Source organism: Nannobrachium achirus (genome assembly GCF_963921795.1).
Source record: "Nannobrachium achirus genome assembly, chromosome: 18".
Lineage (NCBI taxonomy): Eukaryota > Metazoa > Chordata > Actinopteri > Myctophiformes > Myctophidae > Nannobrachium > Nannobrachium achirus.
In genome coordinates, this window is record NC_137825.1 from 39,230,435 (window position 1) to 39,344,004 (window position 113,570).

The 113,570-nt window shown below is 42.0% G+C and overlaps 7 protein-coding genes across 11 annotated transcripts; 4 read left to right on the forward strand and 3 right to left on the reverse strand.

Moving 5' to 3' along the window:
* Nucleotides 1-2,003: 2,003 nt before the first annotated feature.
* mazb (MYC-associated zinc finger protein b (purine-binding transcription factor)) lies at nucleotides 2,004-9,300 on the reverse strand. Of its 2 annotated transcripts, none has more exons than XM_080747031.1 (7): nucleotides 8,402-9,300; nucleotides 8,044-8,194; nucleotides 7,530-7,636; nucleotides 6,222-6,469; nucleotides 5,522-5,585; nucleotides 4,733-4,904; nucleotides 2,004-2,371 (listed from the first exon to the last, which is right to left on the reverse strand). In XM_080747031.1, the coding sequence occupies exons 1-7, from the start codon at nucleotides 8,432-8,434 to the stop codon at nucleotides 2,034-2,036; spliced, it is 1,113 nt and encodes a 370-aa protein (XP_080603157.1). In that variant the 5' UTR covers nucleotides 8,435-9,300; the 3' UTR covers nucleotides 2,004-2,033. The 2 variants fall into 2 exon arrangements, with proteins under 2 accessions (XP_080603157.1, XP_080603156.1); XM_080747030.1 differs by having other exon boundaries at nucleotides 7,191-7,636.
* Nucleotides 9,301-19,364: 10,064 nt separating this feature from the next.
* taok2b (TAO kinase 2b) lies at nucleotides 19,365-43,490 on the reverse strand. Of its 2 annotated transcripts, none has more exons than XM_080747143.1 (17): nucleotides 42,926-43,490; nucleotides 40,231-40,371; nucleotides 37,988-38,059; nucleotides 37,775-37,876; nucleotides 37,589-37,634; nucleotides 36,047-36,143; nucleotides 33,953-34,066; nucleotides 32,897-32,988; nucleotides 32,700-32,793; nucleotides 32,232-32,313; nucleotides 31,442-31,609; nucleotides 30,110-30,316; nucleotides 29,318-29,550; nucleotides 28,735-28,912; nucleotides 27,696-27,824; nucleotides 24,318-24,521; nucleotides 19,365-23,760 (listed from the first exon to the last, which is right to left on the reverse strand). In XM_080747143.1, the coding sequence occupies exons 2-17, from the start codon at nucleotides 40,360-40,362 to the stop codon at nucleotides 21,859-21,861; spliced, it is 3,852 nt and encodes a 1,283-aa protein (XP_080603269.1). In that variant the 5' UTR covers nucleotides 40,363-40,371; nucleotides 42,926-43,490; the 3' UTR covers nucleotides 19,365-21,858. The 2 variants fall into 2 exon arrangements, with proteins under 2 accessions (XP_080603269.1, XP_080603268.1); XM_080747142.1 differs by having other exon boundaries at nucleotides 27,696-27,851.
* Nucleotides 43,491-52,059: 8,569 nt separating this feature from the next.
* On the forward strand, nucleotides 52,060-57,200 carry cabp5a (calcium binding protein 5a; the record flags this gene model as incomplete). Its single annotated transcript, XM_080747412.1, has 6 exons — nucleotides 52,060-52,107; nucleotides 52,672-52,702; nucleotides 53,940-54,083; nucleotides 54,840-54,949; nucleotides 56,501-56,648; nucleotides 57,175-57,200. 6 exons carry the CDS (start codon nucleotides 52,060-52,062, stop codon nucleotides 57,198-57,200), a joined length of 507 nt encoding a protein of 168 aa, XP_080603538.1.
* Nucleotides 57,201-64,575: 7,375 nt separating this feature from the next.
* nif3l1 (NIF3 NGG1 interacting factor 3-like 1) lies at nucleotides 64,576-69,031 on the forward strand. 2 transcript variants are annotated; one of them, XM_080748222.1, is made up of 7 exons: nucleotides 64,576-64,682; nucleotides 66,405-66,763; nucleotides 67,023-67,179; nucleotides 67,273-67,396; nucleotides 67,667-67,805; nucleotides 68,171-68,254; nucleotides 68,431-69,030. In XM_080748222.1, exons 2-7 carry the CDS (start codon nucleotides 66,409-66,411, stop codon nucleotides 68,613-68,615), a joined length of 1,044 nt encoding a protein of 347 aa, XP_080604348.1. In that variant the 5' UTR covers nucleotides 64,576-64,682; nucleotides 66,405-66,408; the 3' UTR covers nucleotides 68,616-69,030. The 2 variants fall into 2 exon arrangements, with proteins under 2 accessions (XP_080604348.1, XP_080604347.1); XM_080748221.1 differs by having other exon boundaries at nucleotides 64,578-64,682; nucleotides 66,169-66,763; nucleotides 68,431-69,031.
* Nucleotides 69,032-73,128: 4,097 nt separating this feature from the next.
* tbx6 (T-box transcription factor 6) lies at nucleotides 73,129-78,106 on the forward strand (the record flags this gene model as incomplete). Its single annotated transcript, XM_080747413.1, has 8 exons — nucleotides 73,129-73,198; nucleotides 74,104-74,314; nucleotides 75,015-75,282; nucleotides 75,497-75,640; nucleotides 75,765-75,835; nucleotides 76,068-76,117; nucleotides 76,300-76,582; nucleotides 76,762-78,106. 8 exons carry the CDS (start codon nucleotides 73,129-73,131, stop codon nucleotides 78,104-78,106), a joined length of 2,442 nt encoding a protein of 813 aa, XP_080603539.1.
* Nucleotides 78,107-79,691: 1,585 nt separating this feature from the next.
* prodh2 (proline dehydrogenase 2) lies at nucleotides 79,692-86,215 on the forward strand. Its single transcript, XM_080747978.1, has 11 exons — nucleotides 79,692-79,773; nucleotides 80,447-81,145; nucleotides 81,657-81,847; nucleotides 82,645-82,771; nucleotides 83,362-83,433; nucleotides 83,574-83,654; nucleotides 83,815-83,958; nucleotides 84,157-84,323; nucleotides 84,746-84,856; nucleotides 85,151-85,239; nucleotides 85,590-86,215. Exons 2-11 carry the CDS (start codon nucleotides 80,882-80,884, stop codon nucleotides 85,769-85,771), a joined length of 1,428 nt encoding a protein of 475 aa, XP_080604104.1. The 5' UTR covers nucleotides 79,692-79,773; nucleotides 80,447-80,881; the 3' UTR covers nucleotides 85,772-86,215.
* Nucleotides 86,216-87,202: 987 nt separating this feature from the next.
* eif3c (eukaryotic translation initiation factor 3, subunit C) lies at nucleotides 87,203-105,743 on the reverse strand. Of its 2 annotated transcripts, XM_080747095.1 has the most exons (26): nucleotides 105,608-105,743; nucleotides 104,126-104,243; nucleotides 103,968-104,033; nucleotides 103,607-103,796; nucleotides 102,765-102,890; nucleotides 102,541-102,592; nucleotides 101,391-101,524; nucleotides 101,164-101,288; nucleotides 100,815-100,959; nucleotides 99,798-99,901; nucleotides 99,009-99,150; nucleotides 98,489-98,614; nucleotides 98,146-98,239; nucleotides 97,827-98,014; nucleotides 95,391-95,465; nucleotides 93,814-94,038; nucleotides 93,038-93,229; nucleotides 92,742-92,913; nucleotides 92,462-92,621; nucleotides 91,162-91,227; nucleotides 90,777-90,864; nucleotides 90,472-90,637; nucleotides 89,155-89,214; nucleotides 88,590-88,637; nucleotides 88,185-88,226; nucleotides 87,203-87,747 (listed from the first exon to the last, which is right to left on the reverse strand). In XM_080747095.1, the coding sequence occupies exons 2-26, from the start codon at nucleotides 104,221-104,223 to the stop codon at nucleotides 87,563-87,565; spliced, it is 3,069 nt and encodes a 1,022-aa protein (XP_080603221.1). In that variant the 5' UTR covers nucleotides 104,224-104,243; nucleotides 105,608-105,743; the 3' UTR covers nucleotides 87,203-87,562. The 2 variants fall into 2 exon arrangements, with proteins under 2 accessions (XP_080603221.1, XP_080603222.1); XM_080747096.1 differs by lacking the exon at nucleotides 95,391-95,465.
* Between the last annotated feature and the right edge of the window lie 7,827 nt (nucleotides 105,744-113,570).

A 113,570-nucleotide genomic window follows, 5' to 3' on the forward strand; every position in this document is an offset into this window, starting at 1 on the left:
AGAATAAAATAATTAAAATGCAGTTGAGTACAATAAGGCATTAAGATGTATCGCAAGAGCTGTACAGGATCCTAGAGTAGAGGTATTACTTTCTTTTAGTGTAATGCAGAAACCCTAAAAATACTTTATCACTACTTTTCTCAACAGGAAGATCAAAAAGAAGAAAAAGAAAAAAAAAGAGGAAAAGGTTAAACAAATGTTAAGATAACATACTGTACCAACACTTAACAAAAGAATTATTTGAAAAATGAAGTACTCCAGTACAGAACCAGGATTTGTTTAGTTTAGAGCATTAGGCGATGTCAAACATTGGAACCTCCTGGATATACTTCTCAACCTGACCTATGACTTTATAAGCCCTTTTCTGACATCACACAATAATCACAATTTAACAGAAAAAAATAAAGAAAAACAACAATTAAAGATACCAAAGGACAAATGATCGTTCCTCTCATGATTCATGGGGAGCGACATGACCTGCGTTTAAAACGCTATGTAGTACAGTATGCATGTAAAATCTTGAGTGTAATTTAACTCTGAATGTTTACAACTGCTGGTTACGGTTGTACACATTCAGAGTTAAATCAACACTCATTTTACAGTGCATTGTTAACATGACTAAATCTAACTCATTGAGTGTCACATGGTACTGGTACATAGAAGAAAACAAAGGACTATGGCAATGACAGATAGTCAAAATAATGGCCAACAATGATACTTTTTTTTAATTATAAATCAATACTTGACTCTCTCAAATATTTTTGTTTACGTCCGACTAACTTAATGGGACTGCTAAAACGTTCTTTTGTCATGACAGCTGAGAGCTCCCTAATTATAAGTATGACATACTTAGCTTACTTTCATGCAAAAAGGTAGTTTTCAGGCGCAAGAAGAATTTGCAATTGCTGCAGGGTCAGTAGCTGAGCTGTTGGATAGCATAATGAAGTTTGTTGTTGTTGGTTAACCATGGCTGGACTCAGAGAGGAAGACGAGTTGTAAGACAATCTAAGAAGCCTCAAATCTATTTTGACTTCCATCTTGAATTCCTAATATTTTTGACCTTCACTGAATCAAATACAAACGCGTTAAATTGCATCATACTCCTTAACATTTCCTTTTTTATGTCTTATACCTTTAAGAAATGAATCCACATGTAAGTCCCACAATTGTTTCTACAAACCACAATGTTGAATAATGGTATTTTGCCCCAATTTAGAAATAGCCCTCCAGAGACTCAACACACTAGTATTACAGTTCAAATGTGATTACTTTTGTCAACAAATAAAAACTAGCAGGCTAACATGCTAGAACAGCCCTGACTGGTGCACATCAATCTATATTTTCCTGTCCTCTGGTTTGTCTTATTAATTATATTTTTCCACGCTTAATAGTTATTTTTTTTAAGGTTTTCCTTTTTTTTAACACAAGCTGTATGGATTTTCAATAAGTAAGCTGTAAAAATGGGGGTAAGATGAGAGCTGGTGTGAAATATACATACAGTACTTGGTGCATTTGCAGAGAGTAGCCATTGCCAGAATTGACAAGAAAGAGTAAGGAGAGAATGAACAGAGAGAGAGAGGAGAAATACAGTAGATGCTCACAATACCACAGTCCCGAAAACATCAGAGCACTCAGGAATATTTGGATGACAAACCTGACATGTCGCTGTTACCGTCTATGAACCTGCTGTGGTCATCATAGTTCCTCTTGTCTTTACTTGAATGTCACATTAACACACACAGTGTCTTCACTGCTCAAATAAACATAACTCTACCCCTTTACTCCTCCCTTGTACTGACACCTGCTAGTCATTGCTGCTCTTGGGGTAACACTGCCCTTGAGCGTTGATTAGTGATTATCTCACTCAACCCTAATCCTAACCGTCTCCATTTTGCAGGGAAATAACAAAACTGAACCCAGACCAGCATCTAGCTAGCAACTTAAACCCCTCTCTAACTGTGCCCTCCGCCAACCCCACCCCCTCCCACCCCTGTTTATGGGACTGAGGTTTATTATTGCTGAGCTTTCTACTGCTAACTCTGGGTCTGCGGGGCAGCAATGCTAGAGCAGTCGGTGACTAGCAGGTCCACCACTGTATTACCAGTGACATAGACAGTGGGCGCTGTCACCATGCTGCTCAGCGAGATGGAGCTGCTGGGCCCTGTGCTGGAGGTGATGGAGCTGGCCTGGCTGGTGCTGTGAGTGCCCATGTGGCCCTGGAGCTGGGTGGGTGTCTTGCAGTGTATGCCGCACAGGTGGCATACGAGGACGCCGCCAGAGGTCGTGCCGCCAAAGCCACCCACACTGTCCTTCCACTCTTGTCCGTGGTGCTTCTGGGCATGAACACGAAGGTATGTCAGGGTGGTGAAGCCTGGTGGAGGAGAGGAGGTGTTGAGTTTGGAAGTGAGAACATACGTACAGAAGATAGTCGCTTTGCGATAAGGTTCATATTGCTCCTCCGGGATTTAACACAGGTAGTGTAAGTACTAGTTCTATAGCAAATGTTGAAAACAGACAATATCACAACATCATAGCTAATAAAGCAGATATGCATGTTGGTGTCAATGTAATAACAAGCAAAGATTATGGCCACCTATTTGGGTAGTATTTTGGATAACAAACGTTCTGGTGAAAAAATCTAGCGTGATCATGAAAGTCAAGTCAAATTTTTTTTGTGTTTGACTGTGCACTAGGAAGATGGCCATCCTCACACCGGACACCAAACATGGTCGTACAACTATCTCTCTTCACTGTCACATATCACATAAAGGCTTAGAAAAAAACCTTCCAAATAAATACTTAAAATAAATAAACAAATACAAATGTGCTATCGATATACCAAATTTAGCACAGAGCTGGTCAAATGAGGCAAAAAACATCATGTAATTTTTCACACTAGACCAAAAAGGGGTCACAAAAGTGTGTGTGTGTGGGGGGGGAGGGGGGACTGATGATTTGCCATATTTGGAGCACAGAGTGAGCCAACCTGCCAGCCGAGTGTTACCACACCTGAGCCCATACACAGTACATAGAGAATGACAAAGCTGGGAAGGATGTTGGCAGGCAGGCTGCGTCAGCCTCCATCTGGACCCAGACAGGGGCCAAATCGTTGGCATACGTTTTAAGCCAGAATCCCAACAAGGCTATCAGGTTACCTGCCCAATAGTATAATTGGAAATGTGATAAAGCCATACCACCCACTGATCTCTGCGTTTGTAAATGAAACGATAAAAAACAATTATGAGTATCTTCTGATGGTCACTTATCTCCTGATTTAGGCCAGGGGCCAATTCTGATATCTTCACAAATTGGTACCACTCAAGGTGACCGACCGTACGTTTAAAACCAATGGTGGTACCAATTTGTGAAGATATCAGAATTGGCCCCTGGCCTAATTAGGGAGTCTTTCTGGTTCCAAATGAAATCAGAGATAATGCTATTGAGTTGTGTTTTGAGAAAATCGCTATTAGACAACATGACTTTATTGAACCGTTTAATATCCTTGGAAAAGTATATAAGACATAGGTTTAGCAGGCTTCTCTCAGTGTATCTACAACCTGCAACTAGCTGAACTACTTTGGGGATGCACACCTCTTCAAAGTGGGTGGCCATCATCCAAACAAGTTCAGAGTAAAATACTAATGGGCAATCTCCTCCATCGCCCAGCGATCCAACTTCTGCTCTGATACTACTCTGAGCAGCAATCTTTACCCCCACAGGAAGAACTCGATAACAAAAGGACCCAGCATCAACCATAATGCTACACCGTAGTTACACAGCAGTACTAGTGAATGGAATGACCTTCTACAGACACACTATCAGTCCTAGTCTATTCCTTATCGCCATTATTCTTGTTTTCCCTCCCTCTCCCCAACCCTCATTTGGAGTTCACTGATAGAAGGGAACAACTAGTCAAGACTGGCATCAACCCCCTCCTCCCCTCTGTCCAACCCAGCCCTGAAGACCCATCATTAATGGCTTAATCACCTTCCCACTCCTCTGTAACTTCCCAGAAACCACACGACCTACACCCCACACAGTCTATGGCACCATGATTACTGATAGCACTGCTAAAAAAAAAACACAACTGATATTATTTTCAGGTTCCCTGCTGCGGTAGATTTATTATTATCCTCCACAATAAGCTCAAACCTAGGACAAATCCAGCTGGCTCCCTATCACCACTAACAGATCCAATTGTGCCTGCAACCCTTCCCATTCTTGTTGTTGTGACTAGCAAAAGACTAAACATGGTGCACTCAACTCATACTGCAAATCTTTCTAACATGATATCTATTCCCTGTCATCGACTATCTGTTTTAGATGCAGCTAATACTATAAACCTAACTCTGTTCAATGTTAAATCTCTAGCAAAGAAATACATTTTAATTACTAATCATAGTATAGTTAATTATAAATGATTTACTTATAAATCTGGACAGACTTGAATCTTGAATAGGTGTATGAGTAGGTGGAATTGCTCAAAATGTTTAGCTCTATAAAGGTTGACTTGAGTATGAATATCTTGACTTTGTGCTTACAGGTCATGAGTTCAACCAACTACCCCCAACTTTCAGGGGGAAGCCCTATCAATTTGTCTTTAGGCTACTACTATTCAGTAATACGAGCCACGCAATCATAACAACTCAACATAGTTTCTTGTATTTAAGGATGAATTAAACATGCATTACTTTTCAGAGATTCCCCATGATGATAGATCATTTGTACTTACTGCGGTTACATAGATGACAGGCATGGTGCTGGGACTGGTTGTGTACCCTCATATGATCTGTGATGTAAGCAGCAGAGAGGAGCTTGCCACAGATGTGACAGGGGACCTTCTCCTCATGGCGAATCATGTGGGCACGCAGACGGTCCTTTGTAGCAAAGCTAGATTCACAGGTCTAAATGGGAATGTGATAAATGGCAAGATTATTATTAAACACAGAACAGATAGACATTGAAATATGTCTTAGACTCAATAAGGTAACACAGGAAAAATGCCTGCACAGAGTTGTCATATTCTGTATTTAATTATAAAGATTTTTATGAAATGCTTAAAATCATATGCCAAAAGGTTAATTGCAACAATTGCAAACGAGTAATAACACTAAGTTTCAATTCTGACCATCCATACAAGACCCATTGAGAAACTCACAAAAAAGGACTATCAAATGTAATTTTATACAGCAACACCCTGTAGGCCTATATTTTTTATGATGCTTCAGTATTCACGTTTTCATGTTGAAGAAGGTACACCAACGACCAATTAAAATAATAACCTGAATAATCTCTTATCCTGGTTATGAAAAAGCTAAATAGCTTAATATTTTCACTGAAGATTAATTTGTTGATTTATAAAAGGGTTGAATGTAAATTAGACAATAGCCACAATATCAACTTCTATTAGGGATACTGTGTGCATGTTAGTGCAGGCGTGGCTAATCTTGTTGGGACAAAGAACACATCTGCTAAATGAGTATTATTACTGTTATCATTATCAGGTAACTAAGTAAAGTACCGGACACTTGAAGGGTCGCTCAGAAGAGTGCACCTGTCTTACATGACTGTTGAGATGATCAGGCCTGAGGGAAAGCAGATACACAATCTGTTAGATAAAAGTTGCAAAAGTCAAAGATCTTTCATCTGCAATGGATTAGACAGGAAAGGATAAAAGCTTGCTGGCTATTTTGAAATTAGCCAATAAGGCTAAAGCCATTCTATCTAAGATGTCACACACTAAATTAGGCTTTGTTCAGACCGCAGTCAAATCCGGATTGTTTCTCAAACATGATCTTAATTGTGATCAGACAGATTTTGTATTTAGACATTATCAACCTATCTACATTGTTTGCTGCGTTAACAATGTAATAGAATAATGCTTAATTGACACATTCACAGCAAATAGCCAATCTACAAGCAATGGAATGCGTTGTGAGCTTGTAGATTGGCTATTTTCAGTGGGCGACACCGCTGTATGACAAAGTATAAATCAGGCTTCAGTGTCAATAGACTACCAACTGAGACACAGCTTTAGAAATCAATACAAATTGGTTCAAATCGGATGAACAAAAATCTGTTCCCATTTGTTTTTCTGCTGTTCAGGCAGAAATCGGATTTGGGCTGCCAGTATGAATATGAACACAGCCTTATACAGATTCAGGCCCTGCAGAAATTGTAATGAACGAGAGAAACGTTCCCAGCCTGTTTCATAGCATCACCTGGAGAACGCCTTGGCACAGTGGGGGCAGACATAGGGTTTTTCCACCCCTCCCTGGTGGGAGCGGACATGGTGACTCATTCGGTCCTTCCTCTTGAACCTCTGCTGGCAGATCGGGCAGAAGAAGGGCTTCTCATCCGAATGTGACAGACGGTGGCGGTTGAGGTGGTAAACATCGCGAAATGCCTTCCCGCACGTCTCACAGGCATGGTTCTTCCTCACTGGGTTGGGATTGGGATTAGCTGGTCGCTGAGACAAAGACAGGGAAAGAGAGACTCACGCTACATGGTTTTGATAGGTAGGGACTATACTCTAGTACAGTGGTTCCCAAATGGTGTGCCATAAGGCAGGTCAGGGGTATTTTGCATGGATGTAAGCCTTGAGATTTTGACATGCCCTGTGGTGTGCCTTGGGCACAAAAAGCTTGAAAACCACTGCTCTTGTAGAGTACATTCATTTTCTTATAATTCCTATCTCCTACTGAAACCATGCAAGTCCACAACAATATTATTCCTGATCTGACAAGTCTACTTGTTTCCTGAAATATTGTGCTCTATTGTAAAATATTTCTAACAGTTGTTTAGTTCTCATGTCATGGGAAACACTTCCCAATAGATGCAATAGATCTCTCTTGAGAGCATGCAGGGGAGTTTGAGGGGCTTCTAGCACAGTGCTTCTCAAACTCAGGACCTGGGGACTGATGATGGACCTTAGATCTTAACGACAGGCCCTTGACCTTGGTAAACTTACTTGTATTGATATCAGTTAATATGTCAAGTCTTTTCTCAAAGAAAGATTTTTTACATAAAAGGGGTTCGTTTCAATCGAGTGATCGAGGCGACCCGCCCAACAAAATAAAAATAATCCGGGCTGTTCCCCGAGAGTCCACGCGGTTTGTGACACAGTGTGCTAGAGGTTTGCTCTTACGTTGGGGCCGGACGACAGCCATCTCCACAAGGCCCTGACCCACCTGTACTGTCGCCCCAGTAGTGGCCATGACGACAGCAGCAGGAGGCGGAACAAGGGGGTTAACACTAGCCACTATGCCCGCCATGGCAACCCCTTGGCCATCCTGACTACCCATGGGAGGAGGCTGAGGCTGCTGGACCCCCGGCAGCACGCCGGGAGGGGCTAGAGGGGGAGGCACGGAGAGGTGGAGAAGAGAGAGGGGAATCGTTTGCCTCTCCATCCTCCCTCCTGCCCCAACCGTCATCACCGATGGGGCTGCCGCCGCCGCCACCACCACGTGGCCATCTGCTCCCTCCTTTGCCCCCTCCGCCTGCTCTCTGGCCCTGTCCTTCATTCGTACCCCGGTGTGAACCGACTGGTGACGACGCAGGTTGTAGTTGTTCTTGAACTGCTTGTTGCAGATGGCACAGATGTGGGGGACACGTGCCGGCCGAGATGCTGGCTTCACTGCATCGTTAGCGGGGCAACAACACCGGGAGGGGAAGATGGGAAGGAATTGAGAGAGAGAGGTGGGAAACAAAATGATTGTTAATAATTTGAGTCTTGAAGGAGGAAATCTTACAACAGTGTCAAATGTGACATACCAGACCAGTGGTTCTCAAAGTGGGTTCAAATGGACCCTGGCCTTACAGGACTGTAACCCTGAGTGTGTAACAAATGGAACCAAACGGACCCGCAAGGCCAGGGTCTGTCTGGTTCCATTTTCTACACACTTGAGCGTTATGGAAGGGGGGCGTTGAAATTAAAATGTTTGAGAACCACTCTACTAGCAGCTAGACAACAAAGACATGTTCACAAAGGAAATGATTTGACATTCCAAATCCACATGTCTGGACTGGGCTACTATTGCTCACCAGGTGTAGGATCTTCATTGAGAGCAGCAGTGTCCACCGTTGAGGGAGGCTGTGCTAAGTGTTCTGTGGGTGGGGTCTGGGGAGAACTCGTATGCACTGGCATGAGCTCTGATTGGAGGCTCCCCTCCACTTGGTTTTGGGTGGGAGTATTCTGGAGAAGTAAACACAAGGCCATCACCCAAATGTAAATAGAAGTCACTGCCATTGTCTTGAGGTGGTGGCACTTTTAGTTAACACAAGATGATGCTGAAGGTACAAGGACTACCACTGGACAGAGGCGATAGGCCCCGCTACAGAACTGCGGCCAGAAAACGCGACCATAAACAGATCAACAACTGCAATTGTTTCTTAGGCCTACCTGGAAGAGAAAATTGCTCCAAGCAGCATCCATTTTGCACCAAAGCGATGGAGATTATAAAAGTCAGCTAGTCCTGATTGAGATAGACGAGTGAGCCGTTCGCATTCTTTTGATCGCCCCACCGACGATTAGTCGCCTATTATACTGCAGCAAAAAAGACGGGCTTCTGGGGGTTTCTTGAAAAAAATAACTCGGATGAATCTGTTTGCAAAAATATGTTCTCTCATTGAGGTAGTCTATTCTATTAATTAAAATGCACGCAGCTGTTTGACTGCGCTGCAGTTGACGAGACAGTAGTGGAGCTGGCCCCGGGTAACAATAATGGCCTATTTCTCTTTGACTTTGGTTTCTAAGTTTAATTGATCAAAGATTATATATACAGAAATGCATATATATAGCAACAACAAAAATATATTTCAAATCAACAAATCGCACATTGTCAGTGTTATTTTTTTAAATGTAATACATTTTACGTGAAATAAAATGCATTTTACGCACAATTACAAGTACCGCAAGAGCTTAAATACACGCATCTGATAAGAACGAGCAGCTTGTGCTTTTTTTTTTTTAAATGTATGAATCTATTTCCCCCCAATAGGCCAATCGGGTGTTTGTCGAAGCCTCGCTGTTGGATTCAAGCCGTGACCCGGGCAGGGAGCGCTCTCGCCGGGCCGCAGCCTTTCGCTCCACCTCGGCGGCTGGATCGCGAGGATGTCATCTTTCTTTTTTTATCGCTCGCTCTCCCTCCTCCCTCCCTGTCTGTTTCTTCCTTTTCTTTTTTAATTCCTCTTTCTTCTCTCCCCCTCCTCTCCTTTTTTCTCCTCGCACCGCTATGTCCCACTCGCTCTTAAAGGGATAGGATTTCTCTTTGGACAACCCCCCCTCCTCCCCTCTCTCTCATTTCCGTCTCCCTCAATGGAGATCCGAGCCTCTTCCTTCCATGGGATTTTCGGCCGACAGAAAATGCAGCAGCGCCAGCAGCAGGCAGCGTTGGCGGAGATAATAGAACAGTGGTGACTCAAGAGGGGTCCGGGGACCCCCAGGAGTCCTTGGGGGGAGGGGGGGAGAGGGGGGGGGGGGACTAAAATTAGCTTCAGCATCACATTCACAATCACTTAAACTTAGCTTGTGTAGTGCTTTATTGATTTATTTATGTTTTAATCTTGGAGAAAATAAAGAAACATTTGGATTAATTTTACGCAAACGTCTTCTGAGGTCTCCCTGGCACAGAAAGGGTTTGTGGCCTAGCCTAAACAGCAATTAGGGGGTCCTTCAAGAAAATGAGAACAAAATGAGAACATAATATCATTCATTAGTAGACTAGCTGCAAACAGCAACCCGCGCAGGGAACATGGTTGGGAAACGACGACAATGACATAATGACATTCCATTAACGGCTACGCGTCTTAAAGGGTAGTGCGCACAGTCAGATTCTCTCCAGTAAGCCTTATAATGATGATGTCAGAGACAGATAACAGTGGTGTAGCCTAAACTGTAAAGTAACTAAGTACATTTACTTAAAGTACACTTTTTGATTATATATATATATATATATATATATATATATAAATATATATATATAGGCTATATATACCGGTATATATATATATATATATATATATTGGCCATTTTCTTTTTTACTTGAGTATTTCCAATTTACAGTAGGCTACTTTTACTTCTACTCTACTACATCTTGGATCCAAATATTGTACTTTTACAGTCTCAACTACAATTAGCCTATTTGAAAACTTTAGTTAATAATTACTTTGTAGATTTGGATTATAATTACAAAACATACATTAACCACTTCAACCCAGGCTATACATTTGGCCAACCTTTGAACTTGCTTAGGCTAAGCTATATTTGCTATTAAATAACCAATTTATATATACGGTTAAATATAATGTGATATCATTATTATCCTACTATAAAACGCATTAAAATGATAAAGACACATTCACATGTGTTAATATCAATTTATTACCATTTTAATTACTTTAAATTACCCTTCTTTTCCCCCCCAATACATCTTTAAAGACCATCATTTCCACTCCTCCTCAAGCTTGGAATTGCTTGATTTGAATAGCCTATTTAATATGATTAAAGAGTTGTTTTTTTAACCCAAAATGTCCCCTCTGCAAAACACAAACATTTTGTCCACTCCACACAGATGAGCCAGCGTCATTACTTATCCTTCATCATTTTAACATGGAACACATGGAACTGGGGTTTCCCTGCTCTAACCACAGTCCCCCTTTCCCCCCTTTTGAAACCAAGAACCGTCCAATCCTCACAGGAGAGGTGAGCAAGCATGTTGCCTTGTGAAGCCTACATCTTCACACCATCAAATAGCCGCTCCTAATTGTTTATATTAGTTTATGCATGCACTGAGATTCCAACCAAGCATAAAGTATTAGGTTGTAAACAGGGAATTGTCTTGAGCTGGTGTTTTTCATTTCAAAAGGTACATTATATTCCAGAGAGCCCCATTTCAAGTAAACGGCAGCCTTGCAGCAAGGAGCGAGGGGAGAGGGCCTTCAGGCCTCAGAATCGTGGGCATCATCGTCTCATGCTCATTAATCATTGATTGACCTCTATTTAAAAAATAGACAGGCTGCTCCGGTCACTGCCACATGAGGGCGCACGTTCACAGCAGCTCATTGGGGGCCAAGTCCCTTTCCCCAGTCCAAAAACACACTCCCAGTTCAGTTGGTTGCACTGCTGGGCTGGGCTGGCCTCCTTGTCCTTGCTCTTCATGCTTCTTTGAGAGGTTCAGCGTGAGCTCAAGTAGTAGAACAACTTAACTTATTTCTCAGTTGAAAAGAAAAGGAAACCCGTCACTTTCATTCTAGTATAGGCAGCATTTTAACAAAACAAAAACAATAATACTAATAATAAAAAAGGATTGTACAGAGGAGGAGTAAGGGTTCAAAGTTCACCTGAACCGATGTTGCCTCTTTTGAATATTTCATGTTGCTTTTCAGTGAGGTGTCCTACCATTGTAGAAGGGTCGCAAGTGTCAATAAAATTACGTTTTGTTGTCTACAAAAGTGGCAATACAACTAGACCGTATACCGCTCAGCACGCACGCACGCACACACACACACACACACACACACACACACACACACACACACACACACACACACACACACACACACACACACACACACACACACACACACACACACACACACACACACACACACACACACACACACACACACACACACACACACACACACACACACACACACACAATCCTTAACAATTATTAATAATCCCTTATTAATAATCATTAATTCCTGGAACCCACCCCGTACCTGACAATGCAATATGTTTTTTTAATCAACTATCATTTGATTTTTTACAACTTTCCAACCCCATGGTTAAAAGTGGGCCTCTTCTTATGAGAGTATGAAAAATGTGAACATGATTACATCAACAATTACATCAGGATTGGTCATGGTAATATTGACACCTATAGAAAATGCAGTTGGCTTTGTTGCTCTAAATCTGGAATTCAATACTCATTTGAATATATCAAAATTACTATCATCCTCTTTGTTACTATATAAAACCAATTACTTTCATTTGGATTTTTCATATTCCCATAAATATTTACAATAAAAGGTCAAAAAGTGGGACAGGTGATTTTTAGATGCCAGTGAAACTTGGACAGGTAACTATTACCATACATTTCAGATGCGTTTGGTCATGTTTACAAATGTTTTCTACATTTATCTCATGCATTTCAGTGACTTCATAGACACTATGTTGTTTAGATATGCAATATGTCAGGGAATGCCATAAAGCTTTTTTCTTTTCTTTTTTTCATGTCTTTTGTACATTTCCACACAAATGTTTCTTGTCATTACCGGGTGCCCTTTTTTCTTTTTTCTTTTTTTAAAGGACAGTGACTCTTGCCTTTACAAACATTCGGTGTACTCATATTTAGGTTTATACCATAATAATTATCTTGCGGTTGTCAAATCAAAATCTTAATGGCACGACATCCCTTTAAGTACCCCTTAAAGGCATCGGTGACGTTCCAAGCAACTTTTTTGTTTCTTTTTTTCTTTTACTTTTTACACTTAATACAAAAATCAACAAAACATCAAACAGTTGTAAATCAATAATAATAATAATTAAAAAAATGTTTCCAATCCACAGCCATCTCTCTGAACAGAGACTAAAGCATCCCATGTTTTCTTTTTTTAAATTCTTCCCTGTTACGAGTGCTTGCTAGATATATCTCGACACCACACACTACATACAGTACATACACAATGCAAAGGACTCATCTATACTTCAAACTGTCCTCTCTCTTTCTCCATTCCATCACAGAATATCATTGAAGAAGACATGGCTATATGACTACCCTGTCGCTTTGCAACTGTAGGAAGAAAAATAAAGAAAAAAGGTAAAATGTCCCTCCTCTTGTGCCTCCCATCTCACTTTTGTACAAGTAGTAGTGAGGATAAAAACTAAACTTAAAACCTTTAAACCTCCCATACCTCCCCCCCCCAACGGTACGACGGGCGATTTACATTCCTCCGTCACTCCTTCCTGTTGTTCCTCTGAGAATGGGAGGAAAGCTCTAGCCTCTGCTCACCCTGAGTCTAGAGAGAAAGACTGTGCCTCAGTAGTCTGACGGCTGGCCTTCTCCCTCACCTCATATGTGTCACGTATATATGTCAACGTGCGTGATTTCACCCGTCCCACGATTTGACATCAGCCTACACAGTAAAATCCCGAGTGTTTATAAGGGCCCTCAGACCACCTCACTGGTCCATTTGGGTCCATTACTACACTCATTGAACACTGAGGATTTTAACGTGTAAAGGCAAGTAAGGACACAAGGCAAGGAGGCCATCTGAGAGTACTGAGATACAGCCTTTAATAGCTACTTTCCTAAATGCCTCCCCCCTCCCTTTTCTCTAAATCTAAGAATGCATTGCCATGCCAGCCCTCATCGTCTTCCCTGCTCTAAGAGTAGGAGATGTGTGAGCCATTGGAGATGTGCGAGGTGACCGAGGTGCTCCGGCTCAGGACTCCATCGCTCCCTGCGGCCCCTCCGGGGCCCCCTCCAGACGCCGTCCTCCTCAGGGGCTGGGGGCTGTTCCTCAGCGCCATAAGGCTGGGAGCACCACGCACTTCCAGCCTCCCACCACCACTGACATATATCCCTCCCTGTGAGGAAGAGGAGGAGGAGGAAGAGGAGGACGGGCCAGAGACGGAGGGAGGGGCGGGCGGAGGAGGGGGCAGCATGGCCAAGGACTGTGAGGACGAGCGCGATGGCAGGTGATGGGCAAAGGGGTGGGGGTGCGGGTGGGCCAGGTCTCCCCCTGATCCCCGCACCCCGGCACTCCACTCCCTCTCCCTCTCCTTCTCACGCTCCCTGTCTCGATCCCTCTCCCGCTCGCGGTACAGCTGCGGCGTGCTCTGGTGGTGGTAGTGCTGCGGCAGGTGATGCCGCTGGTGGTGGGATGAGGACGATGACGAGGAGGAAGAGGAAGAGGCGGAGGAGCGGGACGAGTGGTGCGCCTCCCTGCCGTCGCGCCCCAGCCCCAGGGCCATGCTGAGAGCATGGGAAGAAGAGGACTCGCTCCTGCGCTCCCCTCCTCCCCCTCCCCCTCCGCCACTGCTGTTGTGGCTGCGGCGCGAGTGGGGCTGAGGGGTGGGGTTCTGAGGGTGCATGCCGTGGCTCCAGTGGCTGGAGGAGCGCGAGCCAGGCGGTGGCGGGACGTTGGGGTAGCCCAGCTTCGGGTAGGCCTCGCTGGGGATGCCTGCTAGAGCCATGTTGCTGAAGCCCAGGCGCAGGCTCTCCGAGTCGAACGACTCGATCTCGCTGGCCTGCCTCTCAAGGAGGGTGCGGATGCGTTCCGAGCGCTCGTTCTGCAACGACACCATCTCCTCCTCGATCTGGGTGTGGGGAAGGATATGCATGAAAATACTGTGGCAATCGGTGACATTACAATCCATCCTTTGGTGTAGTGCTTTTAACTAATTGATTTAATCAATTATACAAAATTATTAGATCATTAATAATCGATTCATATTTTGTTTTACCTAGCAGTGCTGGGTTTTTCAACAGCTATTACATTCCCTGATTATCGGGTCAAACACGATGTGCTACATAAAGTTAAAAAGAGTGTTGTCATGTTCCAATCTTTCCTGATTTTTATCTGTCAGATCTGTCTGTGATAAAATAAATATCCAGCCACTTCATCACAAATTATGATGATGATGATGATGGTGGCTACATCCTGTATTATATGCTTAGGTAACCTGACTTTCGCCAGATGGTGGCAGCATTGCTTATGCATTGCTTTACCATCTGGGCTCGCTCCAGCACAGTTGATAACACTCGTAAAGTCCCGGGCCGGACCAATCAGCGGCAGCTATGGGCGGGCTCTGAGCAAATAGAGTCTGATTGCAGACCACGTGGAAACCCAGGAGGCGGATTCTGGGTGCAACGTCATGCAGACAGGCCAATATGAGTGGTTGGAGTTGGCACGGCCATATCCAATCACCTGCTTTAGAATTTGAAAAAATGGCCCGCCCCTTACATCGGTTGTGCTGGACCGAGCCCAGATGGTAAAGCAGAGCGTTATGCAGGCATACGCAATGCTGCAAACCATCTGGCGAAAGTCAGGTTAATGCTTAGGCGGGTTAACATAACAAAAGTCTAGCAAAATGTGTTAGTTATGTCTCTTTTTAGAAGTTTAGAGCACATTGCCTATACTCATCTCTATACTACCCCCTTGTGGAGTATTTTATAAAGACAAGCATGTATAAGCTTCAAGTTGTCTAATGGCTATAATGACCGTATACAGATAGGCCTATATTATTTAAAAAACGTAGATTGTGTGGTGCTGTTGAGAAATCTGAATGTCGAATGAAAGATTCTCAGAATGCCATTTTCACAATGCTTTAGAAAACTAGTTTTAGTGTTACATATTTTTGTGTACTTTTTATAGTATGTTTTTATGATGGAATTACAGTCTGAAATCTTTTTATGTTACCAATAATCATCATCTATAGCAAAGTACATTTTCAATAACCAACTAAAATATGCTGATCAATTAATTTGCATATCTAAATGGACTGTGCATGCTTCACCAGAGTTTCCAGTACACAGCAAGGATGTTTGGCTGCACAGACATGACTTTTCCTTGCAAATAAAATGCTCTGCAATATATCTCCTCATATTCAAATTCATAAAGTTCTCCCCTGGAATGTCAGTCTGATTAAAGGACAACTTAATTTTTTGCAACAAGGGTTCATATTTTAGATTGTAATTAGAGAAAATAAAAGATGTGTTAAAATGTTTTTATTTACTGCTTTCTATCGTTTTAGTGATTTTAATGATTTTGATTTCAGTGGGTGTGATAAGTGATACAATATATCTTTTTAGACACAATAAGCCCATTCCCAAGATGCATCACAATCTTTCATGGGCAGATGTGACTTACTGTAAATAGTAATAAAGAAATCTCCAACTTATTGTGTCTAAAAAGACATATTTAGCCACTTGTACGCATGCCCCCACTGAAATCAAAATTGCTAAAAAAGGCTAAAACAATAGAAAGCAGCAAATAAAAACATTTTAACACTCATCATCTAAAACATGAACCCTTGTTGTAAAAAAACAAAGTTGTCCTTTAAAGCAGGTAACAAGGCAGTGTTAATTTATTCATCTGTAACTCAGAAAACAGAAAATACACCACTATAGAGCCCCGAAGGACTCCGTTCAACGATATAGTTTTTAGTGGTTAATACTCTCACCCTCTGCTCCAGCAAGGCCCGCCTGATGGACACCCTCTGCTCCAGGTCCTTGGCCTCTCTGTCGTGCTGCGTGTCCGTGTGGATCTTGATCTTGCTCTGGTACGCGTTGAGCAGCTCCAGCTCCTGTTGCAGCTGCATCCGCAGCACCTGGTACTCTGCTTCCTGGGTCTCATCCAGTCGCAGCTGAAAACGAGACAGAGAAAAAAGAGGGAGAGGGCGCAAGTAAAAAAACTGGACGAGGCGGCGAGGTTTGTGAGAGGGACCGGCTCATTGTTCATTTGCAGGGGTGGGAAAGAGGTTTAGAGAGAGGTCAACAGTTGTGGAAGAGCAAAGGTGGAGCAGAGAGATGGGAGGAAAAGCAAAGGGGTGAAGATCATTCAGGTGTGTTGGGTGTCTTCAGAGGATGAAGATCGTTCAGCCATACGTTGGTTGTGTGTATTAAGTGGGTTGCCATGATCCCACAAGTGTGTTCAATGTGCTGGAGTCGATTACATTTTGACCACACTTAAGAAATTGAGAATAATGTTGAATTTAAAGTACACGTTTGAGAATAACCTGAAATAATCTTGCAATGATGCATGATATGAACGTCAAGTGTACAGTGTAGTGAAACAACTTTTAGTGAAGATAAACTACTTTATTAACAACCTTCAAGAATAAGCTTGTGAAACTAAAACGTTGTGTTTGCCATTTTCATTGTGTACAAAATCTGTTAGAGAGCTTGGAAGAATGGCACAGGCCATTATAGTCAATCTTGGACTCTGTGAAAACAAGAGATCATCTTTGATCAAAATGGTGGGTTGTTTGGACCAAAGTGGTAACCAAACTGAAGGTCAAAAGCAGCCAATAAGATTTCAGTTGAATTAAACTAAACTTCAATTTCTTTAAATCAAAGAACTTTGTTCAACACTGATGTGTCAGTCCCTCTGGACCTTCATCAAGAGTGACCTCAAGACACTCTTGATAAAGGTTGATAAAGTAGTATGTGGGATCTTTCTTCCTGAATGGTCAAATTGATACTATTGAGTCTAACGTAACTGCACCTGAGTTCATTGGATGTGTAAATATTTCCTTTGAAAAGATTTGTAAACTGAAAACATACCTGATTTCCTCTATTTTGTTCCAACAGATGAAACCATTGATCTTAGAGGTCACATTTCATCAAACGCTTGCATTCCACTGCTTAGTTCTCATGCATCGAGTGATGCTAAACTGCCGATTTCTCTGAGAAATTCAACAGCTAACAGTGTATTTAAAGAACATTAGTCATTTAGGTGAAACAGAACAAGGGGAACAAGACTGGATTTCACTAAAGAACAGGACTAAAGCTTAATTTACTGTGGCTTGTAATTAATTTCATGATAGTGTCGCTTGCCAAAAATAACAGATTCTCAAGCAAAAACATGATATGTGGCTTGAAAATATGTTCTTTTCGGCTGTTCTTTTCACCATCGTGTGCCAAAGTGTAGATTAGGCTTAAGGTGCAATAGGAGTGGGCTGGTTGGCAGGCAGACAGCTGGGGCAGGGTAGGTACAGTACATCTCATGGAGCATGATACTGCAGGTACAACCCACAGGGTAGGGTAGGGACAATCCCCAGGGCCAGGCATTGGTGTGGTGAGAGTGTTTAGTGAACGACGTCTCCTTGCCTTACTCACAGCCTGTGTGGACAGCATATCATTGATGGAGTGGTCATACTGCTCGGCCAGTATGGCCAGCTTACGCGTCTGCTCGTCCTTCAGCCTCTTCAGCACTGCCTTGTGGTCTGACTTGGGTGTGTTCTCCAGTAGGTGGTTACGCAGGGCCTTGTACTGGCGTGTTTGGATTTTGCAGGTGTCCTGGAACTGGCGCTTGATCTGCAGTTCTTTGGACTAGGGGAGAGAAAACAGAGACGGACCCAACTTTGCTGAAGCGCACCAGAGTTTGTGTGGCATGAGCTGAACAAGCACAAGCTCAATGTTTGTCTTTGAGGCTCAAAAGATTTGTAAAACCATGATTTCATGGCAATTATCTGGTAAAAAAAACTGTGTTCAGATTCAGATCTGGAATAATACTTCAAGGTGTTCAAATAAATTCTATAACAAACTCTCAGGGACGGTTTAGCATATGTTTATATAGTTAGTGTAGGCTCCATGTCTTTACCTACATTTGGGCTGAAGTTAGTCAGCACTTTAAATTGGGAGATGAATATAGTACATACTGATAAAGGAAGCGATTGTAGCAGATAATGGCTTCGACTTCGAGAGGGATGTTGAATCCCCTCGAGGTGCAATTTCTCATTATCCATTTCTCCTTTGCCAATAATGTAATGTGTAGTATGGGGGTGTGTGGTTCAATCTTACAACATGGGATATTAGATTGCTGACTAAAGGCCAATTTATACTTCTTCCTACAATCGTGTTGCACACCGAGAATGACAGATGTTCAACTGAAAAACATGATGAACCGTGTAAGAATGTTTGAATGAAAGAATTCAGAACAGAGGATACAGTTGACAATAATAGTGAATTTGAATATAAATAACTATATATACACACACATATATATATATATATATATATATATATGTATATGTGTGTGTGTGTGTGTGTGTGTGTGTGTGTGTGTGTCTGTGTAATATATAGACATTTTATGTGCACGTTTTTAAAATTGTGTGCATGTGTACATCCAAGAATGTGGAAGGAGCCAATAAATCATTGGCCACAAGAAACTGATTTTGACAAGTGACAAGTAGCTTTAACTTTTCAGATATTTCAGACATTGAGTGAAATGGGGATGTGGTATCTTTTGTGTAGTCTTGTGAATCTTTGACTATTACATTTCAAACTGCAATTGTTAAAGTAGAATTTCACAATATATGTCCAAAAAAATTGTTAAAACGTATGTTATTCTGCAGATTACCTCATTCTCATCCTAACCATTTCTAATACATTCTGCACCTGAAATCAGAATGATTCAACCACTAACACAAAGCAACAAGCTGCTGGTATCAGGAGGTGGTGGTGTTAGGTTGGGGAGTCATGAGTTAAGAGACAAGGGGAAGCAATGAAGAAATTAAGACGATAATGAAATCTGGGACAAAAAAACAACATTGGACAACAAATTAGGAAATGGAAATGGAGACAAATGAGGACAAGGTAGCTATAAAATCATAAAAACAAACAAGACAATGATTTCAACACAAAATAATTTATTTTTCTGTGTGGAGAAAAATCTTAAAATATGACAAAATATTTCTCTATACTTTGGAGCACGCAGCAATACAGTACAACACTCGTGCACTCTCAAATGAGGATGAAATTGGAATAAAAGGCTGCCAAACTAGATGCAGTACTATCCTTACTGCATAAATAAAATATTCATATAAAAGGAGGTGATAAAACTCTGTGGAAATCTCACACGCACAAAGAACACTCACAACATAACAAAACATAACAAACGTAGACAAACAGGAAATAACTCATAGGAACACAATGGATGAACAATTCCAAATCAAGTTACATTCAGATCAAACATAAGGGTGAAACCTTTTTGTGTGATTCAGAAAATGTTCTCTTTAAACGAACAGAGTAGAACAGTATCTCCTTTTCTTTAAAGGAGGTTATGTATTTGGCAAATCTTTTAATACAAGTCACCCAGAAAGCAATGCCCTATTTTCTCTTTGGGTCAAAATACAGTCGAGAGAGAGTTCCTCTTTAGTTCCTCCATTCAGCAATTAATTTCTATTTCAATGGCTCAAGTCCACTCCTTTGACAAATGTAGTCACTCTGTGGCATACAGCAGGGCACCATTTTCTGGGTAACCAGTAAATATTTAGCAGCACTACTGCACTGACAGACATCAACTTCCTGGTATCCCATTTAACCACAGCTCCCTGTCAAGTATTCAGTATTTGTGATCATTCCAAAGACTCACCAAGCGGTCTAAGCTGCATTCGTTTGGTTTTTTATCTCATGGTCACTTCAATGTGCACAATTATGCAATTTTGGTACATGCTTCTCTCATCTGATAAGACCATGAAAGTTACTAGCCACCACTATTAGCATCTTCAAATTATATTTGGTCCAAGCCTTTGAAGTATGCTGTTGGCTGGCTTATTGTTAAATCTCTGAACATTTTACTGAGACAGTGCAAAAACAATTAGATGCCTGGTTATTCTATACTTTCTTCATAGGATAATCAATTGCTTGCTCTAAACGTTCACATTCAGTAGTTTTGCCAATCTTTGGGACTTAATTTAGTATGGCATGTCCTAAAAGATTGTCTACATGGCTTCAGATATATTAGCTATCAAATATTAAATACGTTTATAACGAGTAAAGTCTAAACTACATTAATGGTATCATGTCAACTTTCAAGAATACAGAGATGAACATATTTCACTTCACGACAGAGCATTAACACTCATGCAACCAGCAAAACAAAGCAGACACCTGCAGTAGACTTACATATAACGATAAAACAAAACAGAATAACAGATGTTTACATGGTAAATCATTATAATATTATTGCTTAAATGGCAATAATATATTTTTTAACTACAGGCTTTAAGATAACACTAAAACTCTCTACAGTCATCGTTGCTTTGATGATGTTAACACCAAACAATGAGCATTATATTTGGTGTAGGCTTCCCTACACTAAGGACACTTCTTTGAATGCTTTGGCTATAACTAACGTGTATGTATAGAAGACTTTAGCTACACCTCTTCCAGTTGTTAGTTCTAAATATCGAAAGACCTCCAAATCTCTACTCATGGTCGATCGCTTATTGCACTTTTGCAGACCCTGTTATGCTAGTGTTCAGGGAGGATTTTAGTAATATGTAAAGTATCCTATTTTTCACAGTATACCTTTGGCCTTTGGGAGTGAAATTTCAGCTGAGTGTTCAGAAATGTTCAACGCGTAAACGTTGTTTTAAGAGGCCATTGATTAAAGGCACCGACAAAACAGTGCAAAAAAAACAAGACTTTGTGAAATCATAAGACTCCAAAAAACACACACAACACAGATTGCACAGACATGGTCTTCACAATAACCATAAAAAATATTTGTCTTACAAATTAAGAGCAACATAATATAAAGAGAATAATATAAAACAAAACTTTTACAAAAAGCACAATAGTGTAAGGTACTAAACTTCACTGGGTGTAAGACAGTGACAGTGATTTGCTGGCTGTTTGCAGTAATTCAGCAGCCATAAAAAAAGCCCTTGATGCAACAAGTATGACTTGTGTGCATGATATAATTGGCTGAACTCAAAACAGCCAATCACATTCAGCCGATGCACACACATCCACCGAAATACAGATTGTGTGCATTCAATGTTACTTTGTTGAATAATCTTTAGCAAGATTGATGTGGACCAAAAACCATGTCGGAATTATTACAACAACAAAAGAAATTATAATAATACATGGACCTGAATAATAATAAAAAATAAAAATAAAGACAATGGCGAGATAATGGAAGATGGAACACATTCACACTGTAAAATCCAAAGTGTTGAAATGAGGATATGGTATCTTTTGTGTAGTCTTGTGAATCTTTGACTATTAAATTTGAAAATGGACCCAGTTAACACTCAGGATTTTACATGAACACACACATACCACCAGCAAATAGTCCCTAGTACTTCCGCTTTCTTTCAATGTGACAACATTGTCGCTATCTCCACGGACGAACCTTCCCCCTAACAAATCTCCCAGACGAGGTTCGCCTCAGCCCACACTCCCACTTCCCCTCCATCATCCTTTCCCTCTCTTCCCTCTTCTGTCTCTCCCTCTCTCTCCTCCTCCTCTCCCGGAGCCTACGCTCCCTGACCTCCCTGGGCAGTAGGCGTGGCAGCCTGCTTGGTTTCTCCTCCCTCAACAGGCCCAGCGTGCGCAGTCTGACCAGGCAGCCAGGAGGCAGCTCTTTTAGCACGCGGCCGGCTAGCTTCAGCACCACAGAATTAGCCAGGTCAGCCAGGACCCCTATGGGGCGCCTGACGAAGCGCTTCAGCCAGAGCAGGCCCTTGGCCAGAGGAGAGTAACGGCTCTGCTGGGCCTGGTACTCCAGGGGCAGGCTCCGGAGGGGGACAGGGATTAGGGACTGACGCACGCCCCAGTTGCGACCCGCTTTGGGGAACATCTCGTAGAGGTTGCGCTCGGCTACGCCACCCAGGACCGACTGGCAGACGGCGAACAGGGGCCGGGGAAGACGGAAGAGGAAACGCATGCACAGGCGGTTGACTTTGCGAGGGGCGTTTTGGAAGAAGTCGCGGGCAGGCCGCACCACAAATACCACCACCAGGTAGAGGGAGAGGAAAAGGGAAGGTGAGCTGAGAAAGGAGACCGAGACCAGGACGACAGGGACGTAATAGAGCCCCAGGCTCAGGGACAGGCCCAGGCTGAAGAAGCCACACCCCCAAACACTGAGGGACAGGAACGTGGACAGCGAGAGAGAGAGGCAGGAGCGGAGGAAAAGGTACGAGAAGAAGAGGGCCAAGAGCGCCAGCTCGGCGGAGAGGAGCAGGGAGGACAGAGAGGGGAGCGGGGGGTTGCGGCGGAGGGAGAGAAGGAAGACAGAGAGGGCAAGAAAGGTGAGGTTGGAGGGCTGTGCCGCCGCCGACATGGAGAGCAGGAGGCAGAGGGTGTGAGAGAACAGGGAGGGTAGGGGGGAGCTCTGCATGGGGTCGGGGTCGGGTGTGCGAGAAGGGGACACAGGGGAGGGCTCCAGCTCCTCATGCACTTCAGGGAAGTAGAACTCAGAGAGCTCGTCGAGCCCACAGAGATGCTTCCGCCTCCTCTCCGGGGAGGAGATGAACTCAGACGGGCAACCATCGGCCACACCCCTGCCCTCTTCCTCATCATCATCAGTCTCTATTTCAGCTTTACTACCTTCATAGTAGTCATCATCATCATCCTCCTCCTCCTCCTCACCCTCCCACTGCACTCCCTCCACCTCCCTAACCTCTCCCTCTACTGCGTTGGGCTCCTCATCTTCTCTGTCCCCATCTGGCTGTCTTTCACCTTCATCCTCGTCCGACTCGTCCTTTGCTCTTATGCCAGTCACCTCCTCTATTCCTACCATGTCCCCTCCCTCATCCCTGCTTTCCTCTGCACCTTCCTCCACAGCTCCTTCTTCCTGTTCACCCTCAACTCCATCTTGTCTCACCTCCCTGACCGCCTTCACACTCTCCTCTTTGGATTCTCCCTTCTCGCAGTCTTGCTTCTCCCCCTCCTCTACCTCTCCTGACCCCTCTACCCCAGCCTGGGTACCTCCCGGCACCGCGTCGGCGTCCTCCCCCTGACTCTGCTGGGTGGAGGAGGCGTCGCTCTCACTCACTTTGAGGCTCTTGGGCTGCTGGCGGACCTCCACGGCGTGCTTCTGCCGCAGCTCCTGCTCGCGACGCTTGTTGTACTCCATCTGGTTGGTGAGCTCCGTCTGGTGCTGCGTGCGGATCAGGTCGGCGCGCGTGCGCTGCACCAGGCCCAGCTGCCGGAACTCCAGCTCCTGGGTGGACTCGTGGTGCCGCAGCAGCATGGCACACTCCAGATCCTTAAGGGTCTGCTTCTTGTTCAAGTCCTGGTTGAAGGGAAGAGGGTAAGAGGAGGACAGAAGATAAGGAGAATGAAGGCAGCAGAGGGATGGGGCAGAGAGGGAGGGGGAGAGAAAGTGAGAGGAAATTCTGAACGAAAACGTACTGACAATAATTTTGTATTGTCAGTACATGGTTATATTTTACCCATCCAATGACAATATTTCATAACCTGGGTACTGTACAGGTCAGTGGCAATTCACCGTTTGTGCTGCGGTTTCTTAGACTATCCCCTGCTGAGCGCCAACTCTGCAGGGTGTTCCAGAGGGCCCCCAGCAGAACTAGTTAAGTTATAGCATCAAAATAAGTTGAATCACTTCTATATTATACTTCCATTCGAAAACAACCGATCTACAAGCTCACAACGTGTCGTGATGTGACGCGTTGTGAGCTTGTAGATCTGCTATTTTGGAAAAATCTAGAAACAATCAATATTCTTATGGGGTTCCCAGGCTCAAAATCATTTCAAAACGGAGGTCCGCAGCCAAAACACGTATGAATTCTGGGGGGGTCCTTGACATGTTTATGAACCACTGGCCTGTACCTCTCGAAGCAGATCCTGTTCAAGGTTGTGGCGGGCCAGCAGCATCTTCCTCTTGTACTGGCGACACTGCAGCTCATAGTACTGCCGCTGCCTTCTCAGGAGGCTTGCCTCTTCCTCCGCCTGCAGCTGCTGGAGACACTCCTTCTGGTGCACCAGCCACTCCTGCTTCTCCCTCTTGGGTGTCGACTGGTTCTCATTCAGCTCCTGGAGAAGACAAGTGTCAAGAGAATGGTTGGAGCTTCATACTGATTGACTGGCAGGCCTAAGAGCAGGGTGGCAAAGAACTGTTTTTTACGTAATCAATGTATCTGACAAAAATCTTTTCAAGTAGTTTTTGGATTAACACAATCTGGGAACCCATCGTCAAAGAAGAAAGGGCGACACCTATCGGTCGGCCTCTCTTCCTTTGACTCTGGGACCAACATAGAAAGGGGCGGGGATACATGGAATTCCCCGGTTGAGAACGAATTTTAAAACTAGTTCCGCTTTGAAGCCTGGTCCGCCCCTTGGTTTGGTTCCCTCCCGAAACTACTATAGCGGAACTGCTACTCTACACACGGAACACAAGTTACACAACAGACAACCACAACAACGACGACGCAACATAGATGCTACTGTGGACGAGGAACTGTTTTCTAGCGTGCTTACAAGTGTTTCTCAGTTACACAATATTGAACAATTAAAACCTCTTCAGCCCATTTGTTTTAAGTACTTGATAGATCGGCGACGACGGCGAGATGTTTGGCATGTTTGGCCGCCTGGATCCTGTTATCCTGCTTTCCCAGAGAGAAGGAACAAGGACCCCATCGTTTTTACCCCATATGCTGCGCTGAATGAAGCTGGATGATCTGCTGATGATCTGCTGCAGACCAGTGACCAAGACGCAAAGAATTTACCCACAATAAGCAAACGTTTATATAGCCTCGGATGTCATGGTGTGTTGCAATACAGTGGATTGATGTTTTAAATCAATATGGGATGTTATGATAATGTATAACTGCTTTAACCTCGCCTACCAGGCTTTCTCCCGGCTGGCTAACTGCAGTAAGCTAGCGTGTTAGCAATAACAGACTATTTTTTCCCTTTTATTTGATGATGGTTAGCCGTATTGTTTATAGAATAAACCCTAAAGTTATGTTGCATTTATGTAGGCCTACTGTATACTACGTTTACAATGTGTATGATTATCTGTATAATAAACATTTGGTTTGATTAACAAATGTATCGTTCTATGCACAGATAATGTTGCTTAATGTGTATGCCTATGGTACTGTTAATATTTAATGTTAATGTTAGTATGAAGCTAATTATAAAGCTTACATGAATGATGATGGACTGAAAAGCTAATGAGAAGTTGTGACTCTATTAGCATACAAGCAATCTGCATTTAAATAAGCTGTGTTGGAATGTGTCAAACTGTCAACAATGGCTTGTGAAATCAAAGAATGCCACTTTCAATATGAAACCCATTTAGATTGAAATGGTTCACTTATTTATATGAATGATGGATCTGCTGCAGACCAGTGACCAAGACACAACGAATTTACCCACAATAAGCAAACGTTTATATAGCCTCGGATGTCATCGTGTGTTGCAATACAGTGGATTGATGTTTTAAATCAATATGGGATGTTATGATAATGTATAACTGCTTTAACCTCGCCTACCAGACTTTCTCCCGGCTGGCTAACTGCAGTAAGCTAGCGTGTTAGCATACGGCCGTCAGGTTTTCACTTTTCAGGTCGTCTTTTTAAACATTTACAGTTGCCTTATATTACTCTATAAATCTATCTGTGATGTGTGCTTTTACTAATACTGGCGTGCTTAGGCAATGTAGTGGGAAAAGTACTCGCATTCTTTACTTAAGTATCATGCACAAGTCTTGTATTCAAAATGTAGCCCTTGAGTAAAAGTATAAAAGTATTGCAAAAGCAGAAAGTAGTACTCAAAGTACCCATTGTGCAGAATGTAACCACAATGCGACGTTGTTGTGAGCTTGTAGATCAGCTATTTTTAAATAGCCTGTCTAGGAATAAAATAGGGCTAGTTGATTAATGTATGTTTTATAATATAATAATTTAATACATGAGTCTTTTAGACTAGAAGTTGCAACGTTTACATTTACTCTATACTAATAATAATACACTAAAATCTAAATTCATATAGGCATATTGCTGCACTTTACTGTGTAGACTAACAAATGTAGTTCGTTATTGTAATGTAGGCCATTCTTCCTTCCATTTAATTCTATTGTTATGCACAACGATTTCCAAAAGCATTCTTTGATTGTGCAAATAGTGGCAATGTGAAACCCATACATTGTGTGGAAAACCGGGTGGGTCAATGAATATTTAAATGGAGCAATTCGCTTGTCTATATAGACTACAGAGGGATTTATTTAGCTGCACAAAGAATATGTACAGTTGAAAGATGGTTTGTTTCCACCCGTGAGGGGGAATGCATAGTCAACGCACACATTAGATACCGCCCACTATGTTTGATTGGTCAAAAGCGCTGCCTGTCACCAGACTTGGGTACCGCCCAAAATCCCTTCCGTGAGTTTGGTGTGTGACAGACTCAGTAGCGTAGCGTTCTCTGAGGCTGTTCTTGAGAGACTAGGATTAACACACTGGCCGACGAGAAAAGATGTCCCCAGACGTCTTCTCTCTGGTTGGCAGTGGATGCCATTCTTACCAGGTAAAAAGGTGCTAAATAAGGCTGTTTTAGTGCCAGGTGAGCGAAAACACTACATTTCTCATGAGGCTTAGTGGCCAATCTGCTCACATGCATACCCTGAATCAGATCAGCATCTGATTATACCACCATAAAATTATAATACAGGAGGTAAAACAGTATAAAATTAAGGTAAATGCTCATAATTGGATCATTCAAGTCATTGGAATCCAGTAGGACATCTTGACATTGGCTAATAAGGTTCTCCAGCAGTGAAAAACAAAGCTTTTCATTGTATGACATGGAACAATCATTCACATTCTGTGGTAGATGTGAATGCACATTATAAATGTACAATTTATTAAATCCTTTATTCAATTAAAAAATTCTCATTTGATTACTTTTCTAGCTAATTAATCCTTTCGCCCCTAGCTTAAGAGGTCCAACTGCAAGAAATGGGGGCAGGGTGGTTCACTGAGTAAGAATGCATACCATATGAATAGGACATAGTTCTTCTCGCAGCTGACTCCGGTTCAAAATTGACCCGAGGGACATTACAGTATGTATTGTTATTTTATGAATACACAATGTTTTATGCCCTGCTGGAACCACATTTCAATTTGGGACGAGTACATTCTTGATGCACAAAAAAGCATTCAATGTGATAGAAACCGTGGTGACAGACGACAGGCGGTAGACCTGTACCTCTTTCAGCTGCTCCTTGCGCTGACGATACTGCCGTTTCTGGGACTCCAGCAGGCTGGTCAGCTCTTTCTTCTGCTGGGCCAGGATGTGTTGCTGGAACTTTTTTTCCTCAGCTAAGGCTGCTTTTGTCTGGACACAGGCAAAGTTTACGCTTATCTGGGATCAGTACAGTGTAAACAGCGGGAAAAAGGGGTAATGAGAGCAAAATCATAAGATTAATTATTGGTTAACAGGAGTTGTGTGCGTGGAGTTCAGTGGTCCTCAACCTTTTCAGGCTGTGACCCCCAAAATAATCATATTTGAATTGGGGACCCCCACCCTTCAAAAACACTTGGAATTGTAAGAGTTGGCATTACATTTAGTTTGACTTGATCTGTTCCATTGTGAAAATAGCCGATCTACATTCTCACAACGCCTCGTGTTGCGAGGTGTTGTGAGCATGCAGATCTGATATTTTCACAATTTCTGACTCTAATATTTGGCAATTTGACCAATTGTCATCTGCAGATACCATGTATACGCTTATACTGTATGTTTATCTGTTTACTGTTGAGTGAGAAAACAATGTTAACATTTAGCTAAACATCTGGGGACCCCCCAAAAATAATTTGGGGACCCCTCTGGGGGTCCCGACCCACAGGTTGAGAATCACTGTCCTATTTCATCTCTCTGTCTTCTTCTCACCTCTTTTGCAGCTCTGACACCACTGACCTGCTGACATTGACATTACGCCTGGGCAATTAACCGAAAATATATCGAAACAGATATATAAAACTAATAACCGACTTAATCTTGCTCATAGATTCATAGAGAAGCAGGTTTTATTTTATTCCATTAGGGGGAAAAAAAGAAAGAAAACTATCAACCAAATCGATAAGGCTGATTAACCTGGTGGTCTACTTTGTTGTAACATGGTGGTTTACAAAAATAGCGAACATAACTTATCTAAAACTCACACTCGTTTTGAGCTTGTAGATCGACATTTGTATTTATTTATTAATTGTCGTTGTCCAGCCCTAGCCCACATCACATACAGTACCTCTTTCTCCAGGATGGCCTGGTGTTTCTTGGACAGTTTGTCTCCCTCCCCTGAGAAGTTGTTCCTCTGGTTCTCCAGCTCCTTGTCCAGCCTGAGCTGATGCTCGTCCATCTCGGACTTCAGTTTGTTCTCCAGACCCATCAGCTGCTTCTGGTGCTGCCGGCGCATGCGCTTGTACCTGTGAGGAGAATGGTCAAATGTTTCCTGTCAAAAGAGGTGCCAATTACAATTTCATGGAAACGTTTCCTAGGTGAAATAGCGCCAGGAACATTATTAGGCAGGAAACACAATTAACAACAGACAACCGCCAATGGCATGTAGATTTCCTCTTTGGCTGACAAATTACGGAGAACAAGCAACTATGGCGTGTACTTTCGCTGGCCTTTAAGTTAAGTTCTTTCCCCGGGGTTTGCAGGGATGTGGTCCCATGCTCCCTAGTAATGCAACCAGGATAAGTCCTGGGTTTGATTCCTGCCTGGGGGACCAGTGCTGTGTCCTCCCAAAAACCCTCTCATGGCCCCTTGTATTCCTGTCTTGGTGAAGCAGAAACAACCCTAACCATTCAAAAGTTAAGGGTCCTTACCCGGACATCTGCTCCCGCAGGGCCGAACCCTGCTCGTGTTCCTGGATCTGTCGAGTGACCAACGAGGCCGTTCTGATTGTGGCAAAGTGGTCCCTGCCTCGCCGACGCCTGCCACCACCTCCTCCTCTTTCTCTTTCACCTCCACCTCCTCCACCACCATCACCACCCCCTGCGCGTGAAGCCTCCACCTCCACCTCCGGCTGGTAGGGGTCATCATAGATGTTGTCATGGCTCTGTGGTGGATGACGGGAGAACCAAGAATGGTATGCAGACAGAGACGGGGAGATAGTGTCACAAGTTAAAGTTTAACTTGACCGAGTTGATAGTTATATGATATATCTAGATTCTGGTCTGGTCTCTTCCAACCTCCATTTCATGTCAAAGAAAACACCCACTTAATCCTCTTTTCCCAGTCTTATAGTCTTATCGTTGGTTTATTAAGTGAACATATCCGATTTACAAGTTAAAGACACAATGCATAAGCATAAGTTACAAAGCATAAGTTAAGCCTTAGCTTTTGGTTGGAGTGTGCATGCATTATGACCACTTTCAATCTGGCTATTTAAGGCATGTCATTTTATTTTGATAATATTTCCACCATTTTCCAAAACAGATAAAATAGCAGATGTGCAAGCTTCTAAAACAGGCTGTGTCAAACTAAAGGACTGGGCCAAACTGTGCCAGTGACTGGTTAGGGGAAGAGCAGAGCAGACCATGTAAGACGTCTGCATATCTCCTTCACACCTCACACACATACCCCCACGCACACTCTCGCACAGTGTTTGGACTGACCAGGGGTTTGTGCAGGACGGAGCTGTTGGAGGTGACGGTGTGCTCCCCCTCCTGCATCATGGCCATCTCACAGCTGTCGTCTGAGCCATCCGCCAGGCTGTTGACCGAGCTACTCTGTGAGCTGGCGCTGATCGACATGGAAGGCAGCGAATGGGAGCTCTCCATACTGTTGACAGTGCCCGTACGCAGCATGTATTGCTCCACATCCTTGGGTGGGGGGCAAAATAAACAGGGGAGGTTTTAGTGAGTCCATTTGTTTTGTTAAGTTGTACTTTGGTGCCCTGCCCATTTTCTCTTGTATATCATGGGATGGTAGTGTTTTTGGATAAGCATGTATGTGCTCACATCCTAGCCTGCTATAAAATACCTTTTCCAAAAAAAGGTGTGAGTAATGATGACTATCCTCACATTCTACCAGGAGTGTACTCTCTACAAATAATGAAATGCGTTCAAAGCCTGGCATTCCCTGAATTCCTTCATTTCCTTTTTTGAGGCAGCGGCCGACAGCAATTAGATTCTGAGTGGAACAAAGCTCTTTGTACGCAGAGGAAGGAGACCAGAGTTCACACGATGTATGGAGATACTCAACACAAAGACAGGATGGATGCAAGCACTGTCTGTGTTCCTCACTGTATATACTATATTATGCTACTTCCCCTGAAGGCAAAAAAGACCAGTTGGGGTTTTTCTTTTGGTTTGAGTCTGATTCAATCCTCAGAGGCCCTGTAGGAACAAAGTGCTGTGGTTTTTTGCTAAGCCAACAACTTTACAAAGACACATTGTGTGCTAGCGAAGGCCTTGCACATGGCATACATTGTAAATTAGAGCTAGAAGGATGTGTACATCCATAACAGCAGCAAATAACGTACCTGAGGAAGACCATTTTGGGTCTAAACATTGCAAATAAAAGGAAGCTTTAATTCCAGTGTGCGGGTATTAAAAAAAAAAGTCCTGCCCCTAGGTTTTGTGAAAATGTGTTGCTATATACTATATAGCAAACTACACACAGATGTGTTCCCGGCTTGAAAGGTATAGCAACGTATAGGTGTTCCAGCCAGGTCTAAATGGGATTGATGCAGCGAGTTGTGAGTGTACAGATAGGCTATTTTTGAGAGATTAAGACAAATTTGTAACAAATTGCATACGTGTGCCGCACACCAAAAATAGACGATCTACAAGCTCACAATGCGTCGCACAGCCACATTTTCTTCTCTTTTTTTAATAACTCAAGACTTTAAGCTTTACATCGCAGTCCCCTCAAACACCTCACCCATGTCCTCCTCCCTTCTTTACATCACACCTTCTAAAAGCCTCCCCCGGCCCCTCTCTCACCTCCTCTTCCTCCCCTCCCTCAGGCGCAGGCCCATTGAGGGCCTCATGGAAGAGGATCTTCTTCATCTTGCGGTACTGCAGGTTGTCCAGCTCACGGACAGCATCCTTGGTGCGTGCGATCAGGTCCATCACTGCCGTCACGGGACGCTCTCTGCATAGGAAATGGTGCTGCGTGGTGGAAAAGGGGCGTTGGGGGCGACAGGGATGAGATGGTCAATTTGTTTATCTTCAAGAGGTTTTGAGGAGATCTTTATGTTTCCACTTTAAAGCTGCTGATGTAACTTTCCTCTTCTACCCCAGATTTGAACCCGGTTTCCTGCTTAAGTCCTGGCAGTTTTACCATTGAGCTGATAGAGCCTGCCTGCCTGCTTGCTCAGGGGATAAATTGAATCTTGTGAATTCAAATCCTGTGTCTAGGTGACACATGACCTTTGACACAATCTAAAATGTATCAATAGAAGAGCAGAGAGACAACCTACAACGCCCCCGATTGTACAAGTTATATTGTGTTAACATACTCTGGCATACAGATTGGACTAAATTAAAATGTATTCATTAAGAAAAAGCAACAGTGAAGGTGACAAGGTTATAGATCTACAGAGAACCAAAGGCTCATGGAAAAGATGCTTTAGTCCTCTTGAGACTTTGGTCACATGTAAAGAAATATATTTCAGTATTATCATGTAAGATTTAGATTTTAAATATAAATTCAGAAAAAAATATTAGAGATTTTGAATTCATTTGCTTTGCGCTTCTTGTGTGTGGTAGAAAAAACGTTATGGTTCTAGACCTTCAGCAGCACGTCAGAGGTAGGTCTATCCTGGTGAATCTTCTGCAGACAGGAGTCCACAAAATTACGGAAATAATCAGACCTGGAAAGCACAAGAAGGCGCCTATTAAACTAGGGATATGCATGATTGATCAAAATCATTTTAGAATATTCCACTGTTCTTAAAAATGAACACTGACTTGACACATCATGTTGATGACATGTTCACATGTGAACATTGGTAACTACCAATAGCCAACAATTTAAAGCATTTTCTTATTGGGACTTTTCCCATGGAATTTCTGCTCACCTTAAAAATGCACTGTGTTTAGATTACAACAAAACCCTCAACAAAGCCGGGCTGTGTTGTATACCTTAAAAGAAATCCACTACTATTTGAAATACATATCCTGAGCAAATGTCAACCAGTGTACCACAGTCATGTTCATACATTAATTCATTAATTCATTCATCGTTCAGATTACTGACCAGTGATTGGACTGCAATACGGGGCTTTCATTCTGGGCGATGTGGTATAAGGCACTCATAGCATTCATGTTGAACAAAGGCGGTTTCCTCTCCGCTACAGAAAGCAGAGCAAAAGAAAGAGGTAGTGAGAGACAATGAAAACTGAAGAGGGGTAAAAACACAGAGACTTTAGGGTCAATTCTAGAGCAAAGTCTTACCCAGCTCTATTGCGGTAATGCCAAGTGACCAAACATCCACCTTCCCGTCGTACTGGCCCTCATCCATCGCCAGGATCACCTCGGGAGCCATCCTGCATGGAGTAACAGCACACACACACACACATTCAGTGACTCGTGGCTCCCTTATTTTGACCCACAGGGAGGATCAAAGGAACAAACAGCATCTGCTACCACACTCCAACCTGTATTTTCAGTCTGGCTGGACTTTTTTTTCCATATGCCTATTTTATACTTGACTCGTATAGCGTCACGTAGCAATGTGTTGTGAGCTTGTATATTGGCTATTTTTTACTCCCTAACCCTTCTCTTTTTTGGGTGATATTTTTCAACGCCTATGACGACATTACCAACATAGGGACGCCAGATTCAAAGTCTGTCTGTGGGTTTTATAAATATTTAAACTTCGTGACAAAAATAATAACTGCTTTGGAACCACTGGAACACCAGTTTTTCCATTTCTTGAAAAGTAAGAGTTATGGACATAAAAGGCAAAAACAGCGATGACATACTAATTGAAATGTTAAGTACTTTGCACACTATGGGCTCTATTATGATCCAGGTCTTATGCCTTATGCCTTAACTTCTTTGCCTTTTTTTACTATTTTGAAAAACATTTTTAAATACTTCAAATGCTGATCTACATCTGCACGTTGTGAGCTTGCAGATCAGCTATTTGAAATATTAAAAATAATGTCTATATAGTAAAAAAAGGCAAAGAAGTTAAGGCATAAGACCTGGATCATAATAGAGCCCTATGTGTTCTTTCTAATTGTCTATCAATGTCAAAAAATCATTGAAAGTTTAGAAAAGACAGAAATAATGGTCAGCAGACAGCCACATCGTCTCAAAGTCGAAGTGTCAGTTAGTACGTTTTACAGTAATTGTCAGACCTCAACCAACTCCCAGTGTTCTACTCGTATGACTCTAAATAGGGAGGTGCATGACTAATTACTAAATTCTACTGTTCTGGCTAAATCACATTTGATTAATCTTTGATTCAAAGAATATGCTGCGTTGTGACTTCTGAGCTCTCACCAGTACGGCGTGCCCACAAAGGAGTTGGCAGGGGCAACGATGGAAGCAGAGCCAAAGTCCCCCAGTTTCACCTGGCCTGGCTCAGTCAGCAAGATGTTCCCGGCTTTCACATCCCTGAGAGAGAGAGAGAGAGAGAGAGAGAGAGAGAGAGTGATTAAAAAAGTATGTGAGTTAGAGCAGGGGTCTTCAACGTTTTCAGGCCAAGGACCCCTTAGTTGAGAGAGAGATGAAGCAGGGAGTCCAGGGACTCCCACAACCTTTTCTTAGATTCCATATAGTTTCATCGTTTGACAGCACAATCATCACTGTATTTTGGATTCATGTCAATTTGTGTTTTCAGATATTTAACCAATTGAGCCGTCATTACCTAATAAACTTGAACTTTTACTCTGTACTTGGTCTCCTCTTTTTCCCCTCTACACCAAAACTCTTTGCTGAAAATAGTGAACTTGTAGATCTGCTATATTTGGCTACAGTTCAGAATACGGACACTAGGGTTCAAGTTGTTAATATAAAAAGGATTGGAACCCCCTGTAGTAACTCTGAGGACCCCCTAGGGGTCCCGGACCTCCTGTTGAAGACATCTGAGTTAGAGCGTTAGATGGAAGTACAACATTTTAACACTTAAGTTGCAGTGATTTTTTCTCTTCAATGTCCCGCGATGCTATGGTCTCCATAGACTTCCATGTCATTTATAGTGCACGGATCGTGCACGCCCATGCCTAGATGATGCACACTTTGTGCACACTGTTCACAGCTTTCAAACTAAAAAATCTGCTTGGAAATCCGTTCAGGCATTCATGATTTATCAGCCATTATGTTTTCTTCAGATGTAAACAAACATGGCCATGTTTGAAAGAATGGGTTGGTATGGGGGTTAAACATGCAATTTCGCGATTCGCCTAATACATTTCTGGAGGTCCAAAAAACATTTTTGGAAAAAAAAAATATATATTTTTTTTTCGGCCCAAACTCGGGAAACTCGGGGTTGGCACAGGGGTGGTACCTTTTCAAACTCGGGAAACTCGGGGTTGGCACCAGATGTGTTAAGACAGAGGAGGACAGGAAGAGGAATAAAGAGAGATGGAGATGGGTGAGTGGGAAAGAGGGTGGAGAGAGCAGAGACAGAAAGGCAGGAGGGGGGTGGGATGCAATAAAAGTGGGTTGCTGCACAGCATGCAATCACCAACAGCATTGCATAAGCTTAATGGCAGCTGGGAAGACTTGTGCCTTCTCGAAAGCTATGATTTAAAATAAATGTTCGTCATGTAGGGGTGCAACAGTTAATCAATAGTTTTAGTTTATCAATAATTTACAAAATAACCAATTAATAATCAATCCCTGGCATGTTAGTATAGGCAAAAAACCTTACAAAATATTTAAAATAGCAATCTACATTGTGAGCTTGTAGAGCTTCCATTTTCCCTATTTTGGAACAACACAATCGTGCGACAAAGTATAAAATAATGCTGTAAGTGGTGAAATAGATCCTTTGATATATATATACATATAATTTTTCATTTGACTTAACTCATCCAGTGCCCAGAATCACCATATGAGGGCGCCCAATGGCCAGAGAATCTACCATAGACATACGCTGTATATGCACAAGCCGTGCGCAGCCATGACGCGCCTGAACACTTTCCTTTGTGTCATGAACAGGATGAAGTTAGCTTGAAGTTAGCTATTGGCTACCAAGCATTTTAGAAGCCCTATTTTCGGCGATTTAGCCGTGATTAAACCTTGCACACCTCATGGATATGCATGGAACAGAGAAAATGAGCTCTAAAGATCATGGATTGCATTGGAGTGGACGGCAAATATCGGCGGCGCGATGCTCTCGCGAGCCGATGTAAACAGACCGCGGCCGGGGGTCGGCATTATTTTTTATAAAAAGCCGGACTAGTTCGGGATCGGCACCCCGAACGATAAAAAGGCCGAAATAAAGCCGAACTAGTTCGGGATCGGCACAAAAATAATTAAAAAAGTGATAGAATAATCTTTAAGAAAATAAACAATAGTAGCAGCCCTAGTCTGAAGTGTGTGTATGTACTGTATATGTTGAGGGGTAAAGGTAGGCAGGGAAGGACTTACCTGTGAATCATGTTGTGAGAGTGTAGATACACCAAACCCTGCAATGCACCATGGACGATGGCAGCTATTTCCACTTCCTGGAGGGGTTTCTTGTGGACTGCATGGGGGGAGAGAAAATGTTGGGACACAATTCACTTAAGTGTCCCAGCCTGAACTCTGTGCTGCAAGTTATGAAAAATAAAACTCCAAACTCACTATGACACCTATAAAGAAAGACTTCATATTTTCAACTTAGAATAGAGAAATAGAATAGAGAAAATCTAAACAGCCTTTCTTCTTATTAACAGATAACGGTTCATCTTCCAAAGGCTTTGAAAACTGCAGTTATTACACTCCCTTTAAAAAAAGTGTAGCCTAGACACTTATGTAATTAGCAACTACTGCAGAACTGTGCCACATCTACCCTTCATAAGTAAAGCCACTGAGAGATTTTTACAACAACTTAGCAACGTAGCACCTTTTTTTCAAATGATTACTTTGATGGGGATTTCACCCCCATCACAGCACTGAGACTGCCCTTCTTGAGATACTAAATTGCATGAATCTAAACATTGATTCTGGCAAAATGTCAATTCAATAGTGTTACTGTAGATCTTCGTGCTACGATTGACACTGTAGGGTGTAGGTCATACAATATTGCTAGACAGACTGAAAAACTGCCTTGGACTTACTGGCACGGTCCTAATTTGGTTCAAATCTCATCTTGAAGGGACAGGGACTGCTTTGTCTCCGAGCTAAATAACATGACATGTGAAGTCCCCAACCAAGGTCAATACTGGGGCCTCTTCTATTCAAACTTTACATGCTCCTGTCCTGTTAGGCCAAAATATATAAATAAAACTATCGGTCACCAAGTGACTGTGGTTCCAGAAGTTTGCTTGAACAAATAAATGGGTGAATGTGCCAAGATTTCCTTGAACTAAATGAAAACAAAACTGAGATAATATTATTTGCTGCCAAGGCTTAAAGATGGTATTACTATTCACCTTGACTCCCTGACTTTGAAGACTAAAGTAAAGCCAGAACATCTAAAAACATTAATAGCCACATAGGATGTCTATCAAAGCAACTTAATGTTCCACTTAAAGTACATTTTACAACTATAGCCAACCAGAGGGGACTGTATTGCATACAGACGTCTGGACAAAACGGTCTTCACTGTTAGCACCACTGAAATGGAGGCTGGGACAAACAAGTTCAAGCGGTTTGATTTGCACTTTGGCACAAAGAGTGTTCCGTGTCACAGAGTATTCCGTTAATTACTGAGAAGAAGACAAGTAATTAGTAATTAATCTGGGATGGTAATTCAGGGTTTCCCCCAGGAAGAAACGTAGTCTAGGTGGTAAGTACCGAAGAGGGGCGCATGTGCATTGTGCACGGTGCACCTGCAAGTTCTCCTGTGCAAGGCACATGATGGGTTGGTGTCACATTCATGATGAAAACCTCAACTACAGCCTCCATGAACTTTAACGCTAAATCTTGGAGTAATAGCGCAAAGTGCAATAAATACACAAGCAATGTGCACTACATTTTCTCACTTACCTTCCAGGAGATCAGAGGCTGAGCCCAAACAGTACTCCATCACCAGCTAGGAGGAATAGAAAGGCTGCATTAACAACCTGAGCTATATTGGGGAACTCAACATGAGTGCAAATGTTGAATGTACACACACACGCGCACACACACACACGCACGCACGCACGCACGCACGCACGCAAACTCACTCACCCATGCTGTGTGCTCTCTCAGGTAGCAGCCACGGTACTCGACAGTGTTGGGGTGGCGCAGTTTCTGGAGGAACTTCACTTCCTTGATGATATCCTGCCATTTCTGGAACATGAGAGGGCCCATGAATATTGATGAGTGCCCACAAGCGACAAGAGAAACGGAGCCTAAATGTGGCTCAAAAACAGGGTGGATTTGAGCACTGCCAGCTCCTACCTCATTGGACTGCTTGCCGTTATAGGACATCTTCTTGATAGCCACCACCTCATTGGTGCGGATGTCATGGGCCTGAAGTGGAAGCAAATTCGTTTAAAAGCTATTTTAATGTTGGATAAAATGTGATCTTTGAGAAGAACACATCCACAAAATGTTGTTGGAACAAATCCCAACAAACATAATAATGGTGCTGCCCCACCTTGCGAACAAAAGATAAAGAGAACACACTTCATGAGCAATGATGCTGTGGCAGCAAAGCAGGAATGGGGGGGGAGAAAGAAAATGGACCACAGCATTGCAGTCATGTCAGTGCCATTAATACCAAAGACACTAATGTTATCTTTTCTTTTCTATCTATCCAGCAAAAATAATACAATTATAAACAAAATTGCACTTTTACAAGCACTACCTTGAACTTAACAACCTCATAATGGATCACTACAGTCACATCATCATTTTCTAAGATTTGACAAGCATCACCTTGCCACTGCCTCCTTGGGGAGAGGCACTGTGTTTCACCAGCTGAGACCAATCGCACCGCAACGCTGGTTCACAGAAGATAAACTGACCTCTTTTGCTGAGCCTCTGTCCTTCCACTCTCTTCATTCATCCCTAACGTAACTTGTTCACCCTTCACTGAACAAGGTTTTTCATCCACCATGAGCTACTTGTCCTTCGCTGATCACCATCACGCTTTTTGTTTTAATCTTTACAACTGCCTTGCCACCTTTCATGCTACACTGGCTCTTTGATTGAACCTTGGGTCCTTAATCCTGATTATCATTATTATGTCAACTCTTTTTCTAAATGATGTCCATCACTCTTTCCATCCTCATTCATCCCTCAGGCATACTGCTGCTGTACCTTTCTTTTCCATCCCCCACTTGATGCTGTCTGGATTCAAACACATTCTGCAAATCTCATTCAAGTGACCTCACTACTGAACAGCATTTTTCAGGCAATGATGGCCATACTGTACGGTTTACCTAAATATCACAGCAAGAACGTTGCACTTAGTGAACAATATTACTCAAGATCGGTCAGGTGACATCCTGTGTTGCACAATTTATTGCAATACTAGAAAAGTCACACCTTGTGGGGCTGAAGAAAACAAAGACACATGCCATCACTTGTTCTGTCACAGCTAACTGCATTTCAACATCAACCTCAGTTCTAGTATTAGATTCTTATAATGTATAATGCATGCAATATGCGTGAAATGGTATGGTAAGTCGTCATTACATTTCTCACAATATTTTTAAATATTTGTGGAGAAAACAAAAACAAACATTTTAAGGCAATCAGGAAGGATTGTGTATGAGCAGGCCCATATATAATTTACAAATCATGTATGGTGATTGGTGAAATAAAACTTGATCAACCACAGTTACATAATATAGATATATTGCATAAACTCAAAAGCACAGGGTAGATCTGAGTCACAAGTGACAACACATTTCCTAATACAGTGCATTACAAAGACGCCATAAGGGCGAGAAGCGTGACTCGCATTTTTTACCTCCAAGACATTAACAGTTACAGCTCCATGTGACTACTCAGTAGATCTTTTTGCTTCGGAGGATAAGTGTTGACATTTGCAGTAGGAGAGAAATTAAAACAACAACAACAAAAGGGCCAGTGAGACAACACAAGAGAATTTATCAGCAGGCCAGTGTTTTGACTCACAAGTCAGTCTATAAAAGCCTTTATAAAACTGTAGCCAGAGGATAATCTCCCAGCTGTCATTGTTAAAACTGTGGAAGTCATTTTCAAGTTTGTTAGCGGCTGTTCTAGCAACTACCTTGTAGAAGACATCAAATCGTCTGCCAATGTGAGACTAGAGTTCAATTGACAGAAACATTAAGATCCAGACTGAGGATCTTGCGTCGCAGAATTTGTTATCCCACTTATGTAGCAATAGAGAACTGGGGAAAACACCAGTACATTTTAGGTGCTACAATTCAAGGGGTATGATAATGAATGTCTGAATTCAGTTTGGACCAATGGAAATAGAAATGCATCCATCTTAAGGTGGTGATTCAACTGCAATGATTTGGAAAATCCCAAATAAAATGAAAATACAATATAATGGCACTACACAAAATTAATGTTCTTTTAGTTTGGTGTATCATTCTCTATTATCTATATTCCAATAATACAACTGAGTAAATACTTTTCTCCAGTCAAATTTGCACACTGAATCGTTTCCTGAAGAACCATAATCTGAAAAAAGTGTGACTTACGAAGTAAACGGCTCCGAAGCTGCCATGGCCTATCTCTCGCAGGTCTGTGAACAGCTTCTCTGGGTCCTCCCTGAAGAAGAGCTCAGCCACCTCCGGGTCCTTCAGGCTCCCAGCCCGCACACTCGACGGCATGGCCAGCGCCTAGGGCCATTTGTGGGGGGAGATGGGATACACAGTGGGTTACAGTCTGCTATTTGGAAAGGATTATAGACATTCATGCTGGTAATAGCCTACAGGTACTACAGACTGTCTCACACGCACTAACTTGCACGTGCACACACACACGCCAAAGTAATTCATCTATATCAGAAGCATGTTTATGTGCAGATGCTGTGATTGTGCATAAAAAAATCCAAAATATGTATAATAAATAAGAAAGGATATCCAGTAGAAAGACATCTTTAAAAAGCACCAGTCCACATCAGGATGATTTTCAGAGAACAAAAGGTAAACCTACAGTGCTCTCAGCCATTGCAGCAGGTCCATAATTTGCCTCTATCTGGGCAGTGTCACCAATGGTTTTACCCTGACTGCAAATCATGAGCAGTGAGCAACCATGAACAATAATGTACTCTGTATGTATTAATCAGGGTGGTTGATTTAAAGAGACTTCTAGATGGTTAATGTCACAAGTAGAGAAAGGTTTGCATAGACCAGAGATGACAAGCCAACCATATGGCTATTGGAAACAATTAATGGTATGTCTGGTAACCGGTAAAGTCACCGGAAAGAAACTTGCAGAGATTTTTATTTTTTACATTAGGGTTAGGTTTTTGCACCGTTTTACTGAAGTTAAGGTTAGGAATAAGGTTAGGTTTAACCGTTTAGGCATAGTTTACAGAGGTGTATAAGGATATTAAGGATCACAATGGGAAATAACAAATAAGCCTTGCTTTACCGTTTACCCGAGTTTACTTTTAGTTGACATAGTACCTGTGAACTGTACTGTCATGAAACTGTACCTTTCCTATCCAAAACTTCTAATAAATACCTCAATCAATCAATCCAATGGCATAAACCATCAGCCCGGGCGAGTTTCTTTCCGGTGACTCTTCTGGTATTCCAATTAATTAGCTCTAAAAAAGGTAAATGCCTGGTAAAATTGGAAATTACTGATAATATTTAATACAGGGAAAAGTTGTATTTCCTTTAGGTTGCCAGACAAACATGTACAGTACATGTTCCTAATGTGTACTAGGGAAAACTAGGAAATAGAGGATCTTGGGATATTGGGATATAGAAATGGCTAACGTGGGTCTCGGACTTGGCTCCAATGAGGATTTCGGACTTTGTGTGATCAGCACTGTGACTTCAGTCATCTATGATGTGACATCAGTCATCTATATGACGCATGACTCCAACATTTGAGCAAGGTTTCAGTGTGATGAATTAAATGATAAAATGGAATATTTAAAAAATGTATAAAAAGTGTGGGGGGGTAAATATAGTGGAGGTGGTTTTGTGGACTAATGGCAGCATGTGTACAACGTTTGGCACTGATTGGTCAAGCTGTTTGAGGGATTAGCTCTGGACAATCGAGAGAGAAAGAAACTGGGGGTTTAGTGGAAGAGATGCAAAACCTGTAATTCAAAATAGCCCAAATGCATTGAGGCAGGGAGAACTGGTCAGTCCTGTCACTTGCACTGTGATGGTGCAGTGGTGAAATCCCCATCCCTGCTCAAATTGCTACCATCTGCTATACTGGAAAGTTAACATACTAGCCTAACCAACCAATTGCAGCCACTCTAATCGATAACCAAACATTGCATCCAAGCCCATTTCCATTCTAAAAAGGAAGGTAGCAGCTAAAATAGTGACCCATTCTAGCAGGTGACAAAAAAAGGTTAACAAGCCCTCCTACCCTGCAGAAAAAAATCTGAATTCAAAATATGATGATGACAAAGTATACTTGTACGTTAGAACCTACGTATCTCTTATCGTAGATATCTTACTTATCTCTTTCATATGGTCAAATTACAGGACATCTGTACCAATAAAACATATTGCTGTTCAATTGCAGTTGGCAGGATCCCAAATCCACAAAATACACACGAACTGATTGACACATTTATCTACCTTGCTCTGGATATTGTGAAACTTCAGTGAGGAAGTATGTGCACTTCCCTTCTAAAATGAGAAGCTGCTCAAAGCAGCCAGCTCTCAAGCAGCATTCACTGGTGATGATCTGCACATTCCCAAATTGTCACATGAAGGAGGACTCATCCAAAAAGCATCTATCCTGACTCAATGTAATTTAACTTGACTGGTGCACAAACTGCACATGGAACTATATTATGCACGCTCATATCTCCTAATGAATGGCTAAAAAGGTGTCCAACTACATTAGTGGTTCGTTCTTTTCTGACCATGGACATCATAAGTAGTGTGTGTACTGCATGTACATCTCAGCAAGCTAGACGTTTTTTTTGCACATGGCTGGTCAATTAGGCTATGTCAAAGAAATGCAGACATGTATTCTATACAGAAGACAACAACAACGAAGGCTTGACTGGGATAGGCAGTCACCCGTTCAAAATGCAGGCCAACAAGTCCATTATACAAAAATAATAGAAAAATCAACCAGCGAGACGGCCGCCCACGTTAACAGATGCATCCCATAAGCAGGAAAACGTTGGTCAAACCATTGGAATCAGATGTTAGGATTTGTGGCATTCATTCACTCATGATCTCTTACCGTGACTTTTGGGATCCAGTACTGTAGCTAGCTGGAGAGCTAGCTACACTGGCCTGGATGGACAAATAAATGAGCGTCTCTTCTGCCTCCTTTCCTCTCCAACCGGTGCCTTATTCAACACGCTCACAGAGCCACATTCTGCCTGTCACGGGTTTTACTCAAAGTCCTCTCCATCATTCCGTCGTTCACAACGCATTGGGCTCTTGGCTAGCACGTTAGCACGGCGTTAGCATCGGTTATATTATGTCAGTTCGATTAAACCGCACAGCCAGCTAGCTACTAGCCAACCAGCCAGACTGACTGACTGACGTATCTGTGGCTAACGCGGCTAGCCGTCTTCCCAGCGAAACCCAGTGGCGAGCTTTTAGCTCGGGTTAGCTACAATGCTAACTTATCCTGGCTGCCGGGGGACCCGGAGAGAGCCTTTTCAATTGAAAACCGGACCATGTATTTCCACCCGTCCGCTCCGTGTTCCACTGCGCGCTGTCATTGCAGTGGTGCTGCTGTTGCTGTCGGTGCGTTTCATCTGTCACTCCGGTTGTCCATTTTTTTCCTCCTCGTCTCTCTATCTTCCCTTTTTTTTTTCTTCTTTTTTTTCCCTTTTTTGTTTGTTCAGGAGGACTTCATCATGGCGGAGCGGGGCGCGAGCCGAAAGGAAATCGGAAGTGCTCTCTCTTCTTCGACGCTCTAGATTCCAGAATAGAAGACCACCACCACTGTGGTGGTTCCAGATTCCTTTTCAGAAAAGTTACATTAGTAAAAGTGTGCTAAATATAATTGTTATACCCAGCCCAGGTTACTTCCATTATTTCAGGTGTCAGCTGCCCATTGGCACACCCCAGAACCTTAGGCCGATGCATACGCATACCTCACCTTTAGAGCCGAGTTTAGATCTGTTCGGTTCAGGGTGTCCCAACATCTTGGGAGCACCGAACAGCCGACTCAATGACGTTACCCACCTGCCCCCCAACCGCTGAATGACATCATATTGTAGTTTGGACAGAGCCAAACCGAATTAAACTCGGCTCTAGAAGTGGAGTAGGCCTATGCATCGGCCCTAACACATGACACCTGACCTTTGCTTCCCAAAACTCTGGGCCTGAAGTGTCCCAGGTTGAGGGATATCAGGTGCAGAGGTTATTTCCTCCTACACCTGGTTCTCCTTTGTGCTTATAACATTTAAGGTGCAGATAAAGTACCAGCCTGTGCCAATGGAGAATCACCTTAATACAGCCTTCTTCTTCCAGCTAGTCTATGGTCAGACGGACAGGTTTCTCAGAGAAAGTAGATACTAGTTAATGTTTCAGTTGATAATCAGCTATGTTGGTGAGCAACAAGGTCATGATGAGTATAATTTAGTCATCTCAGGAGAGGAATAGTTTGCACCAGGGTGTCTCAAGGACTCAGTGTCAAGAAAGAGGCCATGCCTGCGGGCTCATGCAATGACTTGGGCACTGGAGGAGGAAGTTACCAGGGGTTGTTCCCTGAGGGCCTTGCCCGTGATGGGCTACTGTATTCCCACAAGGACTTGAGGGTGCTTTGGCAACCTCCACCGTTGTGTCAACAATAGGTGCAGTGTTGTTGTGTCCGGTGCCGTTGGTGAGGGTGGAAGTTTCTTAGCCCAAAGAGCAACGTGACAGGAAGGCCCCTTCTGCAAAGCTGGAGAGCCTCACAAATGTCTAGAATGCTATGTGCAGTGAATCCATAGGCCTATACAGTATATGGGCATACATTATGTGTGCATGCACCCACCATAAACGGACACACACGGACAACCTGAGAACACACACACTCACAAAGCTTGATCAGTAATGAGGTATTATTGCGACCATAGTTTAGTAAGTGAACGGTCACAGCTTGACCGTTCACTTACTATCGTATCTCTGTCTCTCTGTCTGTCTCTAACGCCTGACACTGTGGTTCAACTGACACATCACTGTATCACAGTGATGTCAGATCCTCAGAGCGGTCTATGGGTTAACCGCTCTGACATCATGCTCTGATGTCGCTATGATGTCAAGGGAACCACTCTAACAGAATGGGTTTGCCGCTCTGACATCACACTCTGACTTCACTTGTGATGTATGTATGATGTCAGATGTCATAGGACTTTCACATAACGAATAACTGACTGAGTAAGCATGTTTGGGCTCTCACAGCATATCTCCATATACAGTACATGGATCTCCTTATATGGGTACCAGGGGTCTCCATACAGTATATGGGTAACTGGTCCGATATACATCACTGGCCAGATGGCGCGACCTCGCCACGGTCGCATGTCGCACTGAGGCGTCTTACTAGTGTAATCATGCAGAGAGATAAGGGTTTTGCTGATTGCGACCGTAGGTCACAGTTTAGTTTGTGAATGGTCACAGGTTGACCGTATCTCTGTCTCCTCTCTGTCTGTCTGTAACTCCTGACACTGTGGTTCCCCTGAAACATCACTGTGAAATCACAGTGATGTCAGATACTCAGAGCAGGGATCTCCATGTATGGGCATAAAAGGCTGACACATCACTGTGTGATCACAGGTGACATCACAGTGATGTCAGATACTCAGAGCAGGGATCTCCATATATGGGCATAAAAGGGATCTCCATATAGGCATAAAAAGGACGACAGAATCCATATATGGCAAGACAGATGGTGCGACCGTCTTACTGGTATATTTTTGTAGAATCTTTGCAAAGGAAATATTCACACTTACCTCAGATGCAGGTGCGTCAGACAGTATCAAAGGACCATAAATGAAGAAAAATCCCACACAATCTTCCTGCTCTTACTCAGCAGCATCAAGTTTGTTCAATCATTGTATAATGCCTCATTAACTCCAGACAACCCAAAACGAAAAACTAATGGTATTAGGGATCTATTAGGGATTTGAATAAATACTTTTCCCACCGCTGCCTTATATGGAAAATGGAGGATTTGAGGGTTGGAGGAAGAGATTGTGAATGTTAATTGGGACAGCCCGAAGGGAGAAATATTATAAATGAATGTTGGAGTGGGGAGGCGTGGGAGTGGATGAGGGAGCTATGAAAGAAAGATTAAAGGATGTGGCCCCATTTCACATGTGTGCAATTAGTTATAGAAGTCTTTATGTGCGTTACATTCACCCATATTCAACCGTGCAATGCATAAATCTGCTCATCTGGAGCAGTTAGGGGTTCTTGCTCAAGGACACTTTGAGGAGCGAACTGGGCACTGCTGCCACTGCTGCAAAGTGGCAGCAGTGGTTCTCACAGTGGGGTCCGGGGACCCCCATGGATTTTTCCAGGGGGGCCCCAGCAAAAAGTGTTAATATAGCATCAAACATCAGGTCCAATTGGGTCAATGGTTACACTCCCAAATCCATGTAGCAGTGTGGACTAACCTTTTAGGCAGATTTGTTTACACTGATGAATTATCATCTCAACTCAAACTCAACTTTATTGTTACATCACAGGTTTATTAGGATCCTTTTTATTTGTGTTTAAAATGTGTGTTGGGACCCAAACTCAGTTAATAACACTATGAAGGATCCCACGTCTTAAAGAGAAGAAACACATTTTAATCAGCCTTTGTCCCAGGATATGATTCTACCACTGGGAAAGAACTGGACAGGAAAAGAAAACCCATTGTTTTTCTCTTCAGCTTTACCTCTTTTTCTTTTTTTCTTCCAGTGTATTTACGTAATTGTGTGTAGCTTTATGGTTGTTTGGTGGCTAACATTGCACAACAGAGATTATCCTGAATGGATTAAAAGTGCAAAGGCGAGGGCAAGCAGCCATATGTGTGTGTATGTGTGTGCGCTTGACTCTGTGTATGAGATAACATTTGTGCATATAGTGATGCATAGATTGTTATTGTTATTGTTATCGAACAAGAGAGAATGGTCATTCAAGTGAGAGAAAGAAGAGGCCAGGTCTGCATAACTAGCCTAAAAGAAGCGACTGGGTCACATGATCACTGACAGAAATGTGGACCTCTACGGGGGACCTACCATGGGTCACAGACAAGGTCAGAAGAGAAGGATGAGTCTGGCTGCTGGGCACTGTGTCAGATATGAAGAACTGGTGGCAAGCAAACTGACACTGTCGGAGCGACCCAGGGCCCAGCCAGGAAAGGAAACAGGCGCGTCACCTACGGTACATAGATACACTGCAGTGCACCAGCAGAGAGCTAGCAACACTGCAGAGCTCAAGACAACTAAACGGGGTCCACCCTATGTTCCCCAGGTTCTATGTTCCCCACTTCCCCGCAAAAAAGGTTCTCTGTTCCCCAGGTTCTATGTTCCCCATCCACCCTCCCCACAAAAAGGTTCTATGTTCCCCACTCAACCAAAAAAAGGATCTACTGCATGTTCCCTACCAAAAAAAAAAAAAAAAAAAGTATGTTCCCAACTCAAATGCAGGAAATGGTGGGACATCTGGGCACTAAGAAACATGTGGGCAATCCTAATTTAGTTGCCAAGGTGCCCAGATGTCTCCACCCCTAAGTGCCCACTCGTCTAGGTGCCCACTCATCCAAATACCCACGTGTCCCTATTGCCCAGATGTCCAGTTGCCCAGTCTTAACAAAAGTATGGTGTCCAGATGTCCCTGGTACCCCTGTCCCACTAGTATTCGTAATTTCTCCCCATTATTGTGTGGTTTGAGTTGTTATTAATAATTAGAAATGAATGTTTCCTGCATTTTTGGATGAGTGGGGAACATAGAACCTTTTTTAAGTTGAGCGGGGAACATACTGTAGAACCTTTTTTGTGGGGGTACATAGAACCTGGGGAACATAGGACCTTTTTGGGGTAAGTGGGGAACATAGAACCTTTTTTGTAGGGGTAAATGGGGGACATAAAACCTGGGGAACATAGAACCTGGGGAACATAGGTACGGTCCCGTAACCGATCCACAAACTCTTATCCATGCCTTCATTAATCACCTGGTCCGGACTACTGCACTCCTGCAAACTTTGGAAGCCAATCTTAGCCAATTAGGATGGACTAGATCTGTTTCGTTTAATGACTATAGAGATACTGTGTACCGATTTGTGTGATTTCTTGACAAAATCTGTAGGAGTACTGTCCAAAAATGTGTTCAGCCTCCTGGTGGCGCTATAACAGACCCATGTGAAAAAATTGGGGCAGAGGTTTTGCTCTGGGACCCAGGGAGTGTGCGTGCACAGTTGCGCTGCCATCGTGCCAACGCTGCCAGAGATGAGCTGTTCACAGACCGAAGGAGACACACATGCACGCACACAGACAGACAGACGGACAGGGTGCAAAACATAGTCTCGGCCATGCCTTTCGGCCTGGTGGAGACAATGATCACATTTCCCCTGTACTTGCCTCACTGCACTGGCTATACTCGTGGCATTGGCAGAATTGGTTTAAATTGTATAGTTTGTTTTTAAACCACTTAAACAGCCTTGCATCTGCTTACATTTCTGACCTTCTGACCCCTAACAACCCTTGTAATCGTAGATCTGCAGACAAGCTGTTACTCTTGGTCCAAAGGACCAGGCTTGTAATTGAAGGAAATAGGGCATTGCCATAAAGGCTTGTGGAAGAAACTTCAACCGGAAATTAGAAAGGCTCAGTGTTTGTAAACTCTTTTAAACATTTTTACAAAATGGCTTTTAACTACAGGAGTGGACAGCTAGACTTTACCTTTATCCCTCTTTTTTGTTTTATTGAGCTTCATTAAACTGCATTTCCCCCCACCCTTTGCTTGTTTGCTGTTTTTATGTCTGTATAGCATTGTTTACTTGTACTATACAAATTAAAGTTTACTCAAATACAAATTGGATACAAGACCTTTACTTGGAACACAAATTTGGAATACAGAAATTTCACTTAGAATGGTATTTCTATATTGTTGCATTGCTACTTTTACTTAAGTAAGATATTGAATACTTGTACTACCAAAAGGAAAGTCTTGTTCTTTTTCTATCTCAGCCATCCTTCCACCCAATCACCTTCATCTGTAGCAATCTAACACATTGCTTTTGCCCTCTAGTCAACATCCTTTTATGACATGGGCCTTACATAATGCTTTCCCCAGTGGAATCATGAAAAAAAAAAAGAATGTTTAATGAAAATTGGTATAAATTCCTGATGTTGGAGCAAAGCCCCTAGGGGATTATACTACTTATGCAAACAGATTTTTGATCAATTTACATAACAGGGAGACTGGCAGAGGTGAAAGGGTCAAACGGGTGGGAAATATTCTATCCGAACCTTGGCCTGATGCGCTTTAGCTTAGCCAGTTAACACAAAACCTATACCATGGTTTTAAGAAGTAAAGACTGACCATATGAACCCTAATCCCGGATGACATTGGCATAGAATTACGCCTTTATTTCAGCAAATGTCATCAATACCCTGTAGATTATTACGCTAACTGTAATTGGTCACGCTCCGCCTACATCTGATTATTTTTAATTGTCATTTGAATGAAAGAAAGGAGTAGATAATCCAAATGGCTTCTAATAAGAAGGACTTTCAAAGTCAGATTTACCTTCTGTGATTCAAACAAAAATGGTTGGAAGATGTCCTTCATCTGGGATGAATTTTGTACAATTTTGCATAATCGCAATATACAGAAGAAATGTGTATAAACCAGGTCCTGGCTATATCTTTAGTTAATGGTGATGATGCAATTATGGAGACTATAAAAAGGAATCTTATTTTCTTCAAAATTATATTGGCAGCCTGACACCCATGTTTTGTCATTATGGCCCATGGGTAGAATAAAAAAGTGACTAAATGACTGACTAATTTAAAGAATATTACGCACACACACAGAAATACTCCTATTGTGTTTTATTTAAGGATATTAATTGTCTGGTAAAGTGATATTTTCAGCTCCTGACCTGTGTGTTAACTTCTAATCCCTTCTTTATTATTGTTTACACTGACTGTGATGCGTGACTGTTGGTGCAACATTATATTTACATCTGTATGCTGAATAGATTAATCCTATGCTACAATGTCCTCTCCAGATGCAGTCTAAACATAAACAAATGAATTTTATTCAGTACTCAATTGTGATGTAACTTATATACAGGGACATGATGTCAAACAAAGGATTTGTTTGAAAGTTCAGGAGCCAGAATGAGTAGGAGGCGAAGTGTCTTTTGCACTCTATCATATTGAATATATATACTGTACATGCAGATATACAGTAGATGAAGAAATTGCATGTTGTTTGGGCTGGGTTCACATGAGTACATTAACCACATTTAACCTGGTGTCCCTATTCTAAATCTTTTAAAGTTTTCTAAATCTTGAAATGTAGAAATGTCTATTTTCAAACTGGCAGCATATAGGCTATCTGCCTGTATGCTGTCACAGTTTTCTTAGTTTTGGCTCAAAATGCCCAGGATGTGATCAAATGTGTAGCTACTTTAATAAAGAAAAGTCATGGTCATGGGTTGTGCAGATCAGCTTAAAAAGGCTTGACCTGAAAATTGGAACACAAAACAAGCTCATACATAATGAATTTTTTTGACAATCATTTGAATTTTTGAACATTTTATAATCAAGTAAAATTTATAAAAAAATAAAAAGCATACATTTAAAGGCCAGCTTTCACTGTCAGTAAAAAAGTATTGGTGTTATCCAATTGTGCATATCTGACCTGAAAGCCACATAACTGAAAAATAGAAAATAAAAAAAACAAAGTAAACAAGCAATTCTACCCTCCAAACTGTAAGCTGATATCTGTAAGTATTCCGTTCATTTTCCTAGCAGGGGTATCGTGTAGCTTAAAAACGAGCCCCAGGCACTCTCCCATTAAATCATGCATGACCTGCCCTCCTCCAGTCCCAGGGATGGCTCCTCCCTCCAGCAGCATACAACTCCACACACACAACCAACCACACCTCGCATCATCCATTCAGCATCACTGCATCCCAACAGGTCGGCCGGGCTGGCTCACTACACACACACACACACACACACACACACACACACACACACACACACACACACACACACACACACACACACACACACACATACTGTAGGCAGGGCTGTCCTGTAAGAGGAGGTCAACTGATACGGACGGAGCAAGAAGAGGACTTCCTCCTGTGTTCCACAGACAAAACCACTGGCTGTAGGACGTACCCATAGCCTACTTTAGAGTTGTGGTAACACATGACTGCCGTTACATCTCTGGGAAATATATTAAGATACTGTAGACTTTAAGCCTTTAGCAGCTGAAAATATAAACAGAGAGGACGGTGAGTGGAATGCTTTTATTTCTATGCATTGTGTCTTGAAACTTGAAATGACAGATTCAGATTCAGATACATTTTATTTCTCATGATCCCTGTGCATTTACATCCAACAAATTAACTAATAAACATGAGCACTATATATAACATGAGGTATAATTTTTGGTTAAAACAAAAAATGGATTTTGTTTTATTAAAAGGTTCAAGCTTTATAATATTCTGATATAGTAACCATTGTTATACAGTGTTTGTTCACTAACAGAAGTCACCCAGTCTCTCCAGATGAAAATAAATTTCCAGATGGATTGCCAATTTCAGACAATCAGGAGAAAGTACACAACAATTTATCAGCTTAAATTGTATAGTGTTGCAGTTCCAATTTGGTGTCATCACTTCCATTTACACTTGTTTATCCAGTGTCCTGTGTATGTTCTCTCTCCTGATTGGATGAAGTTGGTACTGTATCCCCAGCCTGAAATTTATTTTCTGTTAACTAAAAAATACTCTTTAGCAACAAATGCAGAATATGGTTACCTATTTAAAACAAAGATCACTTGGTGATAGGTGCACGGTCAAAGTCAACAATTGTGTATTTTTTAAGAAAATGATCTGCTTGAATTAACGCAACCAGATAACCTTTTCATATGCCAGGGAAGTAGATTTTGTATCCTTTATATTTTATGCTTGTTACCTTTTATGACTTTTAGTAATAAATGCATTATTAATCACACGCTGCACGCACGCACGCACGCGCACACACACGCTCTCTCTCTCCCTCCCTCTCAAGCTCATTCTCTTAATCCTGCTCCCTAGACAACTCTGTACGCACAGTCAAAATCAGCAGTGTTATTTTAATTCTGTGCAAAGTGTATCGTTTCATTCATAACTTACACTTATTATTACAACATTGTACAGGTATGAGCTTCGGAGCAGCATGCATTTTCCTGCGAGGAGGAAAGAATGTTGTAAGTATAAAAGAATAATTGTCTGTTTCCCCCCCCCCCTTTTTATGTGAGGGAACTTGTATATATAGTACTTGTATTTGTAACAGATGCATAACAGGACAAAAGCCAGAGGTAAAGCTTATCATTTTCCATGATAGCAATATTGGCACAGTTGAAGAAATAATGACAAAGGAGCATCCCGGGCAATCTGCTACGAACGTTTTTAAGTTAAGGTAACTGCACGCGTGTCACAGAACAGTATGCATCTTCATAAATGAAATGAAACAAATACGTCTGCTAGTCAGTATTATTGGGCCTGCTTTTCAGGTTCTCCACAGTTGAACAGCTCCATACAAAACATGGGTGTAATCTGCCCCGGATGCAAGAAGGTGCAAACACACTAAATTACCTCTGTTTGGCATTTCATTTTAAATGAAATGAAAAGTGTACAAAGGTACACTATGTGTGTTGTATGTTAACTTTGTAGCAAGCTTGCTTTATAGGTATATGAAAGATTTTGAATCTTTCCTATAGCTATTTGCTTTTACAAAATGTAAATTGGCCAAATGTTCTTCTTGTTTGCAGCAAAGGGAATTGGCCGAAGAAGAGATTGAGGGTAAATAGGACAACTTTTCTCATTGTTTCCTCGTCTTGTGAAGTCATCGCACATAAAATGTTAAAGTACCGGTACCTTCCATCTTTACATTACCTATATGATTTGTCCATTAATCTTTACATCTTTACATCAATACTTAGTTAGATTTCAAGCTTCAATTACAATTTAAAGGGATAGTTCACCCCCCAAAAATCCCCCCCCCCCCCCCCCCCCTCTATCGATTACTCACCCCATGGAGACTTGAATTCAAGGATTCCCCCCACCCCCCCTCGTTTTTCCTGCTTTGTTCCCTATGGAGCAGGGGTGGGCAACTTTGATGATGGAGAGGGCCACTATATTTCCATCTTCACTCCAGAGGGCCACATTGCATATTGCTACGTCCTACTTTGTCATATCTCATACAGCAAAGCAGGGAAAAATAGCAGATCTACAAGCTCAAAACGCATCGCGTTGCGATGCGTTTTGAGCTTGTAGATCGGCTATTTTTTTAATTGGAATCCTGAAATGTAACATTTTGATTTAATTTCAAACACATTTAGTTACAGTATACTCATGTTAACTTCATGAACTTAAATACAAATACATTGGACATAAAAAATACAATTAATTATACAATTAAGTAATTTAATATTACTATACTAGTCATTAAGCTACTAATATGACGTAATTAAAGCAGGTCATGTTTGGAATTGTAGCAGCTGAAATCAATAATATATCAGTATTCTGGTATTAACCTGCGGGCCGCAAAGAGTCTCCTCAAAGTATTGGCTTAGGAATGCAATACAAATTATCAATTCAAGTCTCCATGGGGTGAGTAATTGATAGAAAGGTCATTTTGGTGATGAACTATCCCTTTAAATTGTTTAATCCAAAACTACATTAATTTCAATTAACATTGTGTTTGTGTTTAGGGAAACGTTCTCTCACAATTAACCACGTGCACCCTAACATCCCAATTCAGCGGAAATAGCTGATCTACAGCGCAACACGTTGTGAGCTTGTAGACAATTTTCAGCAAAGAGATTTGGTGTAGAGGAGAAAGAAGTCCTGATATAGACCACATGGGGATTTTGGTATACAGGCCAGGGTATAACCCTTAAACCCTGGCCTATATACGTACCCGAATCTCCAAGGGGTCTACGTGGTTAATTAATGTGTTAATATTAATGAACCACTTGAATTTTAAGTGGTTAATGAATATTAACATGTTTCTCCTTTTTCTTTGTTGTAACTGCAGAACTAAGGGAGGCGTTCAATGAGTTTGACAAGGACAAAGATGGGTTGATCTCCTGTAAGGACCTGGGTAACCTGATGAGGACCATGGGATACATGCCCACTGAGATGGAGTTAATTGAATTGAGCCAAAACATCAACATGAATCGTAAGTGGTAATTTATACCCCATTGTTCGTCCAACGGTGTCGTTTGCCCATAAGAACAGATTTTGCAATCAGTTCTTGTCATACTATGGACACAAAATTTGACTTAACGAGTACACATTGACCAATCATGATAGGCCAGGGTTCCCCAATAGGCGGCCCGCGCCCAAAGCCCAAAATATTTTGGGGGACCAGTGAAAGTTACAGGTATGGTGAGTGCGATATGAAACGTAAGCTTACCTTAATCACAGTAATCCTTAATAATTTTCAATCATATTCAAGGGCTTTTGGAGAGAAATGTGACAGACACAGAGCACTGCAGAGGGAAGGTGCATGTGTGTCTGTGTCCAGCTGATGCCAGTAAGTAGTTGACAGCCCGTCGTTAATGGATCAAAGGAAGGCAATTACTGTATGTCTCTCCACTGTCAACTAGCTGCTGTTATACAGTACTACAGATGCATACTTTTCAAGCAGACTGGTTAATTGGTTCTTAACTTATTTTGTTTCAACTTTAAGGAGTGCATTCGTCATAATAATTATAATAATGGTGGTATAAGAGCAGCAACAATGCTATATATCTGAACTGTCGCTGGAGTAGCGGGATCGCCGCCATCGCACCCTGCAATGTTGTGGCCCTCGGCTTGGTTCCCTAGACATAATTCGGCCCTTGGGGAACACTAATTGGGGAAGCCTGCGATAGGCTATATATGTCTGTTTCCATGCGCTGTGTCTTTCCTGACGGTCTCATCTTCTCTCCAGTTGGTGGCATGGTCGACTTTGAGGACTTCGTAGAGCTGATGACCCCCAAACTCCTGGCAGAAACTGCGGGAATGATTGGCATGAAAGAGCTGAAAGACGCATTCAAAGAGGTGAGAGAGAAATACCCATCATTAACAAAAACTAAATTGTTATACTATTCACATATATTTGTATGTTAATTTATCCATTTGTAACTCTGAGAGTTACATGTCCATTTGCAACTCCATTTGTACATATTAACATGAACTAGAAAAGTGCGCTCCTTGGAGCGCAGGTCTCCACCAGGCCTGGTTGCCTACCCTGTGTACGAGGAATCTGCGCAGGGGACGTTTATACGACAGACGGTGTAAATGTTTATGGTGCATAGGCAGAAGTAAAAGCTTTTGGAGGTGCACTGATAGACACCTCTCAGCATTCTATTACAATTTGGGTATGATTGGATATTGCATTCAGATATGTAATTATTTTCTAAGAAATAGGTGCACAAATGTGTGAAGGCAGGCAAACAGTATGGAGTAGCAAAACATGTCATTGTCACATGAGATTCTCCACAGTTGAACAGCTTATTACCAGTAAGGCTCCCTAATTGGGAGATAAGCAACCTCCAGGTCGCATGTAAAAATCAGCCTGATGGTGGCGCTAAATGGGACAGATCCATGTTGATGACATGACTCTAGACATACTGTGCCGATTTGCGTGATTTTAGGGTAAAATCTGTAGGAGCAGTGTCCAGAATTGTGTTTGAAAAATCAGCCTGATGGTGGCGCTAAATGGGACAGATCCATGTTGATGACATGAGTCTAGACATACTGTGTACCGATTTGCGTGATTTTAGGGCAAAATCTGTTGGAGCAGTGTCCAAAAATGTGTTTTGCAAGAATCGACCTCATGGTGGCGCTAGAAGAGGGCCATGTGAAAAATGAGGGGTGGAGGTTGTGATTTGGCAGCCAAGGAGTGTGTGTGCAAAGCTACGTGATTTTAGGGCAAATTGTGTAGGAGCAGTGTCCAAAAATGTGTTTTGCAACAATCGGCCTCATGGCGGCGCTAGAAGAGGGCCATGTGAGCAATGAGGGGTGGAGGTTGTGGTTTGGCAGCCAAGGAGTGTGTGTGCAAAGTTTGGCATGGATAGGGGCAACGGTGACGGAGATATGAGAAGGGGAAAAGTGTGACGTGACGTGGCGTGACGTGACGTGACGTGACAGACAGACTGACAGCCGGTGGAGGTTTTGATAGTAACTGCGCCCTGACTTTCGTTTTGAGTTTTGAAGAAAATGCAAATTGGCAGAAAATCTTGTCAGTTCTGGCGGAATGGGCAAGGATTTTTCCTTGCCCTTGGATGATCCAAGGAATACTGGGAATGCGTTATCTTACAGCCTACAGTTAAAACGTGAAGCGGCCTATTATAGCATCACCATGAGGCTGATTTGAAAAATTTGCATGGGGTGGAGGTTACTGGGAATGTGCATGCAAAGTTGCTCCAACCGGCGCAGTGGTGCCCGATACTACTAGCTGTACACAGACAAAAAGACATACACACACAGTACACACACATACGGATGGACAGGGGCAAAAACATAATGCTCCACACCCTCTGCCGTTCCGGCCTGGCGGAGATAATAATCAAATAATTGTGTTTGACATGAAACTGTTTCCCTGGTTAGTTTGACGTAGATGGAGACGGAACGATCACAACAGAAGAGCTCCGGTCAGCCATGAGTAAGCTGCTGGGAAAACACGTTAACCCACAAGAGATTGAAGCCATAGTAAAAGAAGCAGACAACAATGGTGATGGCAGTGTAGATTTTGAAGGTAAGTATTCTAACTGTTTAACAAACATAAGTAACTGTCTAAGAAATGTAAATAACTGTACAAGCATGGTTTGAGCTTGTTGATCGGCTATTTTCACTGCTTCTTACCGTATATTTTGTAATTTATGGAATTTCTTAGATTATTTTATTTATAAATTAAATTACACTCCTACACATTCTGCCCTAAAATCACGCTGCGACCTGACGGTTGCTTATCTCCCGATTAGGGAGTCTTACTGTTCTTTACTCCTCCCATGAGAACCTATTAAGAACTCACTTGCCGAGATGGCTGACATGTGTGGATATTATCAAAGTTGTTATTCACGTTCTTGACAACTTGTGGTCACTTGAGGACTAGTAGTTCCTTGCAGACTCTCTATGTCTATGTGTCCACTGGTCAATAATAAGGTCATACTTATACCCTCACTCATTCAAGTATTATTCCACACACTTGCATGCGAGATATAAAATTACAAAGTCATATTATCAAGCTGTTTATACTGTACCTTTCCTCGTTTCTCCAACAGAGTTTGTCAAAATGATGTCCATCTGATTCTGAGCCAAGGAAGATTTCACATCAGAAAATAATACTTGCACCTCTGCTGATAATGTCACTCAAATGGCCTACAGAGACAGACACACATGGACAAACACATTTATGGTCAAACCCAACAAATGATGTATAATGGACACCCAAAACATATCAATTCACTCTCAACAATATCAACAACTATGAAAAGACTGACAAGGTGACAATATTGTCGTCGACGTCGCCCCCCTTTCTTTTTATTTTTGTTAAATGTAGAAAGCTGTTAAACAAATGTAAACATATTGTTTTGTTTCATTATATGATTTGTATGTTTGGAAAATGGGATGTTTTGGAATGTTTTATTTTTGAAATGTATTTATTCTTTGATTTATTCTTCATTAAATAATTCTAGTAAAACGCTGTTGTTACTATAACCGGAGAAACATTACTACAAACACTTGGTGAATGAGTGCATAATTTGGCAAAACTTCTACAATGCCATCAATGATTTATGAATGCAACAAAACAAGTGAAACCCTGATTATAGACATTTTCTTACATTTGCATTTCCTTGAAAAAAGCATAGACAAATTGAAGCAAACTACAAAACAGGACTTTTCGTTCAACAGATGGGTAGTAGCAACAGATAGCTCAGGAGAGTCTGCCAGAAAGGTTTGGATCCCACTCATCTGGAATTAGGAATAGGATTTTGTGTTACTGTTATGGCTTGGTGGAGCGGAAGGAATTAATGAAAATTAAAAAGAGATGAACAGACAATCACTTGGTTATTACAGCAGGTAGTAAAATCTAAGTCCATGCAAATGCTTTCATCCTAAAACAACAAAAATATATATAATAATAATAATAATAATAATAATTAAAAAAAAAACGAAATAAATATATGCAACAAATTCTGAAATATAGATCTGCAATTAAGCTGTGGGAACTTTACTAGACATCTGGCGACAGGCGGACTCGGTTGTCAGGGGGGAAAGACTGATTAAACTGTGACATTTAGGATTGAACAACAATTTGACCTAATGGAAGACAGTAACATTAAAAGCAAATCTGTCACCAAAAATGGATGTGGTCCAGTGATTTAAAAGAACAGCTCTCAGGCAAAGTCATCTGAAAAAATGTTGACATCATGTAGAAACAACAGGATTAAGAGCTATTTAATAGATTTATAAATGAGATAAAATTCCATCCCCTCTGCAAAAAAAAAAAAAAAGAACTAGGCCTACCTCTGGGAGAATGTTTGTTGGTACGCCTTTCTGAATTTAGCAAATCTTTTGGGTTGTTTAAACACCATGGGAATTTGTTAACTATTTGTACAAGGAGCTTATAATAATAAATACAAACTGCCTCTCCTCATTTTGTTTCACACCACAACAACACTAGACATACCAAACCAATTTCACATGAAACTACTTCAAAAATGTACCCAGAGAAAATCAGTGTGGGTTACTTAATACACTTCAGTAACACAACATTGTGTCAGAGGTTGAAGATTACTGTATCCACAATTAAATCACATATTATTTAGCTTATCGTGAATTCATATTGAATCCAGCCTTCACTGTCATCATTGTCTACCCTCATTGACAACAGTAACTTTGCATCAACTTGGGTGCAAAGCATGTAGCCTACACTGGAAATTAAATGACAAATATCTGAGAGTGACATAACATGTATTCTGCAGAGGTCACAATCCTGGCCAGACAATCATTCAGTACTGCAGCAAGTATTTCAAATAGACAAACAGCTGGGACACCAAGGCTTATAGTACCAATTACCAAACATGAACCCAACCATACCCTCTACTAACCGTTGAGCAGACCCAATAACTCAGTGCACATCTGTTAGACTGGCACACTGTTGCTGTTGCAAAGTGCACAGATGTAGTCAATACACTCAACATTTGAGCGTTATGTAACACATTTCATTGGTCTTTTTCCATACACAAAAATATCTAAATTGTTTGTCTTCGGCCAATTACAAAAGCAGGAGGAATGAGCAAGAGGGACATGCTAACAAAAAGAGAAATGTTACATTTTCTCTCTGCTTACACTTCTGTCAATAAAAGGACAAATAACAGTGTGTGTGTGTGTGTGTGTGTGTGTGTGTGTGTGTGTGACTGTGTGTGCGTGCGCGCGTGCGTGCGTTTGTGCAGGTATGAGGACAACAACAGATTAATTCACTCAAAGAACTCAGTCAAATCCCTAGCGATAATCACTCTGAGAGTGTACTACTGTAGGGTCCATTTGGTTACATGTGTACACTCTCTGAGTTACACTTTGATAAATTAACATTGAGGATCTTGGAGACAAAGGAGACAAAGGACATATTTAAGTGATGTAATGCTCTGGCACGACCTTAGACACGAATCAGGCCTGATCCTTCTAATGTCCGGTGCATGCTTACTGTTCATTAATCCAAAATAATCTCTCTCTCTCAATCCCATTGCAGCTACAGTGCAAAGCAGCTCATTGCAGAGCACTTTCGGGTGACTGTAGTATTAACAGTTTGATCTGATCGTATATGCATACTCAACGCCCTGGATTTCCTTGAAGTCTTCCTATTGTAGAGAAATCCCTTCTAATCCTTCTGGGAAGAGGACCATCTATCTGGTTAAGGTTAGGTTTGCAGGGCCATCAGGGTTAATAACGCTCATTTACCTTTCTGTGTTTGACTTGTTTCCTGTTCATCTCAACTCAGCTCAAAGTTATTTGTTTACACCCGTAGGGGCCATCAAATACTGTACAACCTCTGTGCAACAGCTGATAAAGTGCACTTTAGCTAGATTACCCAAGTATAGTTTCGGCATAACTACACTGACTAAACTGGAAGTGATGAGCAAACTGATTGCACTGGAAGTCAACCTCAGATGACAAACTCTGAAAACAGAGCAGCAGCAAATAGAATCCAAATAGGAAGGTAACTGTACTAAACATACATTTAGGTAGGCTACCCACCATCATGTTCTTACCTAGTCAACTCATACATTGTACAAGTTTAAGTTTAAGGTTGAGAACATAACTGAACCACAATTAGATCATGATCATGAGAAATAAAGGCAATTGACATTAGGGATGAATTACAAATTAAGACTCAAGGAGCCCCTGGGTTTCTTTTAGTGTCCCCAACCCTGACCACACACTACCCAAAACAAACAATTGGGTGGGCAAGCAAAAACACTGCTCACGTTGTGGATCAAGACTTGAACACATGTTATGATATTCATGGTTTAAAGCAGGGGCGGCCTTAAGAATTGGGAGGCCTGTTTCAATATCTAATTTGGACTTAGACTGACCGGCAGTCGGAGGCCCCCCTGACGGCCGCAGCCCGTTTCAATTGAAACGGTTGAAACATAGTAAAGGCCGCCTATGTTTTAAAGTCTATAACCTGCAGTATTTACATATTTATTTGTAAAAAAGAAAATGGTTATATACTGTATATGGTTATATACTGTAGGAGGGGACTTGTACTCATGTACAGTATGTAACAAACAAAGCAAGAGCAAGTAGAATCTCATAATCCCCTAATAATAATAAAAATCAAACCCATCAGTTCAAAGTGGAACGGTGCACTTGAGCAGCTATACTGTGTGTGTGTGTGTGTGTGTGTGTGTGTGTGTGTGTGTGTGTGTGTGCAGCTATGCTGCTCAACAGCGCCTCACCCAGCGGTATTGCAGCTGTTTCGTGCTGCATAGGGACATGGTTGAGGACATGAGGACACACTAAATCAAGTGTAGGAAGTGGCTATCACCGCACCAATAATATACTATAAAAAGCTTTAGATCTGGACAGGAGACATTTTCCATGACAGAAAAAGAACAACAAGAAACTGTAGCTGCTTGTACTACTCATATAGTTGTACAGCACTTTGGTTCAGCTTGCCTGTTTGTAAATGTGCTATATAAATAAAGCTTGATTTGATTTTGATTTGATATAGTTACTTTTAATTAAATTTGTCTAAGGGTCTCATCATGGCCATAGGGCCTCAAGGAAGGGCCCCTGGGCACTGACCCCCATTGGCCCAGTTCATAATCAGCAAGGGCTGACACCAGCACAAGTTCCCACAGTTAAGAGTGTCGATGTTCTTCATTTACTGTCTGAGCAGGTTGAGTTACAGGTTGAGTTGTGTCGTAGAGGCTGCATACATTGACATAGATTGAGTAAGCAGCTTGACGTAATGGCTGACTTACTGTCTGATGCCCTACTCTGTTCTCTGGCAGATCTGACTTGAATGCATTATCCTGATTGTGTGTTAAACCTTTTTCATCATTACTTACTTAATTGCAACTTGCTGCTACATTATTTTACATAGAGTGTCAGGTGTGTGACTACTGTCAAGGAGCTGTGCTGTCAATGTAACAGGAAGACAGCAGAGATATGCAGCAGACATATAGAGCTACAGAACCAGCAAATGCAGCAATGCACCATCAATGTGGTAAATCTGAGGGAAAATAGAAAATCTCAGCTTTGAGAATGTAGCAGGCTCATTAAGTGCAAATCAGTTTGGACCTTAAATTGGACATACAGAATAAGTAATAAAACAATCTCATTGACATACAAATAAGCAGCACAAACATTGCATCACATTTCAGAGATATTTACTTTACACAAAACGTAGACAAATACATCTGGATATTTTGTATTCACTTGAGTAAAAGCGAAGGTAACAATAACTTTATGCATTAACTACGGCACTGCAATTCTTTCACAGTAGATACTGGAAACACATTATTTAAATATGTAAGAAATTGAATCTGAACCAAGGTGAAGAAGGTACAGTCAACCTATGGGCCGGGCAAACGCCATTGACACACATGGGAGCCAAAACTGGAAACAGAGTATTGTTGAAATACATTGAAGTCTATAGCAGCTGGCCTCTCCAGCTTGTGAACAAACACTATTTCTGAACGATTCCATCCTTTGTCAGTCAATCGGTTCAGGAATATAAAAGAAAATATATCACAGGTTGTTTTCCAATCAATAGTTTACCGTTGTGCACACTGTTTATATACTTTCTGGCAGTGTTGCCAAATTTTGTGAGAAAAATAAGCAACCAGGTCTAAGAAAAAGCCAAAAAGAAGCAACTAAGGCACTAGGCCATGAGCACTTTAAACCTATAGGCTACTGTGTTACAAAAGCTTTGACAACCTCACCTTGCTTGTTTGTTTGTCAGGTTACCATAGTTACCTTCCAAGTTGGTACTACGACTGACATCATCGACTCTAGTCACCCTGCAGGATATTCACTGAGCTGACCAACACTGACATCATCGACTCTACATCACCTGGATCTCAATATCTCCATAAATGGAGCTGACTGACATCAAGTAATCCATATAAGGTGACATCACCTGGATGACCGGACCAGCTCAGCAGAAGATATAACAGTACAGTATATAGGGATTAAACCAACACACTCTTCTAGAATAAAATCTACCCTCAAGACCTTTGACCTTCAGTGGACTACAACACTCAAGCACATTCCAACTCCAATTCCCAAACGAACTAAGGTAACTGATTGATTGATTGATTGATTGATTGAAGAATTTATTAGAAGTTTGCAATAGAAAAAAGTACAGTTTCATTACAGTACAAATCACTGGTACAAGGTCAACTAAAAGGAGATCCTAGAAAGCCGAGGCTTATTTCCACAGGAACCACACTTTAAGTATCTCATATAACATTGAAAGACAGACGGATAGAACATAGTACTTTATCTAGGATAATATCAGTTTCAAAAGCATAACATCAAATACAAAGGCAGAAAAAAGAAAGGGGGGGGGGGGCATGGGGGCTTAGTCTATTTACAATTCACGGGTAGCAGATGTCTGAAGGTGACTTTTCATACCAATTTTGAAGGAGGTTAGGGATTTGCTCTCCTTTAAGGCTTGTGGAAGGGCGTTCCACATGTTGATGGTATAGCAGGAGAACGAGTTAGAGCCTTGTTTAGTGTTAAATCTACGATGATTAGTGGAGCTGCCTCTGGTGTTGTGATCGTGAACATCCTTGACCTTTAAGAAGTAGTTTGTCAGGTACATGGGTATCTTGGAGGTGTAGTGTATCTTGTACACCAGGCCCATTGCAAGATGCTGTACTCTGTCAGCTACTTTGAGCCACCCCACGCTTTCGTGGTGATGATCGGTAAGGTGGGTCTGAGGAGGGAGACCAAGCACAACCCTAATTAGTTTGTTTTGGGCTGTTTGGAGCTTTAACTTTAAGGCAGCTGGGGCGTCGCGATACCAGACAAGGACTCCGTAATCAATGAGGGGCCCAATAAGAGCACCTCCTAGTGTCTTTCGGGATTTAATATTGATCAGCGGGGCAACCCTTGGCAAGATGTAGGATACATTCAGTTTTACCTAGGTGAATTGAATTACATTTCTGAGCGGTGCTAACCGCTCCTACATCTGGCTTTGTCTGTTTGTCCCACGTCTGTTTTATATGGCCAGGGTCACATTGGCCAAGCTTTGCGGGACAACTATTAGTGTGCTTGCTAAAGCGAGCCCACAATTAACTCATAAATAGCACCACTCACTTCACACTGGGTGTGATTTATTTATTTTAAATTAGAAGATAAGCCCCTTGAAATCTCTGGTTTCTGTGTGTCAACCGAGACACCTTTATAATAATACAATATATAGAATTTACTCTAAATTCTGAAATACGCTTTATATGGGGGGATAAAAACAACTTTATTAGGGGAAAAACACGCTAAAGGCTAAGGAATAAAATCAATAAAAAAGGTGGAATGAAATGGGAAAAAGTGTGCGTGTGTGTGTGGGGGGGGGGGGGGCGCTACCATCATACTCATGATCATACTATTCTAGAAATATCTAATCTTTAACTCACTAGGGGAAATACCTGTCGCAAATTTATGATGTCATAAATGTCATGTGTGATCTATCCCTATGGAATATATGGCATGCATGTGCAAATAAAAACAAACTTAATACTTCCTATGTTTAATATGAGCAATGAGCATCAAATCAATATTTCAAATGTGTTTTTTGCACATGCATGCCATAAGGGATAAATCACATGAAAGATTAGCTATTTCTAGAAGAAATAAAATAATTAAGGTGTTTTTAATTTTACATTGTAGTTATAGAGGACAATAAATGTATTAAGGCATATTTGTCAGGGTTAAAACCCAGATACCACTGTAGCTGTACCATATAGGCGGGTCCTAGTCATAGCTTTTAAATAACAGTCCAATATTTATCATACTGTAATAACTGTATACATTGAAAATAGCCGAACTGCAAGCTCACGCGTCATGCTTTTAGCCATAGCTCCCAGCCGACGAAAATGACATAGATGGCCGAACCTTCTTTTTATATGCTTTGATCGGAACACGGAAGTGTGTCCCAGTGTTCTCCTGTCGTCAGAGTTGAATGGTGGTGGTCCCCTGCACAACGTGCACTGCTTGATTTACACACCGACTGACCGAGACGTTTGTTTTTATAACGTTAAGTCCTAGAAAGTAAAAGGTATGGTAACATAATAATAACAACTCTATGATGTTGTTGTGTAACAGTCAGAAACAGTGTTGTTTTGGTGCATGCATATAGTGTTAGCAGCATGTAGCTCTGCACACTACAGTCAGCCAGCCTGTTACATTGACAGCACAGCAGCTGACAGGATCGTCGTTACGCAGTGGTGGAACAAGTAGCCTACTCACGTTTTACTTGAGTAAATGTATCAATACTGCAATGTTGAAATATTGAAACTGCAATGTTACAAGTAAGCGTCCGGAATTAAAATGTTACTTGTGTATATAAGGTATAAAAGTATTGGTATCTAAATATACTTTAAGTATCTAAAGTAAAAGTACTCATTATGCAGAATGTATCAAACGTATGCACATCTTTCGAAAATTGTACTTGCTGACAAAGTAAAGTACAAATTCCTCAAAATTGTACTTATAAGTACAAGAAGTCCATAGAGGTTACATAAATCATTCTAAAATACTTAAAGGGGTACTCCACCACTTTTCAACCTAAGTTCATATAATTGGTCCTCACTCAAAAATATATATTTATTTTCTTTTTTTTTTTTTTTTCCCTCAGAGGAGGGCTGTGGGCAGGTCAGAAACCCATCGTCTTGTGACATCATCGATTGCCAATCCAGCTTATGGGGCTTTTAAGCCGTGACATCATTTTGTAGGCAGAGGAGAATCTGCCCCCAGAGCATTTTCTGTCCCTCGCTATTTTCAACAGATCCGAGACAAAAATAACGACTAAAGTATAATTCTAACACTTTCCTTTCAACAACAAAGAGAAGAAAAATGTGTAAATAGTAAAAAGATTCACGGAAACTGGGGGCAGAAATTCTCCTCTGCCTACAAAATGATGTCATACTTAACAGCCCCTTGCAATTTTAAAGTGGAAGCCATTGTTCTCGCGATAATAAAAATCTAAATATTTTTTTCAAAAATATTGATTACATTTTTTTTGTGGAAAATGATGTCACAAGACGATGGATTCTGAACTTCCCACAGCTCTCCTAGGAGACTTGGACTGAGTAGAATTTTATTTTGATATTTTATCATGAACATTAGTGAGGACCTATTATATGAAGACAGGTTGAAAAATGGTGAACTACTCCTTTAAGCTAGCACACAGTAAAACACATTATTAAACTACTTGTAAAGAAAATATATATACCTATACATCACCTAGTGATGATGTTGGAGAAATGTTGATGAGTGTGTGGATGAGGTGGTTTGTTGTTATGGTTTTCGAGGTCAGTGATACCATTTCAGACTAGAGTAATTGAGAGCAATTATCAAGGAGTTGAGTGTCAACCACACTCATTAGTAATGAGTGTGCTTGTCATTTTCACTAGCTAATAGCATCTGAGGTCTTGTTAACTTAAGTGAACTCCCCATGAGTACTCTCCCATCCTTTAGGCTACATAACTCAACTGTTATCTCTTAACTCATTCTGAAATGTTTGTTTGCTTTTGTGTGCGCAGGTTTTTGCACAAATGTTGACTGGATGTACAAATATCTCCTGGAGATTGTTGTCATTGATTCCTAGAAGAGTTTGTAACAGAAGGAATTTGGCATCTGGTTCTCTCTCGGCTACTTCTCTAACTCCCACTCACTACTGCTTCAGAACCAGGAGTCAACATATTTCTATTGCTCTCCGGGCTTCTTTTCACCTCGCTTCTCTCACTCGCTCCCTCTCTCATTCTGCTCATCCTACCAGCCCAATGGACCTAAAGGAAGTTCTTCAGGTGCTCGAGCAGCTTGCTCCTCTGTCACTGGCCGAGTCGTGGGACAATGTCGGCCTGTTGGTGGAGCCGAGCAAAGCTCGCCCTATTAAAACCATCCTGCTGACCAATGATCTCACAGAGTCTGTCATGGAGGAGGCAGAGACCATGGGCTGCAACCTCATCATCTCATATCACCCGCCGTTGTTCCGGTCAATCAAGCGGTTGGTTCAGAAAGACTGGAAGCAGCGATTGGCCGTCCGTGCCGTGGAGGCAGGCATGGCGATCTTCTCCCCTCACACTTCGTGGGACAGCGTTAAAGGGGGGGTGAATGATTGGCTTGTCGGGGGACTCGGTAAGAGGTCACCTTGAAGTGGAAAATGTGTCACGCATGCCAACAATATCTGCATATTTAATGAAGCTAGTAATGTGTCATGCATGCCAACAATATCTGCATATTTAATGAAGCTAGTACAGACTAATCACCTTTGACACCTGACACTGGCTCAAGTAGTTTGTACAAGTGCCTTCCATCTGATCCTCTGTATCTATGTTTCCATCGCTGGTGTCTCTCTTTCTCATTGTTTCTCTCTCTCTGTTTCTTTCTCTCTCAGGTAGTGGCCAGGTGTCAGTGCTGAGTCAAGCCTTTTCTAGTGCCCCACAGAGTCACAAGCTGGAATTCACTCTCAGGAGTGCAGTGGAACTGAATACTATCACTGAAGAACTAAAGGCTGTTGACAGCGGAACCCTGATACAGCATTCAGTAACAAGGTGTGTGTTTGCACTTCAAACTTCATCAGGTTTTGGTTATTTTATTTTTTTGGTGTTGGTGAATAGTATCTCATGTCTTCCATGCAACCCTAGTTCAGACAGCAGCAGTGTCCATGTCAGTGCTACATGCAGTGACTCAGCATTGACTCCCAGTGTACAGACCCTGCTACGACACAATGGCCCCAGCCAGTCGCTCAGCATTCTACAAATACAGAAGGTAATCAAAAACAAACTCGCATCCACTTTTTGGGATCATTCTTTCCAGGCCTTTTAAATAACACTGTGGATTTTTATCAGCCTGATGATCATGAAATGTCAGACCCCTTAAGGACCATACAAACCTGCCACATAGGGGTGAGATGCTTTTACACGACTGCTGCCAAATGGAGCTAGGAGCAGGTTTCCTCCCAGACATGGAATGTTTAGATTGTATTTCAAGCATTTCACCATTGTCTGTGTGGATCCTCATGTATGTCACGTCCTGCAGCCTCCTCTGCCAGGCCATGGACAAGGACGACTCAGCATTTTGGACCAGCCAGTAACTGTGGCAACGGCCATTGAGAAAATGAAGTCCCATTTGGGGATGAAACATCTCCGCCTGGCTCTCGGTGTAAGGCAGACACTAGGTAAGGAAGACATAGTGTTAAAACATACTTGCACATTATGGAGACTGGTTGAAATGGGATATGTCTTAGAAACATCACATTGATTATGAAAATCTCCAAAAACGTCAATTGTTTTGACAGTTGATCTGATGATCTTGAGCTAAACTGTTTCTACACATTTGTGTTTGTAAATGGGCAGTACACAGTAAAATCAGCTAATTTATCCATTTGTAACCCTGGAAATGGAACCAAATGAATCCTTACTGGTCCATTTCGTTCCATTTGTATACTCAGAGTTGATTTAACACCAGGATTTTACAGTGTGGGTTACCAGGGTCATGTGAATGTGTTTGTGTGTCTGTGAACATTCTGTTTACATTCTACAGAGTCCACTGTGTCAACCGCGGCCGTGTGCGCTGGGTCAGGGGCATCAGTGCTAAATGGTGTCAGAGCAGACCTCTACATCACAGGTAGGCAATAGTCAGCTCTGCCCACATTATTTTATTAACATTGGAAGTTCAATGACAAATCGTAATCTTGATACAAATGCAGCAGTAACCGCAGTACTGCATGCATTCTGCTGCATAGACTACACACTACACAGGCATCAGTGGCACGAACCCCTAACAGCATGTCTTTCTGTCAGGTGAGATGTCCCACCACGAAGTGCTGGATGCCGTTGCTAAAGGAACCAGCGTCATCCTCAGTGACCATAGCAACAGCGAGCGGGGATTCCTGGCTGTGTTCCGGGAGAGGCTTGCAGTTCGCCTGCCCGACTTTGTGACCGTGGCTGTGTCACAAACGGACAGAGACCCACTGCAGGTGGTGTGACTGGGGCTCCAAGATGACGTTTTGCCAGTTAAATATTTTGGGACGTGAAGCTGGCCCCAGATTAGTGTCTGTGGCAACTGCCAAGGCTGCAATCACTTTTCTTAGAAAGGTTGATTGACATTATCTCTTATATGGTGATAGACACCCATATCATTGATGGTTTGATGCAGGGCTTTGCTGTTATGCAACAGTATCAGTAATAGTATTTATGGGACAAGGACAGTGTTTCAAATCCTAGTACATATTTTGATGTAAAATGCTTCCTTATTATACAATGTACTACTCCTAAGTCCTTAATAAAAACAAAACATTGAAATGCACCAAGAAAATGGATTTCTGGTATTTTAGACAAGAAAACATACAGCATCCCTGCACCCACAAATGCACAACGATGGCTTAAGGCCAAAGCATGTAATCTGCAACCCTAAACATGCGGTTCATGTATGCTGGGGATTTATTCATGGCTAACACTTAGTATGTTTTTTTAATCCTGATATCTGGTCACATTAAGTCAAGTGTGCCCTCAGCCTTAGACTCGGTGTGTAGTTTGATGCAACGTATAAATGATTAAAAATAATGGGACACTTAACCTGTCTCTTAACACTTCCACAGCCATTCTCCTTGATTGGAATTTGTTCAGTTTGCAGGGTCACACTCTTAACTGTTAACACTTCATTAATACTGCAAAGCTTTTACTTGTATTGTACCTTATAGTATACATTTTATTACCTTGTGTTTTATTAATGTTAGCACAGTTGACCTGTTGTCAGATCAACATTTCACACACATACTTATAAGCTTAACAAATAAAGGTTTTGATTCTTTGATATAAAAAAAGACCCAATATTGTGCAGGAGCCGTTTCAAACAGACTGAGAAATGAAGATAAATTGAAGATGCAAATGATATACTGTATGGATTCTGAAATATACAGACCATGCTTTAATGACATGACTTAAAGATATTGAGTGATATAGTTTAAGTGTGAAATATCCCTATGTTCTGATATTGCTGTAGAGTGTTTGTTCTGTAACAGGAGTCTCCTTGTCTCTCCAGCTCTTCGGTAATCAGAAAAGGCTTTTTCAGGTTGGGATACCAATTTTATCCAATCAGGAGAGAGATCTTACACAGGATACAGGAAATTGGAAGTGAACTCTATGGATGACACAAAGAAATGAGTAGTCAAAATTGGAACTGTAACTATAAAATGTAAGCTGATAAATGGGTACACTCCTGATTGGATGAACATTTGCAATCTAGCTGAAAATGTATTTTCTGTTTATTAAAGAGACGCTGTTACTGAGCAAACACCCTATAGCAAATAGAACAGTGCTTTAACCTTAAAAAAATTAAAAAAAAGTTTTGTTTTCACACAAAAATAATATCACTCATCACTACTTATCTTTAAAACCGGAAACTGTCATGCATTAGTAATTACAAGACTGACAGCAACACTTGAAATTCTGGGGTGACTGTAAGAAAATAGATTACATGCTTGCAAAGCACACATTTTGAGCTTGTAGATAAGCTATTTTCAGCCAAGAGATTTGTTATTGAGGCCAAAAACTTTTAAGAGATGTACTGTAAGTGTAGCAATAATAAAAAATACCTGATCTACCACTACAAAGCATAAAATCATTCAATAAGACCAGACAGGGAGTCTTGGCTTTCTAAAGTTCAATAGCCTCTTTCAGTGCAAAATACATAAATTCATTAAATGTCTAGATGTGTTCTTAGCCACCCGACCTTAGAGCTTTGCAATCAAACCATGTGTAAACACAGGCAATTCGCATATTATGTCAAAGAAAGGACCCGTGTTAATACATTAAAACACACACACCGTGCCAGCATAACTGCCCCTCCCTGTTCTACCAATAAATAAATAAAAACATAACAAGAGAAATGGCCTCAATCACCAGTCATAATGGAGTCTGGCAGCCATAGTGCCTACAACACACCTGTCAGCCCGTAAAAGCATTAAGAGACATCACACCCGCTGCATGCTGCTCCCCTGCAGCGTAATCGAGGTAATGACCTCTCCCCTCCTCCCTCTCCCTTCTCTACTGGGGAAAGACCGGTGTGACGTTCACACCTCCACTTCCCCTCTGTCCCACCGGCTGCCTTTCATCCCTCATTCCAACCACCTACAAATGGGGAAGGAAAACAACAACTACCACAACATTGGACTTTCCTTTCGTATATCTGAACTCGCACCAGCTGTCTCTGAGTTGTCAGGAATGCCTAATGGCAGGTAGATTTGCTTCTTCAGGCCTTGTTTGTCACAGACAGGATATTTTTCCTCATTCTGTTTATATTCTGATGCCAAGATGTTTTCTTTAACCATGCCACATTCACCATGCACATGAAACCGTGATTTCATACCTGCTGCTATTTGGTGTGATTTTACAGCAGATGCTCTGCTTTTCATTTCTTTAACCATTGACTTTATGCATTCAAGTGCATGAAACTGTGATTTTATATCTGCAATTTGTATATTATGCTGGATGTTTTCCACCTGCACAAGAAGCAATTCTGCCCTCCGTGCCTAGACATTGCACATTTTGTAATCATGCAACTTATTACTGGACATACATCTAACATGACTTCCTGTTATTTGACATGTTCTGTTTTCTCATCTATTTTCACTTTCCCTATTCTAACTCTTCCCGTGAACGCAGTGTTGAGAGCTTGGCACAGGAAGAAAATCTCTTTTACACTTGTAATTTTGTGACGTGACTATAAAGTTGCATCTGATGACTTGATATAAAGATAAGAAAATTTTTCAGTAGTAAGATGTGTTGGTTTATCCTGATAAATTATAGAGATATAAAACCACACACACAATACACATTGGTCAAAGCAATAGCATTGATATTCAAATGTTATAAAAGGTGTTTTTGTTGTGTATCAAATATCTTGTCCACTTAAAACATATACTTGCTGACCGGGGTGCCCCAAGGCTCTATACTAGATTCTGTAGCATTTCCGTCTACACCTAATCCCTTGGTTAACATGTTGTGAGCTTGTAGATCTGTTACTTTCACAAAACGTTCGCCCCAAAACAGGGATCCTAGGGTTCATGGGGTTAAAATACCCCGACCCCTGGGATCAGCTTTGATCCCACTTTTGCAAATGAAAGAACCAATGTTTGCGCTCAAAGTTTTTTGGGGAAACCTGTCCCACCTCTAAACTAAAAACCAAACAAACATCAAATCACTTGATGTCCTCTAATGCAAAGCTCCTAGAGCTACATGTTTGTGTAGTGACCAAATTGCAGCCACAGGCCAAACTGTCTCCCTTTTCCACCTGCATACGAGCCCTGGTTCCCTGCTGAGAGGCAGAGCCCAGAGAGGAAGACACATGCTATCAAATAGCCACAGGGGGCCTACCAGTAGCCCCCATTATCTAGGATTATATTTGTGTGTGTGAGGTAATACAAACTGATACACACTGGTTTTCTAGCGCACTGGTTCCTTTGAATTATTCGGTTGAAAAGCATAAGGTTGTCACATGCAAAATCCACCTTTCAGGAGGCCAGAGGCGAAGGTAGTCATCACTCCTCCCAGTGAATACCCACCCCCCATTTATTCTATTTATATTTTATAATGGCATTGAATATAGTTTGTTACTCCGTACATATAATTTATTTTATAATTGCATTAAATGTTTTGCGATGAATTGAATGCCAAGGACTTCCAAAATAAACAAAGCCCTAAAGGGTCTTGGGATGTTCCTTTTTGGACAGGATGTTTAACCGGCCTGTGCTGCACTGCATGTAATTATGTTGTCTCATGTTACTCATGTTTGTCTAAATAAATGATTCAATCAATCAATGCATCTTCTATTAAGATCAGCAAGCATAAGCAAATCCACAAACTGACAGATACTGCAGTAGCAGTAAATGATTAATAAAGATAACTGATAGGATTCTTTGAGGATGTATGTCCTTGTCCAAACATGAAACAACGTTAATGACAAATTGCTTGGGGCTGGGAATGTGTGTGTGTGTGTGTGTGTGTGTGTGTGTGGGGGGGGGGGGGTTGACTGTCAACTTTTCATCACTTAAATAATTTCCCCAGAAAGACCTTGATATCCTTGATGTTGTTTATGTTTGTTTGTCGTGTATTTTGATTCCAGGCAGGGGAGAGGGGGCTACAGAAAGAGGGAGAGAGAACATTGTAATAAGACTGTAGGTTGGTAGAAGAGGCTAATAAAGGAACGTGTGAAAATGGAGCCATTTGGCCCTATGTGTGAAGCCCTACACACCTATATAACAGCACAAGCCACCAAGTGTAAGCATTTGATGAGAGGAGCAACAGAGGGATAGCAAGACAACATCCCAGTGCAGCACTGGGCAAGAATCACTGCATTACAACCAGACGGAAAGGACATACACCTAACTGTAAAATACCTTTCATGGAAACAATCAAAAAGAAAACGTGATACAGGGGACGAAAACGCTACTGTGGAGGAGGTGAACTAAAGCAAGTAGACGGAAGAAAAGAAAAAGGATAATGTTGAGCGTGGATATGTACCCCAGTTTGGCCTTGGGGCCGCAAAGAATAGGAGACTGTTTCTACAGAGGTGAGTGACAGAGAGAGAGAGAGAGAGAGAGAGAGAGAGAGAGAAAGAGTATGTGTGTGTGTGTGTGTGTGTGTGTGTGTGTGTGTGTGTGTGTGTGTGTGTGTGTGTGTGTGTGTGTGCGCGTGCGTGCGTGCGTGCATGTGCGAAAGAGAAGAGATGTTCACCATGTTGTAGTCCATCTAGAAATGACAGGAACATCATTGCTTGTGAAATAGTATAAGTATCAGTTTCTAAAATATCTTATGTATGACAACCAACAATTATGATAAATGTTGATAATGCAATTAGTGCAGCTAACCAAATTAATAATCTTGGATTTAGGTGTACACAGATCCATGGGTTTGCTACTGTTCAATGCTTGTGTCCATTATGAATATTATTAGCTGTAGCTGTTTGCTTCCAACACAGGGTACTACAAAGTCAGCCATGTGCAGCCTACCAGGTTTTTAACCTTAACCGGAAAAGAAGGCACGATAGGCCTATGTTTTATTACGCCTTTAAAGGAGTAGTTCACCCCCAAAATGATTTTTCTTTTTCCTTTTTATTTTATTACTCACGCCATGGAAACTTGAGTTCAATAATATTTTTGTTGTATTTGTCACATTCCTAAGACACAAATTTGATTATAGTACATTCACCCCCATTGATTCCAGATGGGGACCCTAATGCATTTGGGAATCAATGGGGGTACATTTATTGTAATCAAATTATTGTCTTAGGAATGCGATAAATACAAATATTCTTGAACTCAAGTCTCCATGGCATGAGCAATCAATAGAAAACTGGGGGTGAATTACTCCTTTAATGTCTGCTAACAGATTTAACAATATGCAATTCATGATGGATTACAAAATGTTCAATCCAAGAACTCTGCTTAAATTATGGTGACTTCTCTCACTCCACAGAGCGTGATGCCCCTCCCCACATGCCCATGTACCCATCTTCCTGTGACATGGCCGCCAGGGCCCTGCCCCCCAGGCTGCTGGCCCCGCCCCCTGTCCCCAGTGAGCCAGCTGCCAAGGCCCAGGATAACGTCAAGATGGAGCTGGAGAACTCATCTCTGTGGAAACAGTTCAGCACGGTTGGCACAGAGATGATCATCACAAAAAAGGGCAGGTGAGTTATGGCCACATAGTTTGTCACTAATCACTTTTCGCTCTCCAAAAACAAGCATTTTCAACTGAAAAGTGTCCCTCGTCCTTTTTTCAGTTGAACATATTCCAAGATCGCAACGTGTTGCAGTCTTGTAGATCTGCAATTTTCCCTGAGTCTTCACCCCAACAAAATAGGGATGCAAGAGTTCATTAATCACTTTACCCCAGTATCCATTCTGGGGGAAACATTTGCAGAACCTTTTTACAGATCTAGCAGTCTTGTAGATCTTGTAGATCGGCTATTTTCACTTTACAGCGAAGCTATATATTACTTATTATTACCAGACCGGTGCCCGTTGGGCAGAATAGTCACCATCGACGTCCAGTTGTTCAATACCCGTCTGTCTGGCTGGCACTCTTTTATGCCCATATATGGAGTTCCGTGTCCAGGCCAGTCTGTGATGTCATCTCCAAATTTGGGCTTTGTAGTGATGTCAGTCAGTGATGTCAGTTGGGCATTGTTACCATGGTGGCGACACTGTTTGTTTAGTATCAGTGATGTCAGCATGCAGACAGACGGACGGACGGACGGACGGACGGACGGTGGACAGACATTCGCTAAATTAATAGTTAGATGAAAACAGAAAAGTCACCTCTTGGGACTCTGGTCAACCAAGACAAACCTTGAGTTCTTAATCTTCCCCTCCCTCTGCTCTCTCCAGACGCATGTTCCCCGGGCTGAGTGTCAAACTGTCTGGCCTGAACCCGGCCCTCCGCTACATCCTCCTGCTGGACATCGTCCCGCAGGACAACTCCCGCTACCGCTTCCAGGGCGACGCCTGGCAGGCGGTGGGCAGTGCCGAGGCACGGCTGCCCGACAGGGTGTTCATCCACCCGGACTCCCCTGCCACCGGGGCTCACTGGCAGAGCCGCAGCATCTCCTTCCACCGCGCCAAGCTCACCAACAACACGCTGGACATGCAGGGATATGTGAGTGCCTGGGCACCCGTTTTAAACCTGTTAAGACCTGAGGCCGATTCTACAAAGGCCTTCTAAATGTATTTTTCACAAAATAGTTCAAAAATAGCAGATGTTCATGCTCGCAGTGAGCTTGTATGTCTGCTATTTTTGAATAGCCAACGTTAAATCTAGAATGACACCTGTACAGCATATAATAAATATATATATTTTTGCTGTTCTGCAGATCATTCTCCACTCACTGCACCGCTACCAGCCCAGGGTCCATGTGATCGAGGCCAGGGACGTGCTGAGGTGGGGAGGGGGGCAACATTCATTTGTCTTTCCCGAGACCCAGTTTCTCACTGTCACTGCCTACCAGAACGGCAAAGTAAGTATATATATTAGTCTCAGAGGGAGAGGGAAAGATAATATTGTTTCTTGCATTTTATATCACACTAAAACTAAAGTCTCTTTAAAAGCCTGTATTCATTTGTGTTGCTATTTGCTTTTAGATCACAGAATTGAAGATCAATGCCAATCCCTTTGCTAAAGGCTTCAGAGAGGATGGCAGGAACAACAAAAAGTAATGCACATGCGCGCGCGCACACACACACACACACACACACACACACACACACACACACACACACACACACACACACACACACACACACACACACACACACACACACACACACACACACACACACACACACACACACACACACACACACACACACACACACACACACACACACACACACAGTACAAATGTTGTGCAGAACACACAGTAATGTCTTTGTTTTTCCCTGCAGACAGAGAAATGCAAGACAGAAGCGGAAGATTATAGACGTCATAGATATCGGTAAGTGGGCTAAAAATAAACTACACCTCTCAAATTCACAGTAAAATCCTATGTTCATTTATATCTGAGTGTACAAATGGAACAAAATCGACCCATCAGGTTCCATTGCTACTCTAACTGTGTACCAACAACACCATCAATTCAAATCGTTATTTCATTTTCCTTTTCTCTCTCTCTCTCAGAGGGCTGTGATCCATGTGACTCCAGTGAGGTTTTGGCCCAGTCCACCACCAGCACCACAGACCTCCATGCCCTGGCTCTGGCCTCCCTGCCCCAGCTCCCTGACCCCTCCTGTGGGTACACAGGTGAGGGGCCCCCCTACCAGGAGACCCCAGTCCCAGAGCAGCAGCTTGATCTGGTGGGCCAAGCATTCATGGCCTCCCAGATACCTGACATCACTGTCAATTTGGCCAATGGGATGCAGCACACACCAGGAAGTGAGGTGACAAGTGCTATGATTGACAGGTGGGTGTTCTCTTTTGTGCCTAATCTGCCTATAATGCTGAAATCAGTCAATGTTCCGAAACGTCAATGTTGATTATTATTCAGGTGAATAACTGATGTGATAACAGATGCACAGTGTCAAATGTACAGTGTCGCTGTTGTGCCAGTAAACTGATAAATGTCACTTTTCTCCTCCGCAGATCTGACAACATGGCTCTCCCCCCTTACTCCTCCACCTACCCTGCCGATCCACTCGGCTCCTCCTCCTTCCCTTCTGCTCCTCTTCCTCAGCCTTCATCATGTTATCCTTCCCTCCCTGTTCCCGACTGCTCGGACACCTCCGTCCCCCAGATGTCTGGCGACAACCAGCTGTCTCCTGCTCCTGGCTATGTCCCCGTCCCCTTGACCGACTACCCCACCATTCTCTCCTCCTCCCCGACCCTCTCGTCCTCCACCACCACATCTCCGTTGATGCAGCACACCACCTTCACTTACCCCACGCTGACCCCGCCCTCTTCCACCGCTTCCTCTCCGCTGCCCCTCCTCTCCTCCGACTCCGCCTATCACTCCATCTCTCCGTCCAGCCTGGATATGATCAGCCCCCACACGCCCGGGGAAACCTCCTTTCCTGCCGCGCCGCCTTCCGCTTGCCAGCCGGACCTGGGGGCCCAAATGTCTGCCCATGGTATCATGACGCCGCCCAGCCATCCCGGCCTACAAGACCAGCCAGTTGCCAGCCAGGATGATAATTCACCTCACGTGCAAAGCTCCTCCGTGTTCACCTTCCCAGTTATGCCGTACACAAACCCTGAGCCTGGTCCGGTGCACACCCCTCAATCCCTTCCCAGTCAAACCCAAATGTATGCCATGTCGCAACCCCCTCCCTCGGTGCAGTACTCCTCCTTACCCAACCACGGCGCTCCCGCCCCCTTTCCCGTCCTCCCTCTGCCTCCGTCCGTTCAGAATCGTTCGTTCCAAAACATGGCCCCCAGTTCCACCCACCACACTATGCCCTTCCCAAATCTCAGTCAAACCCAAGCCCTTGCTCCACCTTATGCCCACTCCTCTTTCACTCACGCGCCATCTGCCCTTCCACATCCCTCGTACCAAGCATCGTCTTGCTCAACTGGCCACCCTGGGTCCTTCCCCTCTTTCCAGTCCTCTGTGCAGTCTCATATGCCTCCTTCCTCTCTACCCAACCATTCAATCCCACATCCCCAGAACCCCTCCGCCTACCCCCAGGTGGCTCCAGCAGAAATGGGCACCTACGCTCAGTTCAACCCTGGCGGCCCCTACCGGCCGGATATGGTACTGCACCACCCCACTCTTCTTCCTCAACTGGACCCCTCTCTTCAGTCCTGTCATCCCTCCTCCGCTGCTCCCCCGGCTCTCTACCACCCCTTCCAGTCTTACCCTCTACGTCTGCGCCAGGACCCACGCTCCTCCCTCTCCATTCCGCTCAGGCATCTGTACAGGCAACACCCGCATGGCCATACACACCCCCAGGGTCACTACTTCGATATGAATGCAAGAAGTGTGTTATGAGCATGGGAAGAGCCAATGATAGTCTAATAAAGACTAACAAGAATAGACGATCTACAAGGTCACAATGTGTCACAGCGCAACTAAGTATAACTCAGGCAATCATTGAATGAGATTAGGCTGAGAGGTAAATGATGAAGTGGATGTCGTTGGTGACTTATTGTTTTGAATTGGAAATGAGGGATGGTTTATTTAGTATCAGTTATAAACATAAAAGGAATTGTTTTAATAGCGCTTTTAGAGGTTTTAGCCATTTGTAGCTTCATGTAGCCTGCTGTATGCTCAGTTAAGAAATGTTTTTAAATGAATTTGATGTTGTCTTAAGAAAAAGACTAATGCAATTGATCCAGATGTGTAAATAGTTTTTAAGCTTGTTCTTTGCAAAGTCCGTTATAGAGTGAAAATAAAACTTTGATGAATATTGCCTTCGGAACTCAATTGTCCTCCATTTTGATCATTACAAATAATATTTGTGGAAATTGGTCATTCTGTTCGCCGACATTTGATTTGGAATTAACCACAATCTGGCTAGTTGAATAAGCAGCCATGGGGGCCTGATTTGGAATCGCACATGAGTTCAGGGCGGAGCCGTTTGTTTTCACGCCCGTCGGCAGGTTAGGTTAGTTACGGTACTCACAGCGTTAGTTTCAGTGAGGTTAGGTTTAGGGTTAGAGTTAGGCATAGTTAGGGTTAGGTTTAGGTGGTCGCACCTCCGCGCGGTCCAAGTGAACATAAAGGAGCCCCCTATCTCCAGTTCAGCCAATCAAAAGCTTCCATGGGCGGGGTTTGCCCAGAACTCATGTGCGTTTCCAAATAACGCGCCATGGGGACATACTGCCTCGTCCACAGAACTAGTATACAAAGGTTGTGTGATGTTGATGACCCTGGAGTTCAGCTCAGAGGTTAATAATTCCTCTTTTTGAATACCTTGTTTGAGTTTCTCTCACCTCCTACCCCTCAAAAGCCCCAGTCTTGTCAAACACTTGCTAAATGTCTTGTATCTATCTGATTTGCTAAGGGATCACTGTTTTTCTTCATGAGTAAATCTGTGTATGTAAATAAATGTTATATGTATAGTTGTATAGTGTGTGTGTTTACAATATTGTTAGTGCATCAATGAGCACTATTGGGCACTGTATATTTGTGAAATATTCATATTATTCTTGAATGAATTATGATTTTTTGCAACTTTTCAAATGCACATTTGACAAACCTCACCCAAAAAACTACTTATTTTCTATCAAATACAATTACACACCCCATGAATCCTTGAATTCGTGGAGATTTTGTAGTTTTTGCCAATGATTTCATGACCGGGTCATCGGTCAGTAGCAGACTCAGTTGGAGACTATTTTGAGACTCTTTGACTCCCGCTGGTCATCAAATTATTGGCTTAGGAATGTGACAAAAACAAAATAAAAAATGTCCATGAATTCAAGGATTCGTGGGGTGTGTAATTGTAATTGATAGAAAATAAGTACTTTCTTGTGTAAAGTTTGTCCCAAATTCAGGCCATGCTTGTGTGGTGAAACCCAAGGGTCAATTTGATGTTTACTCAAAATGAGGACCAGTTACATATTAAGCAGCTATATCCATCCAAAAGATGACCAATTTGATACAACCACACATAGCTTGTGGAATTTACCGTTCACAAGTGCTTCAGACACAAGGTAAGAACATTATTTTACTAGTATTTCACTGCTGTAGTGTTGCATGAATAACAGTGTAATCATATATAAAAAAAAACTTTTTTACAAAGGAACACACATCCAAGCGGTAATTATTTACCAGGTGCTGAACAGAAATAGATAAATAATGTCTGCACACGGGATCATGCCCAGCTAGACCCTCGAAACATCACCTTGGTGATAATACATTCACATATTCACACAGTGCGTACCATTTCTCTATATGATCATATATCACACATTTATGTTTCCACAACATTAATATTCACAGAATATTTGCTTATGACTAACAATAGTTAGTCCTGTGGTAGCTGAAAAATAGTCAAGATCGGTTTCATAATATTGTCAATGTCAGTGACATTGATTCAATATGCAATACTATGGCATTTAAAGGAGAGCCTCAAGTTTTGTTTTTGTAATTTCTTTCTGTTTTTCCTTTTTTGTCACATTCCTAAGCCAATAATTTTATGACCGGGTCATAAAATTCAGAGTCTCGGACAAAAACTACAAAATCTCCATGAATTCAGAGTTTCACAGGGTATTACATTGTAATTGATAGAAAATAAGTCATTTTTGGGGTTAACTACTCCTTTAATATTCAAATATCGAAAACTCTAATTACGAGATTATAACTACCATTCCATTTCCATTATAGATTTCCATGTGAGAAGATCATCACTTGTTTATTTGCAACTTGGGCTCTTGTCAAGATCACCCCAACAGATTGGGAAAAACTAATCTCAATGTGTATATACAGTGTGTGCAATGTCCTTGTAACATTGAATAAAAAGCCTCAAAATCAGGTAAATGACCGGATTGTTACACACAGCCATGATCTACTGAGCAGCCCCCTCTCCAAACGTTTAACTAAGCATATATTGTTTACACAGTGCACAGCCCAAAGTCTGTTAATACTTTGAGTGCGCACATCCCTGGCTATGGACTAGTGTGTAAAACAAAAAGATATTTGAATAAGAAGGCAGGACATAAAACGTTGGACACACTCTGTGTTATCAACAGTTGAATATACTTAAGGGTGGGAGAAACACATATACAACTGTAGCCTTCTAAATAGCATATAGCTGTCAAGATGCTATTCCTTCGCCTTCGACCCTCGCTGCATTACTACCTATCGTCGAGGCTGCTGGGTACCGCTGCCCCAAGGATTCTGGCTGCAAACAGAGAAGGGACGGCAACACCTTTCGCCCAGGAGGGTGCGGTCGACTCTCTCCCAGGGGCTTTGACGTTTGAGGACCCCAGTGCCTTCCGGGTCAAGAGTCTTGGGGAGCTGCTCCGTGCCTTGGGGGTCTTTCAACTCTGCTCTTTCCCTGTACTGGTTAACAACTGTGGGAAGGTGAGACTGATTGTCACCCTTATGGTAGATGCTACAAACACAAATGACATGGTGGGCTAGTGAGTCATGTGCACATGTACACAAGATCCCAGCAGAGCAGCTGTGCTGAGCTCCCTACCTGCACATTCATTGTGACTCTCTCACTCTGGACGAGAGTGTCACTGTATGGGGAGAATTTTACCCCAAGCACTTCAAATTAGACACATGAACCCTCAACCCTGGTATCTCTATTCTATGTGTCAAAAATAGCTCAGCTATTTTTAAGAGATTTGGTGTGTAGAGAAGAAAAAAGAGGGTCCCAAGTATAGAGCCCTGGGGGATGCCAGTCAACTAAGAATATAGTGTTTAAGGGGTTAAGGGGATCTTATGGTGAAGACTGACATTTAAATGAGGTAGGGTGCCAGAAGCATTGAATCCCCTCCTCCTCACTCCTCCTCACTGACTCTGCCTCTCATTCACCTGCATCACCCTTTATTTTCCCTCTCCATTATGTCCCCACTCCACTCTTTAGTTGATGGCCGTGGCACGGAGCCTCCTAGGAAGGAGAGGCTTCTCCTTCTTCCTGCGTCCGTCAGTGTATGCCCAGTTTGTGGCCGGGGAGACGGAGAGTGAGATTGGCCAGTCCATGGAGAAGATGAGCTCTCTGGGACTGAGGCCAATGTTGGCCGTACCAATAGAGGAAGACCTGGGAGAGAGCACTGGGTAATGACGTCACCATGAGTGAAATCATCCTCCTGTTAATTTGCGCCCACTCAGTTCTTTAATGCAGAGTAGGCCAGTCTGATTAGATAAATCCTCGTAATCTAGTGTAATTCGAGGTAATGGCAATATTTTATACTGGTCATGACATTTCTTTTCCTTTTTAAATATTTATTTTTTAAGACAGGCCATAGTAGAGAGACTGGAAAGAAAGGGCAGAGAGAGAGAGAGAGCGAGAGAGAGAGATGTGCAAGACAAGATGGAGATTGGATTCAAACCCAGATCCTCATGCTCACTAGGAACATATAGTCGTGCACTAACTGGCTGAGCCACCGGGCACACCATGTCATGTCATGTTAATCATCATGATGTAACCAGCACTCAGTTGTGAGCACTTTCTTATAGTGATAGATAGAAGAAGTGTTCAGATTTTTTGGGAATACCACAATGCAGAAATACTCAGTCCATATATGGCAATAAAAGGGATTTGGTTCCCCTGACATTACAGTGATGTCAGAGTGTGAGAGTCAATCAACAAAAAAGACAAGCGTTACCCATACGTACGGTCAAGATGTGACGGTTCTGATAGTGAACTGCCCCCCCCCCCCCCCCCAAAAAAAAAAAAGAAAAATAAGAAACTGAAATACTCAAGTAAAGTAAAAGTACTTAAACTAATGTAATTATTTACACCACTGCTTTCTTGTGATGTCACAGGGACTTAATTAACTGATCTAAGTCTTCTGTACTTTTTATGCCTGAAAGATCTCTACAAAACTAATAATGTTTGCTCTCACCACCAGCGAGCAGAGATATGATGAGAACATGGAGGCCATGTTGGAATGTGTACGAATGTCCCACAGTAATGCCTGGAGCAAAGACCCCATGATGCAGCTGAAGATCACCGCTCTCCTCAACCCAGAGCTGTGTGTGAGTCACTGTTCACTACAACCACTTAACAACCGCTTACCACTTAATGCTACTTAAGTGAACATTTTTGAGATGCTGGGAAACTACACTGTAAAATCCCCAGTGTTGATTTACGTCTGAGAGTAGTCCTGACCATTCATACACTCTGACTTAAATCAACACTGAGTATTGTACTGTGTAGACGTGTTTCATGAGCAAAGTGACATGCAAAACGTGGACATTTTCATTTAAAAACTCAAGGTCAACATTACCACTCTTTAAAGCATTACATTTTCAATCAAAACAGCCAATGCATAATGTTGGTGCACCTTTAAGATAATTAATCATGCTGCTTGAAGAAATATGTAAATATTTGGATAAAGCACTCATTTTAGAAAGCTCTTGGGAAATGCTCCTAGGGAGTTTGAAAAGACTAATTGTGAGATTTATTTTAGTAAATGAATGAAATAAAGTTTTTGTGCATTTCTCGTGACTGGAAAACAAGTAATTCAATTTAAGATATTAATGGTATCATCATATATGGAAATAAACATGGAGCCAGTTCGCTTTCTTTGATTGAACTGTTTGTATTTGTTTGTCACTGCATTAAGGTAAAACTCACCACACTACTCTCACAACAACCCTATGACCTGGATCTCCTGGTCAAAGCTATGAACGGAGAGGTAATTCACAATATACTGTATAAATGATATTGTTACATAAAGGAATTTGACTTTTAGATGTCTATTTATGTAATGTATATCTGACAATGATGCTGTTCAGATACTACCCTTGACCTTTTACCCAAATCTGCATCGCTCAGGTAATCACCATCCCTGGCTTAGAGGAGAGCGAGAACACGCATTTACTATGCGGTCTGCAGAGACTAAACAAAATTGCAGAGGTACGGGTGTGAGGGATTGTGGGAAATTTGAATCAACATGCAATTTCGTTACACCGGAATGTGCTTATTTGATTGGTGATTATTTTCTATACAACTTAAAATGTTGTCCTAATTGCGTAGAGTGCACATAATCATTTTAATGGTCATTCATGGTTCTAAGGCCAGTGTAAACAAGGTCCGAGTTCTGGTTGATGCAGAGTACACCTACATGAACCCTGCTCTCTCCCTCGTCACCATGGCAATGATGAAGAAGTTTAACCAAGATGGTGCTTGGATCTGGAATACATACCAGTGCTATCTAAAGGTAGATGACATATTGTATTTCTTGTGTGAGGTTGCAGCCCGTCTGTTTTTAGCTTCCTCTGTGTCCCTAATCGATTCTAATAAATGCCAGTCCAAAGGCAGATTTATGAACCTAATACCCCATCTTAAACACTATAATTAGGCTAGATTTGTACACAAATGGATAGAGCAAGTTGATTTGTTTGTGTCTATCTCTCAGGAGTCAAGGTCTCTCCTACTAGAGGCCCTACATTTGTCTGTCAGTGAGTCTTTCTGTCTGGGGGTCAAGCTGGTAAGAGGGGCCTACATGGATAAAGAGAGCAAACTGGCTAATAAAGAGGGCCGTCCGAATCCCATCCATCAGTCCTGGGAGGACACCAACGACAGGTGGGTAAAGCCTTGTTTATATTTTGCTACATGATGGAGATGCATCGTTTTTCTCTTTGAATTCTTCCGAGCAACACCGCCAGCAAACAAAGCATATAAGAGGCTTGATGTTCACTCAGTCTAGGATAACTTCTCTGAACGCAAAACAAATTCCTGATGATGATCAATAAATGAATGTTGCTCAACGTGAGAGTACATACTAGCAGCAGATGTGGGAAGAATCTGTCCAGTACACTAAGAAATTATTGATTAACTTTAAAAGGTCATTCAGGTTGCCTGGGAATCAAACTTGAAATGTTTCATTTCTAGAGCTACACATGAACTCCTAAACCCTAGACTCTGTAAACTGGAACCGAGTTGTCTCTGGACCGATTATTATTATTTTTTAAATAAACAAGTGTTTTGCTCTGTTGTATGTTCAGTTACAACGGCTCCCTGGATGTCATGCTGGAGGCCATCTCCCAGAACCCTCAGCGGTACCGGATCATAGTTGCCACACACAACGAGGAATCAGTGAGACGAGCAGCCAAACGGTTAGACCCTGTCAGTCACCGCTAAAGCCAGGACATGAAATCGGAGGCGTTCTAGATTGGACCACTATCAATAACTGTATATCCTGAGAGAAACTATGCAGGACAGTAAGGTGTATTACTTTTCTAATCTGAAACTATAAAACATGGGCTACTAAAGGACCAAAGTCCATCACTCTTAGATCAAAGACCAGCAGTGACCTTGATGCTGACATTATACATGACATTATACAGCTTTATTCATGTGATAAAGTTCAAATACTCATGGTGCTAAATGTATGTTTCTTTGAGCTACAGGATGGTAGAGTGGGGCGTAGACAAAGATGGTGGCTCTGTATGTTTTGGCCAACTGCTAGGAATGTGTGACCATGTCTCGCTCACACTGGGTAAGAATCCTCCTGCCATCGTCTCTGATTATGAATTCAAATAAATGCCTTTTTTTATGTCATTTCCTCATCATCAAGTCACCTATTGTCAGGCAGAAACCTTGTAAATTAAAACCATACATCATACAAAAGTGTCACACAAACGTAGGGAAAATAGATGATCTACTATTAAGCACACAATGCCTCACATCGCAAGGTGTTGTGTGCTAGTTTTTAAAATAACAAAAAAGGAAGGTTTTGCCATATAAGGTTTCTACCCGACAACGATATGACTTTTTTGATGTAATTTCCTCATCATCAAACTCCTATGTCTTGTGTATTTTCTCCCATGCTCCTCTATGCCCCTCCAGCCCAGCAGGGCTATGCAGTGTACAAGTCAGTGCCGTACGGCTCAGTGGATAACACACTTCCCTACCTGGTGCGTCGGGCCCAGGAGAATCGCACCGTGCTGCAGGGCATCCGCAAGGAGAGGGACCTGCTAAGACAGGAGCTGCAGCGGAGGATGCGCCTGGGGCCGAAGGGGGGCAGCTGAGGAGATAAAATAAAAGGGAGACTATATTGTACAGTACATTTGGGGATGTGCTGTAGGAGAGTATGCACATTGTAAGCATACCCATGTCAAAGCACATCTGTTCATACACGGTGTGATCGTCATCAGCGTGATGTTAGTATTTCAAAGTCAACTTGGTATGCTTTTCAATTGCTGACATGGCGGAACTTCCAAGACATGTTTAACTCCACCCATATATGTATAGATTTTCCATGCAGTTTAAAACAAAAGACTACACTTGATTCAGGTCTGTCTGAGGGATAGGCTGATTATAGTGCTCTGCATGACACAAGGTCAAGAGAATGTCCAAACAGGAAGTGCAGACATTCAGAGAATGTTCCAGATTAAATGACTGTCACCTTTTTAAGCAGTGTATTCTATAATATAAAATATCTTACATATAATCTACAAAATAAAAAAATGAGAATATCAAGAAACATGAGTCATTGTTTTTTATACCAATCATGTCAATGACATACATTGAAACTGTGAAAAGGGGATAAAAAAAAAACTCTTTGTCTACCATGGGCCAAAATCCAGAGTCCAGCAATATTCCATGATGGAAGATTGATCAGATTAATAGAATGAAAATAGGTTCCATTTTCATTTAGTCAAGATATATTAAAATAAATCAGTTGTCATTAACACGTGATTCCCTTCCCTTCAATATACTTGTACACAAGACTTTGCGCTTACACAAGTCTGTAAGGAAGACTATGAAACAAATTCAAACAATGACCAAATAAGATACAAGATAGATATTATCCTTAGTTATCTCTTTCTCTCTATACACCTTACCTCATCCATGTTCCATAACCTTGCTCAGTTCCACTACAGGGGAGCGAGGAAGGTAATGTGTTCATTCTTTCTGGATTGAAGAGGGCTGCTCGCTTTTCTACAGGGCAAACCAAGGGAATCAGCTTCAGGTTTGCATTCTTTAGGTTCCCAGAATATTATGAAAACAAATGGGTATATGGACGGCTTGTGTATTCCATTGTTATACAGTACCTCTCGTGGGTGAGCTGCTTGAAGTGCTTCAGCAACATATTGGGACCCCGAATATGTAAAAGAAAATCTGTAAAACTAATATGTAATGTCAGCTCACTTGATTTGAGGCTGTAGCTTGAATGACATTTATTATTCAAAGTGGCTTAGTTAATAGCTTGAGACTTGAGACACTTATAAATTGTAGTTTTCAAAACCACCAATTATAAACTACACAGCAGGGTCGGGGTTGATTATGGCACGAGTCATTACAAATGCAGAAGGCCACTTAACATTTCCCCTGAAAATTGTACAAAAGGCTCAGAACACATTCACTGAGAGTGGTATGTGGTATAATGATTGTTAACATTACACACATATTACTTAAAGTTAACTTTAAACTAAAAACAAAAGACACCCCAGACATAATAATTGAACAATGTTTTATTGAACAGGTTACCAGAAAAAAAAACAATCTGCTTGACTGATCTTTTACCTTAATGTACAGTCCCAGTATCACTGCAAATTAAATGAATCTAATAGCAACAATAAGGTTATTTCCAACCCAACAAATAGGAGTGGCCAGTAGTGAAATGTCACACTATGCAGTTGTAAGTAACAAAGAGGACTGTGAATCAATGCGTTTCAGTTTTATGTTAAACTAGTATCACTGAAAACCACTGAAAAGAGATACATGGGCATTGTCAAGCATGGTAACTCAAACACGCTGTTATGGAATGAGGGCTATAGACGAATCGTCAAGATCGAGCTCGGCACGCTTTCCCCAGCTCAATAGTTGCTTTGATTCTGGTTTCGGTAGCCATCTCGCTGGTAGCCTCCCTGGTAGCCACCTCCTCCCTGGTAGCCACCTCCTCCCTGGTAGCCACCTCCTCCCTGGTAGCCACCACCTCCCTGGTAGCCTCCCCTGTTGCCGTAGCCACCCCTGTTCGATTGGTAGCCTCCCCTCTGATCTCCTGGGGGTGCAGGGCAAGAGTTATTGGTGGAGGTAAATATTAGTGAAGACAAAAACCACATTGAGACGTACGTACGTACATACATATTAACAAAACTCCTACATGAGAACTGGAACAAGACTTGTAAAAGAGTGTTTTCCGATGGTTAAAGTCAGATGCCCAAGGTGGTGAGAATGAGGAGTGCAACTTTAAATATGCCATAACATAAAGCAGGATATATTACACACACAAACACATAATGTAATACAGATAATATTTGTCATTACAAAAGAACATCCTTTAAGAGGGAGCAAGAGAGGTGAGGTAAGGGAGGTGGACAGGGAAGATTGCAGCTCAACAATGATGGCTTAACGAAACTGAACAATTGAAGACATCTACTAGAAAAGAACAAAACAATGTTAAGTGGTGAATGAAGGAATTAATTAGTTCATAAGCACCTCGTTGGTAACCACCTTGCTTCTGGTAACCACCTCTCCCTTCTGAAAACCGCACAGCAAGAACAGTTTAAACACTGAACCACCACACTTGACATTAACATTCATGCAGACAATGTAACACATTCAATCATCTCCATAGCACTAGTTTTACTGCTCTACCATACATACCATACATTTTGAAATACAACGTAAAAACCAATCAGAGGCCACCCCCCATACTTATAATAACTAAGTCTGCTATCAATTCAATACTATCAACAGCAATTGCACAGTAACAAGCATCAAAAACACAATGTTGTCTCCGCTGTAGACAAAACTCTAGGCTGGTTGGAGAGTGTACGATGTGATCAGACAAGAACATGCAAACACATTTCTGAAGTGTTCTAGGTCAAAGGCCACAATTACCTCCTCTCTGATAGCCGCCTTGTTTCTGCTGGTAGCCACCTCTCTGATCTGAAAGACAAAATGTCAACCATCAGCACTTTATCAAAACCAGTGATTTTCAACATTTCTAATTTCAAGGACCCCCAGTTTGAAAGGCATTAGGCCACAGACCATTATTTGTATAAATGGAACCAAATGGACCAGTACAGGTCACTTTGTGCACTAGTTACAGACACATAAGGGTCCATGCAATTCCTAACTATCAATCATTTAGCTGGGGACCCCCTAGAACCCCCTCAAGGACCCCTGGGGGGTCCCCGGCCCCACATTGAGAACCAGTGATCTAAACACGTCTTCTTCAAAGTAGATGGGGCCAATAATACTTCTATGTAATCAGTTACAATTGACATATTTCAAATATTTTCGCAGTCTTGACTCCTGGCCAATGAAGAAGCTGGAGGCGACTGAGTAGAAATGTCTTATTTAGCAGTATTTGAGCAAGAAAAGATGTGTTTGGGATGTGCTGCTCATACACCTGAGACTGGGATTATACAAACTACAAGAGAAGTTAAGAGTTCATAAGCACCTCCTCGTTGGTAACCACCTTGGTAACCACCTTGCTTCTGTTGGTAACCACCTCTCTGCTCTGAAAACCGCACAGCAAGAATAGTTTAAACACACAACCACCACACTTGACATTAACATTCATGCAGACAACATGACACATTTAATCATCTTCACCTCACAATTTGCCATACATATAATAATAGATGACATCAACATAGTACTAGATTTACTGCTCTGCCACTCCTTCACACATTTTAAACAATGTAAAACAAAGATTAGAGGCAGCCTTCTGCCTCACTTATAAGTCAGCTACGCATTCAATGCTTTCAAAAGCAATGTTAGTAACAACAATGTTAGTTACAACCAGCATCAAAAACACAATGTTGTCTCCGCTGTGGATAAAAGTCTAGACTGGCTAGGTGAAATGGGCTATTGCTTTATGGCCATATTTGGAAACTCTCCAGGAAGGCATGTGATAAGAAGGTTTTTGGTGAGGTTAAAGGTGATACACCATGAAATTTCACTTTTCCTATTTTAAAATCTTTTTTTGGGGTCCCACTAGCACCTTCTATCCTCACAAAGTCCCATTTCAGACCGCTGGGTCTTTCTCTGGTTTTGGGAAGGCGGAGGTTAAAAGCATCCCACGGGTTCTCAAAACAGGCTGTCCAGATTTGCTGCCGTCGCTGACGTCATCGACGGACGTTTTTGAAGGAAAAATAATGTTGTTTTTTTTTTTTTTTCCAAAAACATTTTTTTTTCTCCAAAAACATTCTTTTTTTTAAAGATTTTGGGGGGGTGGTGTTACTGCAGCTGAAAATGCTCTGAGAGCCATTCAAAATGAGAGAGGCTCTCTATTCAGGAGTGGTAATTTAGCCTCAAACCTTTTGAAAAACATTTTTGGGACATAAACAATATGACAAATACTTTTTAAATGCATGGTGTATCACCTTTAAAGGCAAAACATATTTTTGGTAGACGCATTCATTCAACAACTAATATACATGTACTGGTATATAAAAAATAATAAAAAAAAAAAAAACCTCAAATGAATATGTATATATATATATATACACATTACAGTATATACATAGGTAGACCAGTGGTTCTCAAACATTTACATTTCAAGGACCCTCTGTTTGATATGCCACGATCCCAGCATTAGCTAAAATGTAAACATGTCTACATCTGAGACCCCAATCTATACTAGAAATTTGTACCTCCAAGAGTGTACACTCTCGGAGTTACATACCTGTTAACTCCCCAAGAACCTTTGAGAGCGACTGAGATAGACAACACTGCTGTGCTGCTCTCCGAGTGTCATGGGTTCTGGACTTACCTCTATTGAAATAGCCACCATACACTCCTTGCTTGAGGTCAAAGACACGCTCGTTGTTCTCCACCAGGCCGCCCAGCTTCTCGGCCAACTGCAGTGCCATGTTCTGCAGAGAGGTGGGCTCTGTGCGGTGCATCACCACTGTCTGGGTGGGCTGGTCCAGGGATGCCTGTGGGAGACCATCACATATGCATGCGGGCGAGATAAATAGTATCATGACACATGTACATTATCCTCATCCTTTTTATGTGTTTATGCTAGATATTTTAAAACATTCAGTGCAGTAGTAGAGAAACCATTTGGTTTACCATGAGCTCTTCATTAATGATCATCTTGCTGATGATGCTGTGGACCATGGGCAACTCCAGTTCAAACATCTCTGATAGAGTCCCCATGCTGGGGAACAGAAATAATTACATTATTTCACATAATTGTTTTGGTTGCTTTTTCTGCCTTTATTGATAAGTATACTGTAGGTTGGCAAGAAATGGGGAGAGAGCTGGGGGGGTGACATGCAGCAAAGGCTGTCGGGATGGGCACTTGAACCCACGACATGCAGTCAGACCGGATTACCAGCCTAGGTGCCTGGACCACTATGGTATGATAACATAAAACAAAGTGTGCAGGTTCTCTGCCTCACTGTCTGACAGACATACCCTGTAAGCAGTGGAGCTCTCTACGAAGTGTGCTCACCTGATAGAGTCGTATACACTGCTGTATGTGAAAAGGTAGGTCCTCAGTGATTCCTCTTGGATCTTCCTACAGAAGAAAACAAATTCAAGAGAATGCTTTAAAATATACACTTTTTGCTAGCATGCTACAGAAATGAACATTTACTGTACTGCATGGGTATTCAACTGGCGGCCCGCGGGCCAAATGCGGCCCGCGGGGACCTTCCTTGTGGCCCCTGGAGCAATTTTGAAAAAAAAAAAAAAAAAAAAAAAGATTTTGAAAAAAAAAAAAAAAAAAAAAATCCAAAATCGTTTTTTTTTGTGGAGGCTAATGAACGTTATAGGTATGGTTTGCGCGATATGAAACGTGAGATTCATCTTACCATAATCACAGTAATCCCTAATCATATTCCATCATATTCAAGTGAAGTGACTCCAGTCAGAGCACTGCAGCAGAGTGGAGTGTTTGTGTCTGCGACCCACCTGATCCTCGTTGAGCATCGTTAAGGCATCAGAGAAGGCAATTGTGTGTGCACTGTCAATAAGGTTGACATCTACTCTAGCATCAAAGCCAGGTTGTCCATCACTAGTATGATGTAGTTAGCACTAGGTTTTAAACAAGAAAGCATGTTTACAGTTGTCAACTTGTTGAACAGAAATTGAACAGAAAAATTAAGCACATTAACATTAAAGTATTCTACTTGAAAAGTATTCTGCTTTGCAATGTAGTTAAAATGTGGTTGTTTGTGAAAATGTAATAGTGAAAATGTGGTCGTGCCGTTTTTTCAAGTGTACAATAGCTGGGGGGGGGGGGGGGGGGGGGGTACGTTAGTGCGGCCCCCGGCCCCTTGGGTTTCTGTCAATGTGGCCCCCTGGACAATTTAGTTGAATACCCCTGCTGTACTGTATGTCCCATGCATTGTGTCACAAACAACCTTCTCTGGCCATAAATGAATGCAGCATGACCAGTCTGCACAACCAGGAGTGTTAGAAGTTGGATTATAGATCTAATTTAGTGTCAAAATATTTATTTCCGTTAATCTCTTAGCTACATTAGTCTAGTGAAACAGTTTTGTACTCTACTCTATAGTACAAAGATTGCCATTTGGACAGATGAGGTGTAGACAGCCACCACACTAGACCATGCACACACTCTGCCAGCCTGTATATGGCTTCTGAACACGACATTGTGACTTTGTTCATAAACTGCACACACAATCACATAGTTATTATTGATAGCTTAAAAACAGGGACATGAGGGAAATAGCGAACGTGCTTTGTGATTAAATGATCATTAAGTGATAAATAAGGTGCACGCTCACCTGACGAGCATCTCGCGTACTCGTGATGTCTCTGGGAACAGGTCCCAAACCTTGCTGTTCATCTTTTCATTGATTATGAAAGAATGGCAGGTGCGCCAGTCGCCCATCTTCATGGCTTTACTGGCTGCCACCACATGCTCCCTCATGCTCTCAGGTGGTCCTAGGGGGAGACACACAACGTTCGGTTCCTAGTACCCCTAGACCACTGGGGGACTCGGTCAACTAAGCATGTAGAGTTTAAGTGGATAATAAGAGGTTGCAGTGCGGTGCATTGACGTACCTAGCAGTGGCTGCCTCTCTCCCACCCTCAGCTGGTGGTGGAACTGTTTGCTGATCATCCTACGGCGGGCATCAAACTCATGGGCAGCCATATAGGGGATTTCCAGCAGCATGGCTGAGACCAGGTAAACACACTCCAGCAACTCCAGGTTGATGTGCATGTGGAATGGTACCTAATGGGGATGGACACACAAAGTCACATTATGGCTTCTGCTACTGGGTTATACATAGCTCAACATGAATGCCACGTTCGAGTACTATCGATATTGCACTTCGCAATTTAGCAGGCAACGTTACTTGTCTCCTCTTCTCAATCTTCTCCTGCTCGGCGTTCCTCTCCTGCATGTTCCTCATCAGCAGGCCCTGGCCCAGAAGCTCCTTGGCGCGTCCTGATGACTGGATGTCCAGCAAGGCATTGTGGGCGTCCTTGATCATGCCCTGACGGAAGGCGCAGATGCCCAGTTGCACCATGGTTCTGTTATACAGGATCTGGTGGAGAGAAAGGGAAGAAATTAACAAACAAGCTGTAGACATAATAATTTGAAAATACAGTTTTATGTGCAGGTACACACGTATCCCTGATTGTACCCAATTTCTATGTAACTGTAAGTAATATGGCTCGAGGATATGAAATTCAAATCAGTAACACAATTTAAAATTTGCCACAATTACAATTAATGAGCGATTAAAGTAAACGCAATAAACAAATACATTATATATACTGGTAGTGAATGTTGCAGATCAACAAGCTCAAAAAACATCGCAACATAATAATAATAATGGATGGCATTTTAACTCAAATCGCTTTGTGGACAGGATGAGCCAGGATTCAAACCGCCGACCCAAGGATAATTGGATGACCTGCTCTACCTCCTGAGCCACTGCTATATGTGACCCGTTGTACAATGTTGGTGTAAAAGAATCTACCTGTATTAGCTCACAACAAAGTATAATACAGGATTAAGAGGTAAAACAAATCTATACAAATTGTATGAAATATAAAACCTGGTTCCGGTTTAGATATATTTTTTGGTTAATGCCTAGACACATTCTGGTGTCTGTTGCCTGCCTACCTGTACAGGTGGGTCGGCGTGCTGAATGTTGTCCTGCAGGTGGCTCATGAGCATCAGGTCGCGGGCTTGGTACCAGCGTGAGTGAAGGGCGTGGTGGTAGATGTGGCAGAGAATGGCGCAGGTTCGGATGCGGTCCGTGCGGTCCTTGGAGTAGATGAACTTGCAGAGGCGGTCCATGATCACAGCACTGTCTTCGCCCTCGCTCTCCTCCTGGTCCTGCTCTGACTGAAATTGGTGGTGGTGTGCAGAGAAACCTGGCTCAATATAGTATATTATATAATATATACATATATATATAATATTAAATCATGCCCTTAAAGTCGAGCTGAAATGGCTTTTTTGGGGATTTTATTTTGAAGTATCAGACTGACGCCTCTGATTTTCTGAACCAATCAGAAGGAACCAGTCCTTCAGGGGATGGTATGGTCACATGATGCGTAATGTTTTCATTTGTAGCTTCATTAGCTTGCAGACGGCAGGCAGAGGGAGACATTGTCTGGGGCTGCTGTGCAGAATGTTACCAAGTTGCCATAATGTTTTAAGATACATATTTTAGTGTGCTGATTAAGTTTACAATGACTAATACACAGTCTGGACATCATCCTGAATTACATTCAAAACGGAATAGCTCTATAATTAAAAACAGCTGTGTTTGGAGGAATGCCAGCAATGGTAATCAAAGGTTCATAAGAAGACCTGTTTATGTCATCAGGCAGCACGTTTTTGTTCACGGTTAGTAATTAAGATTTAGCCTTTTATGGACTTTTGATATAAAAATACACAAAAATGGTTTATTTTCAAAAAGTGTGAGAAACAGATTTTTCATTTCTTTACTTAAATCGTTACGTGGGCTGCCTCTGAATATACAGCATGATGTCTGTGACGGGAAAGTCCCTGTTCCTTGCTGATGATGGAAATAGTTGACTGTCCATCGTAAAAATCATTTGTTAATGTTCATCGCTTGTCATGTTTTAACCAAATTAAAGCATCCGAGTCACAAACATTTTAACCACTTTAACCATATTTTATACATGGTTATTCAAAGATAGCAGGTCTGCTATTTTTGCCAGACCCATGAAATGGGTAGGCCTACATAAGCAAATGTCGGTCCGGGTTTTCTATATAAAGGGTATATATGATGATGACATGATGACGACATGCCTACAAAAGGCATGATGTCATAAATGATGATGACAGACAGGGGGTCTGGCACAACCAGGTTGACCTGGTCTAGTTCTTAAGGGCATTCCAAAATATGGGCTTAATATTGAAGACATCAGGGATCTCCATATATGGGCATAAAAGGACAATCCTTGTCCTTTTTATGTCCATTATGGAGATCCCTGGAATGGTTGGCGCCGCTCAAAAAGGGACAAAGAATGACAGATACAGAGATATACATATATGGTTATGAAAGGGACAAATGGTACGACGGAATACATTTCCCAGCGGATTCCTCGTGACTCACGTCAGGGCAACCACACTTGCAATTTCCCAGAATTCCATCTTTCTAGTTGTGAATCCTTGTGGGTACATGAGTGAGTCAACCGGTTGTTTTACGGACATGTCCTCCTCACCTTGGAAACTTCTGCACAGGCTCCACCCTCTCCTTCTGGTACCTCCTCCTTCGCCTCCTCTAGCTTCTTCTCCTCCTATTATATGGTAATATATAATATAGTGATGCACAAAAATTGGAATTCTGATCTGAAACGGACACTTGGCCGAATTTTGAGCGGTGCTAACCGCTCCTACGTCTGGCTTTGTGTATCTCTATGTCCGTAGTACGAGACTAACGTCATAGAAAGTACGCAGACACCGACATCACCACAGCTTATGTCACAGACAGAACGGCCCTTACAAGTAGATATGCCCGTGTGTCATGTTTGATAACATGCTACGATTTATATTCTTTAATTTTGTTTTCCCAATTTATGTACAGGTACTGTTGGCTGTAACCCTGTTGTGCGCTTACTCCGCATCTCCTCTTGGCATCCCTAGTGTGCCTCCCGCGTATTAACACATTCGTTGCAATCAATTAAATCTCTCTGAAGGTCCAAGATGCCATCGTCTCCATAGACTTCCATGTAATTAATAGTGCACGGATCATACACTCCCATGCCTAGATCATGCACCACGTGTGTTCACAGCTTTCAAACAAAAAGATCCGCTTGGAAATCCGTTCAGGCATTCATGAGATATCAGCCATTATGTTTTTACATTATGTAAACAAACATGGCAGCCACGTTTGAAAGATGGGGTTTGTTATGGGGGTTAAACATGCAATTTCGTGATCGCGATCATGCCTAATACATTTTTGGAGGTCCAAAAAATATTTTAAAAAAATAAGAAAAAAAAAGGGAAAAAGAAAAAACGGCCCAAACTCGGGAAACTCAGGGTTAGGGCTGTCACAATTATTACATAATCGTCTAATTATTTTGTCATAATCGTCATAATCATGAATGTTGAAAAATCTCCAAAAGTGTGGAAATAGCAGATCTACAAGCTCACAACGCGTCGCATCGCGACGCGTTGTGAGCTTGTAGATCGGCTATTTCCACTATCAAAGTTATTTTTGAGCGGTGGTCACAACGCTCCTATACGTGGCCGTGTGTGTGGGTCTGTCTGTCTGCGTGTCTGTCTGTCTGTCTGTAGCCTGCAGTAACCTTTTCTGACCACACATGTTAAGGGAGGGGCGCTGTTGTTCAGGCCAGGCCAGACCAGGCACACACACACACACACACACACACACACACACACACACACACGGGGGGGGGGGACCACCGCTCAGTTCACACAGGTGTGATTTTTAAGTACAGTATTTTCTGGACTATAAGGCGCACCTGACTATAAGGCGCACTGTCAATGAATGGTCTATTTTCAAACTGTTTTCATATATAAGGCGCACCTGACTATAAGGCGCACATAATAGACGCTACCGTTGCGTTATGCATCAAACAGATGGAGCTGTGCTAAAGGGAATGTCAATGTCAATGAATGATCCATATATAAGGCGCACTGGACTATAAGGCGCACTGTAGTTTTTTGAGAAAATTAAAGGCTTTTAAGTGCGCCTTATAGTCCGGAAAATACGGTAGTAAGTTGTCAAATATGTCAGTAATTTCTTTGTATATTTAGGTTATGTGCCATATCTACCATGTACAACTTCAAAGCCTAAAAGCCAAACAGAAATGTAATTATCAACGACAAAAACACAATTAAATCGTTAATCGCCAATTATTTGAGTGACAATTAATCGTCATGTAAAATGTCATATCGTGACAGCCCTACTCGGGGTTGGCACAGGTAAACTCGGGCAACTCAGGGTTGGCACAGGTAAACTCGGGAAACTCGGGGTTGGCACCATATGTGTTAACTCATTTAATGCCACCCTTTCACCACTAGAGGGGGCCCAGTTTGCCACAGACAATCCCATAGAGATATGCTGGTATATGCAGAAGCCCTGCAGCCATGACTTGCCTAAACACTTTCCTTTGTGCATGTACAGGAAGAGGATGAAGTTAGCTTGAAGTTAGCTATTGGCTACCAAGCATTTTAAAAGCCTTATTTTCGTCAACTTAGCCATGATTAAACCTTGCACACCTCATGCATGGGAAAAAAACAGAGAAGAATGAGCTCTAAAAAATCCAATGCAATCCTGGATTGCATTGTTGTGGGTTTGTGCAGTTTGTTCACAGCTTTCAAACAAAAAAATCCGATTGGAAATCCGTTCAGGCATTCTTGAGATAATAGCCATTATGTTTTACACTGTTGTGAGCTTGGAGGTCTGCTACCTGAGTTGTATGGGGGTTGTATGGGGGTTAAACATGCAAAATCGCGATTGAAATCATGTTCACTAGTTTTGATGGGGTCCCAAAAAAAAATTTCAAAAAATTTTTTTTTTTTTTTTTTTTTTTGAATCACGTGTATACACGTGATTGGCACTGTGGGATGCGCTAATATATCACGTGTATACACGTGATTGGCACAGAATGAGTTAAGAAGATGAAGGTTACCTTGGTCTCCCCCTGGAGGCCGAGGCTGCGGCGGTGAGCCTTGTAGTCAAACTTGTAGTAGGTGTGCATGATGCGACGCAGGTAGACACGACACACCTCCTCCGTGCTTCCCTTGTTCTCCAGGTATTCCAGCAAACGATCAATGATGCCACAAACATGGCCCTCGTCTTTGAGGTTGTCCACGTACTCTGAGTTAGGAGGGAGTGAGGGGCGGGACAGAGAGAGGAAACATCCGTTTAAGTAATGGAACTAATCAGCGGCCATGACATGTCTGTTTGTATGAGTGTACATATAGCTGGTCTTGGTGGTGGTGCCTCACCTTGGGAGTGGGGGTCAGTATTCTGCATGATCTTGGTGAACTCCTCATCCATCCTCTCCACCAGGGTCAGAATACAGCCACGCACCCTGAAGGGCTGACGAACACAAAACAGAGAATGATGTCACAACGTATGGAGTGCTAGAATTCTTTTGAAATTGAGGCCCAGACCTAACTGGGCGAGCCCGAGGCTCGGCCTGAATAATTAGCATGCATTTTAGGCCCAGCTCAGCCTGAAAAGATCAGGTCGGGAAGGGTCGGGTTCGAGCAGAATTTGAGAACTCTACTGAGTGCTACATACTGTACTTTTAGTGAAGACTGAGGAATGAAACAGGGGGTGAACTACCTGTTCACCGGCAGCCAGGTTCTCGCTGTCCTCTGCGATGTTCTCCCCAATGAAGATGTTGCTGTTTGCAAACAGGATGTCCAGCAACTCGTCTATGCACTCCAGACACTTCTTCCACATGTCCGGCTAGAGAGACATGGGGATATCTGAGCTACCAAACTGAGCAAAGGGCACCTTCTCCTCATTGTTGACACTGAAATTCTTTGTACCAGAGCTTTAATCTAGGAAGCCATTAGCATAAGGTGCTGAAAATGTACAGGGCTACATGCTTTTCCAGACTCGGCTTCATAATCATCTTTTTTTTTCTTTTTTTAACAAACTGTAGTCAAAATTCAACCTGACAACATAGTGAGAAATTACTCCACATACTGAATGATATATACAGTAAAATAAATTATCTATATAATATCTGCAACATGGCAGTTAGGTATATTTCAATTAAACATTATTTCCATACTCCAGGATTTATATCAACACCTGTGTAAGAATGTTTAATTTACCAAATGTCAGCATGTCCTACCTTCATGAAGGCAGCTAGGTTGGGGTTGTAGTCATAAAGGGAGGCGACAATGTTGAACTTGATCTTGACCAGGATGCCCTCGCCCAGGTTGTGCTCATTGGAGATGCCTGCCAGGGCATGGAGCAGTTCAATCTGGGCAGCTCTGCCAGAGGAAGGGGGCAATGGAAAGAAGGAACATGGGGAAAAGGAGTTTGAAGAACAAAGTGAAAAGACAGAAAACGCTGAGGATGTTCAATCATTGACACACTTGCACCATACCAGTGTTTCTAAAACTTTCAAATTTCAATGTCTCCCCTTAACTCTTGCAGTGTACAAATGGAACCAAATGAACCCGTCAGTGTTCATTTGGTTCCATTTGTACACTGCCAGAGTTCCATTTGTACACTGCCAGAGTTACTAGGTCCATTTAGACTCCATTTGGTTCCATACTGCACCATGCAATCAAGGACCGCACATCTTTTACACCAGAGAATTGTGGGTTTGAGGGAGATAAAAGGTGTTCTAGTGCTTAGCATTCGTTCTAAAAAGATTATTATAAAAGGGTGTACTCTAAAATAAGGTTCCAGCAAGGAATTCTACATGGTAGCACCAAAACACTTTGCTTCAGAGACCATTTGGAACATGTCTTGATCCAAGAACCTAGATTGACAGCAGTAGACTAAAGCTATTTTATTTTATATTAATTTTGCAGCTGTACTCGGTGCTGTAGCTGTACTCAGTGCTCCTGCTTGTTAGGTGTCTGAACGTTACTTTATGAGCGCTCAGTGGAGTTGTAGTCCTGCCTGTTACCTGTCTGTGCCCTTCTTGCCTCTGGCTTGCAGGATCTCATTCAGCTTCTTCACCACAACTACTGTGTTGATCTCTGTGCCCTTAGCAAACATCTTGGGCTTCTCCTGTACGGTGGAAGATAAACAAAAAACATATGTCGATGTGATTCTTATTGAAGAGTAACATTCCAGCATTATTCCATGGAAAAGAGACTGTATGGATTTCTGACACAAGGTCGTTCTAAATGCTAAATGCCTAAATTAGTGTGGTTGCCCTAACAGGGGAAATAGACAATAGTACTCATCAGACTTTACTGTCTTTCTTAACATTTTTCCAGATAAAACTTTATTTTGACGCGCTACTCTTGACAGTTTTGGTGGCATAATATTATAATGAAAAAAGGGATATTTCACTTTCAAAAAAGCTTTTGGTCATTTTATCGTCTATAATGAGGCTTTTGTGAACACCCCAGACACTGATTTCAACGTTTATTTTTTACTTTGTTTTATTTTTAATATATACATATTTTTGGGGGAAATTATAAAAGTAAATAACAATAATAATTAAATACATACAAAAACAAGGCCTGCTCACATATTAGAAGGGCAGAACCAAGGACAGGTGTGTTTGATAAATTTATCATAGATAAAATGGAGTTTGAAGTTACAATGGGATTGTATAGGAAAGGGGCATGTCTGATAAAATGAATATCAAATATCTAAATACTGAATCAATCAACTTTCCCAAAATATCCCTTCAATTTATTTGTGAATTAACTTTCTTCATTGACTTGAATGGAAAAATGCAAAAAAAATCACTTTTCCCAAATATTGAGATGACTGACATTTATGTGCACATTTTAGACCACGAGGGCATTCCAAAAAATGGGCTTAATATTGATGACATCAGGGTTGTCCATATATGGGCATAAAAGGGACAAATGCTAAGACAGAACACATTTCTCAGCGGATTCCTTCCTTCCTAGTTGTGAATCTTATGGGTACACGAGTGAGAGTTTTACGGACATGTCCTCCTCACCTTTGCCAAAGGGGCGCCTTTAGTCACCTCCTCCCAGGCTCCACCCTCTCCTTCCGCTACCTCCTCCTCCGCCTCCTCCTCTAGCCTCTCCTTCTTCTTGTTCTTCTTCCTCACTTCTTTTTTCTTCTCAGTCTTATCACTGGTGCTGCACGATTAAGCAAAATCATGACTTAGGTTTACAGTTATGTAATTGGGTGCCTTGGCAATACCAACCCATCTCCATCCATCAAGCTAAAAGAGGTCATTACATAGATTTGACACCAACAAGCATCTCCTGCTCTTGCATTTTCATGCAATGTTTGTAGTGTTTGTTAATTTGCCAAGCAGAGACATAGAAGGAAAGACTCACATCTTGAGGAAGTTCAACGCTAAGGAAGCTGTCCCTCCCTCCCCATCATCGGAGCTCTCGCTGCCACTGCCTGCGGTGTCCGAGCCCCACTCTTCATCGTCATCATCGCTAGAGGATGACTCGTCCTGTCACAGAGGGGAAACCATAGAAGGTTACAGAGTACGGTCTTGGCTGACAGGGGAAGGGATACATGTGTTTTGGTTGTTTAACATGAAGCAGCCTCATACCCCGGAGCCTTTGGCCGTCTTGAGGAACTGGCTGGCATCTGGGGTGGGCTCTGCTGGAGGCTTCTTCTTCAAGAAAGATTTGGCATCATCTTTTTCATCATCATCATCATCATCATCACTGTCTGAAGATGAACCTGAAGATTTAATTTTTTTAACACAAAATCAAATGTACAAATCCTTTTTTAAACAGCTGGCTACACCATGATTACAGCTACTTCACATACATTTACCATTAAAAGGAAAACGCCACAGTTTTTCAAACTTTTCTTCATGTCTTGTGTTTATCCGCAAGAATAATGAGAAGCCACAAGGGCGATGAGCGACCGTCAGATCAATACATGGGCTGTGAGTAAAACACTCCCTACTCAAGTCACTATAGAGATTACACCATTTTGTAGTGGTGTCCAAATGCAGTGATAATTATTATGACCCATCAAATGGAATCATCTTATCTGCAGAAAGAAAAATACAGACAGAAAATAAAGATCTGTCAAAGGCAGCAATGCCTCTACATATAACTCCCTATGTAGGGATTATGGAGTAGTGAACTAGTGAGTGATATGATTTCAGACATCCTTGGTGACAACTCGTGTCAACACTCTGCCTCACCAAAGCAGGAAGTCAAACAAACACAGATGTTCCCCTGGCATGCCAGGGCCACCTGCGTTGTCAGCACCATGCTCCTCCTACTGTGTTGATATTATTTTGTTACAGCCGTGACTATGATTAATGACAATAGGCCTACAGCAGCAGATTTAAGGACCGACTCCGTTGGAGACGACAAGTGGGGTTGTGCAATTAAGAGGATGAGACATGAAAGCTTACATTTGCGCTTTAGAGGTAGATCTTATGAACTATTGCTACAGTTGTTAGGCCTGCTTTAGGAAAGATAGCAAATGAAAGCCATTTATCAAAAAGCTTGCTGTGGATTTACTTTCTTGCAAAAGCAGTGCATTTGAGGCAATGTATCAGTGCACAGCAATGAGAATAATGGGATTATTCCCTAGTGGCTAGGGCATATCCAAACAATGCATTGCTAAAGGAAAGGTTCAATGTACAAAATAATAATAACAACCAGTAAGACGCCTAAGGGCAAAAAGCGACCTTGCCCTTTATATACTTTTTTTTAAGACAAAAAAGGAAAGCTAACCCGACTCCTCTGGCTCCTTCTCCTCCTCCTCATCTGCAGACTCTTGTGGGTTCTGAGAAAGAGGGAGAATGTGTAAGGACATTATTGACACACCAAAACTACTGTGAGGAAGGCCCCCACACAGTTTACTCTTCAGTGTTAATTAATCTATTTGTATTATAGTGTACACATTTAACTAAAATGGCCCTGTTAGGGTCAATTTGTTTAAATTAGCTCTTCAGTACCTCCTTGTAAGAAGCAATCTCCGTCTCATAGTCCCTGTTGTACTTGCGGATCTTCTGACGGAGTGTGCTGAGCGCTTTGGCGTTGTTCTTGTTCATCTTTTTCTTTCCTTCCTTGTCCTCCCAAATCTGGAAGAGAGAGATTATTCAACAAAATGTCAATTAGTATTTGTGATGCATTTACGGAGCTTCTATAGTATTACAACTAATTCAAAATCTGCTTTTTTAACTTACTGAAAATATTTTATAGGGCGCATTTTTATTTGGCCCATATTTGCCATCTTGCATTTCTGTTTACAACACTCATAATAAAAAAAATCTACAAAATATCATTATGATTATTATTGCTGAACTATACTGAGTAAAACCCAGTCTTATTTTGAAGTCCATTACTCGATGTCCAATTTTCATTATTAGCTCACTTTAGGTTGCTAAATTTGACTAACCTAGAGAAAAAAATGCATACGAATAGTGATGTGCAGTGAATGTATTGTAAATGTACCGTTATAACTTATAATGACAATAACTAGAACTTTTACAATATTCATCAATCATCATCCTATTCTGCAAAGTGCTGAGAACTTTGCATGTCAAACATGGCTGCCATGGTTGTTGCACTGATCTAATGCCAGTTTCTTCTCATTTTTGTGACAAAACACATGCGTATGAGGTAAACAAAATGATTACTCTGGCATTTGTGTCCTTTCAGTCAAGGTGTACTTACAGTTCTTGCTAAAGCAATAACTGTCCCAACAAACTTGGGATCTACTTTCATATATCATCTATAAAGGTGCTGGGGAAACCCCTGTAATGGTTATAGGCTGTAATGTAATGTGCAATTTAACCTGGTTGAGATAGTCTTCCAAGTCGGCAAGAAGACGGATATAGAAGGGGGGAACCCCCTCTTTGTCCACTATAGTCTTGCTTTTGAGGAAGGCTCGACATAGCGACTCAAATTCCTCCAAACATTTGGCCATGTCCCGGATCTTCATGGCGTTGCGGATGGTCTTGATGGTGTTTGTGAGCTCCTCAAACCTGAGATGATTAATTAACGTTTCGTTAGTAAATTTATGAGCATATAGGCTAAACTTTGACCTTGCAAACTACAATACACCTGCTCCACTGGGGTTCATGTAATGAAAAACGTTGGCATTTACTTTGATGTACTGTAACCATATGCTTGGTTTTCTCCACAGTTAGACTTACCTTTTATCTTTGGCGCTGCGTACAACCCTCTTTGTGTCCTCTTCATCGTCACTAAGCAGCAGCGACCTATGGAATACAATATGTTAATAAAAAAATAAAAAATACAATGTATTGTGAACTTTGTGAAGATGTCCTCTGGAAAACAGGCTGGAGCTTACTGCTTATAAGTAGTTCCGGGTGCTTTTGGGGTGATCTCATCCGCCGATGAGGACTCCTCTGACTCGCTGTCAGACCCGGTGGCAAAGAAACGCGACATTGCCGATGAAAGTTGTCAATCTGCAGAAAATAAACAATAACAGCATGTGACGGTTACCTAAATAGGAAGGCATATTTTGATTTGATCATTACAAATAATCACAATGTGTGCGATGTCTGAAAAGAAAATGTGTTGGTCACTGGTCACTTCTCTGGTGATGACAGACTGTACGTAATAGAACTGTAAAGCAGCATTTTCCTGAAGGCAATATGCTAATATGTTCCTGCTTTAAATGTGGAGAACATCTGAGCCTTGACTGTCAGTTTCTTCAGACTCAAAATGAGAAAATGTTATGCCTACATATATTGATAATGGGCTTCACCTATTGAATTGAGGCCAACCATATCTCTAAAATAACTTGATACAATACTAAAAGCAATGCTTGCCCATAATCAATTATTCAAGTTGTTTTCAGCTACAATTAAAGCAAGCTACAAAACATGTTAGTAGCAGTGGCTCTCACCGTGGGGCCCCTCCCAGTCCCCCCAGTCCTCCTGGGGGTCCCTGGTTTCTGTCTAAACTGATTGATAGTCAGGAACCAAATGGACCCTACAGTTCTGTAACTAAAAGTTGGTCAGTGATCCACAACACGACCCACTGTTTGGGAAACAGTGACCTAGAGGCATATCAAACTGGGGGTCCTTTAAATTAAACCAGCCTGAGAACCACTGTATTATAGGAGAACTATGAGCTGTGTGGTTCCAGCTGACAAGCCTGACATAGCCTGCTGGCAACATGCAACATCCATCAAAAATATCAAGGATGAGTCAGTGACGTAACATACACAATGGAAGTGCGACTGTGCGTGTAGCCTGTCGAGCGCTGCGATCTTATCGATCATTGAACATGTGTCTGCAACACACGCACCTCAATGTGTCTGTCACTAGACAACGACAAACGAAATAATTTATTCAATTTGAATGCATTTTGTATCAAGACGGAAAGCTAGAACTGCGTAATTTAACTGTTATAACTGTGGCAAGCACACCTGCTAGATGGCGCTGGCGCTTCGTTTCGGGCTTTCGATTATGACGATTCTAACTAATCCTGGCATCTTTTTATTCAGGAGGACTGAGCTAACGTTAGCCACTGTAGCCTTGACAGCTGGTAATCTAGTCATTGACTGTCTGGTTTCAAATGGACCTCTATCGGAGCATTATCAACAGCAAAATAAACAAGACAGCAAGTGTACACAAATGGTCAAACAGTACAGAACATTTTCTCCTGATAACCGACGACACATGCGACAGTAATGTGGCGCGGCGCTGGACTATGCTAACGAACACACACGGCCTTCTCGCGTGGCGGGATAGCGGCAAAGAAAGACTTCGTCTGGAACCGCAAACAACGCGAAATAAAAGTGCAACATTTCCCATAAACTCACCTAAGTCCTTGTTACAGTGTTCTTGTTGTGTGTCGGTACAATTTGGGCTGTTTTATAATCCAGTTTGGCGACTTGGTGGCAACAAGCAGAAGCGTTGGAAATGCTACCGGTCAGACACTTCCGTCAGGAAAGGAAGTAGAAGGGAAATTCACAAGCGTGTGGTGTGCAGCAGTGTACGCCAGACAGACAGACAGACAGACAGACAGACATACATGTGTTTGAGTTTTTCCCCCTACATTTTGTTTTTAATTATTTTGAAACATTAAAAAAATAAAACATTCTCAAAAAGATTTAAGAATAAAAAAAAATGCAATGCAAGTAATGTCATTAAGAAACTCCATACATTAGAAAAATGTTCAAGCTCACAACGTGATGCAAAGCGACATGTTCTAAGCTTGTAGATCTGCTGTTTTCACTCTTTTAGGTCCTGGGCAAAAGTCTTGATTTCTATTTTTAACTAAAACCTTTGGGAACCACTGAGCTAGCTTATTGATCTGTATCAGTGGTTCTCATTCAAACATTGTCATGTCAAACAAAGACCTCAAATTGATTTGGTCGTGGACCCCCATCCCACCTGAAAATATTTCATCAGGGCCCCACAATAATTGTTGAAGATAATTTTATGTTGTGGTCAAAGTTTTCAAAAATATAAAAAGTTTAAAATAGGGTTAAAGTGGTTAAACAGAATTTGATACATGATTAGCTCATTTAGCTGGGGACCCCCTGGAATCCCCTCAGGGTCCCTGGACCCCTCTTTGAGAACCTATACAGTATGTCAACAGCTGATATAATGTACAGTATGCTGCCACCACCAGGATGAAGACTACAGACTACAGTAAAATCCTGCTCTCAGGCTGGGGGAGGTGCCATGGCATTGGTCCATCCCATTAGTCCGACACTGATTGAATGCTGACCTGGTGAATTCTAACCCTGACCAATGTAGGACTAATGAGATGTAGGACTTTTATGGGCAGTCCCCGACCTGGAAACCTGCTAACAGTGTAGCGCTGAAATGGCCATCTCCAGCTCTGCCAGGAACCTTCCATTAAGGCGGATTAAAGGCCCCTTCCCACTGCGCCCGATAACGATATGTCGGTGTTCACATCAAGATGGCTTTATCGTTATCGCACCCAGTGGGAAAGGGCCTTAATTCTTGAAGGAGCGGTAGAAGTTTGGTTTACCACGTGGGAGACCAGGGTTTGACTACCAGGACAGAACTTTACTGTGTGCAGTATACATATAAAAACAAAAACAGGAATTAATTATGCATTAATATATCAGGGTGCTTTATGAAAGCTTTACAAGTGTACTAGACCCACTCTCAGGGAGGTGATGACCCCTGCATATGGCCTTTGTGTAGTTTGCCTGTTCTCCCTGTGTTTGTGTAGGTTTCCTTGAGGAACACTAGTTTCCTCCCAAACAAAGAGACACATATTGGTAGAGTAGGGTACCCAGAATGCTCGCCTTAAACACGCTCGCCCTCATTTATTTCCCGTCGACCTCATGCCTATACCGCTTGGTGAGGTGGTTCTTGTATTTGTCATGTTTCATAGTGAGCGGTGTCCACTTTGCACAGGTGCGATTTTTTACATTGTGGTTAAAGGTGTCTTATGGCACGGTCACACCACACTTTTATTCTACCTATGAGGACGTATTCTGCCAATGTATTTCAATAGGAATGGAGCATTTTGCTGCCATTTGCAGATTTCTGAGGGGAAAAAAAATCAATTCAGCCTCATTGTTGATAAAACGATATTCCATTAAAACTGAATGACGTGTGGGATTGACCATTTCCAAAAACATGAAACATGGTTGATCGTTTGACTTTATTAATTTTAAAATTAAAATATGATTCTTGAAACAATTAAAACATAATTTGTAATAGCCTACAACGATGTTGACAATGTGTCCAAAACAGAATGGCCCAGAAACAGTTCTTAACGTTGTCCTTTCCAGTCAGCCTTTTTCTCTGTCAACTTTCGCAGTTCTGAAAGAAAAAAGCAATTCCTCATTAATAGATAATACTATTCACATTCAAAAAGTAAAACTCGTCTTTGTGCCGAGGGTGGCAAAACCCATTTTAATATGAACTCCTCAGACCCTTCAGGGCCGCTAGACCACTTGCCTGTGAATATTATGGAGGAGAAACAGACTATACACTTTTAATTATCGCAACAAACCATACCCTCTTCTAGACGTCTTATTTTTTGTTGACATGTGACCAGTTGCTGTTGACAGTTTACCAGCTTTTTCTGTGTTTGGGCACAGTTGGCACAGCCTGCAAAAACATTCATTTCATTCATATTATAAAACTTGGATGAAACTATAGAAAGATTTGACAAGAACAACAAAACAAGGAGGACTGTGTGAAAGTATGAATATGGATGTTATGGTATAATGGCTATTTTTGTGTGCAAACTTCAAGTTATTAGCTTTAATAGAATCACTGAGATGCTTGAGGTGGAAGGGTGTTCAATGCCATAACTAAACCTTTAAACACAAACACTTTCACTTACCCATCTTCATCCTTTTTGCACCAGGCGAATCCTCCCTACTGGTCAATATGTGTTTCTTAACATGATTAAGTGCTCGGCCAGTCCTCACAACAGGGACAGCATTGGCTGTGCGCGTTTGAACTGAAGACAGAAAAAAGCAAATACATTCCACTGGATATATATGACAACAATAATTGTGTGAGTGTATGTAAACAGTCTCCTAACTTGGGCGTGTCCGTCTCATATGACCTGGCAGAATGGCAATTTGAGAACCAAAATATAATAATACTAAACCCAAACATCTTCAAGTGGCAGGAATGTTTGGATAAGGTGAGATGCGAGGTCAACACAATGATGATATGACCTTGTGACTATGATTTAAGATTCTGTGAATCAAGTGTGAACCTTTGGGTTAGCCCTTATGTGTGTGCACCAAACTGCTTTAAGGGCATATAAAATATTTTAAACTGTAGATAGTTGCAAGTATACAACAATGATAAAACAGTGTGCATTACAGTATTGTTCTGATGTAAAAGCAACAACATAAGACAGGAAATGTGTGTGCACACATGTGTGTACTGTACCTGTGGTCCCAGTGGATGCATTTGCTGCCATTGCTCTTGTCAAAGGAGTTCTGACCGATGCCATTTCTGAAGGTATTCCACTGGGCAATGGTCTCCTTAAACCAGCACCAGGAATCTTGGACCTTGCAGACACCACTGGAAAGATGTTATAATATATATAAATCATTTGACTGAGGCTGCATCTGAAATTCCATACTGGCATACCATTGCCATGTCAAAGAGACATGAGACATTTTTGGCATGTCTGGGAAGCTCAGTATTCAATAGGATGTGAAATGCAAACTAAATTTGATGATTACAGTATGCTATAATAATAATGGCACAAGGTTGGTATGAATGTCCCACAATGCAATGTGGTACTTGACTACAACATACAAGTACACTGAAGTAAACAATTAAACACATTTAGAATGCATTTCTTTGTTAAAACCGAGGACATGTCAAACTAGAAAATGTGCTTCTCAGAGCACAGGTAGGTTATTGTGGGCCAGCAATATTTGGAATTCCCCAATCAGAATGTAATAGGAAGAATTGGACAGATATGTCTTGATCACATGACCATAGAGATAACGTCTACCGATTTGCAAGATGTTTACAGACAATCTGTCAGTAATTGTATGAGTGACTGCCGCTCTGATCCCCCTGACAGGCTGAACATGCTGTCGGCGCTATAATAGGGCAATGTGAAAAGGGTGGCCTTTGTTCTTCAACATAGTGCTGGATTCTGCGTTCATGATTTGAGGCATTTTGTTCAAAAAGGGCCACTTGTGCAAACCTTAGATGCCAATCAGGATGGAATATGATATAGGGGTGGGCGATATGGAAAAATACAATATCATGATATGTGTATCGTGATACAAGCGGTATCACGATACACAATCTTATCGTGATTCTTTTTCACGTTGGTTTTTATGGTTATTTTTCAGGTTACTTAAGAGTACAACCACCACCTACAAGGTAACAAAAACTAAAATAAATATATCCTTTTGGGAGGTCTAAATTGACCGTTACAAGTATGCAACTCTGACAGTATAAAAATGAAGGGTCCATTTGGTTTCATTTGTATACTGTCAGAGTTAAGGGGAGACCTTGACATTATAAAGTTTGAGAACTACTGATTTAGACCAAAATGCATGTTTAAATGAATCTCTGTATTAACAATTCAACAGGATTTTTATAAGGCTCTCATTGTATCACGATATATACAATATCTCTGAAAAGGCATATCGTGAAGGCATTGTATCGTCTCAACGATATTTATCACCATATCGCCCACCCCTAATATGATATGACAAAATGGAGTGAGTGCATAAGTGTGCATACAAAGATTTATGCAGATCAGTGCATTCTAGGTAAAACGCAGCCTCTTATAGCGCCACCATGAGGCTGCCTAGTGGGAAATGTGCATAACCTTAATCTCAATCTATACCTAAACCTTACCTCGGTAAAACTATGCCTGTCAGGAAGCTAATCAGACAACGGTGGAAACTGTTTGCTCTTTCTGAGTGCACATATTAATCAAATGGACAGTTAAAGCAAACGCCTCTACCATCTTCTTGTATATCTATACTATAATTTTGCGAATGTCTGTCTGAGTGAGTGTCTGTCTGTATGAAACAGCGTTTCTCCTCGGTGGCTGGAGCAATTGATCTGAAATCGCATCACCATCAGCATATGAACACACCTGACATAACTGTGAAGCCCGTTTGTCACTTTCACAAATCGTATGCTGTATAATAGCATTTTTATGGTGTATCTATATCTATTTAGCCTACAGTACCTTTTGTGACCACACATGTTAAGGGAGGGGCGCTGTTGTTCAGGCCATGCACAATCACACACAAACCCACACACACACACACGGGGGGGGGGGGGGGGGGGGTGTGCAGGCAGGTCTGTAGCCATTAAACGAAACGGGTTTCTTACATTGATGCTCCTACATCATGCAAGCACCAGTTAAAGTTACTTTCCATCCCTCATATACTGTGTGCACAGTGCACATCCCATAACCCACACACTGCACATCATTTTGGAGCTCATATCTTTGAACGGGTAAGGGCTAGTTATAATAAATTGCACAATCATGTAACCAGATGGAAAAGAAGGGGGGAAATAGCAGTTTTGTAGTCAAAGACTATTTTAGTTAGGTTTAATTAATGATTAATGATTAATCCTCTGGCATTTTGTTTTACAATGTGAGTTTTGGTCATGGGTGGGATTGCTGACTTTGAAGCTCACCCGTTTCTGCACTAGGCGTCATGATAGAACTGGAGATTGCTGTAGCCTGAGAGAGAACACAAAGCAAAAATAAGAGACAAAGCACACAATATCAGGATCAGGCATGTTCATTAGGCTATTTTACATTCATGCATAAATGAAAATGTGTAAAAAAAAAGGATATACAATATTAAATTCCACTCACCTCCTTGGGGGGAGCAGCGGTATTTCCGGGGGCTTCCACTTGGGCTCTCCTCCTCATAAGTCGACCAAAGTGAGGTTGCTTTAAATGTCCAGGAATCGCTGAGGCTGCGTTGTATTTCAATAACTTTGATGCAGCACATGGAGGCGGCAGCAGGAAAGTCTTTCGGTCACCAACAATGTTTGTTGGTGGCGGCGGTTCATTCAGCTTTTTTGGCACCGCAGAGGAGCAAGGCGTGGGCGTAGATGTTGAGCAAGGCATGGCTTCCCTCAAATCTAAAGTTTCATTCAAATTAAATTCCCAGTTATCCTGTACAGCCAGGCTTTGATGAGAGAGACCGTCAGAGAATCCTTCTGGATTTAGTGTGCTCGAGTGTGCATTATCACTACATCCGCTGATTCCAGCTGATTCAGTAACGGTCACTACAACAGGCTCAACAACAAAGGATGCCACTACATCAGATTGAGCTCTGGCTTCAGAGACGATCACTATATTAGGTTCAGCTCTGGTTTCAGATACTGCCACTCCAATAGGCTCAGCATCAAAGGCTGGCACAACTTCAGATCCACTTCTGGCTTCAGAGATTGTCACTACAACAGGCTCAGCAGCAAAAGTGTTATGCAGATGAGCCCTTTTGGCATCAGGCTGTGCATCAACTGTTGTATCATTACACTTCGAGGTGCAAGGTTGGTGGACATCAAACGTGTTGTTTTTAGGGTTGATGAGCTTGTTTGGACTGTCCATGTCAAATGTTTTCTGCAGGTAAACACTTGTGCCGCTTTCATTCAAAGTATTTGTACTACTGAGAGATTTAGTTTGAAAAGTATTGCTATGAGGGCCAGCTTCAGATACTGCCACTACACCAGACTCTACATCAAAAGTGTTATGCAGGCGAGCCATTTTGGCATCAGGTTCTGCATCAGCTGTTGCATGATCACACTTTGAGGGGCAAGGTTGGACATCGAATGTGTCGTTTTTAGGGCTAGTGGTCTGGTTAACGATGTTAGACAGACTGTCCACATCAAAGGTGTTCTGGTTAACAATACTAATATTATTTTCAAACAAATTATTTGTGCTGCCGAACACAGACTGAGGTTTGGTTTCCAACTCCAAGGTACTGCTGAGAGGGGAAGTAAAAGTTTTGTTCTGCAGATCATTGCTTGAATCTTCTGAAGCAGACCCATCTTGGTTGACAGTCTCATTTACACCACTGTCAGTATTAACATTTGTCACACCCGTGGATGGAAAACTGATAGGAGAGTTGGGTGCGACACAAATAGAAGATACAGAGCTGGAATCTATTCTGGTCATGAAGGAACTATCAAATGTACATCCATGTGGCATAGACTCATCCACTATGAAACTCACACAAGAGTGCATAGTCTGATCCACTATGAAACTCTCAGTAGAGAAACTCTCAGTAGTGTGCATAGTCTCATCCACTATGAAACTCACAGGAGAAACGGTAGGAGTGCTACTGGATGCTGTTGCGACAGAAGACTGTATAGATGCAATTCTTCTGTTCCCCTGTGCAGGGTCTTCACCATATACAGGGGAGATGGTAACTTCTAAATTATTCAAAGGCCCCGCAGATTGAGACGTCAGTCTTCCCTCTCTCCAAAATAAGTATTTTGAAACTGGGGTGCAGGGGGAGTGCACTGGGAGTGGCAAACAGCGGGCCCGTGACTGTGATTTGATTGCACCATTGTTGTCATTTCGAGGTGGGGTGGCAAAGTGGCAGCCACCATCGAGTTTGTTGGTCTCTAGATTTCGGATTGCGGCATCAAGATGTGGAGAGGGACATTCCGCAATATCTCTTAATTGACCAGTGAACTTAGAAGTGCCTTTTAAATCAGAGACACAGGACGGAGGAATGTTTTCACGGCCTTTATCCATCATACATGCATTGGCTGACACTTGTATGAGACTCTTTCGTATGGATATTCCTGCTTCTTCTGGACGAGGGTCTTTGGCAACATCACATTCTGCACTCTTCATCTGCAGTCTGTGAATGTAGATTAAATTATTTGTAAAGCATCAGATGGTTTGATACGATCAAGATCAAGTGTTTGTTGCCAAGCAAGAAATATCAACCATCCAATATGTAGGCTACATTATGCATAACCTTATAGGCCCATTCCCACTGGGCCAGATAACAGATAAAAAAGAAATCTGCCACAGATAAAAGAAATATCTGTGGCAGATATTTTTTTATCTGTATCTACCATCCACTTTGAATGGAAAAATATCTGGAGAAAGAGATTTTTTTTATCTGTTATCTGGCCCAGTGGGAATGGGCCTTATATTTGTAATGATTCGCGCCAAGCTGGGATCAAACCCCAGCATCCCACTCGGAAAACCAACGCACAACCTGAATCTACTGTGCCAATAGACCATATTCACACCGCAGCCATCTTGGATTAAGTCACCATATGCCAAGAGCCAGCTAGACTTTTGCAATGCAA

Excerpts from the sequence above, each read along its gene's own strand:
- nif3l1 (XM_080748221.1), top strand. The coding sequence starts at position 66,181 with ATGTTGACTGGATGTACAAATATCTCCTGGAGATTGTTGTCATTGATT. Across the intron at positions 67,397-67,666 it reads GCATTCTACAAATACAGAAG|CCTCCTCTGCCAGGCCATGG; the intron begins GTAATCAAAAAC and ends CACGTCCTGCAG. Across the intron at positions 68,255-68,430 it reads AGCAGACCTCTACATCACAG|GTGAGATGTCCCACCACGAA; the intron begins GTAGGCAATAGT and ends TCTTTCTGTCAG.
- eif3c (XM_080747095.1), bottom strand. The coding sequence starts at position 104,223 with ATGTCGCGTTTCTTTGCCACCGGGTCTGACAGCGAGTCAGAGGAGTCC. Across the intron at positions 98,240-98,488 it reads ACCTGGCTGCCGGTGAACAG|CCCTTCAGGGTGCGTGGCTG; the intron begins GTAGTTCACCCC and ends TGTGTTCGTCAG. Across the intron at positions 94,039-95,390 it reads CCTGTGCAGAAGTTTCCAAG|TCAGAGCAGGACCAGGAGGA; the intron begins GTGAGGAGGACA and ends CACCAATTTCAG.
- mazb (XM_080747030.1), bottom strand. The coding sequence starts at position 8,434 with ATGGATGCTGCTTGGAGCAATTTTCTCTTCCAG. Across the intron at positions 8,195-8,401 it reads GGAGCAATTTTCTCTTCCAG|AATACTCCCACCCAAAACCA; the intron begins GTAGGCCTAAGA and ends TTACTTCTCCAG. Across the intron at positions 5,586-6,221 it reads TGTGCCAAGGCGTTCTCCAG|GCCTGATCATCTCAACAGTC; the intron begins GTGATGCTATGA and ends GCTTTCCCTCAG.
- prodh2 (XM_080747978.1), top strand. The coding sequence starts at position 80,882 with ATGCTATTCCTTCGCCTTCGACCCTCGCTGCATTACTACCTATCGTCG. Across the intron at positions 83,655-83,814 it reads GACTAAACAAAATTGCAGAG|GCCAGTGTAAACAAGGTCCG; the intron begins GTACGGGTGTGA and ends CATGGTTCTAAG. Across the intron at positions 85,240-85,589 it reads CCATGTCTCGCTCACACTGG|CCCAGCAGGGCTATGCAGTG; the intron begins GTAAGAATCCTC and ends ATGCCCCTCCAG.
- taok2b (XM_080747142.1), bottom strand. The coding sequence starts at position 40,362 with ATGCCGTCGAGTGTGCGGGCTGGGAGCCTGAAGGACCCGGAGGTGGCT. Across the intron at positions 37,877-37,987 it reads ACGGCAAGCAGTCCAATGAG|AAATGGCAGGATATCATCAA; the intron begins GTAGGAGCTGGC and ends CTCATGTTCCAG. Across the intron at positions 29,551-30,109 it reads CCGTCCTGCACAAACCCCTG|AGCCATGACAACATCTATGA; the intron begins GTCAGTCCAAAC and ends CATCCACCACAG.